The 132,569-nt window shown below is 41.4% G+C and overlaps 4 protein-coding genes across 6 annotated transcripts in view; 1 reads left to right on the plus strand and 3 right to left on the minus strand.

The window, feature by feature from the left end:
• Nucleotides 1-6,089, plus strand: part of LOC117551614 (neural-cadherin-like) — a 508,256-nt gene extending 502,167 nt beyond the window's left edge. Inside the window, exon 37 of the mRNA XM_034224543.1 lies at nt 2,529-6,089. Coding sequence (XP_034080434.1) covers nt 2,529-3,164 — 636 coding nt within the window. The 3' untranslated portion in view covers nt 3,165-6,089. The remainder of the gene's footprint in view (nt 1-2,528) is intronic.
• Nucleotides 6,090-10,388: 4,299 nt separating this feature from the next.
• On the minus strand, nt 10,389-112,491 carry dpy19l3 (dpy-19 like C-mannosyltransferase 3). Of its 3 annotated transcripts, none has more exons than XM_034224548.1 (19): nt 112,357-112,491; nt 111,706-111,832; nt 110,239-110,366; nt 95,567-95,657; nt 90,491-90,612; nt 89,086-89,231; nt 86,233-86,356; nt 84,576-84,710; nt 77,191-77,322; nt 74,738-74,839; nt 74,036-74,109; nt 73,023-73,181; nt 59,457-59,585; nt 56,227-56,338; nt 47,803-47,859; nt 47,439-47,521; nt 26,521-26,653; nt 12,375-12,533; nt 10,389-11,398 (listed from the first exon to the last, which is right to left on the minus strand). In XM_034224548.1, exons 2-19 carry the CDS (start codon nt 111,821-111,823, stop codon nt 11,177-11,179), a joined length of 2,226 nt encoding a protein of 741 aa, XP_034080439.1. In that variant the 5' UTR covers nt 111,824-111,832; nt 112,357-112,491; the 3' UTR covers nt 10,389-11,176. The 3 variants fall into 3 exon arrangements, with proteins under 3 accessions (XP_034080439.1, XP_034080438.1, XP_034080440.1); XM_034224547.1 differs by having other exon boundaries at nt 59,457-59,588; XM_034224549.1 differs by lacking the exon at nt 47,803-47,859 and having other exon boundaries at nt 59,457-59,588.
• LOC117551619 (zinc finger BED domain-containing protein 1-like) lies at nt 52,441-55,400 on the minus strand. Its single transcript, XM_034224551.1, has 3 exons — nt 55,281-55,400; nt 52,780-54,000; nt 52,441-52,661 (listed from the first exon to the last, which is right to left on the minus strand). Exons 1-2 carry the CDS (start codon nt 55,336-55,338, stop codon nt 53,207-53,209), a joined length of 852 nt encoding a protein of 283 aa, XP_034080442.1. The 5' UTR covers nt 55,339-55,400; the 3' UTR covers nt 52,441-52,661; nt 52,780-53,206.
• LOC117551617 (zinc finger MYM-type protein 1-like) lies at nt 79,680-82,033 on the minus strand. Its single transcript, XM_034224546.1, has 2 exons — nt 80,836-82,033; nt 79,680-80,641 (listed from the first exon to the last, which is right to left on the minus strand). The coding sequence occupies exons 1-2, from the start codon at nt 82,024-82,026 to the stop codon at nt 79,766-79,768; spliced, it is 2,067 nt and encodes a 688-aa protein (XP_034080437.1). The 5' UTR covers nt 82,027-82,033; the 3' UTR covers nt 79,680-79,765.
• Nucleotides 112,492-132,569: the final 20,078 nt, after the last annotated feature.

A 132,569-nucleotide genomic window follows, 5' to 3' on the forward strand; every position in this document is an offset into this window, starting at 1 on the left:
AATGGCCGGCCGTGGCCCAACCCCACATTCCCCTGATAGGTGGAGAGTTGGCCATATAGGCGGAGCTCCTCGTTCCTGACGTCAGAGAATGTTCAAATCTGTATCAGTCTGTATCAGATCCGTTGCAGCCCCGTTTTTAGAGATTTGGGTATGGAGGAAAAGAGAGAGGGTTGTGTTTTCTGACACTTGGTGAGTTCCCTGACACACCGGGGACACATATTCATGTACAAAAGACGTACAAAAGTGCATTTTGCATGATAGGTCCCCTTTAAGTAAAATGTTCAATTGTTGTCGAAAGGTAAAAAAATGTAAAAAAGAAAAGTCAGAGTAGGCTATAGTATGTCGAAAAAAGGTCATAGTAAAATATGTCGAAAAGTTGAAAAATGTCATAGTATAGCACGTCGGAAAAAAGTCATAGTATACACTCAGAGATGGAGTACTCGATTCCTGGACTGGATTTTCGGGACTCGTGACTCGACTCGCGCACTGATTTATGGGGACTCGAACTCGGACTTGTGAATTCTCGCTCACCATGACTCGGACTCGTGAATTCTCGCGCACGATGACTCTGACTCGTGAATTGTTCACCCATTGACGCTCCGACTTGGACTCGGATTCGAGCAAGTTCTGTCTGGAGTCAGATGTAGGATACTCTGTCCTGGCGTGTGCACCTGCGAGGCGAGTTCACGTACTGGGCCCCGCTATTCCAGTATAGAGATGTCCAGAGACACACCCGCATCGTGCTGTATGCTTTCACACATTCTGCTTCCACATTGGGAAAGAGCAGCGCAAAATGCTCGTTATGTGGAAAAAAGATTGAAGAGAAGGCTCCATAACACATTACTAAGAATCGAGTTCAGACATATAGGCTGTCTTGAACACTAGCATCAGAGTAATGTGATCTAATCAATAAATAAATATTCAGCCGATAACACGAAAGCACATGGCTACTTAACATGCAGAATGTCATCATTTTGCATGCTAAGTAGCCATGTGCTTTCTGGGGCTTCATCTTTATTGATAGAATTTAAACATTCACTATAATAAGTGTAACATCCCCGGCTGAATGATGGTCAGACTCTCCAATTGATGGTATCTGTTTATTGCACACCCTTGCTTGTATACAATCATTGCCAACGTGAGAGCTTGTGCCCTTATCAGCCAGATGCTAAAAACCGAATGCAACTATTTAGTAAATGTTAATTTTTTCGTCATCTATCCGTCATTATACATGTGTGTTGACACTGCTCCGTTGTCCATTGACTTCCGGTAAAAGTTCCTTCAAAATAAGAGTCCCGATGTTATTACTATCAAAATAAAAGTGCAAAACGAAAACTTTACCATAGGAAAATATTGGCATACAAATACAATCACTTCTCTAAAATGTAACACATTTTAAATATAGTTAGACATATTAAAGGTCATTTACAATAATAATAATAATAATATTAATATTAGTAATAAGCTTTATATTTGTATAGCACCTTTTATACAATAAGTGTAGCCAAACTCGCTTCACAGCAGTTCAATAGACACATTAGTATAACATGACAGGATAAAAGCAACGTAGAGGAGCTGCAGCTAAATTTCAACAAATATATCCACTAAGATTAATACATGAAGACTTGTGACTCGGACTCGACTTGGACACTCCTTTGGTGACTCGGACTTGGACTCGAACCCAGGTAATGATGACTCGGACTCGACTCGGACACTCCTTGGGTGACTCGGACTTGGACACGACTCAGACTCTCCCTATGACTCGGACTTGGACTCGGACTCGAAAAGTGGGGACTCGAGAGTGACTTGGACTCGTGAATTGGTGACTTGACTACAACACTGGAATAGAATGTCGAAAAAGTTTAACAAAAAGTCATAGTATAGTCACCAAAAAAGTCCTCGTAAATTATATCGAAAAACAGTAATAGTATAGTTTGCCGAAAAAAAAGTCATGGTTTGTTCATAGTATATCACAGGGGTACTCAAACTTTTTTATTAAAGTTAACGTTCAAAATGTTGGACAATTTGAACTCATTGACTCCAGAATATTGTAGTTTTCACCAGTCCTGGCGTCCGTGCAAAATTATACAACTTTGTCAGCGTCCTAAAGGCCTCAAAAACAGGAAACGCCAGCAGAAAAATAATAATTCCACCAATAACAATAGGTTCCTCGCACTTCGTGCTAGGACGCCGTTGGGTCCTAGCGCTCCGTGCTCGGGCCCTAATAATAGCAATAATAATTGAGAGGGGGGCGCGGCTGTTCTTATGTTCTCTGAAGGGAGGCTCACCTTCCCACACTTTGAAAACCCCTGACCTATGCTATTTCGTTCATTTATATTTTGTATATTTTAATAATCTGAATCTGCAAAGTGACTTAAACTTTCAAATATAAATGTAGTGGAGTAAAAAGTACAATATAGGCTTTCAACATGTATAAAGTAGCATGAAAATAAAATACCCCCGGTAAACAACTACCTCAAAACTACTTAATTATACTTGGGTAATGACCGTGTTTTTTGTGTTTTCAGAATGCCTACGACATGGCGGAGCTGCAGAAGTCCCTACAGCCGAGCCCGGCCCAGTCGGTCCAGTACTGTCGCTCCAGAGCTCTGCACCACCCTCCCCCTCCTCCCCTCCACCACCACCACCACCACCTCCTCCTTCACCAGGCGCCCCCGGCCCCGCCCTGCGCCCAGCAGCTGGACACGCTCAGCCGGACCACCTGCTCCACCACCCTGCCCCCCTCCGCGGCCTCCTCCTGCTCCACCGCCACCTCCCACACGGCCAGCCTCCGTAGGGACGTCCCCCCCACCAGACTGCCGGCGCAGGGCCAGGCCCGCCCCTCCCAGCTGGCCCGCCGCTCCCTGTCCTTCTCCAGCCAGGACCTGGCGCGCTACCTGTGTGAGATCATCCGCGATGCTGACCAGCACCCGGACACGGGGCCCTTCGACTCCCTGCAGGTGTTCTCCACCGAGGGAGGGGGGTCGCCTGCCGGCTCCCTGAGCTCCTTCAGCTCGGCAGGGCTAGATGGAGGGAGCGTGGGGGATGGGGGTGGAGGAGGAGGAGGGGGGGAGGGGAGGAGGGAGGAGACACTCGGGGAGTGGGGGCCCCGCTTCGAGAAGCTGCGGGCCCTGTACGAGCGGGCCGAGGCCAGCGACCTCTGAGCTCAGACACACCAAAACTGACGGGACCCCCGACCCAAAACAATCAATTAGCTTAGCGACAAACCGAGGGCGGGAAAACAGCGAGAGACTGACTGACGGACAGAAATCGCTACACCCCCCCTCAGTCGCTGTGCTGCTTTTACAGGACGATGAGCCCTGTCAATCAACCGGGGGCCTGACAGACAGAAGGAAAGTGTCCCCGTGCAAAGAGCTCTCCCTCAGAGGACATCTGTGCAGGAGCAGACATTATCAAACCTGCCCGTCAGGTTCTCTTGCCGGTCTACTCATCATGACGGAGCTTAGCTTCACTGTCACAAAAATCTGTTCCAGTCACTAAAACCTAAATTTGTTTCTCCAACACTCATTGTTCGCTGCTCTGGATGAGTGTCAGCTGAAACGATCCGGCCTTTTTTAAAGTTTTTTTGTACCTGAGCAAATCAGTGCCAGTTGATATTTTTAGCACCTTGCCGCTGAATATATTCTTTGTAAATTAACAAAGCACTCCTACGTAAACCCTCCTCTGCACTGTTACACGACAGTACGATCATTCTGACTAGCCCATAAAATAGTTTGCTGTAGCTATATTGTGGACACGTTGAGTTCTCGCTGCCTGGCTGTGCAGCTTCTGTCAATGTTTCTGTAAGATTTGTTTTTAAAAGGTGCTTGGACCAGCACTGGGTTGCAGGGTGAGATTATTATTCCTTTCTTCTGGTATTGTGTCCTGCACTGGGTTGAGTCATTCTGTATTGGTTGGGTGTTTCAAGTTTCAACGCTGCGTGGGTTGTAAGACATCAAGCTTCTACTTACTACTGCACCCTCGTCTTCATGTGATTTCCTATTCTCATTCACGCTCCTCCACCACGTGTTCCTCCTCACCCGAGGGAGGGCGCACCAAAAACTCAAACGGCTTTGTTACAAAGAAATGAAAGCGGACGTGCGGACTGCAGGAGGGAGGAAATTCGCTCTGTTGCTGTGTGGCGCGAACGCTCTTCCTCAGGCATACCAAATGTGGTGTCTGCAAGACACTATTTAACCAGACGATTGCACGGTGGAATACAAATACAAGTCAAGGTGACAACTCAACCAACTGAAAGAGCAGGGCTAAATAACGATTACATATTATTCAGAGCAGATTCCTGTGCCATACACTTATCCATTGTCCCTTTGCTAAATTACCACACACTCTTCTTGAGTGTTTACAGAAAATTGGAAGGAAATAATAAGTGTGCAGTTATTATCCAAGCTGCGAATTGCCAGCAAGTGTTCCTCTTGTTTGGCTTCCTTTTCACATAAGCTTGATGGGCCTTTATGTTGACGATAAAAAAGACTTCATGCTGTTGGGGAATAATTTGTGTAAAAACATCGAAAAGGTAAAGCAGGACGCGGAGAGTCTTTTTACCCCCCACAGGAGAGATGATTACTGGGTAGAGGGTTGAATCAGGCCGGTCTCTGTGGTGAACTGAGCACCATTGCCACGTTGTACGGTTGCACATGTTGCACTTAGTACGGTGGCCAACAGCTGCAAACGCGCTGCACTTTCAAAATACGATGCAAATAAAAAAACACAAATCTGCCAAGACACAAAATGTTCAACGAGTTGACAACATGCACTACATTAAGAAAACATTCACCAACAAAACATTTTCAACGTTAACTGAAAGCGCTGCAAGTAAAAAATGCTGCAAGAAGCTCAAACCACACAGAAAGGGGGACACAAAAAAGTGACGCACACAACTGGGACCGGAGCACTTGTTGACGTTCGGGGATTATGAAGTTGGCTTACTGTCACTGAAAATGTACATGAGATGTGTGTTGTATTGGCTTATTTAAAAAAAAATTATCGCATAAGTCTTCCGTTATTATTGGAGATCTGCTGTTAGCTAGCTAGCTAACCTAGCTAACCTAGCTAACCTAGTCATTTCAAATATACTGACAAAACATTTACAATTATGAAATAGACTAACTCTGCCAACAGTGACAGTTGGCTAACTTTATAATCGTGAACCTAAACAAGCTCCGGTCCCAGCTGTGCATCACTTTTTGGTATCCTCTTGTTACTGTTGTGTTTTGAGCTGCAACGTTTTTTGTCTGTAGAGTTTTATACTTATATCATTTTTGAACCTAACAAGCGCGTTTGTTACACCGCAAATGGCATACATATGAAAATGTTTGCTAGTCTTCCTGCAATCCTCCCAAAAGCCATCCTTGCTCTCCTCGCTGTATTATGCTGCGTTCATTCTTCTCTGTCGGCATAGCGGTTAAATGGAAGGAGTGTCTGAAAATATGTCAGGCCACTTATCCTAATAGGAGCTGATGGCTTGCTGTCAAAAAAACAAAGGATTGCGGGGACTTTAAAAAAAAAAAGGCAACAGAGGGGACGATTGACAGATTGAAGCTTTCCAGAAACTTGTATTTTCTTAAAGACGAGGCAATAAAGCAGCTTTTAAAAATAAGAGCCTTGGCGGTGGAGGTGTAGCACTCTGGGGGACGATGCCTGAAAGTAAGACACACAGGCTTGTTCTTTTTTTAAAGACAATGGGGAATTCCTAGATGGGGATGCTTGTTCCTTTGTATTCCTCTGCAGGAAGGGTGGAGGCGCTACATGCTTCTCCCTCTGCAGCTGGGAGTAGCGACCATTCATTTGTACCATAAAGCAGCTTTTAAATGTTGTTTTCCAGGTTGCAGACATGTTGTGAACAAAGTCAATGTTTTTACATCATTTGTAAATACTAAGATAGATTTAATTATTGCTTTTGGTTAATAAATGGCCACATACATTTAAAATGTGCAGCTACTGAGAAAATAATTTAAAACATAACAAACATATCTTTTTCATCATGACGGTGATGAGCTTTGGACAGTTATGTAAGTGTTTTGTATTTGCTTTGTTGTTTTTCTTCTCAATAAATTCATTTGTTTGCACCAGAGACTGTTCTGAGTCGTGACTGCCGCTGAAAAGCAAGGGTTTCAAAAAGTAATGAAAGACAAGGACATGTTTGAATAAAAACTTGTATTGATCAAACTGCCATAGAACATTAATGCTGTTGGTATCTAACACTGGCGTTGGAGAGCATTCCAACCTAACTCATGTATCTTACATTTCCCCTCTATAGCTGCAACATGCTCGACATGAGAACACTTTTAATAGCAGAGTTAACATTTAATAGTTTATATGATTGCTGATATGAAACATTTCCTGCAGTAGAAAACACAGCGGAAACACTTTTAGTGGCTTTTAAGAAGAAACATGGAGAACATGACCAAGGCTCTGACATACATAACAGAACAATATTTATTTTTTCAAATAAACACAAAAGATGCTGGTTTCCACTATTGACAGATTTCCAAACACAGAAATGGTACTTTATGTGAAGGTGATGCTTTAGGGTCACATGTGGCTCTTATGTAGCGTTCAAGGTGCATCAGGTCTGTGCGTTTCTCTCAGTGTGCACCAAAGAGCGGCTTTCACATCAGCCAATCAAAAGGTACCAGGAAGCTCCTGTATGAAAAGCCTGTCAATCAGGTCCAATGTTCCCACAGTTAATCCATAGTGCTATTTAGACTCTTAAACTCCATGTGGACATTTCATATTCATAAATAGTTTCAAAGTATTTACATTGGCTCAGCGGGTTGCATCTGTTCGTGTTACTTATGGGAAATGGTTTGTCTAAGACTGGCACATGCATCATAACTGCAGTTCATCATGAATGATCTAAAAGCGTCAGCACCAACATGCACACATTCAAATCTATATGGACAACCATACAGATAAGAGCCTGTAACAAAACACACACTACACAGACTGTGTTCTACTGGCAGGCTTTTTGGAACGGGGTGCACATAAACAGACTTTGACACTTTGGAGGAATTTGAATGGCTAGCATGTTCTTGAACTTCAAAAAAAGGCCATAGCCAGGAGACCAAACCCCCCCGATTATTTTTTAATCTGTTGCTAATCGTCATTAAAAAAAAAGATAGATAAGATAGATATATATCATAAACCTCAAAGCAGTTGTTATTGACTTACTTTAAAGATGTTCTATAACTAAAAATACATTGAATGAATGCATATGAATTGGTGTACACTTCCTGTGTGGTCAAACATTTCTATTTTATTTTGCCAACAGACATATTTAGCTAAATCTGTTAGCTTGGGCATTTGCAACATGTTCATTTTGACACATTTTGACTAACATTTGGACAGATTTAGCAACAGTTTGTTGCAGAGGCTGACTTTAAATATTATAGTGCAATTTGAATCGTACAAAGTTAAATTCTTTCCTGATTTGTCTATACTGAAAAACGACCATTTAGTGTCAGAATGTTCGGTAGTTATGGGATTATGGGGCAAAAATAATTCTTCTTGATCTTTATTCACTTTTCCTGTTGGAGGGAATATATCGGATGTTGGCGGCCATTGGGTTTGGAAGAAACGCCAACACAATAGAAAAAGCGAACTTAGGTAAGGACTCATTTGCTAGGAATCCTGGGTACGTTACACCTTTTTTAAAACTAGATCCTGGTTGACCAAAATGCTAATTTGTATTCACTGCAGCAGAAAAAATAGCAACAACACTAATAATAGTACAAATAAATAAAATAACATCCAAGAACTGCAATATTTAGGGAGAAAATATCCTTTGTTGAAATTGTTTCAACACAATAAACACAAGAAAAGTGTGTCTACAAACGTTTGGCCGTTTTCCCAAGCGGAATTATGATTTCAAGTAGCTATATTTGTTTCGACTTGTTCTCTAAAAAGGAGTCTAATGGCGCATTTCCACTGCAGCGGGGTAGCCCCGTACAAGCGTCCCTAAGCGTCCTTGCTCAGGCCTCGGGCTGCCTCGCTGGCCGTCCGAGGCCGTGGCGCATTTCCATTACAGTTTAGGACCTGGGGTAGCAACGCAGTGTAGGCGGGGCGATCGGCTTCACATTTCGAGTTGTTCCGTCGAGCTCCCGCTGGATTTGATCATCCCCAATGAGATGTAGGAACGTCGTCACCTCCTCGGTCGACCACGGTGTGCTTTTCTTTGACGTTGCCATTTTTGTAGCTCCTCCGTTTACAAAAATGCTGTGTATAAAAATGCTGCAAGCTTGCTTCTAGATATATATATGCGACGCTAGGGATGATCTCGCGCGCGATCTTGTGACGATTCTCTCTGACCAATCAGCAGTCGAGAGTGTTGACGTCACTAGTTCAGCCCTGGCCCTGGCCTGATAGAACCATTATTTTATGGGGCCGGAAAAAGTACCCGCTAGCCGGTGCTACGCTATATGGAAAGGCCACCAAAAACTGGCCTGGCCGCTTGAGGACGATTAAGGACGCTTAAACGGGGCTACCCGCTGCAGTGGAAATGCGCCATAAATGAAGCGTTGAGCTGAATTCTGCATATGCACACAAGTTAATGGATTTCCTCATCCCCTTTTAATGAAGAAAAGCATATGCAGCCAGCGCGCCTCCGAATGAACTACTAATCCCAATATGTATGGAAATTAAGAATTGCGAGACCCAAAAAATTACATTAGTACACTCTTATTAGGCAAACCTAATGGAATCACTCCGCTCACAAATAAAGCAATCAGACATCTTCTAAATTAAACTTCCAATGTGAAGGCGGGACTCATGGGGGGGGGGGGGGGGGGCGGCGGCAAGTAATGCTGTGCCATACTGATCCTATTGGTATGCATTACATTGAGGCGGCGCGGTTGACGAACAACAACACTTTGAAAAGCCCCACAACAACTGAGTGGGAGTGTGCGAGGGTGTATATCATCAAAGGCAGAGAGTCTTATTAACAAGTGTACAAATATAGGCAGATGTGGAGGGGGGGGGGGGGGGGGAACGTTGGTGTCGCACCTCGTTGTAGCAGGAAGCTCCGACTGGCCACCTCCATAATTACCGACACAACTCAAGCCTTTCAATCACCTCCTCTCCTCCACCTTCTCTTTGGTTCAAAAGAAGAGAAAGAAATATAGGAAGTGTTTCAGATCATTGTGTATCCGCTCTCTGCTGTTGTTTAAACATGAGCCTTTTTCCTGCCCTCCCCTCTCCCGCCTGCTCCTCCCCACTTTTATTTTCCAACCCACAAAGCCTCAGTGTGATATGCAAGTGTTGCCGCCCCCCCCCCCCCCTCTCTCTCCATCACAAACAATTTTGGATTGCGGCGGGGAATCAGCGCCGTTGTCAGCCTGCTGCAATTTTCTCACCACTTCCATTATTCATGTATGCGTGTGTGTGTGTGTGTGTGTGTGTGTGTGTGTGTGTGTGTGTGTGTGTGTGTGTGTGTGTGTGTGTGTGTGTGTGTGTGTGTGTGTGTGTGTGTGTGTGTGTGTGTGTGTGTGAGAGAGAAGAGGGAGTGAAAAAAGGTTGAGGCTGCCACTGATGAGAATCACAGAGCCGACAGCAAGCACAACAATGTAAAAAATATCACTTGGTACCAGCTTTGACCTCAGTCTTACAGCAAACACACTTTTAAGCGGCGGTGCTGACGGTTGCCACCCAGCAGGAATTGAAGCTAACATCGTTATTTCCGGTTTGCATTCGGGGGTAATTGATAACAGCGGAGACAAAAGTTCAGAGACAAAACGTGCCAACAAAGTCCTGGCTGAGTGAAGACATAGCTCTAATGGTCGATGTGACTTTCCTCACTGATACACAGCTGAGTGCACACAGGATAGCCTACTATTACCCAGTCCGTTACTGTCGAGAAATGTGTTTCAACAGAAATACTGTGGGGGCAGTTTGCTCAGTTGTCATGGGGAAGAATCTGTTCCATCCCTAGTCCTAGTTGTGATAAGTACAAATTGGCCCATTAGCAACCAAGCTAGCAAGATTTTTGCCAGCTTTTATTTCCCCTCTTCAATAAAACTCAAGTGCATGTGTAATACAGGCAAAAAAAGAACACACAGTACAAAGAAAGGAAAAAAACAACTTCAAGTTACTGGGACTGACTAGCGCTAGCTTGCGTGGCTAGAGTTAGCAGTTAGCAGTTAGCTTGCCAGCCACAGTAGTTCACCAACTAGCCCCCCAAGTAGTCTAGAACAAAGATATTTCTTAAAAGGACACACTTTTATTTGCTTTGTCCCTTTTGTTGCTACTGAGACTGCTTACAGACAGACCCATTTCCGTGAACACCGAAACATTTCAGTTAAAAGCTATGAAACAAGCTAGCAAACTGCACATTATATAGGAACTGTTTTGACAAAGTAAGAGATATCTCATCCATATTTTTACTTATAGTTTTAATGTTGACATTTAACAAAGAGCTCACTGCTTCAGTTTGAAAACTGTGTTAAAATGTAGGACATTAAAACACTGGAAGTGTACAGACACATTTAGATTTACTGATATCAGTCTTTGGCAACTTGCACTTTCCAGAAAAGAGTATTATTGCCATTTAAGAAAACTGAAGCTTAATTATTCTTTTATTTTCTTCCTTCTTTTCTATGGGAAAGAAGGGCTCATGGTTCTGTGGATGTATAAATGATCAAGTTATTTGTAACTTACTTCTAATTTCAATGCAACATTTCATAATAAAAATCAAGATTTGTCTGATGCTTCTGAACCCCAAATCTACCCTGTTTGAGAGAAAAAAATGATGCTTAAAATGAAAAAGCAGAACTGAAACTTAAATGGAACTGATGATGGAACACTTGTGGTGTTCGGGCCCTGCTCACAGGCCTAATACTTGTTTCTGTGTCTATTCCTCTGCACCATCAGAGATGGGGGAGGGCAGTGGGAGGACGGGGGTGGGTGGTGGGAGGCAGAACAGCCCAGAGCATGACTCCTTCAGGTGCTTCTACACTCTGCTAACTAAAACAATGCAGCCCCGAGCCTGAACCGGCACACTGCTCTAACAGCACAGTTCACAGAGCTATCTGTTCAAATAATAATGGGCATGATCACAGCTGGGCACAGTGCTGAGGGGAGGCAGAAGAACAGTGAGGACTCAGGGCTTTTATCTCTTCTTCTGCTCCGTCTCTCCCCCTCCGGCCTCTGACCGCCTTTCCTCTCACAGAGCCTGATCCTGCTGCTGAGAGGTGCTGGGCTCTGGCGAGCTCTTGGTGCTTTTCTTGCGTTTCTTCTTGACCCGGTAAACATGGAAGGTTTTGTTCTGGAATGTTCTGGTGAACAGAGCAGTGTAAGAGACGGCGTCCGTCTTGACTTCCTCGCAAAATCGAGGATGGGTGGCGGGGACGAGGTCCTGGTCGTTCTCCCCGTCTCCGTCCATGATCTGATGGAACACGGAAGGAGCATGTCAGCACCAACAGCAACAAGAGGTCACTTTATGCTGATGATGCACGGATAACTGTAAATATGACGGCCTCAAACATGCTTTCTTCTATTTTACTTTACAACTGTGTAACTTAAAAACATTTGAATGCTTAATGTTTACCTTCCTCAATTTCAACCTAGGTTTCCAAAATTAAAAATACATTTAAAAAACTGGCCACTTATAGAATAGGGCTGACGTCCAAAATGCAAGTTAAGCTGCGTTTCACCTCTGTATCTCCAATAAAGACACTCTCTGGCCTAAAAAATAACTACAACAATTATAATATATAAATACAAATAACAAATACAAAAATAAAATACAACATTTTCACAACCTGAATTTCGATATTTTGTTGGTTTACTAATATCTGTTCTGGACTCCATTTTGCAGTTCCAGAGAAGACATCAATTGTACATCCTACATAGTTAATGACAAAAGACATGACCAAATGAACAGTTGACTGACAATGGAAACCAAGTGCGCAATGTTTCCAAAACACCATGAACAAATCCCTATCTTTAAATGCTAACTTCAGTGTCTGTCAGTGTCTACAACACCGTACCACCTTTGAAGGATCTGCTTTAAAAGAAAGAAAGAAAATGAAGGCCAAATCAGAAGAGAAAAAAGAAAAGACAGAGACACAAATAAGTACAAAAAGAACAGCATTTTTTCAATAAAGCTGTCAAGATGTCAGATGTAGCGTCTGCTTTACACCGTCAAAACAAAAACACAGTGGTGTTGTGTTTAATGCGTCTTAGCCAGACATCCAGACTGAAGCCTCTGCTAATCCAAAGAGCCAGCACCTGACATCAAAATAAGCAGAGATAGCAACAGCAAGAGAAACTATTGATCGTTATGGAGGCTGAAAGCTTTCACCCGGTCACAGAAGTTGTGGCACAGTCACAATGAGTCACGGTGTATAAATGCCACCCACGTGTCCGTTGGCCAGGTCCAGCAGGTCCCTCAGTCTGCAGCCTCTCCTGTGCCTGCGCTCGTAGCAGATGCTGTTCTCCAGAACCACGTAGTCCGCCCCCATGGCCTTCATGATGTCATAGACTTCCTCCGGGGAGCGCCGCGCGTACACCTGATACACCTGCTCACACACACACACACACACACACACACACACACACACACACATACACACACACACACACACACACACACACACACACACACACACACACACACACACACACACACACACACACACACACACACACACAGACAGAAGAGATTTGCTTAGGATTGCTTTTTCTATTCTGAAGATCCTCCTGCGTTATAATTTGACTCCAATATCTTTGAAAGGAGAACAAACCTCTCTGATGGAACTCAATTACCAGACACATTTATATTCTGAATTACAGTTTTGATGAAAGTCGGTTTAGATTAAATTCTGACAGGTTTACGAAAAATAATAATTGGGGAATTGAAAACACAATCCGAGGGGGGACAAAAGCTAAATTGTTAAACACAGCTGAACTTTCTGAAATCTGTTATGGTTCATATTATATTTGTGGCTGCTGAAATGAAACTTTTCACCACTTTCACACAGCAACAAAAAACACAAAATAAACAACATAAGAAATGAATTGTTTATAAGGGACAAACTCAGCCTAGTAGCATTTTGTGAATAGGATTTAATTTGAAAGAGGGTTGGAACTTTGAAGTGTCAAAATCTAGCTGGAAAATGAATGATGAAATCTCTCCCTGTTACTTGCACTTTAAACACCCGTTTTCTTAGCCTTCCTGTTTCCGGAAACATACTTCCATGTCCAAAATTGCAATGCCTACTTACTAATATTTTAGCAGCCATACCCAAAAACATGTAGAAATGTAACAACAGGGATGCAAACTCATCAGGTATGAAAAAGGTTCCGATTCCCCCAAATGCGTCATGATGGCATAGAACAGTTCGTGGTGGCGAATTACTTGGGGGTCCCGGACCTGATGGTATTGTTTTTATGGTCAACACATGTCATGAAAAGGTGCCAAGACATAACAATACATTTATCAAATATTGTTCCAGAGGAAACTAATTACTAAAACACTGTACCTTAGTTGTTACAATGTTTGTAATCAGTCTTTTGTGGTTTTGTTACATTTTCATGAGATTTCAGAGTTTTGGATATTACGTTTTTTTGTTTCAAATTCTTAAAATACGGTCAATATTGGAGTAACACACAGTAATGGAAGTGTATCGGTTGGACATGTTATAACAGACAGGTAAAGATCAACAATTGTTCATTTTACTTAACAAACTAACAAATACACTCTTCGTCATTCTAGATGAGCTCTTTAAGGAAATAATAGCCTTTTTTGATAATGAAACTTATAATGATATGTCTGTGACCTGTTTTAACACAAATCATCTTGAAACTAAGAGCCACAGGCAAGATAGGAAAGTGTTAATGTTTTGGGACACGGACTAATGCTTTGTAAGTTATGTTTTTTTCAAGGACATTTAAGAGATTCCTGGAGAAAACTCCCTCCCACATTTCATTTTTCAGCGGCTTTAGGAGCCATATTACTGGGGAAAGTGTGTAATAGTACACTTTTTAAAAAATAAACAGTTGCTTCCTAATTTAGAATGAATGCCTGCTGGGTATGTGCATTCATTCCAAAAGTAGAATAATACAAAGGCAACGAGAATAACTGTTCTTTGCTCACTAATTAATTATTTGTAGTGACACAAATTAAGACCAGAAAAATACTGCAATATCATAAAGGTCATTACAGATGTTTGAAAATGCAATTTATAAAGTTTTGTCCTCAATACCACACACACACACACACACACACACACACACACACACACACACACACACACACACACACACACACACACACACACACACACACACACACACACACACACACACACACACACACACACACACACACACACCAGAAGCACAGTGTCGTGGATAGTTAATGAGCTCCAGACTCAGCCCAGGCCTCGCCAGCGGGAAGCAAAACATAGGCTTAGCCACCCAAGAGATGACCCAGACATTACCTCCTGCTCATTGTGCACACACACACACACACACACACACACACACACACACACACACACACACACACACACACACACACACACACACACACACCAGAAGCACAGTGTCGTGGATAGTTAATGAGCTCCAGACTCAGCCCAGGCCTCGCCAGCGGGAAGCAAACCATAGGCTTAGCCACCCAAGAGATGACCCAGACATTACCTCCTGCTCATTGTGCACACACACACACACACACACACACACACACACACACACACACACACACACACACACACACACACACACACACACACACACACACACACACACACACACACACACACACACACACACACAGCATGCAGAAAGAAAACCACCAACAGTAACTAATTTGCTACAATGTTTTTCATCGATCCTTTGTGGTTGTGTTTACAGCGTGTTCTAGCCTGTTTTTTGTGATCAGTCGTTTTGATTTAAAGTAAATCACAGTTACTGAAGAAGTGTATAGGCTCCACATTTACTGGCCGGAAAGTAAAGGTGAAATTGAGCAAAAATATATGCATTTTGTGCCTCTACAGTGACATGTTTGCATGCTTTAATGTTCAACAAGTTCTTTATTTTTCTCATACTGCCTGGTTTCTGTCTGAAACCAGAGCCCAGTCTGCTCTGATTGGTTAGCTGGCCAGCTCTGTTGTGATTGGTCAACCGCTTAGGGATGTTTCTAAAATGGCCTACCCCTAAGCCTATCACGTCTAATGTGTAGGAGCACTATCCAATAGAGTGTTACATAGTTACATTACATTACATTGCATTTAGCTGACGCTTTTATCCAAAGCGACTTACAATAAGTGCGTTCGACCAACGAAATACAAACTTGAAGAAAACAGTATCATATAAGTACATCAGGTTTCATAGAGCCAAAACATTTCAAGTGCTACTCAACTGGCTTTAGATAAGCCAGCCCTCATTAGTATATAAGTGCTTTGTTAATAGTTCTATCGCTCGAAGTGGAGTCGAAAGAGATGAGTTTGTCACTATGTTTACGGAAGTAAACAAAGGAGTCCAATGGAGGCATTTCAGGTATGGGGGGGGAGTGTGTGTGTAGAGAAACTCCCTCTGAAAGGAAACTTTGGGATTGTAGCCTTGCAGTCCATTGTCCAAACCCATACTACAAGAAAGGGAAAACCCAAAAAAGCATAATAGAGCCTCTTACAAAAATATGTATAACAGGTGAAACTAGAGAATGCAATTCCTGAAGAAATTGCTAGTGGGAATGCTTTATGCTGAAAAGCTGACGCTGCATTGCTATGCTGAAATGTAATGTGTCAGAAGAAAGTGAATAATTTAGATTGAAATGATACATGAACACTGGGGGCTTGAATGTGTGATGAGAGAAGAAAAGAAAGTAAAAAGGCTTAGAAAAGCAGCAGAATATTTGAACTGCAAACTTTTGAACTAACTTGATGGCGAATGATCTGTCGCCATGCCAACAGCATTTGATGACATCCCATAATACGCTTAGATATGTTGATGGCTGCATCGTTACCAAACCTGTGAAGTTTTGGGCCGTTTGGAGCATTTTCACTGAAGTTATGAGAAAACCGTGTTTCATGGCGAGCATTGTGTTGCCATGGCAAAGGCATTTGAAGAAACCCCATAATTGACGTAGAGCTGTTGAAGGCTGGACCGGTGATATACAAGTGAAGATTCGGGGACGATTGGACTGTGTCCATTGGAGTTACAGCGACATCGTGTTTCATGGCGAGTGTTCTGTCGCCATGGCAACGGCATTTGATGACACCCCATAATACGCTTAGATGCGTTGATGGCTGCATCGTTACCAAAAACCTGTGAAGTTTTGGGCCGTTTGGAGCATTTTCACTGTAGTTATGAGAAAACCATGTTTCATGGCAAGCATTGTGTTGCCATGGCAACGGCATTTGAAGAAACCCCATAGTTGACGTAGACTAAGATGCGTTGATGGCTGCATCGTTACCAAACCTGTCAATGTGACATCATCGTGTTCCATGACACAGGTGTTTATATTTGAGCTAACGACGACAGCTGTGTGTCATCAATAATGTATAAAATAGGTGGAACATGTTGAAGTCAGTATGAAGTCTCCATCAGACAGAAAAGAATAGGCTCAGACAGTCTGTTAAAGTCCAGTGACCACGTCGTTAGCTCAAACACAACACCTGTGTGTGATGACATCATGTTCCATGACACAGGTGTTTATATTTGAGCTAACAAGGTGTGCAGAGATCAATGGTTTCCATTGTTCTGAATGAGAGATAAACCTCTTACATGCAGTGTTGGGCAAGTTACTTCCAAAATATAATATATTACATATGACTTATTACTGTCTTTTGAAAGTAATAAGTTACATTACAATATTACTGTCTCTGAAATGTAATGAGTTACACTACTTTTTTAGTTACTTTCACCAAAATAACCGTAAAAGAATGGCTAGGTATTTGAAATGCTAAAATGTAGTTTAGTGCAGCTCATTATACATCCAGTGAAGGGCAATGTGGTATAGCATAACAACTGTGTAGGCCCTTAACAACTTGTATTACACGGCTTAGTTGAATACTGGATTCTGATTGTAGCTTCTTAACATGTGACACGTTGTTAATACAGCAGTACAGACCACTGTCAAGGACTATAATGAAGGTTGCTAAGGAGGATCAAGAAAGAGAAAGGAAAAGAGGTTAAAAGACGGAGCGCTGGACGTCAGATAAATCACCAGAAGAAGGCAGACAGGAAGTAAACAATAACAGGACACGGAATGGGCTCTGTATTTTGTTTAGTATGGCCATGTACAGGCCCGGTTCCAGAACAAAATGACTCAGGGTGCCTCTGAGGTTACAGGGGGCGCAGCAGTAGTAGGTTTACATGAGCAATAGTGGCCGGCAACAGCAATGAAAAATAGCATTGATGGTCCCCAATGAACAGATTATGGCATTTGTTATGTTTTGAAACCAAGCAAGTGAGAACATTTCAAGTGAGTTAAAAGTGCAATCCTGAAATATTTCATATAGTCCAAAGTGGACTGTGGCAAAGAAGTAAGTTTTTAGCGCTAGTATCCTGTTAGTTGTTGTGTTTTTAGTGTTTGTCTATCTGTCTTATGTTAATGACTCTACCCTCTCTTTCCAGGTGTCTGCACTTCCTGTCCGTGTGTCACCTGTTAGACTAATTGTTGTTCCCGCCCCTGATTGTGTCCACCTGTGCCCCACTACCTAATGTGTGTGTGTATATATAGTCCTTCTCTCCCGTTGTCTTGTGTTGGTTCGTCTTTTCGTCATATCCATGCCTGTTTACCAGAGACCTGTTTTTGCATTACCTAGTCGAACCTAGTGATTCTATGGAGAGTCCTAGTAGATCCTAGAAGTCATTATTGAAAAGCTTTGTGTTCTTTAAAATAAAGAATATTACAAAGCAACGGAATCGAGCATCTGAGTTCTTATGAGCCCAATCGTGTCAAAAGAAAAGCACAAAAGCTTCAAAACTGTACTGATAAAACAAATGAGAACATATTGTAAATCAAGGCAAATATTATTTGAACCAGCTCATGGTTTGAAATGGCAAACATTGAAAAGCAAAAGTATTATTAAAACCATGTACTAAATCATCACCTTGGTCCCATCATATACTCTGGGAAGAGAATATTTACTGTGCTTGAAAACTGGTATCACATCATGTGAGGTTGACTTTGTGACCTGGAGAACATTTCAGCTGCAACATTAGCTCGTTGATAAGCTTGGGATATGAGATATTTTTGTAGCCATTCGTGGTGAAGGCATCTGTGCTATTGTATGCATTATGTTTGACCCAACATTTCTACAGGCATGGCAGAATATGAATCTATTTTCACATGAATATTCCCTTGTCTATTTGTATACCACGAGCTGCAAAATGACCGCCTAACCCCACTGTACAGGCGGGTACTTGTTTAGATATACCTGGGCAGTTTTGCCGTGGTATCCTGGCTGGCACCTGCGGGCAGCAGAGGGGCGGCGTAGTTTGGGGAGACGAAGACTGCTGCTCCGGGGGCGAGGGCGGCGACTCAGGCGGGAGTAAGGTCCACAACGGAGGGTAACGTGATGTCCCCATCTGACCTGTTGCTACTGTCTGCAGTAGATGCAGTGTTGCTGGCGTTTAGTGATGGTTGCTTTAACCATTTTCGTATAAATGATTATCCACAGATGTGTGTGACTGCTGTGGAAGCACTTTGGAAATGATGCATGCGCAGCGGAGCAGGTCACGCGCACCTGACACAATTTGTTGTTTGTATTTTTCGCTCCGTTCTCTTTTTTGAATAGAGGGTGCATAACATTCAACTGCCCCAAAGATCCCGACGCGAAGCCTGAAGGGTAAACACACCAGGTTTACTAATCTACCCGCACAATTTGTCTCTGGTGTCGGAATGTCTCGCTATGTTAGTACATTCTTAAAAAACACCATTTCATGTCGGGTTAAAATGTGTTGTAACTGCGTTACTGAGCATTGTAACGGGTAATATATTACCCACATTTCATTAGTAATGCGTTACATTACTTCGTTACTGCAAAAAGTAATATATTACTGTAACTCCGTTACTTTTGTAATGCGTTACACCCAACACTGCTTACATGTGAACATTTTGTAGAAGAACCGTAACAGATATCTGTGAAATTTGAAAACGTGAAGCATGTCAAGGAAGTTGAGTATCTGAAGTGTAATTTTTGTGTACTTTCGGGTTAATAATGTGGCCTTTTTGGCAGTTTAACTAAAGGTGTGCGGCTGCTACCGTGAGGAAATATCAGCCTGAAATTACAATGGGCTTTAATGGAGGCATGTTGAAAGTTGTTGTCACTTCATGCCCTCAAGAGGCATTTTGTTTAATTATTTTTGCTTAATTATTTGTCATTTTTCAAGCTACGAGATGTTTTCCTACGTTTGTCATGAAAAATGATGTCTCAGAATGTAGGGTTTGGGAATTATGGCAGTTTTAAAAAGAAATATGAAGGCAAATTTAAAGATTTCCTACACTCTCTGTGACATCACACACTCGAGTTAATGTTAAAATCTGAAGAAGGCCTCTGTACCAAGGTCTGAACAATGTTTAATATCTCTAAAAGTAAGAATCAGATTTAAAAGTTGTTTTACACGAATAATGTCAGAAAGATGTGTAACATTTTAAAGTTGGAATGAGGTTTCTGAGTGAAAGTATGAAGGAACAGTTAGCAGTTGAAGTCACATGAAGATTTGTTGAAGTCCGAAGAATTTCTCCATTGACTTCAATGTTAAAAATGTGATGAATTATGGGATATATCTCTGGAATTATGAAAGTTATGAATGATAAAAGTAATAGCCATCGATTCCCGACCGAGCTGAACGTTTTGATGTTTGAACGGAGTTTCTGCGATGTTCAATGCGAGAGGAGAAGAGGTGTAAAATTCCGGCGGAATAATAATAAAGAATTTGAATAACATATAGTTGGAATGCTGTATCAACTTTCCCACTAAATAAACAGAACCAAATGGATGAATTGTATTTACTCAGCTGGTTTGAAATGCGTTTTCCTCCATTAATGACAGTAAAAACCATTTGCACCCACATTAATAGAAAAAATGCAACAATGCTCTCCTACAGCATTTCCCACCAACATTACTAAAATGCACTCAAGTGAGTCTCACCGCTCTACTGGAGCGCAGCATTCTCTCTCTCCATTTTCCCTACGTTAGTACTCAGTCAGACTTAATGGATGCACATTGTACTCAGAGCTTCTTATGATCAGATATGCATTCACACAATCACTGCAGGTCACTGGCCCCCATCTACAGACACGTCCTATGTCTCTCACGCAAGACACTAACGGAGCTGAGTGAGATGGATGAGCTGCAGCCTGGCTTCAGCTGCAGTGGCACCATAAAGATTCCTCTGTGAAGCAGAGAGACTGCCATTAGAGCAACAGCAAGTTCTGTAAAAGGGAGACGATTCAGACTTTGACTTCAGGACTAAAATAATATCTTAACTTTTGCATGTTCCTACAATAAAATGGCAACAAATAATGTTTAACTACAAAGGGGGGAAACTGTACAAGTGCCTTTAACCTGCATTCCTTCTGATGGCCAGTAGGGAGAAACTTCCCTGGTTGCAAAAAGGATTCCAATTGTCTAGAAATCTATGAGGAAATTACTTACAAGCCAAAAACAAAGTGAAAGTAAAGTAATTTAATATTCTTCTAAGCAATATAGGCACACATTATCATTCTGAATATATTATGCTAATGTCCAGGTTCATTTGCATATTGTGTGCTTTTACTGTGACTTGTTTTCATGCTTAAATGTTAAAAAGCTCTTTATTTTTCTCATACTGCCTGTGCTGCAGCACCTCTTTTCACCCTCTGTCTGAAACCAGAGCCCAGTCTGCTCTGATTGGTTAGCTGGCTGTCTCTGTTGTTATTGGTCAACCGCTTAGAGATGTCTTGGAAAAGTCCCACTTCTTGGCCTATTCAAATAACAGATGCACATTGCTAACCAAGCAGGTGCTAGCTTTAGCTAGTTACTTAGTGTTTGTTATGCCAAAGGTACCTGCCCTGTCAGGGCTCACTCTCCTCCATGTAACCCACATTAGTTCACTTCTGCCAATTCTAGATAGTGATGGCAAAAGAGTCCAAACCTAAACCATAGTCCACAAACCAATGTATGACATAACTTCGTCATATAGATTCGTTCATATACAGTGGGGCAAAAAAGTATTTAGTCAGCCACCAATTGTGCAAGTTCTCCCACTTAAAAATATGAGAGAGGCCTGTAATTTTCATCCAAGGTACACTTCAATTATGAGAGACAAAATGAGAAAAAAAAAATCCAGAAAATCTTTTTGGTAAAAACTCAACTAGACGTGTTTGGAGGAGAAAGAATGCTGAGTTGCATCCAAAGAACACCATACCTACTGTGAAACATGGGGGTGGAAACATCATGCTTTGGGGCTGTTTTTCTGCAAAGGGACCAGGACGACTGATCCGTGTAAAGGAAAGAATGAATGGGGCCATGTATCGTGAGATTTTGAGTGACAACCTCCTTCCATCAGCAAGGGCATTGAAGATGAAACGTGGCTAGGTCTTTCAGCATGACAATGATCCCAAACACACCGCCCGGGCAACGAAGGAGTGGCTTCGTAAGAAGCATTTCAAGGTCCTGGAGTGGCCTAGCCAGTCTCCAGATCTCAACCCCATAGAAAATCTTTGGAGGGAGTTGAAAGTCCGTGTTGCCCAGCAACAGCCCCAAAACATCACTGCTCTAGAGGAGATCTGCATGGAGGAATGGGCCCAAAATACCAGCAACAGTGTGTGAAAACCTTGTGAAGACTTACAGAAAACGTTTGACCTCTGTCATTGCCAACAAAGGGTATATAACAAAGTATTGAGATTAACTTTTGTTATTGACCAAATACTTATTTTCCACCATAATTTGCAAATAAATTCTTTAAAAATCAGACAATGTGATTTTCTTTCTCATTTTGTCTCTCATAGTTGAGGTATACCTAGGATGAAAATTACAGGCCTCTCATTTTTTTAAGTGGGAGAACTTTCACAATTGGTGGCTGACTAAATACTTGTTTGCCCCACTGTATATACAATGGCAGAGGGGCTTTCATTTGGTTTTCCTGTACGTGCAACTAATATGATTCAATATACAGTAAGTCTAACTTCAGTTCATAATTTCATAATTAAATAAATAAATAAATCAGCTTGTTTTACTGAACTGAAGAATACTAATGTTCTTGTTTGTATAAATAACAAATGTTTCATGACATATACAGACCTTAGACCTTAGCTGGCACCAAAGCACAACTTTAAAAATATAAGAAAGAAAGGAAAGTGGCAAGTGTTGTTGTTCAATTGCATTTTGCAGCACAAAGTGATATTTAGAGGCAGAACAGTTGCAACAAAGTCAATAGAAATACAAGAACCGAGACAAAGTGGAACATTTGCTCTGGGCATCTCACATTTAAGGGGAGACGCAGTACATCTGCTTGAGCTGAAAATGTTTCAACTTGAGTGAAAATGTGTGTTTGTTCCGAGTTTCTCTGACACCATGAATATAGACAGAAGCAGAAAGAAGAGTGTCGGAAGAAAATAAGTGGATATCATGGCAACTTTGGCAGTCAGAGCTGTCACACATCAGTTGTCCATTGAATGCTTGAGGACACAAGATTGCAGCCAAAACACAAAAACACCACTCCGGTGGCAAAATGAGCCAAAAACCAAAATCCCTGCAGCACTTTCATACTATTCTACCATTGCCAAAAATGTAGTACATAACGATTCAGATTTGGGTTCAATAGTCAACTGTCACGTTCCTGTTTCAATTAATATCATGTCATGTTTACCTTGAAACTCACTTTGCCTGTCTTTAAACACAAAGTTCTAAAGGCTGCAACAGGTGGAAGCTTCCTTCAAATAAGTACTTCAATCATAAATACATATTATTATTCTTGCAGGCTGAAATCCAAACTTAAGTAAGACTGGCAAAGGGACACGTGATTAGAACTTGGAAAACATTTATTTTTATTTTCAGGTTGCCTTTTCCGGTTATTACCCGTCCCCGTCTGCAGAGTCAAAAACCCTCAAAGTACACCCTGTAGCGCAGGGGTCACCAACCTTTTTTAGGATGAGAGCTACTTTAAAAAAAAAAAAAAACAAGTCGGGGGCTACTTTCACTCCTCTTTTTTTAGTTTTTTGCAGTGTATATATTTAGCACATTTGAACATTATTATATGCTTACCTTTAACCTGTGTGTGCTGTTTGGGTCTGTGGGACCCGTTTTCAGTGTTTACTAAAAGAAAATGTATTCAATTTAATAATTTTGACCTGCTTTATTTGGGGGTGGACCTCACCTCCTCTAGGGGGGTCCGGGGGCATGCTCCCCCGGGAAGATATTTTTTTAAATGTTGAAGTTAAATGCATCAATCTGGTGCACTTTGAGCACAACATGAATTTATGGATACAGCTCTCATTTAGAATATGATCACAACCAATAACAAATCATTTAAACCTCTTTATTCTTATCTTAATGTATGTTACCTAGTTAGCATTCTTTCTTTTTATTTATGCATATTTTACTAATCATTCCCCTTTTAAACTATTTTTTTTTCGGTCCTATAGTACACATTGGAATGATTTCTTACTATCTATATTCAATAGATAAAGGTGTGCTCTCTCTAGCTCTCTCGCTCTCTCGCTCTCTCTCTCTCTGTCTCACTCGCTCACAGACGCTGTGTGCTCCTCCGTGGCGATGACGGCTTGCGTTAAAAAATTATAATAAACATATTTGTAAAGTGGGGGGACACAAACGGGATTTCGAAAAGTGGTGAGGGACATGTCCCCAGTGGAAATTACGCCATGCGTGTGTGTGCGTAAAGTGCAATAAATAAATATGCAAGTTGCAACACACACAGTAAAACTCTGCCCCTCATGTACTGTATAGGCTGGCACGACTAGGCTGTTCAATGGGACTGATGTGTTGTGTAGATTCTGCCAGAAGGAAAATCACGGTCAAACTCCTTATGAAGCGGTGAGCTACCGCTCCACATTGATTTTCTTCCCGACTGCAACGCTGGTCCCGCAAATCAAGCAAGAATGTGATTGGTCGATATTCATTGTGGGGGTGGGGGGAGGAAGGGTGTTAGATAAGATAGAGTTGTAGTAAGTAGATAGAGTTCGCGACGAATGAGATTTCGTTTATGCATTGGGTAGATTCTCGTTGTTTCCTTTTTTGTTTTGTGTATTTCTTACATTTTGGATTTGCTTGGCGAGCTATTTTAGAACATGCCCCGCGAGCGACTCACGTTGCCCCTGCGGGCGACTAAGTGCCCGCGGGCACCGTGTTGGCTACCCCTGCTGTAGCGAGTAAAACTCTAACACAGAAAATACCTGTCTATGTTGCCCCAGAACACCTCGTTGGAGATTTCTCTTTTTCTTCCTGGGTACAGTGACGTGCCCATACCCAAATGGACCAATCCGTGGAGCCCTTACGTTACGTCACGTCCGCGGAGCCGTTACGTTAAGTCCGTGGATTGGTCCAAATTGACCAATCAGCGGACTTCCTCACACACACACACTCAATCTTTTCTCAGCTGCAGCTCCGCCGATTTCTCCTCCCTGAGACGGCGGGACGCGGCGAGGCTGTGAGTCGGTGTGTGTTCGGGCTGGGTTTAGCTGTGTCCCGCTGTTTCGCAGGCGGCCACTGGGCTCATAGGGAGGGGGGGGCAGGAGCTCCAACAAGCCGTTTAGGACAGAGAGTGAATACACATACTATACAGAGATGCTGTATGAGAAACCAATGCGATTTTGGAAAATTGCACAATATAAATCTATTTTAGCAATGGAATTATGATCAGTAGAAATGGCCATGACATGGGCCCTTTAAAGGCCCTGTCACACTGTCCCGAAATTGACACCCGATGGACACACGATAAAGGAAATGTTCAAATTCGGCTGTGATCGTAGCAACATCGGGCCATTCGTGAGGGCATCTAAGCCATCGTATGACCGCCGGTGGAGTTTCTCAGGCTCCGGCAGCAACTTCGTGAGCGGCAACTTCGTAAGGCACTCGTGACGGCATCTTGTCAAATCGTGTCATCTTCGTGTTATCATCGGTGCATTCACCCTCACTCTGATCGGGGCGAATGCCCGATGGCACCGATGATAACAAGATGCCCTCACGATGGCCTTACGAAGGGCAAAATTGACACACGAATTCAACACGAAAATGAACCTTCGCAAGGTCCTTCGGCAATTTTTTGGCATGCCAAAGATTTTGCCACCGCTCACGAAGTTGCTGCCGGAGCCTGAGAAACTCCACCGGCGGTCATACGATGGCTTAAGATGCCCTCACGAATGGCCCGATGTTGCTACGATCACAGCCGAATTTGAACATTTCCTTTATCGTGTGTCCATCGGGTTGTTTTATTGCACAACAAAATCATGTAAATATATTATGTAAAAAACCCAATTTGTGTTCTGTGAAACTGAAAAGGATATAATATATTATTTTGAAGGACAGTTGACAGGAAGTTGTTGTTGTTATGGAAACAACATTACGGAGAAAACGTAATATTTTCGACATATAACGACGGATAAAGTAAAGAACAAAGTCTGAAGATATCAGTACAGTATCATAGTACTGTAACATAATTGTTTTTGGTACTTTCATTGCAGTTGTATGTCTTAAATGTAATGTAAATGTTGCCTTCGTGCGAAATTCACAATTCCATATTCGTGTGTCCATCGGGTGTCAATTTCGGGACAGTGTGACAGGGCCTTAAAGGAAATGTCCTCAGAGTTAACTTCATTTCGATCACAGATATTCTGCCTCGGTTAAAGGTGAGGAAATAAACATACACCTGCTTTTTTTGGTCAGGGTGCCATGAAATGTAAAATTATTATCTTATTAGATAGTCAAGTAGTAACTATTTTTTCTTCGTGTTGGCCTTGTCTCTACAGTCAGAATAAAAAATCCTGCGAAATATCTCTTACCTACTCAAGGAGCCCAGTTTCAGCACCAGCAAAGGGGTTCAATAAAGTACTAAGTCGGACAATGCAATAATCAAAGTGTACAAGCCTCTTACCTACTCTTTACTCATCTGCAATGGATCAGAAGATGGAAACATTTACACACTACTTATATCCTAGTATAGGTGGGTTTGTTATGGGAAAACAAGCTAAAAATAGACACAAGTAGGCCTTTCAGGATTGGGCCAATGGACGATTATACGGGCTATCAGGTGTTAAGTGTTTGTCCCAGAATTGAATACTTGTTGTAGCCATTTCTACCTGGGTTAGAGGGATTTTTGTCCAGTGAGGAAGGGGCTTTTTACTGTTGAATACACAACTCTGCCATTACATGTGAACACAATTAAAGTACAAAAGATACATGATTACATTGGCATTTTTGAGTGACATTGTTTGGCAGACACAGTAATAACCATCCATTTACTTCAATGTTGAAATGTTTCATTTATTGTGTTTGTGCTATCTTCCACCCCCTGTTAGTTTGTGTATGTTCGACAGTATGGAGCAGCCTACAGTACCTGTTTGGTCCTCTCCCGCAGGTCTTTATCTTCATAATGGGGGTGGTTGGTGAGAACTCTGCCTGTGCACAGCTTGATGCCAGCCAGAAGCTGCATGCTGCCGGCAAATACAGCCCGCTTAGGGGTCTTTGTGCTGAGGAAAACAGAGAGAAGGACACATCATTCACCGCTGTAAATATATAGATAAAATATACCATGGCAACTGGAGTGGGTTTAAAACAAGAGATGAGTGATAAAAAAGAAAATATAGCAGAAAGATGTTTTGCAGTTTGAAGGAGATTAAAAAGTTTGGAGGGTATTCAGAGGAACATGCAGTCATCAAAAAGTTTGATTGAATTTGACTTTAATTTATTTTTTTCTAGCTTCGTTATTCAGTCCACATTCCTTTGCTTTTTTGCATCATCCCCAATAATTGGGAAATATTGATGGTATTTAAATGGTTTCTTTCTCAAATCTGTCTTCAAGGACAGAAAGTGGTTAGATAACGGCCAAATAAAAATAAAAATAAACTTTAAATCTCAGAGATTACAAAAACTGTCGGTTTACGCTGATTAAGAACAAACCATCGGGAAACCATGTGAGGCTTTAGGATTTTAGCAAGTTATACGAGAGCTGGTTTTGTGTGTGTGTGTGTGTGTGTGTGTGTGTGTGTTTGTTTATTTGCATGCGTTACCAGACCTTTTTATGCAGGGAGACAAACTCAAAAAGGGTAAGAAGGGGATAAGGATTAGGAGGAGCTCCCCTGGGATGATACAAACTAAATAATTAGCAGGAGAATGATATTGACATTAGATTGGGTCATTACATATTGTTCGATTGAATAAAGACTGTATAATTTGTTGCGTGATAAAAAAACAAATGACATTGTGATGATAGCAAGAAAGCTGAATTGCTATTGGCTCCACAGTGGAGTTAGTTCTCGAAAGGTAAGAACTTGGATCAAACAGAAAGCGTCTTAGACCCCATTTACACGCAAACGCAAATGCATACGAAACGCAAACAAACATAATACGATATCAAATAAGTCTTCCGTTCAAACGAGACCGCTCGGCAGCGCTGGAGTACATATGCCGGGCCTGTAAGTGGCGCTGTACTTTTGCCACAAAATACACCAAAAGCAGCGAAGAAGACCCCCGAGCATGGTTGCCATGGTTTCCCTTCTGTTTATGCCCCGCGGTGGATTTAGCAACATGTAGTTCATGTAATTCTCCATGTCCACTTGTTGCTGATGGTTGTGGTAGAGGAGCTGTAGATTTTGCACTAACATCTGTAGCATGGTCAGTAGCAGTATATAAAACATGTCTGTGAAGTTTTTTTTTTCAAAATACCAAACAGATCACCCATTGTAGCCATCTCTCATACTGTTCAAACCCCTGTTTTGAAGCCCTGTTAGAGAAAGGCAGATTTTGGGTCCTTAGCTTGAAAAAAAGAAAGAAGAGGAGGCGGAGCTAATGCCTGATCAGAATTCTACCGGAGATAAAGTTAAATTCTGCTGTGATAAAACGGCATCCTGTTTAAACCACGTCAAGGATTATTTCTGAAACAGTATGGAGCTCAAATGCTTTTTCTCCTGCAGGTTTATCACAAGGTGAGTTCCTTTTTTTATTTCCTGCTTTTTAAACACATGTGCTCTCCAGTACAGGTTAGCTCTGAGTGTTAGCGAGGCTTGCTAATATAAACAAAGACGAGATTTCGTCCAAAACACGTCAGGCATTGTTTCTGATGGCAACGTTCTGTGGGTCCGCCACCAATTATTCCGGGCTGACGTCAGCTCGGATGGAATCTGTATCCGCTCGTTGTACACCCGTTTTTAAAAGACTTGGGTACGGAGGAAAAGAGAGAGAGTTGTATTTTCTGATGCTGCGTGAGTTCCCCGACACACCGGGGACACATATGTATGTATAAAAGACATCACAAAGTGAATTTTGCATGAAAGGTCCCCTTTAAAAAAAATAAAAAAAAATAAAAATGTTTTATTTAAATTTCATAACAAAACAATTTCCCGATTTTGGATCAACAAAGTACATCCTATTATCTTATCTTAACAGAACTACGCCTATATTGCATACAGCGCCCATAAACTCAAGTGTCATTTTTTAATGTGGAAGTAGATTACAGCCTTCACTTGATTAGGACAGCTCTCTCTGCTGTAATTAATGTAAATTACAGTAAAAACCAGAGGTTTATGTGAAATTGTTCTTTTCTTGAAATAATGGTTTTTGTGTGCAATTATAGGTTTTAATTTTGTAATTGTGTTATTTTAAAAGAGGGGGGGGGGGGGGGTTGAAATGCTCCCCATTTCTGAGATCTCAAGGTTGGCAAGTATGCTTCCGCCTGTTGAATCGGGAGGCCGTCGGCCAAATAAATCACTCTGATTGGCTGTTCAGCTTAGCGAATCAGTGCATGAAAAGCGAAACGGAAGTGAGGGACCCAAACAAACTATTAAGAAGGCAAATCTGAGATTTAATTTACCTCCAGCTCTCGACTCAGGTTCGGGAAAGCCCCATGAGCTTCTCGCTGTAGAGTGAAAATGGAACGCACACGCTATTTGTTGTTTGTTTATATCACGCAGTCTGTTCTTCTCTCGGTTATCACGCAGTCTGTCTTCCGGTTGTTGCCTCTTTTGAATGACGAATACACACTACCGCCGCCTGCTGGTAAGGAGAGTTATTGCCACTCACGCATGCGCAGTTCGTACGCGCTACTTGGACGTCGGCTGAAGTCTTTGCGGTGTGTTCCAGTGCGACACATGGCCAAGACGCAGGAGACGTGAGCGTCGGGACGTGTTCTTTGGTGTTCTTTGGTGTCAGTTTGGTGTGTAAGAGGCTTTAGACCAGGGGTGGGGAACCTTTTTCCTCTCAAGGGCCATTTCAATTTTTTCAACATCCTCCGAGGGCCGCACAAATTATTGACCTCTGATTAAAATCACAGCCCATTTCATTTGGCCTTTCTTTCATGCTGTGCAAATAAAAAGCAACCTCTTAATCCAGATATCTTGCCATGACTCGCGCATGCATGCACGTGCACGGTGTGGCATGACCACCCAAACAGAAAGATATGGACACAAGATGTGTGCAAATGTATTTAGTTTCCTATCCATGTGGACATGATTTAAGTGTTGGGGGGGGATCTAACCTCCTCTAGGGCGGTCCAGGGGGGCAAGCTCCCCCGGGAAGATTTATTTTTAAATATTGAAGTTAAAAGCATCAATCTGGTGCACTTTGAGAGCAAAATGAAGAGATCTATGGATACATCTCTCAACACCCATATGAAACAGAACTGTAAACAGATTTACTTTTTCTTTATGGATATTTTACAAATCACTCTCCTTTCAAACTGTATTCTTGTTTATTTATAACAACTTTTTGTTACTATCATATAGTATTTTATACCTGTTTACTATATTCTCTTATGTTTTGATAACTATAATGATCATATAAAGATGTGCCTTTACCTCACTGGTTGGAGAAAACGCTTCTTATATTCGTTAGCATAGCAAGCTAACCAGATGCTAATAACAACAAAGTTATGATCAGAATGACAGATGAACAGATCACCACTGGGCTTTCAACTAAAGACACAGCCACGCAAAAACTGCAGCATGTGTACGGACTTATGGGTACTGCCATTTTTTGAAGTCCCGGAGCGGCGTTCTGGTGCTCTCCGTCAGAATTGCACCCCTGTCAGACGAGACATATACCACGTGATGACAAGTTAGTCTCGTGTTGTGTTCAAGGACCATGACCGTTACCAGGAAAAACAGGCACTCGCTTGTTTAATTATTTTGCGGTCTAGATTTCTTTATTTTTTTTATTTTTTGCGTGTGTTTAGAAATTACCTCGAGGGCCATACCAAATGGTCTCGCGGGCCGTATACGGCCCGGGGGCCGGAGGTTCCCCACCCCTGCTTTAGACCTACAGTAGGCGATCGACACTAGAGAAAAATAGCCCGGACCTTTTCAGTGACTAATGCTCCTCTGGTTGAGTCTGAACCTTGCCATGAATGCATGGAAGTGTACGTTTCTCTACTGGTAACAACCTTTAACATCTTGTTATTATGTGTGCCCCTACAGGCTCAACAGGAAATCGTCATTTGGGTAAATGTGCGACAGTCCTGGCAAAATAAGAGCCTGTCAAAATGAATGCAGCTGTGTCCTGTGTGTAGATGTTTGTTTGTGTATGTGCGGAGGCAGGCACAAGTCACAGCAACAAATGGCAGAGCCTACAAAAATAATAAATATTTTGTAGGTAAAAAGAAGACTTTAGGGTACACTTTCTGTATTAGGCAACTACACGATGTGCACTTCAGATTTGTGATCAATTTTGTTTGGTTGGCTTTTTCAACAAATAAAACTAAAACACTTCTTCTCTAAACATGTTTTTTCATGTCTTCAAGATTTTTGTTATTGCAAAAATACTTAGATGCTGTATTTATCTATTAGAAACTTGTAGTAATCTGGACTGCAAAATGACGGCATTTTTTTGTTGTTGCAAATTTCCGTTCGCACCATTGTTGTATGTTGTTTACAGGAAAAAGGCAATAAGAAGGACAGAATCTGAGAATAAAGCCATCATGCTCTCCCCTCTCTGTGACCCGTATGACTCATTCATTTCAAACATCATCCCGATCCTGATGCCTGTCTTCCCTGCGAATGTGTGGGCCTGTAAACCTTATTGAGATGGCATACTGTGATTCGAGGCAAGCTTGGAAAAAGTCTCCTGTCACATGCTACAATGTTTAAAGCCATGCAGAGTTGCAGAAGTTTATTCTTTTTGTAAAACAACTTGGATTACAATGCGCTGAGAGGTCAAGGCAGTTTTGGCAAAAAATGCTAATAATATACTGCCAACCCCAGCTTTCATATCCTTTCAACAATGATTCCTAAATTGCTGAAAATGTCAATATTCTACCCACAGACCTCACTGCAACAATGCTTTTCTGACACCAGAAATCCATCATATCATCAGCAAACCATTATTAAAATAAATATTGGAATGTTTTTACACATGTTAATGAGGAAGAAGACGCTTCAAACCCCAATAAGAAGTGGCCAAACCCACACACATGCATGACATGGCTACATCATTATTAATAAAAATGGCCAGGTTACAGTCCATTGACACAGAAATACTAATCATAGGCTAACGTTCATATCGTACGCTCTCTGGGTGTGTACAGTATGTGTGTGTGTGTGTGTGTGTGTGTGTGTGTGTGTGTGTGTGTGTGTGTGTGTGTGTGTGTGTGTGTGTGTGTGTGTGTGTGTGTGTGTGTGTGTGTGTGTGTGTGTGTCACAATAATGACTAGCCACAAGTCTTATTTATGAAGGCATTAGCTGAATGTGCACATATGCATGTGTGTATAAATGCGTGCTCTGGGCGGTGTGTGGGTGGATATCTTGGCCTCCTGACCTGTAGTAGAAGTGGGTCATTTCCATCTTGCCTGTCTTCTCTCTGTGAATCTGCAAATCTAATCGCCCACTGTATCCCAGAGAGGATCTAGCACTGCCTCCAAGTTGATTTATATTTAATTCCATGTTAATATTCTCATATGTTAATGCCAGAAGGCAAAGGCATTCACCCCACTGACACTATTAAGATGGAATAATGACATTAATTGAGTAAATAGCAGGGGTCGGCAGGTCACTTCAGTTTAAATAATGCTTGTATAATATGATGCAATATTGGATTTCGTCAGACTTTGAGAATAAGCTAGAAGAGAGCTTTTGCACCAATGGACTGAATATGCCAAATATATGCATGAATCATGTGTACAACAAATTAGATGCATGCACAATAAAATATATATTTTATAGTAGTGTATATTTAAAGGTCCCCTATTATACTGTTTTTCATCAATATATTATAGGTCTCAGATATATACAAAACATGTCTCTGAAGTGTTTGGCTCGAAATACCAAACAGATCATTGCAGCATCCCATAATCCCCTCTGTTTCAGCCCTGTTTCCAAAGTGCTGATTCTCTGTCTGTTACTTTAGATGAAAATAAGGAGCCCCTCCCCACGCCCCTCTGAGAGAGATTTGGTTAAAAAGAACACAATGGTGCTCTAGGAGGAGATCCAGGTAATAAGGTGGGCGGGTGTTACCTTGGTTGGTTATTGGCTAATGCAAAAAATCGTTATGACATCATAAAGTGGCCAAAATCTGATCAGCTCATTTTCAGACAGGTTTTTATATAAATTGATCAGGACAAAAAGTGAGTGGATTTTTTTTCCTGAAACTTTCAGAATCTCTTTACACAGAGGGGACACATGTTTATGTATAATATATAGGGCCGGGACTCGATTAAAAAAATTAATCTAATTAATTAGAGGCTTTGTAATTAATTAATCGAAATTAATCGCATTTTTAATCACATATAAATATTTGACCTAAGAACAGTGAGAAGCAATTTTTTTCACATGGATTTTAGTATACCATTAGGCGCATTCACACCGCAGTACTTTTCCCACAAAGGTTCATGAGAACTTAGTTCATGAGAACTCTTTGAACCTGGGGGAGGATTAGGCAAATGAAGCCGCTGACGTCACTTCTTCTTCTTCTGCATTGGGTTTACTGGCAGGCAGCAAACCACTTCACGTCGTATACTGCCGCCCAAAGTCCCCGGCCGGAAGTCCCCGGAGTTGGGGACTGGCTTCAGTAGAAGCTGCTGGGAGTCCCAGCAGCCTTCCGAGTAAATCGCCAGAACGCCGACACCTCCTCATCTCCACCGCTCCCATGTTTTATTTTGTGTTGCCATAAGTTAGTCTCTCTGCGTTTCTGCGCTGGGCTAATGCTAATAATGCTAATGCGAGGATAATAAAATGGCGGCTTCACAAAACTTTTTGGGAGTTTTACGGGGCGTGGTTTGCAATCCGCCCAGCCAATCAGAAATATAGCTCTTTTCTCACAAGAGAGCCGTACGAAAGTCCCTGCTCTCTAGCAGCTCTCTGCTCTCTAGCAGGGACTTTCGTGGGGGTAAAAAGGTTCTCATGAACACATTTTAGTACCGGCTCTTTTTGGTGTGAACGCGATAAAAGAGGCTAACGTCCACGCTAGCTGCTATATGTTTTGCATTGAGGTGATACTTGAGGCTTGATGTGCTGCGGTGATATGCTCTTATCGACGCTTCCATCCGTCCGTTTTTCAAAACAACATTTCCCACTGTTTTTCACTGTGGTTTGTTGTTGTCTGAAGTCATGAACGTTAGTTGGTGCTCCAGTATAATCGGTACGCCTGAAACTCATCCAGTGAGAAACGTTCCGCGGTGCAAAAATAAGTGCGATTAAAATGCGTTAATTTTTTTAATGCGTTAATTTTTGTGTAATTAATTAATCTTAATTAACGCGTTAAAGTCCCGGCCCTAATAATATAATAGTTGAGACCAGGAGGCGGAGTCGCAGTCTTACACGCTTCTCTGCGTTCTCTCCTAAGCAGTCATCCATAGGAATCCGAACCCAATAAAATACCCAATATTAACGGTGTGTGTGTCTGCCGAAGGACAATTTAAGGTAAAACCTAATAAAAGTAAATGTCCTATCTATCTGAACGCTCTCATTTTGTACGTGTTAACGATGAATCTTCCACGCAAACCAAAGTTAGCCATGGAGTGCCACAGGGTTCATTGCTCGGACCTATTTTGTTCACAGTATATATGCTTCCGTTAGGCAATATTATAAGGAATCATTCTGTACATTTTCATTGTTATGCGGATGATACTCAACTATATTTATCAATCAAGCCTGATGAAATTAATCATCTAAATAAAATTCAAGACTGCCTTAAGGACTTAAAAACGTGGATGACCTTACATTTTTTTATGTTAAACACGACCAAAACTGAAGTTATTGTACTCGGCCCGAAGAATCTACGAAACAAATTATCTAAAGATATACTAACTATGGATGGCATTAATTTGGCCTCCAGTGAGACTGTAAGGAATCTTGGTGTTATATTTGATCAGGATTTATCCTTTAACGCCCACATAAAATCAATTTCAAGGACCGCCTACTTCCATCTACGTAACATTGCAAAAATCAGGCATATCTTGCCTCAAAACGATGCAGAGAAACTAGTCCATGCATTTGTTACTTCAAGGCTGGATTATTGTAACTCCTTATTATCAGGGAGTACCAAGAAGTCAGTCAAGTCGCTTCAGCTGATTCAAAATGCTGCAGCTCGTGTACTAACCAGAGTTAGGAAAAGGGACCACATTACTCCTGTTCTGGCTGCCTTACACTGGCTCCCTATAGAACACAGGATAGAATTTAAAATTCTTCTTCTCGCCTACAAAGCCCTTAATGGGCAGGCGCCATCTTACCTTAAAGAACTCATTATACCCTACTGTCCTATTAGGGCATTGCGTTCCAAGAATGCAGGGTTGTTGGTTGTTCCTAGAGTCTCTAAAAGTACAATGGGAGCCAGAGCCTTTTCTTATCAAGCTCCACATTTGTGGAATCAGCTTCCAGTTTGTGTTCGGGCGGCAGACACCCTATCCGTTTTTAAGAGTGCGCTTAAGACCTTCCTTTTTGATAAAGCTTATAGTTAGGGCTGATTAGATTCAGCCCCTAGTTTTGCTGATATAGGCTTAGTTTGTCGGGGGACATCTTACTTCTTCCTTCTCTCTGTCTATACCTGTGTACTCTCATGTTCCGATTAACCCAGCTTCCCCAAATGTCTTTCTTTTTGGTGTCTATATACGCCGGGATCCGGAGACATGGATGATCCTGCGGTCCAGTGTCCTGGATCGCGAGCCCTGGATCTTGAGTCGTGGCTGTGGTCCTGGATCATAGGTCCTGGATGGATATCCTTGTGGATTCATCTTCCTATTATACACACATGCATTTCCAAACATTTGGACTACCTATGTTGCAAATGTATTATCTTTTCAATTTACACACGGCATCTATTGCACGTCTGTCCGTCCTGGGAGAGGGATCCCTCCTCTGTTGCTCTCCCTGAGGTTTCTCCCATTTTTCCCTTTAAACTGTGGGTTTTCTCCGGAAGTTTTTCCTTGTACGATGTGAGGGTCTAAGGACAGAGGGTGTCGTATTGTCATACTGATATTCTGTACACATTGTGAAGACCACTGAGACAAATGTAACATTTGTGATATTGGGCTATATAAATAAACATTGATTGATTGATTGATTGATAACAGACAGGAAAATGTGGATTTTGCATAATAGGTCCCCTTTAAGCAGGTTTATATTATCTGTCCATCTGCTAAAACAATTGTTTGATTTTCCTTTAACTGCTTCAAGGGTGTAGCATGGGCCAAGGAAGAAGCTATTATAATTTGGAGGGGATACGAATCATGGGACGGACACAAGAGCTAAGTTTAATTTGTGTTTACATTGGGGCATTGTCCTAATTTGTCCAGGGGAAGCACCCATAATGCTCAATTTTTAAAAACAATCCCATGAATAAATCGGCCGAAGAAAAGTAAGTTTAGTTTTTTAACTGTGAGCTTTAAAAACTGACTTAAGGTTTGATAGAGTTGCATTATGTTGCGTTTAAGCCCATTTTAGTAAATATTACTATTGCGGGTGTAGGCAGTCCACAACCAAACCTCTCCACTCCTTCCGTTCGTTTTATCAATTTAAAACATGAAAAAAAACGGCAAAGATACAACACATCCCTATATCAATCACCTTGAATTATGCGATGGCAAGTGCAAGTGTGATGCATATTGCGATGAGAGTTGTGGTTCAATGTTGCGGTATAATTGCTGTCAACAAAAAATATTGCCTCCCAAAGAACCCTTACATTTGGCTCCCACGATAACTATAGGGCGAAGTTTAATTATGATGTTATCAGGATGTGTTCAATCATTGTGTTGAGTATTTCTTTAGGTGAGAATATTGAATACATATAATTGCTTTGAAGGAAATGTTCTACAGGAATATAAAATCTTATTTTTGCAATGTACCAATAAATGCATAGAAACAGCAAGTGGCACATAATTCAAATACATCTGAAATGTGTTCACAATAATCATGGCCTGCGGTGCTCTGTAGAAGCATGTTTTATTTCCTTTCACTGCACTTAAGTGGCTTTCCCTTTCCTTTCTTTTCTCTTTTGTCTGAGTTCAACATTACCTGGCAAATGTCAGTGGCTTGTTAGTTTGTGCTTTGCACACGGCAGTTAGAGCTGCTGACCTTAAATGGGTATATTGGGGAATTACCCTATGATAATTGAAAATAGACTGGCAATCCAATTTAAGATCAAACCAAGTTCATTAACATACTTAGTGGGCCATAAACGATTTGATGCACGTTTCAAGTAGGATTTTCTTATTTTCCTCACATTTCTGTGTTTATATAATGTCACCTCTACATGGGAAACATCTCAAATGTGCCTGCTGTACTCGTTACTGTTCGAGATTAGATTTTTGATAACAACTATAAAGACTGTTGTCGGAGTAATGCCAGTATTTGTGTTCATTGCCCAGCAGCAAACTATGGGTCGAAAAATAAAGACCATGCAGAAGTGAATATATATGTATATATATATTTAAATATATATATAAATGTACAGGTGTGTATGTATGAATATTATATACATATATGTATATATATATATATATATATATAAAATAATTAAATGTTGTCTTCCTCTGGATTGTGAGAAACAGTATTTGGATCTCCCTGTCTGTATCTCACACACAGAAGATTGACAATAAAGTGACTTTAACTCTTTAATGGCCAGAAGAGGGCGACTCCAAAATGTCCAATTATATAAAAATCGATGAGAAATCTCGCCTACTTTTAACTTTATTCTTTACCTCACTAAAACTTTCCAAATCATTTATGGTCTCAAGTCTATACTTTAGGGCAGCATGATGTTCATTTGATACAATATGCTCCCATTTAGAGTATAATAGACAATAAGGCATGGTAAGCTTTACCACTGTGTTTTTTTCAAATACTTTTGCAGTGTGTTTTAATTCATGGAAGTTAATTGTAACATTTTGTTCACCTAATTTCCCTCCTCTATAAGTTGTACTGAGCTTTACCTTCTTGTGTCAAAAATGAAGATAGCGACAGAAAAAATACAGATTTCAGTATTCTGAGGCTCTGAGCCCCATTTATTTTCCTCGCGGACGGCATGAAAAGTCAGACATTATACGATTTAAAATAAAAACAATAATCGTGGCTTGATATTGAGTAAGAACATGTTTTTATGAACCACATAGCTTCCGGTCTTCCAAGACCCGACCGGACAAAAAGACGTGGTGCAGGCACAAAACACACTACCAATATAAATACATTGCTTTTAAAATCGTTCTGTGTGACACGAAAAAAAGGGTAAAATCGTGTTGGTGAACACGAATCAATAGATTAAATGTTGTGACTACAACACGAAATGCCGTGAGACTGGGTTGGACACACACACACAAACAAGATCACAGAGCTTTCAACATTTAAGGATGAGGCGAAATGCGGCGAATTTAGACAATTTAAATAACGACAAGTAGCAGTGTGACAGGAAGACAATTAAGGGAGCGACAGATTGAGTCAGTCAAAACACTAGCAGAGGATTTTTTTTCAAACAGTGAGGGTAGTACACTTTCACACAGAGATGACGTGTTTTTTTTACAGAAGGATTGATATACAGATGAATCGTGACACGTGTTTCCAAGAGTGGATTAGGTCATTAGTTTGAATTAGAAAGATAAATAGGCACAATGAGACAGTTCTGGAAAGAGAGGGATGAGCTCTATTTGCACCAGATTTATCTAGTGACCTAAGAGCTTAACCTTTATCCTGACAGGATGAACAATGAAGACACCCCAAGCCAGGACAATGACAGCATTAGTTACTGGAATTAACACTTAGAATAAGCATTGTTTATGGCTTTTAATAATGACTGTCCTCTCAAAACACCTTCACAAATGCTTCAGCTACTGTTACGAGAGTTTATATAGTGTTGCCACAGCAGTGTTCGGCTGTAAACATGATGAACATTACCTGCAGTGCTACTGTTGTGTTATTAACAATATAACTTCAGCTAGTAAGGACGTGTCACCTGAAGAGGCTGGTGCTCAGTTTTCTTTATTGCATGTCTGGGCCAAGCGGCAAACTCTGGGGCAGAGCCGGGAGGCCAATAAGGAAGTGCCACAAACTGCAGTTTATCTATTGGCCGATAGGCGATGACTGCAGAAAGGATGCATTTCCATAGACCCCCATGTTAAAATGCCCAACTTTACAGCTGAAATAAACACTTTTCTACCCCTGGATGCAATACAAATTATTCCGGATATAGTTAGATTCCACCTTCATGATTATTAATTGTTGAGTGAATTGTTCTATAAAGTGTATATATATATAGTTTAGTTTATGATTCAGCCTTGGGTAAGACTTTTATTGTCTATACGCCCATAATGCTGGAGTCCGCCGGCCAGAGCTAACGGAGCCGCAGGGAGCTAGCTCCGGCCGCAAGCTGCGGCTCCGTTAGCTCCGGCCGGCGTCCCGGCGGCGGAGTCCGGCGTTATAACTGGAGATCATGGAATACAGCGAAACGCGGAATTGGTTCGCCTGCAGCCCGCTGTAGTATTAGCTAAATAAATTATATTGAACAAGGCTTATTAAACTGAACATCGCCACAATTGTTCTGCTATGTATCGGTAGCCTACTTATCTTTATTTTATTAACGTGTGAATGACAAGCATAAAGAATAACACAAAATAGCTAATTCTCTTGCAGATTGTTTCGTTTGATTATGAATGTAGACTTGTCGAGACGTTAGTGGCCGACTCCGCCTACTAAGGGCTTCTCGGCAACTCTGCAGAATCCTATGGGTGACGTCACAGACACTACGTCCATACAGTCTATGGTCTGGGCATACATGGACACGTGGAAGAAAAAAAAAAGCAACTGATTGAATAACCAAAAGATTTTCAAATTGATGTTGACACTCCATATTATGGCAATTGAGCTGTAGATTCTTATTTGACATGTTCCTCTTTTATTGTGAAAATCCCAAGCCACTTCCTGTGCCTTAACCAAGAAGACATTTAATTCTGCTTGAGGACAAACATCTACAAAAAACAATGGTCACAGTATTTGGAAGCTGAGACATATGACATCACCACTAAGGTGTAATCAAGCCATATGAATGAATATAATTAATAACTATATTAAGTATCATAATTAACATTTATTTTGATAATTATTCATTCTTCCTTCGTTGTCCCAACTTGAGGGCGTTGATGTGGGGAACACATTCTCTGATTATTCTGGAACCACATGAATGCAGCAAAATTGCCTTTGATCGCAATGTTTGGAAAGTGAACAATGTGTGTATCTGCCGCGTGATGGCTGAAGGCGATTTATCTTTCTGTTAACACACCATTTTAATTGTTCTATCAGCAATATTCATTGGTGTATTCATTTGTCTTTTGGACTTGCCTGATAACCTTTTTGCAGTGTTGTGTCAATGTTGGTACTTTTTTGCTGTCAGAAAATGTTATCCGAGTAATTTTTGGAACGGTGCTAATGGTGTTTTAGAAGGCCCTGACAAATTACCTATTTTTGTGTTTCAGCATGAGCTTGTGCGATAAACTGAGTCAGTGTTTCAGTCAAATCTGCTGACTTTTTCCTTTGATCCCTCTCTGAACGGGTCTCCATGCCGAGCAGCTAGATGACTCCCCTGAATTTCGCAGCAAAACTGCTGTCAAAGCTCTCATTAATTATTTCCACCGCAGCCTTCATCATTCTCGACCACAGACTGTATATCTGAAGCCACAAGAGGAGCGAGGGGGGAAGAAGAAAAACAAGGAATCCTTCAAAAAATATTATCTCAGACTACAGAGAACCTCAAGACGCTGCTATTATCAAATGACCTCTGTATGTGGTGAAATGTGTATGATGAATGCTGTTAGATGGGGAAACAAGAGAGGAAAGAGAGGAGGAATTTATTTGTTTAACGATATATTTCTGCCTCATATAGTGTCAAACTTTTAGTGCCAATGAACACGACACAAATCTTATGAGTACCCTCCGATATATGGCTGCATCGGTCTTTTTCGACATTGTCAGTCCCTATACCGATATCTAAGCTTTGGGTGTTGGACAATATCGTGTACCAATTTGGATACTGGTGTTTAATGAATGAGCTGTATGCCTTACTGTGTGGTAGACACTGGGATGGTTCTCTTCCATGTGTAAGGTACCATTGGTTTGACTTAATGATAGCTTACTTTGTGAAACAAAATGTAACAAATATTTTTGTGTCGATTGACAGAGGAATATTGCCAACTACTTTGATATATTGTTAAAGATGATATATGCATTCATGCAAAATGTCAGAAAAAGCTGTTTTTAAATGCTCAATTGTGGAGTTGTCGTACTTTTGAACACTTATTCCATTAAATAATATGCATATTGAATGAATATGGAAATTATAGTTAGTTTCGAGCCTTAAATAATAATAATAATAATACAACTAATAATACATGTTATTTATCAAGCCCTTTTACAAGTTCTCAAAGACTCTGACAAAGATAAAGTTAAACAAAATTAAAAAGAATTGAGCTCACAACATTTAAAAAGGATAGATATATACAATTTATGCATATACAATTACTGAATTGTTATTTATCTTTAACATAATACGTTGTTAAGCAACATCAAGGTTAAATATCTTGAACAGTTATTAAAATCTAAGAGTGAAACATTCTTAATGCAGTGAAACAATTGAACTGAACGTATAATTCTAGAAACTAATAATAATAATAATAAATTGTATTTGTAAAGCACCTTTCATTGCTAAAAGGAATCCCAAAGTGCCAATGCATCCAGTATTTAAACATGTAACTGAATGTAATAGATCAGCCATATTGTCACAGATTCAGCTATTTGATCCTAATATCCAAAATTGGCATGTACTCCAATAATAACTTTTGAATTGAGAAATTGAAAACGAAATACAAGCTGCTCCTGACTCTCATCTGTACTCTGAAATGTCAGCTGTGGCACCTACTCCCACTGCAGCCTCAGAGCTCTGCAGTGAGATAACAGAGCTGAGTTTGTGCTGTGGTTATCTGTGAGCCTGTAGTCTGGAGCCTCTTTACATCAAACATGTGCCTGAGAGTGAGCGGCTCCTGTGAATGCTGCACATGTAGCACCGCACTGCCCTGAACGCTCTGTGCCAGACATCTAGTTCATATGTCAAAACCTGCTGCTAATCAGCACTTCTGGATTTTTTATAGCCTACCGTTGATGGATACTGCTTTTGCAATACAAGTGTGCAAATTCAAAGGAGCAGAGAGGCAGATCGCATATGGGTCAGACAGAGGCCATGTTGGTGGCTTTTTAAACTGCACGCTCACAACTATAACTCAAGGCTGGAGGCAGTGGAACGACTAGGAATTGCTATTGATTTATCGACTGTCCATTTAGAGAGGAGTATCAGCCTACAGCTGAGCTGAGGAGCTGCTCTTATCAAGTGGAAACTTGGTTGGTTGTTCAAAGTACAGACGGTTGTTATCACCTTCACCTAGCCCTTAGTTCTTCAAACATGTCGAGTCCAGGTCATGACCCACTGTCCTGCATAGTGTAATAGGGACCCTTATGATGAGGGGATTATCATAAGGCCGTGTGTGGGAGAGAAACTCCCTCTGGAACACACCGATGTTAGCCTTTGCAGACCATTTACATGTAAGCCTGTCGCAATAAGCAATTAATTTACTTATCATACGATAAATAAAAATGAACTCGATAACTTTTCTGACCTCCATAAATTGCCGTTTACATGCGTGTTTGTTTACATAACAATGTGACCAGCATTTTAGCCAGGCGCACTGTGGCTGCCGGCCAGCAGCGCTGTGAGGGGCAGGGCTCACACACAGCCCATGACACAGCCAGGTCAGGACACAGCGTAGCAGCCAAATGAATAATATAGTGACAAGCAGGAGACAACGTGTGACTGTTACTCGAGGGGAATTTGAAGTTAAATGGAATTGGTTGCAAAACCTAATTCCATCTCCGGTGTGGGAATATTTTGGATTTAAGCAGGCCCGGTTCTACGGGGGTGCATAAGGGTGCATTGCACCCTCAGTTGAGTCGTTATGCACCCTCATTTGAAAAATGAAAAGTGAAAGAAAAAAAATGAAAAGTGAAAAATATTACATATATAATAATAATAATAATAATAATAATAATAATAATAGTAGTAATAATAATAAGAATAATTTAGTTGAAATAAAATAAATTGTAATTGTGTAACATTGTTTGCTGCATTTATTTGGTCAATTTAAACGGTAAGTAACGTTATTATGTCAGGTGCGCGTGACCTGTGCCGCTGCCCGTTCGTCATCTGCAAGGTGCTTACACAGCAGTCAGTGATGGATATCAGAAAATGGTTAAAACAACCAGCCCTAATCGCCAGCAGTAACACTGCATCTACTGCAGGTAATAACAGTTCAGATCATGGGGACATTACGTTACGTTTGTTCTCACTGTCGTGGACACTAACGTCCTCCCGCCCGACTCGCCGGCTTTGCCCGCCTCGCCCACGGAGGCAGAGCAGCCGCAGCCGTCTTCGTTGCCCCAAACACCGCCACCCCTCGGCGCCCCACAAGTCCCAGAGGACCTCGGCAAAACAGAGCCTGCCCAGGTATATTTAAAAAAGTACCCAACTCGCGTGTACAGTGGGGTAAGGCGCTCATTTTGCAGCTCATGGTTTCAAAACAGAGATTGGCTGGAATATTCATGTAAAAAGATGCCATCTTCTGCCATGCATGTAGACATTTCGGTTCAAGTAAGTCAGATGCCTTCACCACAACGGGCTACAACAACTGGCGCCATGCTCTTGTACGTGATAAGGGACTGGGAAGGCATGAATCAAGCAAAGAACACATCCATAGATCTCTTAATGTTGCTCTCAAAGTGCACCAGATTGATGCTTTTAACTTCAATATTTAAAAAAAAATCTTCCCGGGGGACCATGCCCCCGGACCCCCTTAGAGGAGGTGAGGACCCTCCTAGAGGGTGTTAGGTCCACTCCCCACTTATAAAAATAGCACTTTACCACTGCACCCTCTCTAATCTCAGATGCACCCTGAGTCATTTTGTTCTGGAACCGGGCCTGGATTTAAGCCAAATCAACGAGGTGAACCTACGGACTTGAATGAGCCGGGCCATGTGTCGCATTTGTTTTAAAAAGGTAGCAACAAAAGCTAGCAATACGACCAACCTTAAACTGCACCTGAAACACAACCACCCCATTCCGTTTTCCCAGCTGGGAGCAAACACGGCAGCTGGAGATGGAGAGCCCCCACCTTCCCTAAAGTTTGCAATCAAAGATGCATTTGCCCGACATGTTGGTGTTCCTTGCTCGAAATCTTTGCAATACAGATTTGGATATGATATGATATTTATTTTTATATATATATTGATTTATTGATTGATAGATGGTTAGAGTCTATTTAATTTATTGTTTTGGTTGTGTGATTTTAATTAATTTTTTATAATTTAATGTATTTGTTTTATTTATTATATATAATTTATATATTTGAATATTATTTCACATTTCATTTGCAATGTTGAATGTTCAATAAAAAGTTCAGTTTGAAAGGATGTACTTGAATTATTATTATATATTATCATTATGTCAGTGGTCTAAAAGGGTCTCACAATGGTGCTGACAATATTATCGTTTATCGCATTAATCTCCGGGAAAATGTATCGTCCAACAAAATTAATTATCGTGACAGGCCTATTTACATGCACAAAAACCTATATAACACACCAATGGGAAAACCCAAAAGGGCCTCTTTAACACACATTAGTAGCACATGTCTCATTAGCTAATCTAATCCTTATCCTAGTTTCAACTAATATCTTTATCCTTTCCTAAACCTGATCTTGATTCGGATACTCTTTGTATAAATACAAATTCTGAAAATTAGATGATTTTTTATCTTGTTAAAGTCATTTACGCGGTCAAATCAGATAAAGGTCCCACTTTAGCAACAACATGAAATCCTTTTCTGCAACCTTTATTAGTGGTACATGATTCATACATGCATCCCCTGCAGCTAGAATTACCACAACGAGTCCCTGACAGCTTTACATAAATACGCTACCAGGCCTAGATGTGTCCTCTCCTCCACATGTGTTCTTCCCCTCATTACTGTATGCCACAGATTGACGATCTCCCAAGATATATCCATGTTAAACTAAATAGCCTCGGCCTCATTCAGCAGGAGAATACGGCGTAACATGAAGCCCTTTCCTCCATCTTAACACTTTCATCTGAAATGTAATTAGCGCAGCAGCAAGCAGTTTAGCGCTCCGCCCCGCTCTCAGCCCCAACCAAGGTACCTGTAGGCAGGCCCTAATCCTCAGAGCCTAATGGGATTATCTCCGGAGGGAAGGGAACCCATGTCACACGCACAAATACATTCACAATCCCAAGCTCTCCTCCGCCTCGCTATCCATCTCTCCTTCTCTCTCTAAGCACCATTCCACTATGTGTCTAATAGGATTAGACCAAAATTGTCAATTTCTTAAAAAATCCCATCTGGTCCACTCAGTGTCATCATGCTGACGATGATGATAACATGGAAATAATGAGCTTTGAATCATGACTTATTCAGTGAAGTACAGGGATTATCTATGGGAAGGACCTCAGTCTAAATTGGGTCTAATTAGCATTTTGTTTCAATAGAGTGTTTGCCAATCATCAGAATCTTGTCTGAAATATGTTTGATGACAAGAACGACATGAAGGAAAACACAGACACAGTCAAACGATTTGTTCCCCCGGAAAAGATTTTCACTAGTTGAAAATAATGGCACTCAGAAATCTTATTCATTCAGCCATTCATATCAGCTGTAAAAAACTGTCTTAGCTCACCCAGTTTCAAGCATGTGTGAGGACTCTAAGCAAAACATTTGATTTCAATGAAGAAAATGGGAGCATTGATCTTTTGCTGTAACAGAATGACACACATTTTTTCCCATTCCTTTATTAAACTTTTTGTGTAGTGGCTAACCTCGGCCAGCTGATTACGCCATCATATCAGAGGTCTCTCTTTGTTTATGGAAAATGGTAACTGGACTGAGCTCAAAGTTCTTTTACAATGACTTTTTATTCAGCATTCACCCATTCACACATGTTCATACAGAGGCTGCTGCTTTCCAATTGGTTGACGACAGCTGCCTCAGAGCCACAATGCTAGTCGCCTATCTCACTGCTTTACTCCTAATTTACACTGATATACAAAAGTACATCATAGTCAAAATATGAATATAAAAAAATATATATATATATATATGTTAAATGAAAAAAGACTATTAATTAAATAAAAATATATATACAAAATAAAACATTATCTTTTGTTATTTATAATTCTAATGTCTTCACTTGATGAGTGAATGACGAGTGAGTATACAGTATCTATATATATATATATATATATATATATACACATACGATATATAGGTTGATTATCCAATGAAACATTAGGATAATTTCCTTTTAAATGTGAACAAAAATGTAACACGAGAAGAGTTAATACAACATTTAATATCAGTGAATTTCCTGTGGGATTAATGCTAGAGGCATAAAGTGAATTATCTAACAGATAAATGTTACCGATTACTTTTTGTACTCAAATTGCAAAAATGCAACTTCCAATATAGCGTCTTTTTTTAGGACGTTCAAAAGATGGATTGAAGAAGTTGTAATAAAGATTAAAACCATCCATTTGATGCCCCAACACTTTTTACGATTTGCTGGAACCCTGACGGGAGAGAAGCTGAAGATCTAACAACAAACTGCGATGAGAACAACTGCAGAAGGCACAACAGAAACGTTCTGAGGTGTGTCAAGAACTTTGGTATGAGCACAAACACTTTGGTGAACTTTTGTGGCTGTTACTTGGAGAGTGTTATGACAGGCTGGATTACATTCGTCGTTGACACTGAACCAGGACGTTATCACATAATAAAATAGCCTTAACCTGTGTCTATCTTTAAAAAGTGCTTAAGGCAGCACTTTTTAACAAATATACGCCGAAACGTAATTACACTGACTGGCTACTCTTAAATGAAATTGATTTGTCAAAATGTCTTTATAATGTGTCTCTGTCAATAATATCTTCTTAATACCAATTTTAAACCAATGTTTACAATGACTTTTTAAAACTGACTTTTATTCGTTCAGGTTAGTAGTAACAAAAGTGCATGCTCTCACGTCATCAGCTATCACGTGCTCTCCAGAAACAAAAATATACTTTTTTTTGCATTGTGGTAGGGGTCTTACATTTCTCAATTACACATGTCTGTTCACACAAATACTATTGAGAACAATCAACCTCCATAAAGTCTGTTCAGAGATAAGTGACAACCAATATTAGTGTGGGCAGCGCGGGATGTGACGTGTCCTTGTCCAGACTTTTGTTCCATAGCTACATGCTATTCAATTTAGTCTGCTGAGCTACACACCCACACACAGACGTGCACACACACACACACACACACACACACACACACACACACACACACACACACACACACACACACACAACACACACACACACACACAGATACAGTACAGAGCCATTCCAAGTCTCTGATTCCATCAGGGGGACGCCGCTGAGTGAAAGCCAGGCGAGGAGACCCCGAGGTGGGTGCAGCTCTGCCAACAGCTGGGTCCTCTCCAGCACCCCCCAGTCTTATTCATGGGGGCCCATCGGCTCTCATCACTCACTCACTGGCCAGATTCCCCCGCAAACAAGCGATACACATGTACACACACACACATCCAAGCGCTCACACACACACTTTGACTAATCAAGGACATCAGACAAAGTGAAACTTGATCTGCTGAAACAAGATAATCAGATTTGCTTCTATTGGTTGCATGCTCCGGATTTGTGCGTGTGTGCATGTGTGTGTTTGTGTGTGTGTACCTAATCCAGGTCATGAGCTCCACAGTGTCTGGATCATAAAACTCCCTCAGCTCAGATAACTCCTCCATCAGCTTAGGCCAGAACTAGAGAGAAACAAACAAAGACAAGTGATGGAAAAGCCACAGTTAGCATCCATTAAGGCCGTAAAAAAACACTACTCAAATACATTTGAATAATGTAAAGAATATAACAGCCATTTTGACTCTTACCACTGAAAGATAAATAATAGGAAAGCAATAATTTCAGGTTATCAATTACTCATTTTCTTCCTCATTTTATTTTTCGACTTTGCTCGTATGGTTTTTTCCCCGGTAATAACACCAACTACACAGTGAACATGAGTAACAGCAAGTACATGGCATACCTTGTAATACAGGCAAGCAATCACCAGCAGCGGGACTGCATATCTGACAAGCCTTAACTGCAACATGAGAGACAGAAAACGGCTGTAATGAAATGAAAGAATTTAATGGGGAGAGTCAGACAGAGATATAGCTCAAAATGAAGACCAGAGCAGAGGGAGATAACACAGAGATAACCGACACACACAGCAGCACTGCTCACAAGATTCCATTTATTATCTGCTCTAACGCTGCACTGATGTTGGGGACCACACTGACACCTAGTGGCCTCCCTGCTATTGTTATCACCAGAGAAATGCAGGAAGAAGAGTAAAGGTAAGGGTTGGGAGGGTTACAATGACCTGCTACCTGTAAAAAGAAAAGTAATAGGTGTGTGAAAGCATAAAAGTAATACAAAATAAATATCAATGAGATGTTTTTTACTTAAGTGTATTGTGTAAGAGAACAGAACAGTGTGACCATAGAAAAGAGGACACAGATATTTAAGATCTCTCTGCTCAGAGATTTTATTGATAGGAAAACCTGTCTTTCCTTCAGCATATTCAGGCAGCAGCCCATACACCAACACTGAAACACATGAGCACAGACTACAGTTTAAAAAGCAGAAATCAAATCTGAGCTGACAGAAAATGCTCCATTTTAGTTTAACACACAGTTAAGCTCACACACACTGTTTTATGAACATATAGATTCACCTGCTGAAGTAAAAACAGAACAAATGAAGCAAAGAAAGTGAAAACCATGAAGCAGATTCAGGCAGTAGGCGTATAGATTCACACTTAAAGTATTAGCCTACAGAACAGTACAGCTCACAGAGAAGAGATAACATCTGATCCTTTTACTTCAGTAAAAATGTAATCCTGATACTCGTACCTATTTTTGTTTTGATGTGACAGTAATCTGACAGTAGACCAGCTCACATTACTCAGCTGGTTTACTTGAATGCTCTTGCTGGTATGATCATACACATTAAACGGTTAAGTCAGACTTTTCTATTATTTTAGACAAAACATTTAAATGTGGAGATATTTATTGTATTTTGCAGCATTTCCTAAAAATATGGAGATACTATTTATAAGCAATAACATATATATGTATTGCTATATGTATTTTAAAAGTTAAAATCAGTTAATTACATGATTGTCACAATCTGTCTGTGTTGTGTGTTGTCTTGTCTTTTTCTGTCTTTGGTTTCCTGTTTTATTTTGAAAAGTGTTCTTGCCTGTTGCTTTCTGTCTGTTTTCCCTCCTACCTAATTACCCGATTGTGTTCACCTTGTTCCCCCTGTGTTTTCTCCTCCCTCCTCACCTGTGTCTTGTTTGTGTGATTAGTCTTGTGTGTATTAAGTTCTGTTTTTTCTGTCTGTCATTGTTGGTTCCTTGTTTGTTGTTGACTGTGTTCACGAGGTAGTGTTCTGTTTTGTTCCTTAAAATCCTTGAAATAAAGGTATTTTTTCCTGTTTATTCTGCATTTGGGTCCTGCCTGTAGTGATGGCAAAATGAAGCTTTGAATGAAGCATCGAACCACTTGGACAATTGTGTCGGAAATAGGTTAATTTTTCGAAGCTTCAGTTACAGCGACCTCTCCTGGCGAGGTGCAAGGCTGCAGTGGGTTTAACGTATCTTTGCCTTGAAAAATATTCGATGCACGCACACACTAACGGCCCCTACACACGGCGGCGTGCGTTGCCGCTTCAACGCTTCTGCCCATTCACTTTGAATGGGGTGACGTCACGATTCGCCGAACTGCATTGTGGGAGCAAAGCGTAGCTTCTCTCGCGGTGCTCGCTGCAAAAGTAGAGCAATGTTCTACTTTTGCCGCCTCGACGGAGGCGTCAGCAAATCTGACAGCACAAGCGCTAGCCAATCAAACCGCGTGTATGTTGGGAGAGCCAGACCGCAGTTATTTCCCATATGTCAAAAAATGGAGGAGGAAATTATCATGGCGTTAGGGAATCACCCGGTACTATATGACCAGTCCCTCTTTACATACAGGGATACAAACCGGAGGAGCCAGGCATGGGGGGAGGTGGCAGAGACAGTGGGTGAAACTGGTAGGTTTTCGCCTGTTTGGGGAGTTTATAGCCAGTGTACTTCGTTTGAATGGACAGCTAGCAAGCATAGACAGTATATTTAGCCAGCATGGATGTAGCATGAATGCTTTGCTTTGTATGTCCGGGGCGGGACATTCATGTGATTGGTTGTTGGTCGCGTTGTTCGTAAAAAATCCCCAAGCTTCAGACACGCCCACCGCCAAGCGGTAACGCACGCCGCCGTGTATAGGGGCCGTAACAGCCTACCAGTTTCACCCACTGTCTCTGCCACCTCCCCCACCTCCCCCAAACCGGAGGAGCCTGTATCCCTGTATGTAAAGAGGGACTGGTCATATAGTACCGCCACGATAATTTTCTCCTCCATTTTTTGACATATGGGAAATAACTGCGGTCTGGCTCTCCCAACATACACGCGGTTTGATTGGCTAGCGCTTGTAATGTCAGATTTGCATACGCAGGATTTGATTGGCTGACGCCTCCGTCGAGGCGGCAAAAGTAGAACATTGCTTTACTTTTGCAGCGAGCACCGCGAGAGAAGCTACGCTTTGCTCCCACAATGCAGTTCGGCGAATCGTGACGTCACCCCATTCAAAGTGAATGGGCAGAAGCGTTGAAGCGGCAACGCACGCCGCCGTGTGTAGGGGCCGTAACACTGCGTCCACAATACAGCGCCGACAGCTTCAAAAACAGTTTCCAACGCGTCTGCCCATTCACTTTGAATGGGGTGACGTCACGTTGCCTCGCTTTTCGCCGAACTGAATTGTGGGTAGCATAGCGGTCCGTCTCCGCCGTCTCTGGCGTCAGAAGTTGAACAATGTTCAACTTCTGATGCCGGAGACGCCGGAGTAGCCAGCGCCAGCCAATCAAATCCCGTTTCTGAAAATCTGACAGCTCAAGCCCTAGCCAATCAAACCGCGTCTAAGCTGGGAGAGATATCCCGCCGTTCATTTCTATATTTCAAAAAAAGATGGAGGAGAAACTAATTATCGCCGTAGCAAATCACCCGGTTTTGTATGACCCCAGACCCTCTTCACCTACCGGGATACAAACCGGAAGAACCAGTCATGGAGGGAGGTGGCAGAGACGGTGGGTGAAACTGGTAGGTTTTTGCCTGTTTGGGGAGTTTATATATATATTGCTCGCATAAAATCCCCGGGGTTTTTTGCTTTGTATGTCGGGGGCGGGAGATTCATGTGATTGGTTGTTGGTCGCGTTGCTCGAATAAAATCCCCAAGCTTCAGACACGCCCAGCTCCAAGCTTTTTTTTAAGCTGTAGTGTGGACGCTCCATAATACTGAATATCATGTTATATTTGCAATTAAAGATTGATAATTGTGTGTATTGGGTTATTAAGAAGAGACTAGAAAGTGCTGGACATTTATTTGGGCGGAGAGGGCCTTTTATCAGTTATTAAAGTGTGACGACCCCTCCACATCACGTGGGGTGCCGTGTGTTTGTGTGTGTGTGTGGTTTGTTCAGGTTGTTTCAGGTGCTGATGAGCCGCACCTGTGGCGGAGGCCTATCTGATGAGTTACACCTGGTGAAGCGGGATAAAGGAGGAGCCCAGCCGGTTGCGTCGCTCTCACTCCTTTGGGCACTCTCTCTGCGCCAGCTTCGGCGACCTGATGCTGGTGTCCATTTAGTGTTGTGTTGAAACAAATAAACTATATATTCTTACCTCTCGTCTCGCCTCCCTGTGTTATGTTACAGCCCATGAGCCGGGTTGTAAAGTTGAAAAGCAATGATTAAAAGTTCAACTATTCCGGGCTTTGAACCAGCTGCGCGGAGGACACCGCCGCATCCTGGGCTATCTATTCCTGAAACTATTGAAGTGTTTTTATATTACTCATTGTCTTTTTGTTCACAACTTCTCCACATTTCAAAGTGTTTCCCGAGCCAGAACGACCTATCTTTCTTCCTGGCTTGCTCTATAATGATCCAATTCAAATGCAATACCAACAACAACTCAACAGCAACAACGCAAACTACGACAACAACCCACACATTGTGCATTGTTTAGAGCGGTTATAAAGTGTTGAAGCGCTCAAATTTGAAACTGTTTCAACCTGTCACCTGTCAGAATAGAGACGAGGCAGTGCATTGAATCACCTGATTGGACCGCGAACCAGTCAAGTGATTCATTCAGGAAATGAAGCAGTTGCTGCTTCGACTGTCACATGTCACGTGATTTGAAGCAGTCGAACCACTTGGACAATTGTGTCGGAAATAGGTATATTAATATGTATATATATATATATATATAGAACTATAAATAAATATAAATATGTATATATATATAACTATAAATATATATTAATATATGTATATAAATATAAACTGTATATATCATGAATATCATTTACAAATAAAGATGGATGAATGCGTGTATTGTGTTGAGGAGAGGGTTCTGGGAAAATATGGCATAGGTTATGGTGCGCTTGTGTAACTTTGGCAGGGGGTGTTCATGTGGGATGGGGAACACTCAAAGATTTTTATTCAGGAACATTATTTTTTCAACAGTTTTTGGATTGAGTCGATTTATTTTCTTGCTTACAATTGCCCCGCATTTTGCAAACACTCGCTCAGATGGAACCGATAATGCTGGCATGCATAAACATTGTTTCGCCAGTTTGAACAGATTGGAATACACATTTTGATGGTCCACCCAGTATGCCAGTGGGTCTTTCGATCTTTCCAGCGGTGGATTAGTCATGTACCGCTGCACCTCCACTGTAGCATCTGCTGTGGCATTCCTTGCCGTCCTCGCTTCAGAAGCATCTCTGTCCAGAGTTTCCCAAAGGTTAAGACCTGAAAGACAAACATGACTGTAATCATCAGTACTGAAATGTTTCAATGTGTATCCTTTTTTACTTGTACTTACAGTATTTTGTCTTGCATTTTACCAATTAACTATTTATAACATTACCTGTGGATGATGGATTTTCAACATTTGCTGGTGCCGGTTGAGCTGATGTGGAGGGCTGTTCTTCTGTAGGTGTGTCAGGTTGTGCGTTTTTCCTCAGTTGTTTGCAAAATGCTGTCAGTCGTTTAACTGATGCCGCTGCCTGTACTTGATTGTAGAATCCAATAGTTTTGAATCTAGGATCCAGCAGTGTTGACAGGATCAATGCAGTTTGGCTCTCCGTGGTGTCAAACTTGTTTTGCATATTTGACACCATGTTCTGTCCCAGTAGTTTTGCAGTGTCGTGGCTTGTTTTTCCAATTGTGTCGTACAAGTAGAGCATTAACATGTTCGTCATTGGGATGATCTTGGACCCTGAGACTCTCTTCTCCTCGGAGAGTTCTACTGTTGCCTGGAAAAAGGGGGAGAGCAATTGCAGGCATGCGTCCGCTTAGTCCTCAGAGGACAGAGGTCTCACGTCTGTTTTCAGCATCGCAAGAGCTGCCCCCACTGACTGTCTCTCTTTGAAAAGGCATTGTAGCATTAGGTAGGTGCTGTTCCAGCGGGTGTCCACTTCCTGAATAAGCTTCAGCACAGGGCGATTCATCTGCTCCTGCACTTCTCTGAGCTTCTCTTTTGCTGTTGTGCTGGTTTTAAAGAACGTGACTACTTTTCTAGCCCTTTTGCGTAGGTCTTGTAGGCCAGGAGTTGCATCCAGAGATTTCTTCACCACTACATTTAGTGAATGAGCAAAGCAAAGTGCATGTCTTAGATTTAAACTTCTGACAAAGGCAACCATATTTACTCCTGCATCCGTCACAATTGAGGTCACTTTGCCTTCAGTGCCCCATTCCTCCATGAGAGACCTCATTGCAGCAGTGATGTTAACCGCTGTATGAGCTTCAGGGAAAGGCAGCACTCCCAAAATCACTGTGGCCAGCTTCGCAGAGTCATCCACATAATGACAGGTCACTGCTAGATATGCGTCCATATTAATGGAGGTCCACATATCAGCAGTCAGGCTCACAGCCTCTACCCTCTGCATGACAGCCTTGGCCTTCGTCTTCTCCTCCTCATAACGCTTGACCACCATCTCCTTTAGAACCCCTCTGGATGGAAGAGTGTATCTAGGATCAAGCAAGGCCACAAGCTCCTTGAAGCCACAGTCATCCACGATGGAAAAAGGCTGCGAGTCTTTCACCACCATATTCACAAGGGCCCCCTCCAGCTCTCGCTTCCGGTCCACTAAGACAAAGAAATAAAGACATAAAGAATAAAAACTAGGGCCGGGACTCGATTAAAAAAATTAATCTAATTAATTAGATGCTTTGTAATTAATTAATCGAAATTAATCGCATTTTTAATCACATATAAATATTTGACCTAAGAACAGTGAGAAGCAATTTTTTACATGGATTTTAGTATACCATTAGGCGCATTCACACTGCGGTACTTTTCCCACAAAGGTTCATGAGAACTTAGTTCATGAGAACTCTTTGAACCTGGGGGAGGATTAGGCAAATGAAGCCGCTGACGTCACTTCTTCTTCTTCTGCTTTGGGTTTACTGGCAGGCCGCAAACCACTTCACGGCGTATACTGCCGCCCAAAGTCCCCGGCCGGAAGTCCCCGGAGTTGGGGACTGGCTTCAGTAGAAGCTGCTGGGAGTCCCAGCAGCCTTCCGAGTAAATCGCCAGAACCCCGACACCTCCTCATCTCCACCGCTCCCATGTTTTATTTTGTGTTGCCATAAGTTAGTCTCTCTGCGTTTTTGCGCTGGGCTAATGCTAATAATGCTAATGCGAGGATAATAAAATGGCGGCTTCACCAAACTTTTTGGGAGTTTTACGGGGCGTGGTTTGCAATCCGCCCAGCCAATCAGAAATATAGCTCTTTTCTCACAAGAGAGCCGTACGAAAGTCCCTGCTCTCTAGCAGCTCTCTGCTCTCTAGCAGGGACTTTCGTGGGGGTAAAAAGGTTCTCATGAACACATTTTAGTACCGGCTCTTTTTGGTGTGAACGCGATAAAAGAGGCTAACGTCCACGCTAGCTGCTATATGTTTTTGCATTGAGGTGATACTTGAGGCTTGATGTGCTACGGTGGTATGCGAATTCCTTTTTGCATAATTTGCACACAACCGTGCTCTTATCGACGCTTCCATCCGTCCGTTTTTTAAAACAACATTTCCCACTGTTGTTCACTGTGGTTTGTTGTTGTCTGAAGTCATGAACGTTAGTTGGTGCTCCAGTATAATCGGTACGCCTGAAACTCATCCAGTGAGAAACGTTCCGCGGTGCAAAAATAAGTGCGATTAAAATGCGTTAATTTTTTTAACGCGTTAATTTTTGTGTAATTAATTCATCTTAATTAACGCGTTAAAGTCCCGGCCCTAATAAAAACAAAACCAAAAAAAGCAAATAAGGATTTATGTGAAATTGCACTCAAAGGAAGCAGACTTGTGAGTCATGGAATACAGCCATAGCATATTGTGTTAGTGTTATTAGTTAATAATAATATAATACATACCATGTATGTTCCCCTGGTTCACAGCAGCTCCATGTTTGGCAGTGAAGTGCCTAATCATGGAGGAAGTATTCTCATGATACTTCAGTTCAGTTGAACACACCAAGCACTGGACCTGTAGAGAAAGGCATTTGTAAATAAAAATGCTACATTGATCATATACATAATTTTACTTGAATGCTACTTAATATAGATTTGAGATAAACCATAGCTATAATACTGTAGTTGACCTACCTTATCATGCGCAATCAGATTGAAATGATCCCACATCTCAGAACGACCTCTCTTCCAGGCTGGCTCCATAATGATCCAAACGCAATACTAACAACTCAACAGCAACAAGGCAAACTACGACGACAATCCCACAGATTGCCAAATTGTGCATTTTTTTGAGCGGTTAGAAAGTGTCACTTACTAAGTGACGCTCAAATTCAAACAGTTTCAACCAGTCAGAATCGAGACGAGGCAGTGCATTGAATCACCTGATTGGACGGCGAACCAGTGAGTTGATTCAGGAAATGAAGCAGTTGCTGGTTCGGACGTCATATGTCACGTGATTTGAAGCAAGCTTCGAAGCACTGCTTCTATGGAATACTGTAGGAAGTCCAGGGTTGAAGCTCCGTTCGAAGCTTCAGTGTCAAACTGCCATCACTACCTGCCTGCTTCACTCACCCTAACAATGATATTTGTGTTTGTCTCGTGTATGAGCATTTTGACCCAAACCAAAGAGCTTAGAGACTTTGAGTTCCTTAGAGCTGACTGCTCTGACATACACACAAGCAATTGATCCTTTGCTAATAGAAACATATCTATTAGTGCAGCTTCTCCAGCAGACGTGTGTAATGAAATATCTTAAGTCCAGACTAATATCAGGTTTTTCATATCAAAAAAGGAAAATAAACAAACACGTGTTCAGAGCTGATAGTGAGCAGTACTTTAAATCTCGTACCAGAACTTTACTGTTGCACCTGAGGGTGCTGAGCAGCAGCGTCCACAGCTCCTTCCCACACACACCGTAGGCTGCCACCGCACACATATGGCCCGTCCATATGTACTTCATCCTGGGGAGAGAGTGGGAGACAGACAATATCCAGGTGTTGGCTGGTTAAGTTTCCACTTTTTAACAGTTCACTTCTGTTCTTAAAGTAGTAAAGGCATGTGATTCTGTGGGTTTTATTCTCCATTGTAAGGCAGGCTGTCGCTCAGGGGATAAATACACGTATACCAATCAGAGGGTCAGTGGTTCGACTCCCAGCCCCTGCAGTTAACGTGTTGTTGGAAATACTTATCTCCAACTTGCTTCTTTAGGTGTAGAATATTGAAGTGTATGCAAGGCATATGTAATGTTATTCTGCTTTTAGGCATGTACCTTAAAGAGGAGATCTTCTGCTCATTTTCAGGTTCATATCAGTATTTAGTGTCTCTACTGTGACATGTTTACATGCCTCAATGTTTAAAAAGGTCTTTATTTTTCTCATACTGCCTGTGCTGTCGCTATGTTCAGGAAGTAAACGTAGGATGCGTTTCAGGCAGGGTGGGGGGTTGTGTGTACAGTATGTGTGTGTGGGAGAGAAACTCCCTCTGGAGGGAACACAGGGATGTTAGCCTATGCAGACTATCGAGTGGCCCATGGTGGTGGTGGGGTTATGGTATGGGCAGGCGTATGTAATGGACGACGAACACAGGCCACTCGATTCACAACATTACCCTAACCCTACCGCTACCCCTCACACCAGATACTGCCTGGTTTTCGGACACCCCCAGACCCCCCCAATATGCACGTTTCAGAGTGGCCTTTTATTGTGGCCAGCCTAAGGCACACCTGTGCAATAATCATGCTGTCTAATCAGCATCTTGATATGCCACACCTGTGAGGTGGGATGGATTATCTCGGTAAAGGAGAAGTGCTCACTATCACAGATTTGTTCAGATTTGTGAACAATATTTGAGAGAAATGGTTATTTTGTGTATAGAAAATGTTTTAGATCTTTGAGTTCATCTCATGAAAAATGGGAGCAAAAACAAAAGTGTTGCATTTATATTTTTGTTCAGTGTATATTGAATGTACAGTACATCTCTAAATCCTGCCCACTATATAAACTGGGATTAGGATGAAAACACAATATGAAGCATTAACATGCACAGAGAAACCTCAGCCAGCTGCTGGCTACACAACCTAATTTAAATGAAGCTACTTAAGTGAACCTTGGTAAGCTTGCTTCTCCATGTTTCTGTGAATACAACAGATACTGGCTTTTCTTCCACATGCATGTACTTAGCCCGTTTTTTATTATATGGGAAAAGAGGTGAGGATTCCAATAGTAATCTATTATGTTCTTGACCTATAAGAGCCTAATGTTAAATGATTATACTTTTATACTAATGAATTGTGGATGTAGAGATTGGCAGACTGTGATTGCTGCTTAGATTGGGCTCAACCCGAGAAATGTACTGATGATGCTCGAAGGAGTGGCACTTTAGAAGTACATATTAAAGGGGGGTCCGGGTCCTTACAATAATTACAAAGAGGTGCTACCCAGGAAGAGCGCAGGGTGTTGAAGCATTTTGTCATAGAGGCCAAGTGGTGGTACTACACTCCTGTGTCAGTCATCATTTGGACACAAAATTACTTTTGACTTAAATGAAGAGAGGTTGTTAATTTGCAGATATTTGTATTCACAGTTTGTACTAGTTTAAATCATCGAGTCTGTTTTGGAGAGGAGGAGATATCTGTGGATAGCTCTGCTCCCAGTAATAACCACTTTAATGTCAGTTTATTAGGTCATCAGGAAAACAAGCTGAGTATACATTAGTGGTTAGCAGTTGTATCCAAACCTATCAACTTCAACAATCAACCACTGAGATTTGCAACACATTTGAAGAGTACACTTTTACTTCACTACAGCAAGGGAATATTACTCTTTTAAATTAACAGAAACATGGACATTATTATGTTTAAAGAAACACAAACTAATATCTGTTCAAGAGAACACAGTGCAGTCTCTCTTTGTAATGCTCAGTGTGAGTGGAACATGGAGGCAGAGGTCGAGGCCGGTCAGTTGATATTGCCTGGCTGTCATAGTCCTGGTGTGACCAATAAGAGAAAATGTGTCAAGCGGCAGCATGTCCCAGCAGCTAATGGCAGATAATGACAGGGTGAGCAATTCAATAAATAGAGAATATATTTTGATTACATGTAACTGCATCTTTCAATATTGCACACTGTGTCTATATTGACAAATGATCTCATCAGGGTGCTTTAAGTACAGTTCAGGTGTTGTGACCATAGTCAAGTGTTTGCTAAAGTTGCCCCCGAAACAGCCATAGTGTGATCACTGCAGACTCTACAAGCTTTGGATTTTTCCTCATGCAGATGTTTTGTGCATGGAACCGTGGTAAGCAGTCAGCGTGAGGTTTCTCTTTCTAGCTTTTCAAAAACACAAAAGCAACATTGTGTGACATTGTGTTTAGTAAATTATAATCTCCTCTGTGTGTGCTTGAGTTTGTACACATGTGATATTTCTTCTGGATATGTCACAAATGGACCAATCAGCTTTAAAAACATTGCTGTATGCTCAAGGATAATGGGTGGTGCTTGTTTCGATTTACGTTTTGATACAAATATTTTATTGATTGTTTTTCATCCTCAATAAATGCTGACTCATCACTCCTCTTATCCAGCCTGTTGGAGCCTCTGTTCCAGTTTGGGCCATTTTAGACAATGTGTGCGGCTAACAGCTAACAGATACCTGAACTGAAGCTAAAGTAGCAGTTAGCTTCCAAAGTTTTCTCCTTTATAATGCCACTATGACGAGCAACTATAGATAATAACATAGACGCAACATTCTGATTGGAATGTGTTGTCCAACTGTGCGCTCTCTCCCTGTTCCTGCAGTGAGTGGTGTCACTCTCTGAGAGACTCAGGGTGTTGCATGTGAGGGCTGATCAAGGCTCTAGTGGCACACTCAGACGCTCTGTGAAAAGCATGTAAGAGGCATTTTCCAGGATTCCAGCATGTGCTCACAAGTGTGCGCAATCAAGAATCTACGCCGTGAAGAGGAAAAGTACATTTCAAGAGTCCCCGCCTGGGGGAAAAAAACAAAGTGTCTACATGGGAAAATGTGTTGATTCACATAAGTGTGGGTACATGATCCTCTAATGACATGACCGTGGGCTCACCTCATAGTGCTGAAAGCCAGGAGGCCAAAGAACAGTGTGTGCAACAGGTTGTAGGCCACATCTGGACGAAGAGCCCCCGCTCGCCCCTCCACAGCTCCCTTCCTCTCCTCGGCCGCACCTCCTTTAACTCTGCTAAAAAAGACGACATCGATACTTAAAACATTTGGTTAGAAACCCTACCAGGAAATATCCAAGAGGCCGACGCAGTGGACATTTTTAAAGACACATATTTTTTAGATGAGCTTTTATGAGCGACACACCACTTTTAAATGGTCTTTTAATCTCTATTATATATTGACTTATTTTATAGGTTTTTACTTATTACTATATTATATAGTATAATGTATTATGTTCATTACTTGTTTATTTTACAGTTTAGAAACATTCCTTTTTAAGTTGGTATTTTAACCTTTATTATTCTTAGTATTTATTAGTCTTATTAGATTTTTTATTGTTTTATTTATTTATTTAATTTATAGGTTTTTATATTTTATTTTATTTATTCATTTAGTCTTATGTCTTCCTTTATTTTATTTTATTGTATTTTATTTGTATTATCATACCTTTTACCTCCTTGCGCCCCCTATTTATTTATTTTTTCATTAATCATGGCCACATTTCATTCAGCTTTTTAAGTGCCATTGCCCGGTTTCACATAATGGCTACTAATAATCACCTGAATAAAAGACCCTAGCTGTCAAATGTTATGGCAGCTGTAAATGTCCTGTTCTCAGTCTTTGCTGTTGGTGGCTTTGCAGTAGATAAAGACAGCAGCTGAGCTTGTTGTAGGTTTAAATACAGAACAAGTATTCTTATGAAACCCTCATGGAGAGTTTGTTCCTGCATTCATGGAGTAATGGTTTGTGGTTTTAATTATTGCAGAAGCCCCTTACACTGTTATATCATGTTGCTATGCTGCATGTTTGCAAAAAGGTGTTACCGTGTGACCTGGAGTGAGTTAATTTGTGACGTGTGCCATGTTGTTATAGCACTTTGAGCTGCACCTGGTGTCTGAAAAGTGCTTTACGTGTAAAGCTATATTATTATTATTATTATTATTATAACAGCCAGGCGCTTGAGAATAGAAGCAGCAAGGCAGGTGGGTGGAAGTGATATTATTCACATTATTCAGATTCAGTAGCGGTTATTCCGATTTCATTAACTGTGTGCTCACAAGCAGACACACAGTGATGCACACTCCCCCTGGCTGGTGGGTGCCTGCATGGAGGCCGCCTCAGACAAACAGAGGAAGGACTGAGTGCAATTATGTCACTCCCATGATTTGGCCTCCTGTGCCGAATCAGACGGACACTGGCTTCCATTTGAATACAAATCCAATCTGGCCGCTCCTTCTACGTGAGGTGGGGTAAACCGGATGAAATTAATTCCAGAATTGGCAAATAGCCCTTTGTTCTATGAGGTTAGTATTCCAGCCCTCCAATAGCAGAGGGCGAGTTGATATGCTAATGCCATTATTGTAATGCGGCCCCTCACCTGGCACCACAGGCAAATGAAGCTTTGAAAGGCAGCTGGTGGAATATTCTGCTCTACAGAAGCAACAACAGCATTACTGAAGCTGCAGCGGCGTGTGGCAGAGACAAAGGGACGGGACCACCACTGTGACTGAGGACTGCCTCCCTCAGGGCTGAGACTCTCCAATCATTTACCCAATATGTAACCAACTTGCCTAGAAAGGACCCCTTAATGTGTTCATTGTCACAAAGTTTGAAGATGACATTCTGAGTAGTGATGATGCAAGGGTAAGAGTCATTTATTTACAGTGGGGCAAAAAAGTATTTAGTCAGCCACCAATTGTGCAAGTTCTCCCACTTAAAAATATGAGAGAGGCCTGTAATTTTCATCCTAGGTACACTTCAACTATGAGAGACAGAATGGGGGGAAAGAATCTAGGAAATCACATTGTAGGATTTTTAAAGAATTCATTGGTAAATTCCTCGGTAAAATAAGTATTTGGTCACCTACAAACAAGCAAGATCTCACCCCGTGGGGTCAAAATGATCACAAGAACGGTGAGCAAAAATCCCAGAACCACACGGGGGGACCTAGTCAATGACCTGCAGAGAGCTGGGACCAAAGTAACAAAGGCTACCATCAGTAACACACTACGCCACCAGGGACTCAAATCCTGCAGTGCCAGACGTGTCCCCCTGCTTAAGCCAGTACATGTCCAGGCCCGTCTGAAGTTTGCTAGAGAGCATTTAGATGATCCAGAAGAGGATTGGGAGAATGTCATATGGTCAGAAGAAACCAAAATAGAACTTTTTGGTAAAAACTCAACTAGACGTGTTTGGAGGAGAAAGAATGCTGAGTTGCATCCAAAGAACACCATACCTACTGTGAAACATGGGGGTGGAAACATCATGCTTTGGGGCTGTTTTTCTGCAAAGGGACCAGGACGACTGATCCGTGTAAAGGAAAGAATGAATGGGGCCATGTATCGTGAGATTTTGAGTGACAACCTCCTTCCATCAGCAAGGGCATTGAAGATGAAACGTGGCTGGGTCTTTCAGCATGACAATGATCCCAAACACACCGCCCGGGCAACGAAGGAGTGGCTTCGTAAGAAGCATTTCAAGGTCCTGGAGTGGCCTAGCCAGTCTCCAGATCTCAACCCCACAGAAAATCTTTGGAGGGAGTTGAAAGTCCGTGTTGCCCAGCGACAGCCCCAAAACATCACTGCTCTAGAGGAGATCTGCATGGAGGAATGGGCCAAAATACCAGCAACAGTGTGTGAAAACCTTGTGAAGACTTACAGAAAACGTTTGACCTCTGTCATTGCCAACAAAGGGTATATAACAAAGTATTGAGATGAACTTTTGTTATTGACCAAATACTTATTTTCCACCATAATTTGCAAATAAATTATTTAAAAATCAGACAATGTGATTTTCTGGATTTCTTTTCTCATTTTGTCTCTCATAGTTGCGGTATACCTAGGATGAAAATTACAGGCCTCTCTCATATTTTTAAGTGGGAGAACATGCACAATTGGTGGCTGACTAAATACTTTTTTGCCCCACTGTATTAAAAAAATATTATACAAGGATGAGATATTTATCACAAACATGATTTTCAATTTTGCAGATTGATTCTTGAAAGCAATGTCTACATTCGGCACTTTCTACATTGCTGCTGAGGCAACTGTCAACCAGGTGAAACAAAGACGTGAGGATGACACGACGCCATTAAACGCTAAGGAATGAGTCCTAAAACCTGGATATGAGTAAGCATTGTACCTCATACAGTTCCTTCTGTTCCTTCAGATGACTAAAAAGAACATTTGAAACAGAACAAAGACTAAATAGGTAATAACAAAGATGAAAAAATTATAAGATAAATTTTTTGCCTAAAATGAAAGACTAACGTTGAATATAGCATTAGGAATTGTGTCGACTATAACTAGATTAAAACTATAAGGATGAAAATGTATATAATGTGACAAAAACTAATATGAATTTCTGTCTAAAGACTACAACTAAGACTACATTAGGCGCATTCACACCGCAGTACTTTTCCCACTTTAGTTCCGATATAGTTCCGAAATGTTGCGTTCACACCAAAAAAATCTGGAACTAAAATTACTTCATCAGAACCTTTTTACCCCCTTTTCCGTCCCTGCTAGAGAGCAGGGACTTTCGTGGGAGAAAACGGTTCCTATTTCTGATTGGCTGGGCGGATTGCAAACCACGCCCCATAAAACTCCCAAAAAGTTTTGTGAAGCTGCCATTTTATTATCCTCGCATTAGCATTATTAGCATTAGCCCAGCGCAGAAACGCAGAGAGACTAACTTATGGCAACACAAAAGAAAACATGGGAGCGGTGGAGATGAGGAGGTGTCGGCGTTCTGGCGATTTACTCGGAAGGCTTCAGTAGAAGTAGTGATGCGCCGGCGCGAACGAGCCGTTTATTGTTAAGTAATACAAGGCAGAATGATGATGATGATGATCTCCGCGCTACAGCTGCGTGCATGCATGCAGTGACATGTAATATTCAAGGATTAAAGACTGTTGGATGCTGCTGTTTTGAGCATTGCAATATATTTATTTTCACTATGTTATTTATTTATGATTATCCTTAGGCTCAGCAAAGATTTGATATCAGCTGTCTTTTTTTCTATAGTTAATAGTTACTGAAATAGAGCCCTGCTGTTTTGTCAGGGTCTTTTCTTTAAATATAATTTTAAAATGTCGATACAGTAGACCCTTTTTTGAAATGTATATGCTTAAGTTTTTATAGGTGTTGCTATCTGCTTTGTGTTGCGTGGTTCTACAAGCAAGTCAGTGCATTCATTGGGTGGTATCAGAGAGTTCAACCCAGTCTCATAAAAAAACGTGTAACGCCTCTGAAATTGTAAGATCCCTACGTTTTTTTTCACCATTAATTCCAATGGCTGGCGTCTATGTCACGTGATCTTCACATTTCTCCCTGCAGAAAAAAAAAAACATGGCCGAACTTCATTTATTCTCGGTGTAAAATGCCTATTTTAAAGTTAGTTTGGCCATTAAAATGCGTTTTGATGTCATTTGATGCGATAAATATGAGTTGTTATTTCAGATTATGTGTGCAGTGGATGTACATGATCTTTAGTTTGCTAGTTATTACGAAGATTACTTCAGGAAATTGTGTCGATACAACGTTTTCATTGTTACTGTAGTTCCAGTAATCCAAAATTCGGCTCACAGTTAGCAAATAAGCATGACTCGGACAAGATACGTCTTAGGATAGTTTGCTTGACTCTTTACTTTAACAAAAAGGTACCAAATACAAACACATATTTCCTCAGCTCAAAAAACTATGTTGCTCGGTGCTTCTTTCTCCTTCTCACACACACCAATCACCAGCAGCTGCCGTCGGCTATAGCGTCTCGTAATCACGAACAGCTACGGTCGTCTATGCCGTTAATTTCACACGGCTGGTTTCAATAAATGATATAATAGCACTAACAACAAAGGATAATAATATTCAAATATACATTTTAACATATGGCTCCTACAGTTACCAAGATGGTTGCTAGGGACGCTGCTATCGATATTATTTCTGTTATGTTGTGTAACAGTTTAATGGTGTAATCTTTATTGCTACCCCCTTCCCCGTCAATGTATTCTTTCACACACAGTGATGTCACAGCTACCCACAATGCAACGCGCGCCATATATTTTTTTATAAAGACGCCATTTTTCTGGAGGTGCAAAGATCCTGGCGATGCTAATATAAACAGCTAGCTAATGTAGCCAGGCAGAGCGCACTAGGTTTTTTTTCTGAATTAACGACCGAAGAAATCGCTGCATGTCTTCGGATTACATCTCTGGACTTGAGGGGTGTGCTCTAGGTCGTTACCAGCGTAAACTAGAGCTGTGTGGGTTGTTGGAAGTACAATGTATGGAATTACGACCCTCAAAAGTGGCCTTCGGTCGATTTTGGCATCTACGTCTATCTTCTGGAAACACCAGGTGAATACCCCACTTGTCACAATAATATTATCATGCCAATGCATATATGTGGTATTTTAGAGTTGACTATATTGATTAAGGCAATAGACTATGATATTCTGTATGTACCTCGCATGAAATTGTTGATACCGGAAGTACGGTGTCGCCCTCGGCCCAAAACCCGTATGTGTGTGTGAAAGAATAGTGTTGGTCCACAGCGCAAACGTATTAGTTTAACAAAATCCGCATCTAAAGATATGTTATTTTTCCCTGTGCAATTCCAGTCTCACATCTCACAGCACATCGTCATTAACAAATACCGGAAACAGACCGAAAACACTTTATTCCGAGTGTGCTTGCTTTTCTCTTTGGAAGTCATCACATAACGGCATTGTAATACACGGTTCGGCTGCATTAAATATTACATATCTGCCGTAGTTCTGTATTTATAGAGCCCTGATGAGAAGACTTCTAGACAAACATGAGGAACTGAAAACGTGACGTGGATCATAAATAGATCAGCCATTAAACAACATCTTACATTTCTTTTCACACAATACGTCTCCTTGCAGTATCAACACTAATTTGGCTGACTTTTATATTTGATCCAATTGGTAGATAGGCTGTATTTACACCATAAAGGTGCACACCTGATATAAAGGGACACCTAGTGGTTAAAGCATGTTATTGAATTTCATTATTTTTATTATTAGATATTAATAGGATCCCTATAAAGTATATTCATTACTCGTTATTCTCTACTAATAGTTAATTAAAGACTGTATATAATGACTATTTGCACATCCCTTTCAAGATTTCAAGATTTTCTAAGGTTTATTGACTTATCATATACACAACTACGGTGTAGTTATGCATTGAATGAAACACTTTGTGTATACCTCCAGCAATGTTAACTATGTTGAAGCCCTTATTTTAACTGATATTATACATATGTATTATACTCTTATATAAGATGTATGTAGATAGTATAAGAAATGTGCAGAATACGACAGTTTAATGGTGGAGGTATACCCACATATTGATAGATGTCTTGTAATGCACTGTTGAGGAACATGCGACCAAAGTTTTTCATCTCCGGCCTTGTCAGGTATTGAACAATCAATAAATAAAGAACACAGAATTATTAAATATAAAACACAGAATTTGTGTGATTATACTAAATGATTTACAAATAAACACCACTGCATATATACAACTGTTACACATGCTGATGCAACGCAAATGTTTCCAACTTGGGATCAATAAAGTATATCTTATCTTAAGATGATCGATGGCTACTGCCATATTTGCAAAATGTGCCTCTGAACCTTAACAAGTGCATGTTTCAGGCTTATCAATTAATGTAATGTAATGTAATGTAATGTAATGTTATCAATTAACAACAGGGGTCACAAACATAAGACCAGCTGTTAAATAAAGCTCTTCTGACCTTAGCTGGCATGTGGGTATATATATTAATGCTGCCCATTATGGGCACAAGCAATTTTCACCCATTTATTAATTATATGTTTTAAATGTGAGTGTTTCCTATCCCCTAAACCTCCAGGGATGTACACAGTTTAATACTGACAACTTCTTATTATGGGAAATACGAAAATGTCTTTTAAAACTACAACTCCCAGTAGAGACGTGCCATAGATAGAGAACATGTTGCGAAACAGAATAGCCAGCATGTGTAGTTCTGGGGACGGGGTGGGGGAGGGGGGGACGCGGTGGACCCGTTCAAATCCAGTTTTGGACAGTCTGCCGTGGGTCCATCCCATTTCAAGTGCTGTGGTCGACGCTCGGCGTAACCCTCGGAGCACACTCTCCAATCACAGAGCTTGAGGACTATCACGGGGTTTGTCAAGCGAAGCGGAGAGAATACTTACTTCCCGGTGTAATATTCTCTAAAGCAAATGAGCTGCTCCGACCCTCGGTCCTGACGGACACCAACTTGTGTTTATTAATCAAACAAATAAATAAACACAAGGATAATTATGTGTTATTGTTGAGTAAATGGAGAATTGCACAGGGGAAAATAACGTATCTATGCCACAATTTTAGATGCGGATTTTATTAAACTAATACATTTGCGCTGTGGACCAACACTATACAGTACATTGACGGGGAAGGGGGTAGCAATAAAGATAACACCATTAAACAGTTACACAACATAACAGAAATAATATCGATAGCAGCATCCCTAGCAACCACCTTGGTGACAATGAAAACGTTGTATAGACACAATTTCCTGAAGTAATCTTCGTAATAACTAGCAAACTAAAGATCATGTACATCCACTGCACACATAATCTGAAATAACAACTCATATTTCTCGCATCAAATGACATCAAAACGCATTTTAATGACCGAACTAACTTTAAAATAGGCATTTTACACCGAGAATAAAACGAAGTTCGGCCATGTTTTTTTTTTCTGCAGGGAGAAATGTGAAGATCACGTGACATAGACGCCAGCCATTGGAATGAATGGTGAAAAAAAACGTAGGGATCTTACAATTTCAGAGGCGTTTTTGTAGAAATACTACGTCCTACGTTGTGGACCAACGTAGTTATTACACGTTTTTTTGTGAGACTGGGTTGGAGAGTTACACGGATCTGTAAATGCAATAAAAACATTTGGCCACAGCAAATCATTTAGATTAAACATGTCATTTTTACTTTTGAATACTTCAGTACAAAGGATGTATTGAATAATTTAAGTGATATATGCGTACACATATAAATCATTAGTCAAAACAGGGCTACATTTTATTTAATTATAAAAAGGTATAATATGTGGTAAACTGAAGAGCCGTTTGGGAGCCGAGCCTTGGTGAGCCGAGCCAAATGATCCGGCTCACCAAGAAGAGCCGGAATTCCCATCACTAAGGCCCAATCCCAAACCACTCCCTCGACCCTACCCCTCTGTGACGGAGTGAACTCCGTCTGTAGCCACACTCGCAGCTCAATGAGGCTCCCTCCTGTCAGATGGAGGGAGTAAATACAGCAGCAAGCTTTGGGACGGCCTCCCCTCTCTCCGGCAGAAACAGGAAATGCCGTAACTGTATGTAACAACGGTTTCAAATCAGCATCTCTTAGACAAAAAGTTTAAATGAATAACTCAAATAAAACTCCAAACATCTTTCATTGTGTTTCAAAGCTCTTTTAGTTTTAAACCTGATGTTTATAAGCTTCTTAGTTTTTGCAACGGTCTGTAAATATACACAACTTTATAATACAATGCACACATTTACCTTTTTCTAGACTAAACACAGGTATGATCCTAAGTTAAAAACATATGAGGTTATCATGAGGTTGTTAACATCGCAATTTATCAGTGGATGTTTGCTGGAACTACTTGTAAACAGCGTGTTTCCTGACGGACACACACAGCGTGGAGACCGGTCAGGTAGAGACCGGTCTCAAGTCAGCACCGCTGCAGACTCGCTGTTTGAGGGCTTGATAGCCCACTCCCCCTCCACACTCGTTGCTTTGGAACAGCCCTCAATATGGCGGACCCTCCGCGTGAACGCGCAAACGGAGGGGTAGGGTGTAGGGGTAGGGGTAGGGTGTAGGGGGCGGTTTGGGAATGGGCCTAAGTAGAAGCTGCTGGACTGAAGCCAGTCCCAAACTCCGGGTCGTACAAATTATTGAACTCAACCTCTGCTTAAAAAAACTAAAATCACAGCCCATTCATTTGGCCTTTCTTTCATTATGTGCAAAGAAAAAGCAACCTCTTAATCCAGATATCGTACCATGACTCATGCATGCATGCACGTGCACGGTGTGGCATGACCACCAAAACAGAAAGATATGGACACAAGATGTGTGCAAATGTATTTAGTATCCTATCCATGTGAACATGATTTAAGATTTTTTTTTTTTTTTAAATGTTGAAGTTAAAAGCATCAATCTGGTGCACTTTGAGAGCAACATGAGGAGATCTATGGATACATCTCTCAACACCCATATGAAACAGAACTATAAGCAGATTTTTCTTTTTGGATATTTTACAAATCACTCCCCTTTTAAACTCTATTCTTGTTATTTTTAACAACTTTTTTGTCTCTAATGTCTCATTAATAACTATAATGATCATATCAAGGTGTGCCTTAACCTCACTGAGCTGAGGTTATTTGAGCCTCTCAGGAGAGAGCTCTCTTCCACCTGGTTGTAGAAAAGCTCTTTAAATTCGTTAGCATAGCTAGCTAACCAGATGCTAATAACAGATCGCCACTGTGCTTACAACTAAAGACACAGCCACGCAAACACTGCGGCATGTGTACGGCTCCTTATGGGTACTGCAATATTTGAAGAGCTGGAACGGCGTTCCGGTGCTCTCCATCATCACTCTAGTCCAGGGTTTTTCAAAGTGGGGGCCGCGGCCCCTCGGGGGGCCGCCAGGGGGGTCGCAAAAATGTTGAGGGAAAGGGAAAAAAGGGGGTAAAATGTAAAAAAAAAATGTAATATATGTTTTTTTAGATGTTATTAATAATTATATATCTATCAATCTATGTGTCCTTTGATGCCCAATTGTTTAATATATTTAAACAAAATTAAACAACACGACCGCCCTTGAAGCCAATCAGAATCGAACTGTCGCTACTGAGAGTGTAACTGAGTTGCTGTGTGAACACTAGCTAGCTACCTCCTGCTAAAGGATCAAATGGACAAATATCTTAAAAGAAAAACACCATCTGACGATCAGAATGAAGATGTCCCCACTGCAAAAGATTCACAGCCATGGAATACCTGGCCGTCTAAAACTCGGAGGTATGAGCCATCATACATAAAGTTTGGTTTTACCGCGGCAAGTAAGAACGGCCGTGATGTACCTAAATGTGAAAAGAAGAGCACCTAGTAATGCAATCGGCTACTTTTAAGCAGCAAGCCGGCGGGCCTTGAAGGCATCATTTTGAGCATCATACCACATCGCCCGTGCAAAGAAACTGCACACAATAGGAGAGGATTTAATTCTACCAGCTACCATCGATATTGTAAGGGAAATGCTAGGTGAGGATGCTGCCAGCAAAATCAACGCAGTACCACTCAGATAATTCTGTGAGCCGACGGATTGGTGACATGGCTCAAGACGTATCTGCTCAGCTTTTGGAGCAAGTGAGAGCTAGCGAATATTTCGCTCTGCAGCTGGATGAGAGCACGGATGTAGCAAATGTCGCAGAATTGCTTGCATACATCAGATTTATTTCAGAAGACAACTTTGTTGAGGAAATATTATTTTGCAAAGCACTGGAAGGTAGAGGACCACAGGAAGAGACATTTTCCAAGTTTTAGATGAGTACATCATCTCAAACGGACTTGACTGGTCTCGTTGTGTGGGTGTGTGTTCAGATGGGGCAGCGGCTATGACAGGCAAAAAAAGCGGAGTGACAGCTTTGATAAAGCAGAAGGCCCCAAATGTAGTGGCAACGCACTGCGTGCTCCATCGGGAGGCACTTGTTGCTAAACGAATGGATGATGAACTACATCAGATACTACAGGAAGTTATACAAGTAGTGAATTTCATAAAAGCTCGGCCCTTAAAACACCGACTGTTTGCTATTTTGTGTAACGAGATGGGCGCAAAGTTTGAGGGGTTACTGCTCCATTCCAACGTGCGCTGGCTTTCCCGTGGGGCGGTGCTGAATCGTGTTTTTGAACTGCGAAGGGAGATCGGTGAATTCCTCTCTTCTGAAAATCATCAACTGGCTGGCCGTTTTTCAGATGCCTCATGGCTCCGGAAACTTGCATACATGTCGGACATATTCCAGCATCTAAATCTCCTGAATAAGAGCATGCAGGGGCGCGAGACGTACATATTACATGTGCAGGACAAAGTACAGGCTTTTACAAAGAAAATCGCCCTGTGGTCGACCAAACTCAAGGAGGGAGTGACAGAGATGTTCCCACAGCTTCACCAAGCGCTTCTGTCATCCGGTGCTGATCCAGGCACCATTTCACCACTGATCCAGTCGCACCTAGCACACCTGCAGGGATATTTCAAAGAATATTTCCCTGACCTGGAAGACAACTCAAATCAAAACTGGATAAGAAACCCATTTGCCCCAGGAGTAGGTGAGAGTCTGGATCTTATGTCCCAAGAGAGACTCATAGACATGGCGAATGAATGGGAGTTGAAGATGAAATTGCAAGCTGTTTCACTCCCACAGTACTGGCTTTATGTCAAAAAAGACTATCCTGCACTGGCTGAGAGAGCTCTCAAATCCCTGCTTCCATTTGCCACCACATACCTCTGCGAGTCTGGCTTTTCTACATTGAAGGTATTGAAAACAAAGCACAGAGCACGTTTGCAAGTGGACAATGACATTCGTCTGGCACTGACAAACCTAAAACCTAGGATTGATAAACTGTGTAGGAGCCACCAAGCCCACCCCTCCCACTAGTGAGGGAACATGTATACACAAAGAGACACATAGTGAAATGACAAGGACTGTTTATAACTGAAGACACACTGAATGTAATGAATAAATGGCAAAACAAACAAAAAATACTGTACATGTTAACTATTAATATTACTGTTGAATAGTATGTATAATGTTATATATATATATATATTATTAAGACAGAAATAACTTTCAAAAATGCTCAAAATATATGTTTATTGTTCATATTACTGTTGAATATTATTATATTATTAAGACAGAAATCACTTAAAAAATATGTACTGTTGATATTACTGTTTAATATTTTGCTAAGAATATTTGTAACAGAAGACACAATGAATGTAATGAATGAAAAACAAAAGATAAAAAACCTTTTTTTTTTTTTACTGTTAATAGAAGAATATCTGATTATTAATTATTAATAAAAAAATATATTAAGAATATTTATTAAGAAGCTGTATGTTTAATTTCTTACTTTTGCCATCATAATGTACACATCATTAAAACAAATTGCAACAGGGGGGTCCCTGCCAGAGGATAATGCTATATGGGGGTCCTTGGCTTGGGAACCCCTGATCTAGTCTACACTCCTTTCAGACGAGACATATACCACGTGAAGACACCGCTCGTGTTGTGTTCAAGGAACCTGTCCTTGGCCAGGAAAAACAGGCACTGGCTTGTTTAACTATTTTGCGATCTAGATTTCTTCTTCTTTTTTCTTTTTTGAAGTGAGTTGTCCGTCAGTAGGACGGACGGATGGACTCCCCCCCCCCCCCCAAAACGAAAACTCGTTGGTTCTCCACGAATTACACAAGTAACCCAAATCAGCGTTAAAAAAGCGGGAGGCGCCAAAAAGTGACTAATTTGAATCACTGAGATTCATGTATGATGCTATTGGAGATGTTCCTTTTACCCTGAAGGCTTTGCTATAAGAGAGTACATCAAAAAGTATGCAAACAAATCACAAACTTTTGTTGAGTGTTCCCGCACACACCCATACAGACTCTACAGCTCATTAGCTTTTAGTCTGTGTTAAGAGAGAAGAAGACAGAAGGACAGATGGAGGAGATCACTCAACTGCCACTTGATTAAATAATTAAATAATTCATTAACATCAATACATTGGAAGTAAGAGTAAGAAGTAATTACCATGACACAAACCATCTACAGCTCAAAGCATTAGTTAGTAACAGATGTGAAAACGACCCACTTAAATGAACAAAAGTCGCACACAGAAGTTACCTCTCCGAAAGTGTCTTTAGTCTATTTGCCAGCTCAAAGAGTCCTATTGTGAATCAGAAAATCCTGAGTACCCCAAAGTTGTATGTTAGAAATGTATAGTACGGGCACCCAGCACATAGAAACGGCCGTATGCCAACTTGCATATGTTGGGCAAATTGCAATATTAATATAAATTGCATTAATTAGCATTATTGGGCAATTCTGGAGTGGTTTTGGGGGTTATTGAGGATGCTGAATACATTCCTAAAAGATTAAACTGTAAAACTAAAAAGCTGTAAAGAGTTGGGTTGTTAGTTCTAAGTCCTGCCAATAGAGTTGTGCAGGAATGAATCCCAAAACACGAAAATGAGTCAGCATTTTTCCACTTCCAGTTGTATTGAACGCATTTTAGGGTAAAACAAAACTCCAGAAAGGAGTTTCAAAAGTAGTTGTACACCCCCCCTCCAAGTGCCCTCCAGCTATACCTGAGGTTGTGCAGAGCAGCCACTGCCAGTGTGCCGCTGAGCACCAGCAGGGTGAGGATGTATGGGTACAGCAGCAGGGTGCCAGCCAGGCGCTCCAGGGTGTCGAAGGGAAGCAGGCCGAACGCCTCCTCACACAGGTACAGACTGGCATCAAAGTCCCTGAGACAGGGAAAGACGGACACATGATGACGCCAAAAAAGCTTAGCAGGGACTCTTTAAACAAAACATTTATTATTTAGAGTTCCTACTTTTCTTCTATGCTAAAGTAAATATCTTTAGGTTTTGAAATGACAAGACAAGACATTAATGACATGGACTTGGACTTTAAGGAACTGGGATGGACATTTTTCAAAATATACAGACAAAAGGATACAAATATGAATCTAGAAGCAGATTAAAGAAGCAGATTAATCAATAATCTAAATAATCAGAGTTGCAGCCCCAGTTGCAACTGATCGAAAAACATTTTTAATTACAGTGCAAATGTTTCCATAATGAACTGGATCTATTATCTTCATATGCCATCAACGTGTGTTATTTCCCGTGCTTCTGGAGAACAGGTGTGCAGATCAGTTATTGAGGTGGGAATAGGGATAAGAAAATAAGATAGGAGTACAACAAAGGAATCAGCGAGTGAGAGAAGCAGGCAGAGGCAGAGGAGAAAGCCTCCTGAATAATTGAAAGCCGGTTGTGTGGCGTTGGGATGAGAGCCGTGTTATCTGCCACCCAGGAGCAGCTACCTGCACTGCACACACACTATCTGATCGATGGGAGGCCTGATGGCGTTACCCCGACATCTATTATTCACACACTCTAACACTCTAGATGCTACAATCCTGGTGCTTAGTGAATAATACAGTCACCTTAGATCAAGTCAAGAGGTGTATGGGTGCAGACTGTGTGTGTGTGCTTCTGAAATATGGATTCATTAGAATAAAGTGTGACTGTGTTAGAGAGAAGCATGGGAATGTACTGGTGTGTGTGTTTAGGCATCTACGAGTGTGTGTTCATACCTCGTTGGCCCCAAGGCAAACTTTGACTTGATGAATTTAAAGATGTGTTCGTCTGATCTGAGCTGAAGTGCTTTCTGTAAACACACATAAACACACAGATATGGTCATCCTGTCAGGGCTGAAAATCAACACGCTGAGATGTACAAATAAGTTAAATAAACCATGCCGAGATCAAGCTTACGAGTTGGAGATACATGAGTAGGAGAGGAGGGCTGCCGGAGTGGGAGAGTGTAGTGGGGGGGTGGAGCAATATTAAGACAGCACATGGAGGAGCAGAGGAACGGGAGAGGAGGGGTGTGAGAGGATGGAAGCCCTGGGAGGCAAGTCACCTATTTCCTAATCTGATTTAAATAGTTTTAATTTCATTATGACAATTACATTATATTTCATTAAATATCCAAAGCGACGTACGATAAGTGCATTCAACCAAGAAGATACACATTTAAAACAAGCAAGAATCTTGCAAATACATGACCTTCCACTACACCAAATGAGTGCAATAGGTGAAGGGGATCATTTAATGTTTCCAAGTTTCTTGTTGTAATACTCTTTTAGGCCACAAGAGGCTGAGTACACCACTCTTTTGTGTTTTAAAAATCTGTAAAACATTTTTGTTTCGATCAGACCTGGATCACGGATCGCAAGCTTTTTTTTCTGACTTTCCTCCCAGGGCTTCTGTAAAAGAAAAGCTGTGAGGAGCACCTTGGCCAGGTAGTTGATGGTGACGGTGAGGAGGAGGACCATGGCGCTGTGGAGGAGCAGTCTGCCCAGACGGACGAGAGGACTTCCTGTCTTCAGACCAGACTGCAGGAGCAGACAGCAACAAAACATGTACACTCAATGCAGCTGACAGACACATCTACACACACACACATCCTGTGTTGGAAACCACCATGTCTCAAATTATATTCATATTAAATGTGGACACATGGCTGACATTAGTGCTGTAGCGACGCGTCGACTTCAAAATATCGTCGACGACATATTTCCGCGTCGACGCGTCGCTACACACACGTGGGTCACCCAAAGCAACAAGCAGTTCGCAATCGCACTTCAAACACAATGGAGACTGAAACGGCTACCACCTCCTCCTCACAGGATTGCGCACGAAGCCCCCAAACGAAAACATCTCACCCTAGGTCTTCAAAAGCATGGGAATATTTTAAAGTTAGTCCAAAACGCAAAGATATTTATATATGTATATCTCACTGAGACTGCTGCATAGCCTAGCAGAAGCAGCAGCTAGCTGCGGTGGCTACCATTAGCAGCTAGCATTTGCTCTCCGATTTTTACATAAAATGAAATTATGGATTATAAATTCAATCATTTTGTTATACATAGACGTTAAAAACCTATGGATTAACCGATTCAGCCGCGTTTTTTCTCATTTTATTGCCATTGAACACGTCTTTTGATCAGATTACGGTGGTGAGACGATCTCCCGAGAAGCTCTGTGAAGGTACGTGTTGTGATGACTGTATTTGCTTCCCCTGTCGCGAGTCCGGATCACTCAGTGATGATACTATGTACCTACATAATCTGTGGAGTCTCAGCTCTGTGCCAATGTCCGTTAGCATTTTTCGCTCAGGGGTCATTTAGATGCTTCTTATGAGACTTGTGTTTTGTTTTGGTAAACATGGTTTGTATCGTCAGTTAGCTGATATTATTTCCGTTAATCTGGTATAACACATTAATAGGTTCTTAAATATTAAGATCCCCTGAGACACAGTAGCCTATCGTGAAAAAAATTGTTTTTACATTACGTTTTTTTTACATTACGTTTTTTATGAATTGAACAACAGAAAAATAATCGTTAGATTAGTCGACTAATCGATCAAATAATCGCCCGATTAATCGTTTTCAAAATAATCGTTTCCCCCCAGCACTAGCTGACATATTATTATCTGATGAAGTACGCATTTCCTTTGCAGTTCATAATTGTTATTACTGACTGCTACTTAACTGTCTTAGACAGACACCAGATCATCTCTGTTATGTGCCTTAACACTTTTCTACTTAAGTAGTAAGTAATAACCAGCTGCTTCTTCATTAAGGAATATGTTCACTTTCTGCACTGTCCCTTTGCTGTAACAATGTACATTTCTCATTGTGGGATGAATAAAGGATTTCTGATTCGGACATTCTACAAAAATAATCAAATAAGCTGTTTATACATTTGAACCCAGAGGTGGGACGTAATAAAATGCAGGGCAAAAGTGAGTCTCAAATCTTGGCTATAAAGTTCAAGCAATCAAATTTGTCACATGGAATAGTACAAGTAACAATTCTAGTGAAAAAGACAATACACCAGTTCATATGCAACTTTAACAAAGGATTATTTAAAAGCAAACTGATGAGGTTCTTTTGTTGCAGCAACTAGAGTTGGGGTTTGAACGCTTTATTTCAATCTGAATCTCATTTTTCAATCCCTTATTTTCAGCTTTCAACATTTGTAACAAAGGTTTAATGAATACAACTCAATGATTTCCTGTTTGTGTTGTTCTCTTATTCTATGGTCCTGATTCAGAGTTGATCATATACATAAAGTAGGGATTCAGACAAGTGCAATTCATAAGGCAGCCGTGTTGGAGTAGAACTACAGACAAACATATTCCCTAGTGAGCCATTTCACAGAGTGATGCTTCTTTGATCTGACAGATGATGTTTGGCTGGATACACCAGCTTGAAAACTCACCCATACACAGCCTCTAAAAGAATGGCTTGTATTTATTTTCAAGATCATTTTCTTTTCATATCTTTGATAATTAACATTTCTCCAGCTGTCTTATTTCCACTTTCACCCTGTCAAATGAAATGGTTTTGTAATTGTTACTGTGATAAGATCTGATTTAACTAAATGACATGTATACCTGACAGGGAAATGTGTCTCCAGAATAACAATGTGTATTATCTTTTGCAAAATCAGACTTCATCACGGACTTCTTCACGCCATGCGGCTTAATCTTCCATCTGTGTTTGTCTGGCTGCATATTTCCCTGTGTGACTTTGATACACTTACCAGTTTTTCATTCACAGATTTAGAACCTTATTCTCTGAACCATCACACACACACACACACACACACACACACACACACACACACACACACACACACACACACACACACACACACACACACACACACACACACTAACCTGGCAGTGTCTGATGAAGAGTGCGGCTACGATGAAGCTCAGCACCAGTGATCCCAGGATCATGGAGTTACAGAACTGGAGGAGCCACACACTCAGCAGACTGCTCACTTGGACCAGGTACAGAGTGGTCACCTAGAGAACACACACACACACACACACACACACACACACACACACACACACACACACACACACACACACACACACACACACACACACACACACACACACACACACACACACAGTGCTGTGAAACATAAAGGTGCAATACACAGAATACAGAGCATTAGCAGCAAACACACTTCTTCTGTGTGTAGTAATCTGATCAGGGGCCTCATTTATAAACGTGGCGTACGCTCAAAAGATGGCGTACGCCAGTGTCTAAGCAATCTTTGCGATTTATAAAAAAAACTTGACCCATCCGTACACGTTAAACGTACTAATTTAGCATGGTGTGTTGTTTGTTTAGTCTGTACGGAAACCAGAGTATTTTCGGCATAAAGATATACATACATACACATTATGTTTGTGTTCAATATAACTTATTGGCTTTATGTCATAACATTTTTGATGTTTAGTGAGATTAAACTTTAAAAGGATCATATTTAATTCAGTGGGCAAGGGATGTTTTTAATTGAAAACTGGTAGTCTTCTGATTCAATCTAAAAGTTACTTTTGGAGACGTATGAATTTTTTAGATGATCTGCTTTTTTGAGTTATTGAAAATATTCCCCTGGATGTCATTGTCTTTTATCTGTTGCTGCCAGCCAAACTGTGAATGGCAGCACACGGCCGTGTTAAAATGTTAAAATTGCTTTTGGTTTACCCCTCTAATGGTCTCTCCATTGTGCAGAATAATTAGAGGCTTTTTAAATGTCAGAGAGTCATCCGCATGACGCTGTAATTAAAAAAGAAAACCTTTATGAGTGTCATAATGAATTGGATATGTCGTTATCATCACCAATAAAAAAGGCTTTGTTCCTTCACTGACTGAGTGAACATGCTGCTATCATCACTTTGGGATGTCTGTCCTTGGATAAAGTATAATGAAGGTTTGATGCATACAATTATGAATATTTGGTGACATGCCTTTGATTCATGTCATTCCCTGTAGTTCCATTCACTGTAGAGCTAATGCTTGTAATAACCCTGTCAATAACACAATTATAGCCACATTTTTGAGTTTCATGTAGTTTATTTTTTTTTTACTCCAAATGATTCACACAAAGAATGGGATACTCTCAACTAGGGATGCACCGAATATTCGGCCACCGAAAATTATCGGCCGAAAATGGTTAAAAAGGCCCTTTCGGCTTTCGGCCGAAAGGGTTTTAGCACCGAAAAAATATCACCGAATGTCAGAACAGGCTTACGTTGGTAACCTAACGTGTTGTTGTGATGACGTAATAAAGACGCGGCGACCATGCTCGCGGCTGGCTCACGGGGGGGGGGACGGACATCGACCTTTGTCATCGAGATTGCCCTGAGCCTTTAACAAATCGTATTAAATAATCTGATGACAGATTGTAAACAGAATAGCTGACATTTTAACAAACTAAATAACTCAGTTTCCTCTAATCATTAACCCATGTTTGTATCATGTAGTTAACTCCGTGTAGCTGCTAGCATACATAACACCTGACGTGGAAACGTTACTCGTGGATGGGGCTACAGAGCTGCTAGAAAGACGGTCGAACCCGGTACATTCCTCCGTCTGCATGCGGTGCACTTTTGCTAAATGTTTAGACAAATTGCTCGTGCTTACATGCTAAACTCTTATTGCACTTATGGTAACAAGTATTCTCCACATCGAGACGGGTAAAGTTTAACCACACCTCGGAGCGCGTTCTCTCCGCCATCTCCGCAGTGTGCTCCGCTGCATGTAGCAGCTGCGTGTGTGTAAACTGCCCCGCCCCCTCGCACACAGACGGGGGGGAGAGATCTCGTCTGATCGAAAATACATCATAGACGCATTTGTTGTCTTTGCATATTAGAAACGAGTTGGCGACACTAAGAATGCGATATAATGTTTTTTAGCAATAATACATGACATATATAAATGTACTGTATGCATTCAAAAGTGCTGAATAAATGTTTTATGGACCCATAATAGTGATTATTATTTAAGTTAAGTTTTGCCATAATCATGTCTATTTCCATAATCAGGTAGCTGAACAACATTGGTAAAAAATGTATAAATTATATATATATATATTTCTATTAATCATTTTCGGCCTTTCGGCATTCGGTTTTCGGCCAACTGTTTCCTATTTTCGCAGTGGCGAGCCGTGACTTTTCTACCTAGGCCCTCTGACCCCACCCCCCTCTTCCCTCGAAAAAAAGAAAATAAAACGTTTTTACGTCACAGCTTATAGTATACTTCAGCGGAATATCAAAACAGCGCCCGGGGTGCAAAACGCATCAATGACAGCGACCCTCTACCACACAAAACAACACCATTTATATAAACACCTATCATGACAGGACACCCACAGCCAAGTAACAATTACAAATGAATTAAGTCGGCACGGCGGCCCACATTGAAAATCACTTTGACTTACCTTTGATGATCAAATCACCTAAACACAAAGTCCATCCTCCTGTCTTTTTGGATGAAGAACTTGATGGCGTCGTCATGCAGCTGATCCTTTGCTTTTAAAGCAATCAGCAATTCCTTCTCGATCGAAATTAAGGCCAAGTCTGACAGTCGGACTTGCCCAGTCGTGGACCTCGAGTAGCTTTTTATGCGCTTCAGCGCAGAGAAGGACCTCTCCACAGAGGCAGTGGACACAGGTATTGTCAGGATGATGCATGAGAGGGTGTACACCTGTTTCATGCTTTCACTCAGTCCTTTTTTGAGGAGAAACTGATGAATGTCGGCTGGGCTTTTCCCCAAAATGTCAGACATGCCGTACATCACGGCGAGTTCCGTGTGCAGTCGAGGCTGGTCGAAATATCCGCCATAGCTCTCCATCAAACTGTTCAAGGCAGCAGTTGGGAAATAGTTACAGTAATGCCCGAACTGTTGCGGGTCCAGAAGGGCCAGGAATTCCAGCTTTTTGTGGTCACTGAAGCGGTTGGAAATCTGGGTTAGCAGGCTGTCAATTACGCTGCAGTGGAGCTCCCTGTACCGTGCACGAACGTCTCCTTGAGCTCCACGGCCGCGCGGAGGACCAACCAAAGCCTGGGTTTCATCGTAGACGCTGTCAAAGTTCCCCTTCTCCTGTTCAATTTGTCGCTGTAGCTGATCCACTCTGGCCAGGCAGAACTGCATATCAAAACCTTTGTTCTGAAGTATTTCAAAAACAACATCCGAATAGGAGAAGATAGCGTGGAAGGTTTTCAACCAAAAGCTGAAATCGAAGCTGGTAAGGAGGGTGATGTATCCATCAGAGCAATGAACAGTTTCGTCATCAAACTCTGTGTGATGGTCTACGATGTGCTCGAACACCTACGAGAGTAATGCTTAGTTTAGAAAAAACAACTTATAGACCTCCAGTAAACACTAAGATTAGCTTTCCATTTAATGTAATACTAGCATAGTTCTTTACCTTCATGTTTTTATGAGTGGGTAGTTTCCAACACTAAATCATTTCTTTATTATTGTTAATATTTCCATTACGTTCATTGTTATTATTATCTTACCTCTCTCAATTCCCTGGTCTTCTCTGCCACTGTGCACACCAAGCGAGAATGAAAGCACCAGCGAGTAGGAGCTGCCCGTGGAAGCCTATGCTGGCAAATATCATCCAGTAGCTTGGTGCGCTTTGCTGAGCGGCTGAAAAAGGTGGCCAAGCCAGAGAGGTGGGAGAAGAAGACCTTACACTCTCTTATCTTGGAAGCTCCCTTTGACAAGACGAGATTTAAGATGTGAGCATAGCAGTGAATGAAAAGGGCCTGTGGAATTGTTTCCTTAACTTTCGCTTGCACCCCATTCAATCCAGAGGCCATAACAGCTGCTCCATCGTAGCACTGCGCGACCACTTTGTCAATACAGCCACTCTCCCTCAGGAACTCCAGCAGCCGTGTAGCTATGGCCTCTGCTCGTTTGTCCTCTGTCACATCTTCGTACTTGAAGAAACGCTCTTTTATCCCATCGTCAGTGACATATCGAAGCACATATGACATCTGCGCCACGTTGCTAATGTCTGTCGTTTCATCCAACATGACCGCAACAAAAGGTGCCTTCCTCAGCTCCTCTTTCATGCTATCCGTCATTACACTAGCGACAGCGCTGATCAGGTCATTCTGAATCCTTGAAGATGTGCCGGTAAATACTGTTGATGTGGCGAGGTGTGTGTGCAGGTCGCTGTCATATTCTGCCACTAAATCCAGCAACTCTATGTAATTCCCCTTGTTTGATGAAGTTACACTCTCATCGTGACCTCGGAACGGCAACTCCTGCTTGCCCAAGTACACCACACAATTTATCAGGCGTTTCAAAATTCCTCGGTTCCTCTTCACCTTTTCATTATGAAGGATGACACCCCGGCGTTGTTGCTCATCCAGCTGGAGCTCTATCCTGGTGTCCCCAAATGTTTTAAGCCGAATAGTAGCTCTGAGGTGACCTGAAGCATTCTGATGGCGATGTGCTGATTTGGATAAACTTCCTAAATCAGAATATCCATCTCTGGCCCATGACCCACTGTCCGCTCCAAAAAGCAAGCAATCCCAGCAGTACAGCTTTTGTTCCCTGGTTGATCCGGTCATCCAGTTGTATCTGGCGTAATTGCCGATATTAAAATGCCTCTCGAACCGTTTGGTTTTTTGAACCAAATTAAGCTGTGGTGTTGGTCGCCCTGTGGTAATTAACTCCAATGTATCCGTGTAACTCATTCTTGAAAAAGACTCGGTTAGTAGTTTCGCAACGATGTCATCACTATCACTAACGTGAGCCATCGTGAATGAACGTATGCTAATTCCGCCTAGCTTGACCCGTTGATATATCACATGCATAAACTTGGCAGTGCAGCGGGCGGAACTTGTCATAAAGTCCGCGATAATAAAGCCCTCCCATTTAGAGGGAAGATATGATTGGTCAATTGTACTGTCACTTGACATTACTCTCTCGTTGTTTTACTATAGCGGGCCCTCTGTGAATCGCATAGAGGGCCAGACGAGCTTTTTTCATGTAACCCTTCACATTCAAACAGAAACTGAACAGGAAGATTCGAAGGATTTATTTCTTTGGAAATTTTATTTTAAATACAATTAAATCAAGTTTTTTCGGTAAAAATATAACACAAATAATATTTAAAAAATATATATTTAAAAAAAATAATATTTTTTAAAAATGTTTTTAAATATTATTTTTTAGAATATCTTAGGCCCTCACAGAGGGCCTAGAGGGCCCTGACGGCTCGCCACTGTATTTTCGGTATCGGTTTCGGCCAAGAATTTCCCATTCGGTGCACCCCTACTCTCAACAGCCTTTTAATTTTGATGTGACAGTTGTACCAGGCATTGGAAGTAGCATGTTCTCTTCTAAACCTCTTAGAGCTAATTTGGATTCAACCCATTGATGTAAAACCAAAACTGGATAGTGTTGGAGGCACTGTATTGTAAGTCAATGGGGAAATGCCGTTTTGGGCCCAAATGACCTCATGTCCTACAGAAATACAGTGGTAGATCTGTCACAGCTTTTATTCAAATGTATCTAAACACAATACTACCCAGCATCTCGTCAAAAAAGAAAAAAGCTTTATAATTATAGCACTCTTTTCAAATGATTATTCATTTCTGATCGGCTGTAGTGCTCTTACCTACAATGATTAAGTAAATTAGGAAGTATTTTTGTTGCCGAATAACGTTATGGGTTGAGACGGAAGTGTAGTATCACCCATTTGGCCACTACAAAAATGTGCTTTAACATCCAACTCATTTCTTGGAGGCTTGAATTAACCACTTTGGCATTGTTGGCAGACATATTAGCATTATAAAAAACATAAAACAGCAGTCAAAATATGTAGTCATTAATTAAGAAAATGCTCCAAAAATGTACATATAGCAGTCCAACCGAGATCGCACCTGGGGCCTCATTTATAAACGGCCAGTTTCTAAGCAATGTTTGCGATTTATAAAAAACAAACTTGACGGGAAAATGTGCGGCCCTCCACGCACACTCTGACCCATCCGTACGCGGTACGCACAAAAACGGGAGAGACGAGAAACTGCGACACCGTTGGCAGAAGGAAGAATGGAGAAAAATATGTGGAAATAATACCATAAATAAAATGTTACCTCTCATTTATCATATATGAAGAATTCATTTTCAAACATTGATTAAAGCCAATCTTAAAATGATTAAACAAACGCCTGTTTGCGACTCCTCAGTGCACACAAAAACATAACTTGGAGAAATAAATAAATACGGATATGTTATTTAAAACCACCTCGAATATGTTGTGTTAATGTTATGAAATGTTTTCTCATAAATGATGCGGTTTTGCATTTCTATAGGTTGTACGAGCATGGTTTTATATACTACCATGTTTAATCATGTTTTATGCCGTTTGCTAAGACTTGATAAGTCGCTCGTAAAACACAGGAGGTATGGAAACTAAGAACACCATATGTGGTCAATTGTACAGCTAATATAACACAACACATTGGTTGTATTTCCTTTAACTGGTGGATATAGAGCTGCTGCGGGGAGGGGGGGGGGGGGGGGGGGGGTTGAGATGCACAGGCTGCAGTGGAGACGCTGCGCACAGCTGATCGACAGCTGGAACATGAACTACAAAATACATGTTTTCATTCTGATCCAGTCGTCATGACTCCACTCCGGAGGGATTCCCTGATCACTTCTTACAGTTTCTCATCAAGGGGGGGTCTCCTGTCCCCGGTGCAAACACACTGCCTGAGGAAGGCGTATTTATTTTGTCATGAACCTTTTTCGGACCACTTATTTATTTATTTTGGTGACGATCCGACCTCCATGCTGCTACTCTGGTTCAAACTGCATCCACCAAACAATATGATTTATCTCCACCTCCCCAAAATAACCCACATCTGACACGGCGTGAGATGTCTTTTTTTTTAACTGTTCTGTCCTCATTTCCTGCGATCTTCTTCATGCAGTCAGTCAAAATGGATATTAATACGGGGCGTTTCTTTGACTATTTATAGGCAAATATGGGCGTTACGTGAAGCCAGCAAAAGCTGCGCCGCATTTCGAGTTGATTGTGATTTATAAAGGGAAACCGGCGTAGGACGTGCGTGCGCAGTGTTTTATAAATCGGAATATTTGTGTGCGTATTTATTTACTTTGTCCTAAGTACGCCACCTTCCCACGTGAATCCTACGCAAAGCTTTATAAATGAGGCCCCTGGTCTTATATACACTGCCTTTCTGTGGATTAGGTTAGGTCGGTCCTGGAGCCTCACCTGTGTAGTTGTTAAGAAGTCCAGACAGTCCAGGCTGTATATGATGAGAGCCTGAACCAGCAGTATGAACTGGTTGAACTGCCACGTCAGACAGAAGCAAAACGTTGTCACATACATCAACCACACCATCACTTTCTGTGGAGGGAAACACACACACACACTGGGGTTAGATTCTGGGTACTCAATGGCTTGTATACTCATTCCTGTTGTGCTGCTTGCTGTTTTGTGGCATGTTTCCTCTGCATGGTACGTCTCTGCTGACAGGACATACTTTTAGTGACAGATCTTTTTTTCCATTTTGTTTTCCACTGCGGATCGTACCCTCTCAGTGTAGGCCGGATTATCAGCATAGGTATGTCTGCCATTCATTCATTATGCTGCTTAGTGTCCTTGCTGTGTCTGGTGCTGTTTTTTGCGAGCTGACATTTGTTTTATTAAATCTAGGTTGAGTAAATGAAAGAAATTACAGTAGCAATTGTCGGTTGCTTGGTTAAAAAACGTCAGGTTTGTGCAGGATGTTCCGTGTCAAGCTCGTGACAATTTTATCTGACCAATCATTGGTCTATAGCAGTGCTCCTCAAAGTGTGGTCCGCGGACCACTGGTGGTCCGTGAGCGCCCCCTAGTGGTCCGTGAGTATATTGGTAACATTTGAAAATAATTAATCAATTTAAGTTTTCCGCACTTTGGCGGGAATATCTCCGCAATGGAGCAAGGTTAAGTTTCACTTTCAATTGCATGATATAGCCCAGCGCAACACCTTCATCACACATGTTGCTACTTGTTTGTACCATTTTCAGGAGATTTGTAATCTGTTCTAGAAAAATGATGTGTCTTTTTATATGTGTGGAGTTAGGTGGTCCGCGAGTGTTTTTGTATTGGTTAAGTGGTCCTTGGTATGAAAAAGTTTGAGAAACACTGGTTGCATCGAGGAGAATCGTGCAATACCCTGCAGTGTAAATGCACCATTAGGGAGTTAGAATATTGAGCAGATGGCTTGTGTGTTTCAATTCCAGGCCAATGTAAAGTGTACACCAAGTTACAAAGAGGATACAGACATTTTTAAAACATGACTACTTGTTTCCTACAATATCAGAAGTATTGTCGGGCCTTAAAATGTATTTAGGCGTCCCGTCAGCCCAATGACAATAAGACATTTGCTTAAGACGCAGATAACTTACTATCAACGCATTGTTTTTTCTCTGATAATGCTTCCTTGTGAACAATACATACAAGTTTCAAAAAGTGGCAGGACAAAAGCTTGTCACCAGTAGCTGTTAGCAGCCAGTAAATGGAGGCTCTATAGTGTTGGGTTATGGTGAATTCAAGCGTGTCATGATGTTTCATCTAAATATAATCTTGTAAAATGTAGTTCTTGGTAGGAAACTTGAATAGAGTTTTTTGAAGGACATAAAGTCACTATAAAATAAATAAAATAGAGGGAATTTGGACCTGTTTAACTTCAAAACAGTAAGAGTAAAACCGGCTTGTTTGTTGAAATACACAGGATTTAGCATTTTGTTTTTTATTGTGGCATCAAATCAGTATTGACAATCCATGAAATAACACTTATACTGTATAGGTATTGACTTCTACACTTTGTGTATCATGACATCCTTTGTGATCAGTAGCTTTGATTTAGCGTGGGTTTGTGCGTACCTGCTGTAAGTCTGTGAGCTGAGGCCTGAGGTAACAGGTGATAGCGGTGACCTGCAGCGCGAGGAAGGGCATCGACCAGTTCTCTCTGAGCGAGATGGTGAACTCCACACGAGTGGTATCTACCCTGAAGGGAGAAAGAGAGGGAGGGAGTGATTTACTTTCAAAATGATGTCAAATGTCCAAACCCCAACTAAGACCTATAGCATCTGAGACATACTGCAGTGTCTCAAACGTGTGTGTTGCCGATCAACCAGACATAAAGGAATGAGTCCAATAACACAGATGCCTGAAATAAGATGTGTGGTTAGAACAAGCTTAAGAGATTTTCCCTTGTTGTTCTTTGATATAAAATAGGTCAGTAACTAGCCCACACGTTAAGGTCTTCTATGTGTCATTAAAACAGCGGTTGCTAGGGAGTTGTAAACATCATCGCACAAAAACATTGGCCGCCTTTAGCTTAACGGTGGTGATGTGAAGTTGTACGACCGTGATGTAGTTTGTTTATAGCTGTAGGTTAGCTATTTACTTCTGGCAATTGCATTGACGTGTATTGTTGAGATTATCCTGATGAACAAAACATGTAGGTATCATATGGTTTGCCATAGATCTTACTTTCCATATTCCTAAATCCAATGGAAACAGCCCTTTCCTAAATAGGATGTCAGTTTTTTGGGGGGGTCCAGTTTTTTATTGATTTGGACCCCAAAGGAACTTGATCTCGGACACAGTGTTACGGAGCAGCTGTATCACAACCAATAGCATTTCTATAAGTCCTGGACACAATGGTTTGGAAAGCCCCAGAGTTGTCAATGACTCTCACAGTGCGTCCCTGCTTCTCCAGGCGCGAGGAGTCCTTGTCTGAGGGAAAGAATGGAATTCTTCATAATGAAGGATCACTTAACCCCTCTACATTCCCACGGCGATGTTGAGTTGGGGGGAGGTTGAGGGGGTTAGTTATCTGCTAGTTCCTGTCTTTTTGCATTATAATTAGCCTTCTGTTTGCCGCAGGGAAAATGTATATTTGGGACAAAAGGGCTCTCATTTTCGGACTATTGGGTTTGCAAAATAATGGGCGTTCAGAACAACTAACTGGCACCTAGGGCTGCTCGATTATGGCAATAATCATAATTCATAATCATACTTTGAAAACATCAATTTATTGGAGAAAAAAAATGTGAACAGTATGTTTTTAGCAGTTGATTACCCTGAACTTTAAGTATAATTCAACTGAAAAAACAATTTAAAAAAAAGTAATTAAAAAAAATTAATTAAAAAATAATCGTTTTATTTCGATTACGTTGTTTTCGTAATCGTTGCAAGCCATAATCGTAATTGCGATTAAAATACGATGAATTGAGCAGCCCTACTACGGAAACAGGATTTACATTTCATCCCATTCCAGCCCACCTTGGCACTGTTTTGTCCCACTTTGATCCTCACGGTAGTTTTTTGTATTCCTCCCAGATTCCTCCTTCGCTCCGAGTACTAAAATCCAATATGAAAGCTTCCCCTAAGTGAATTTTGTGATTTATATTATTTTCCACTCAACCATGAAGGCAAATTAATCCACCATCTTTAAAAAACATTCACACCTGACACAAAAAGATCTATCAAAATCCCCCTCATTTGCAAAAAGTCGCTGCGGAAGTGGCTCGTGAAATATTTTCCTTGTGTATATGAAATACTGATTCAATGTGACCTTTACTGCAATGCGCTCTTAATGAGGACCTTTAAAATGTTAATTTGACTGCTCTTAAAGACTTGAAGAGTGATACAGAAAGATACAAGTGTATTAATTGGCATTATATCGCCCATCTGTCACCCTGCGATCTAAATCCTAAATCCCAAATAGGTACGTTCCTAGCCTGAAGTTGGGGAAAGCATTAGCATCTCCTCAGTCCTGAAGCTTTTATTTCCCTTTCTTCTGTTGTTCTGCCTCCTGTGATCTAGGCACAAAGGCAACATCCCCACATGGATAATTGCAATCAGATGCAACCTTGAGACGGGGAAGATAGCGTGAGCAAGTGAAGGGATCAGCGGACACAATGCATTCTTTGTAAATCCCACGTTTGTGTATTACTGAGGCCTTACACACATGTTGAAATCATTTACTTCTGTTTTAAAGTCAATGAAACATCTGCAAGGCACATTTATTCTCAAAAGTTTGACATTTGCATCCAGGTTTAAGGAGTAAGGGATTACATGTAACAGGATTACATAATCACGATACAAATACCTCCTTAGTAACATGAAAAAAAGACATAATTAGATTACTGTTACATTAAAAAAAAAATGGGATTACTCGCAGGATTACAAACCTATAAGTAAAATCTCTGAGCAGAGGACACACTTTGATCCTAAATATCTTGGTTTCTTCTTTTCTAAGATGACATTGTTCTGTCATAAGGAACTTAAGTAAGGAACTTCCTTACTTATTTAATTGCATTGCATTTGATAAAGAGGTAACTAAAATGTAACAGAAAGTAATCAGATTACATTACTTAATGATTTTGGAACCAAGATTAGGTTATTGATTAATGTTTACAGGCAACTAGTAATTGTCATGGAATACATTTTTAAAGTTACCCTCCCATCCCTGCTTCCATTGTTTACACCCTCTGGCAAAAAGATGGGTTTTTTTCATTTCTTATTTAACTGTTTTGCACTCCTTGTTATATTGCAATCACAAAAGGATTGACATGGACAGTGACGATTTGTGATTTGTCGAGCTTGAGTGAGCATCAAATCTAAGAATATACTCCTATTTTGTGCCGACATGGGAAATTGGCGTAACATTATCAGAGTTTGAGTCTGAAAGGGGCATTGCCGCATGAACACACAGTTATTTCTCACCTGTTGAGGATGTACCAGATCCCGGTGAGAGTGCCGGCCAGCCAGGAGCCTGACAGGAGCCATGCAGTTAGGTACAGAGCGATCACATACACTGCCTGGAGCGAGAACACTGTGTAGATGTAGAAATACACTGGCTCCAGATAGGACTGAAACACACACACACACACACACACACACACACACACACACACACACACACACACACACACACACACACACACACACACACACACACACACACACACACACACACACACACACACAGAGAGCAGCAGGTCATTAGAGCTGCTGTGAATGGACACACAGAGCTGCCTGCAGTGACAGCGACAGACTCTCAGGAGCACTGTGGTATTTTCAAAGTGTGCTCTGATATTTCACTTCCTGGCAGTCTTGTCACAGTGAGCTCTCTGAGGGAGCTAAGTAACTGCAGCTCAGTTAATTGATCTGCCGATACAGAAACCTTTTCCTCCTCCGACGTGACAAGTACAAGTGTGCCAAGACATGTCAGCTAGAAAAGACCAAAATGTTAAATGCCACAGCGGATCAAAAGCCTGACGGACTGCAGTGAAAAGCTCTTATTGTGATCAAGGGTCAAATGAATCACTTTAAGCTTATGAATATTTTATACAAAAAAACAACTTTTATCATGTATTTGACATTTGTATATTTATGAATTTAACATAAAATAATACAAACAGTTTTGCTACTGAATTTGATATAGATATATATGTTGTACTATATTTTTTAAATGTATTTTCCACATTGAAAAACAAAAAACAAAAACAAAGAAAAACATACATAACAACAATGCGATAATAAATAATGAAATACATCGACTGACATGACTTCACTTAAATTCAAATGAATACCGTTGATACAAATAATATGTATTTGTTTTCATGATGATAACAAATACATAAAAAAAGATAATAAAATAAAGGTTGCTCTTCCTCGCTGTTGACATTTTCATTTAGACTGAAACCGAATTGCACTTTTAGCGTCAGAATTAGAGTAAGCTGCTAAAACCCAGAGCTTGGCATTGGTTTCAGGGCCAACAAATAAACAGACTCTTGATTCATATAATATATATTTTGCCAACATACTCTTTTCATACTCAAGCTATTGAAAGAAAAGTAAATATTTTATTTTCCGTATCATGCTTTGATATCCATGTAAACAGCTGATCACTAGAAGAAGCTTCCACTGTATGATTATTATTCATGGCAGTACTTATTCAATATGTATGACAAAAGAAAACAGTGTATTGTGGTATAATTGTGATTGTATGAAATGACAAGAACAGTCAGAGAGAGAGTCAATCATCCTGTAATAGTGGCGGGCATTACTCTAATCTATTGTGTTTTACAAGCCGTTGTAAATATCTGACAGCTGAGTGATGGGGTACCTGTATGGGCAACAGTCTGTAGAGAACACTGAGGAAGACCTCCTGGTAGATATTCATCCGCTGAAGGAGATTGATGGTCCTCTTGGATTCTGTCAAGTTGTCATGGATCAAATCTGAGAGGCCTAGGAACACACACAAACACACTGTTTTAAAATGCCACCATTTCTTCACAGCGACATTGACTGATAATGGTATGAATGTTTCACAAAGCTCACCCTCCAGAGCATGGTGCTTGTTAAAGAACAATAAAAGTGCTTGAAATGTCTTTCCACCCCTAAAAACACAGATTGTTCTGCCTCAATTGAAATCAGTAATCGCTGCGAGCACCATAGATGACTGAAATCATCAAGTGCATTCAACCTTAAAAGCCTCAGGCATTATTTCCTTTGCTCAATTGTAAAAAAAATAGCATTGTTGCAGGTTTTTTTCTCCATCAAATCTTAAATGTCAGCATTTCCCATAGTCTTTTTATGATGCTACCTCAACTTAAAGGGGCCCTAGTCTGCTCAGTTTCAGGTTCATATCAGTATGTAGTGTCTCTACTTTAAAGAGTCCTCTCCTGCTGATGTTCAGGTGTATATCAGTATGTAGTGTCTCTCCTTTAAAGAGTCCTCTCCTGCTGATGTTCAGGTGTATATCAGTATGTAGTGTCTCTACTTTAAAGAGTCCTCTCCTGCTGATGTTCAGGTGTATATCAGTATGTAGTGTCTCTCCTTTAAAGAGTCCTCTCCTGCTGATGTTCAGGTGTATATCAGTATGTAGTGTCTCTACTTTAAAGAGTCCTCTCCTGCTGATGTTCAGGTGTATATCAGTATGTAGTGTATCTACTGTGACATGTCTCCATGCTTTAATGTTCACAAAGCTCTTTATTGTTCTCATACTGCCTGTACTGCAGCACCTCTTTTCACCCTCTGTCTGAAACCAGAGCCCAGTCTGCTCTGATTGGTTAGCTGGCTCTGTTGTGATTGGTCAATGCCTAGAGATGTCCCGCCCCTTAGCCTATCACATACAAAATAAGCGTGGGTGTTATGTAGTGATGGATGGTCCAATGGAGGCATTTCAGGCAGGGGGGAGTGTGTGGGAGAGAAACTCCCTCAGGGGGCAAAGTTGAGATTTGAGCCTTTACAGACAAAACACATGCACACGACTGCTGTCAAATGACAGGTGTCATTCATAGTGACAAATGATGTAATCCCTTTAGCTTTACTGAGAGTTTTAGCCCTTTTGCCCCTTTTTCTACTCCCATCGCTGTTCCTCTGACTGCTTCTCAGTAAGTACTTTGGTGAGGTTTATTGGCAAGAAAAACTAATATAACACCCACATTGGATTACAAATAAATGCATATTCTCCTATATTTCTCCCATTGCATGCAAAAAGGCTGGAACTGATGTTATATGACCGTGCACACACACACTGGTGTCAGTATTCCAGAAGCGGCAGTGGGTGCAGCATGGTCTCTGTGTATCTGTTTTGACTGGAACAAAGCGTGACAGCAAAGAGCTGAGTTTCTGCTGCAGGCCGGTGTGTGTCAGCCTCATCCTTTCTGCCTTTTTCATCCATGTAAGAGCTTTAAACTAAGGATCCATTGCTGCCCACACACACACACACACACAACCTACTCATCCTGTATATTTCTATTCACGCCCTCCTCCATCCTTTTCTTTCCATGTATGCTTACTTTCTCCCATCTCACCTAATTTCATACATCAATCTTACATTTGTCTCATTTCCACCATTATGCCACATGTTGTTCTCTGCCCCCCCCAGTACCATTAATACTGTGACACAGCCGCTCTGCAGACAGAAAAATAAAGTAGTGCAGAGTGAGAGTGAAAGGGAGGTCAGCCAGTTCCCGCTGATTAGCCTTCAGCTTAATTATTTGCCTTGGTGCAAAATTAGGCCTGTTTCCAACTAGAAATGTTACATGGTAACGGGAAGAAATAATTAGACTCATCTCCCTCAGACTAGACTGTGCGTCTCAGAAACAGCAGTGGCTTGTTTGATCTGGTTGGAAAAGATGTCAGCTGTATGGTGTCTCCATCCATGTAAAAATAGAATTACCAAAAGTATAATAAGACTATGTTTCAATCACCATAGCAATTACTTCTAAATAAAGCTCCATTAGTTGGTTAAAAACATCATCTGACTCAAACAAGAATCCTGCTAAAGGGCCATAAATGCAGGTTCAAACTCAGAAGCAAGTGTGTTTTTTCATGCACTGGTCTGAACTTTTGGGCATTTTGTGTCTTCTCTCGGACGAGTAGAAAAGAATACACATCCTGATGTATTGTCTGCTTTTGTCTGAAGATTTCTCCTTTAACAGCTTAAGTTAGTATCAGATAATGCCTCATTTGCACTTTCAAACGTTTGCAATATAAAAAACACATCAATTACAATACAATCATTTTATTTCATGGTATTATCAATTAGTTTAGATGTTTCACCTGTTTACCCTTTAGTTTTTCTTGTATGGAATTTGACAATACATATCCGTAAAGGTCGTTTTTTCAAGGTATATATTTTGTTCTCATTCTGAGGCAGAAATCTTTAGTAGTCCTTAGAGCAAACTTTCCAGCGTTATTGGATCTATATTCTAAAGTTTCTCTACAGAGGGATTTGTTAATACATTATTTATAGCCTGATTTATATAACATTACGATGGCGAGAAATAGATTTAGTTGTTATGGCTGTTGACCGTGTGAGTGATAAAACTCTCCTGGGACATGTCTCCATGCTTTGATGTTCACAAAGCTCTTTATTTGTCTCATACTGCCTGTGCTGCAGCACCTCTTTTCACCCTCTGTCTGAAACCAGTGCGCTCTGATTGGTTAGCTGGCCTGCTCTGTTGTGATTGGTTAGAGAGGTCCTGTCCGTTAGCCCAGTGGTTCCCAACCTTTTTCAGTGAGGCCCCCCTTGGGTAATTGGAAATATTTTCGAGCCCCCCCCCCAACCCGGTTCCCACCGAGATTGTACAACTCTATACAATTAATTTGACCAAACATTACATTTTCTCTGCTAATAATAACAAGACAAAAAGATCCAACTATATTTTTATATTTTATTACGGATGAACATGAACAAAAGTGCTTGTATTGGCAGATGACCCTGTGCCACTGTGAAATAATGAGGCCTAATTGAAACAATTACTAGTACCGCTTATCGATCCGGTTCTTTAACAGTATTTTTATTATAGGTTATTTTTGTTCTTTTTTAAGGGAAAAACTAAACAAATTGGAAAGAGAAGTAACATTGATTTATTGTATGTATAGTGTGGATTATGGGCTGCTAGCAGACATAACATACCTGCAGTGGTGGTAGTAACTAAGTAGATTTACTCAAGTACTGTACTTATTTTGAGGTACTTAAGTATTTCCACTTTTGCTTCTTTGTACTTCTACTCCACTACAGTTCAGAGGTACATTATGTGCTTTTACTACACATATGTATTACCTAGTTACTTTACAGATGAATGATGTGAAATATAATCAAGTGTTAAATCAGACTTTAGTTACACCTGGAGTAAATTCACAAGCTACCCTGCAGTATACTACTTTTACTTAAGTACTTGATCTGAGTATTTCTCCCACCTTACACGTAATTGGGACAACAGAACTCAGAGTTAAGGAAGTCGAAAACGGTGCATTTCTCCGTATGAACATGATGCCTTTTGGCCAGCTGATGGACAGATTGCTCGTGTTTCCGCGTTTATGTGAAAAATACTTATGGCAAAAGATCATTGACCACATCGAGCGTTGTAGATTGTCACTTTTGAACGCTCTGTTCTCCACCAGCGGATCTCTGTGTGCACGGTGCTGTTTGTCTGTGAGCGAGTCTGTGAGTGAGATGCCCCGCCCCCCGCACACAGAGAGAGAGAGAAAGAGGGAGAGAGAGAGAGAGAGAGAGAAAGAGAGAAAGAGAGACCACCGACCACGATTTTCGACGTCGATAGATGTCGGGCCGTCGATGAGCGTCGTGTCGCCCTACTCAGATTGGTGTGTACTGCACCGTCGTTTTCAGCCGTGCCGACACCTTCCGCCGCCGACATGTCGAATCGGTAGGCTGTCAGCCAAAGAAATCACTCTGATTGGCTGTTCAGGTTAGCGAATCAGTGCATGAGAAGCTTAACGGAAGTGAGGGACCCAAATAAACTATTAAGAAGACAAATCTGAGATTTCATTTAACTCCAGATCTCGACACAGGTTTGGGAAAGCCCCATGAGCTTCTCGCTGTAGAGTGAAAATGGAACGCACACGCTATTTGTTGTTTGTTTATATCCCGGGCGCTGTACACTAGCTGCACACTGCTCCTACTACTAGACTCCTGGTACTAGGATGGGTTAAATGTAGAGGCCAAATGTCACTGTGTGCTCTGCATGTGTGACCATTAAAAGAGGGTTTCATCCCTCCCAATTCTCGGTTATCATGCAGTCTGTCTTCCGGTTGTTGCCTCTTTTGAATGACGAATACACACTACCGCCGCCTGCTGGTAAGGAGAGTTATTGCCACTCACGCATGCGCAGTTCGTACGCGCTACTTGGCCGTCGGCTGAAGTCTTTGCGGTGTGTTCCAGTGCGAAACATGGCCAAGACGCAGGAGACGTGAGGCGACGTGAGCTGACGTTCCGTCGGGATGTGTTCTTTGGTGTTCTTTGGTGTGTAAGGAGCTTTAGATGTCAAGGGAGATGTATGCCTCATCATACTTTGTTGATTTGGGCATTATAGCTGAAAGGCTTGTCGTGGGCGCGTCCACTTTTCTTTTAACTGCCGATTGAGTTAAAAATGTGTCCATTTTATATATTTTAAGAGCAAACAATGTATGTTTACAACTTCTTCCCATGCTTCACACTGCAATAGCGCTGTGCCCCCCCCCCCTGGAGGGCAGTGGTTCCCAAGCCCTCCAGGTTGGGAACCACTGCCTTAGCCTATCACGTACAATGTGTTGGACAGCTAGCCAATATTTCTGGAGGGACCACAGGGATTTTAGCCTTTGCAGACCATTTACATGCAAAAAAACCTATATGCCTACAGGAAAGGTAATACCCAAGAAGCACAATTGGGCCATTTTAAATGATGGATACCTTCCTGTATGGATGGGGCCTGCAACATCTGCTTGTAGTAGGAGTAGTAAAGTCCACATTCTGTCCGGAAAGAGATCTCACGCTCCACTTCCTGAAAGCAGAAAGGGGATTTTAGTCAAAGACATCAAAGACTTCTGTTTTCTGAAACATGGAAAACAGATTAAACACTTTTTGAGAAACTAGAATACCGCCATAACTATAAATCTTTCTTCTTTTTAAGCCTGTGCTTATACTGTTTTCAATCAATTGATTTAGTTCTGACAGATACAATTAATGTGAGCAATTTAAGTAATACATATGTGTTTTGTAACTACCTTTTTGTATCCATTGCTACTTAAAAAGGCAGATATATCTATAACATGGAATAATCAGAAGAGGCTAGATAGCCGCATACTAGGGATGTTAAGATTCACAGATTCGCATCGGTGCACCGGCATAAACGTTCAAGATGCGAGTGCACCTGTTGAAAGAGTGCACATCGGCTACAGTTTGGGTTGAACTCGCGATGCATCGATTGTAGCGTCTTTGCATCGGTAAAAAAACTATTCATTCATATAATATCTCCTCATCCTGTAAGCACTCAGCAGAGACGACCTTTGATCTTTGCTTCGCACTACGGAGGCCGAGGTCTCAGTTATCAACACACATGGAAGTCGAGGAGAAAAAGAAACACAGCGCACCGAAAAATACCTACAAATCAAACGTTTGGCAACACTTTGGATTTTTCAAGAAAGACGTCAACTTCGCTCGCAAATTGTAAACGATGCCGTGCCGCTTTGAAGTACACAAGTAGTACGAGGAACTTAGCGACGCACATAAAGAGGCGACATGGGGTCTGCGGCTGAAAGAGAAACCTGAAAGTTAGACACATGAGTTAAATCACTCAGTGAGGTGTTCTGTCAGAGAGAGTGGTGTTTAGTTTACAGCAGCCTGTGACGGCCAATAATAATTTAAATGTCTTCCTTACTGTAAGCCGTTATGAAATATCTGTTTGTGAAAGGTTATTTGTATTCTTTATTGTTCCTATAGAAACCACTGCTTTCTGCTCACTGGTGAGTTAGCCTATGGATGAGTGTTAAGCACATCAGGCTGGCAGCTGTATGGGCATTGCACTATGGTAGTTGTTAATCATGGGCAATGCATCCTTAAATTGTTTATCTGTGAGGTGTTATACAATTGTACTATAGCCTACTCTGGAGAGTTTTTTAAGGTAAAAAAGGTAAAAAAGAAACGGCATGATGGGATGTGCAGTACTAGTAGACAGAACCAAATATGTAAAGCACTTTTTTGTTAATTTATGATTTGTTGCATATAAATAAAACAAAAATCCTCTGTCGTACCATATTGAAGTATAATTATTTTGCATCGTGTTGAATCGTATCGCCCCGTACCGCATAATGTTGAATCAAATCGAACTGTATCGCGACAGGGGTGAATCGTATCGTATCACATCGCCTGGTGTTTCAAATGTATCGTTAATGTATCGTATTGTGGCAACGTATCGAGATGCGCATCGCATCGTCCTCAGTGATGGAGATGCACATCCCTACCGCATACACATTTATCGTGGCAAAGAATAATGGAAAACTTGAAGAATATATTTAAGAAAAAGCTTAAATACTCGTAATGCTCAACAACTATAGCACAGGTGTCTTTATGTGTGTACTTAGGGTGCATTCACACCTAATAGTCCGTTTTCTGGTGCGCACCAGACGACAGTTTGTTACATTGTTTCATTTTTCAGAAGGTTCGGTTTGCGTTCACAGGGCAAAACTCAAACGGACTATAAACTTTAAACACAAGTCATGTGCACGGAAATGCTGTTCAACCATTGGTCAGACATTAAGGGGGTAAAAACGCAAATCCCGGCAGGCAGGCACTTTCGGCAGGTTATTCTCATGCTGCCGTTAATCTGGAGATCAACAGACACTAGCGTCCCGCGCATATGATTATATAATCAGACAACATCCGTTAAAAAACATTATAACATAATGAGAGACGTTCTGCAGTAAGGAAGGGCGTTTCACCGACGACAGGTGTTCTTACTTTTATGTAGCTGACGGAGAATTTTTACATTACACGACACTGTTCAACACTTAATTCTGCTTCACTCTAACTAAACAACCGCGGATGTCTTGAAAGACTCTTTCGCTAAAGATTTTGAAGATAACCGCGTTCTTGTGACACGTAAATATACGCTTCCTATGTCTTGGTGTGGACTGCGTTCACACCAGCAATGAACCGCTCCAGAGTTCGCAAGCAAGCGCTCCGAGACCACCTATTTTAGGGTGCGTTCACACCAGCCTTGTATAGTCCGGTTGAATCGAACCTTGGTGCGTTTAGCCGCTTGGTGCGGTTCATTTGGGTCGGTGTGAACACAATCTGAGACCTCTTAAGTGAACTAAACAACCGGACTCTGGTCCGCTAAAATAGGTGGTTTCGGAGCGCTTGCTAGTGAACTCTGGAGCGGTTCATTGCTGGTGTGAACGCAATCCGCACCAAAACATAGGAAGTAGGGATGCACGATAATTATCGGCCCGATAATTATCGGTCCAATATTAGGAATTATGACGTCATCCCGATACACCCGATACCAGTATTAATAGCCCCGATAATATAAAATATATTTTTTGGGTAAAAAAAAGAAAAAATACTGCGGTGTGGGTGGATTGGGATGAGGGGCGCTTGTTTTTCACTCGGCTCCTCCCGTTTTGCCAGTACTGTGGTATTAGTGGTTTAGGAAGAGGGGAGTTCTTCACAAATCCAGCGCTCTCTAACTCATGCCTGGCTGTGACGTAAATGGTGTGCGGCCGTGAAGCCAGGACAGTAAACAAGCATGTCGTCGGTGGTATGGGCGTTGGAGCTATGTGCAACTCAAGGCATATGCTCGAACCGGAGCTGCCTGGACGCTGCAATCATGTTGCGCACTATCCGTGCTGAGTGTGCTGACTTTTCGTACAATGTCCCACTGTCTGGCTTCCTGCATAAAGTCAAGTGCTCTGCGCAGTTGTGGCGAAATCTCGCTCCTCTGTTTTCATCTCCTTATATCCGTTAGCGCAGCTAGCTAGCACCAGATGCTAACAACAACAATGCACGTAAGGTCTCTCGCTCGCTCGGGCCACACATACACACACCCTCCCGGTCCTCCAGATGGCCAGTCGGTGCCTTTATATATACAGTCTATGGTCGGTGCCTGCCGGTGAGCGTGGAAGTGTGGTCTGCCACAAGCGGGCGGCAGGAGCAGAGCTGTCAGCATCAGCTTGTAGATGGTATTTTAAACTCGATGCGCTCTGAAACTACGGGGCGGCCAAGGAAAAAAAATACACATGCGTTAATCACGTTAAAATAATTAGTGGCGTAACAATTTTTTTGTTATCGGTCTTGAGAAGCAGGAAGTTATCGGTATTGGTATCGGTTTCAAAAAAACAATATCGTGCATCCCTAATAGGAAGCGTAGTATTTACGTGTCACAAGAACGCAGATATCTTCAAAATCTTTAGCGAAAGACTCTTTCAAGACATCCGCGGTTGTTTAGTTAAGTAACAATTCTCCGTCAACTAGGCCTACATAAAAGTAATGAATGAATGTTTATGCCCAATATCACAAATGTTACACTTGTCTCAGTGGACTTCACAGTTTGTACAGAATATCAGTATGACAATACGACACCCTCTGTCCTTAGACCATCACATCGTACAAGGAAAAACTTCCGGAGAAAACCCACAGTTTAAAGGGAAAAATGGGAGAAACCTCAGGGAGAGCAACAGAGGAGGGATCCCTCTCCCAGGACGGACAGACGTGCAATAGATGCCGTGTGTACATTGAAAAGATAATACATTTGCAACATAGGTAGTCCAAATGTTTGGAAATGCATGTGTCAGTAAGTACACCTGTCGTCGGTGAAACGCCCCTCCTTACTGCAGAACGTCTCTCATTGTGTATGTGCTATAATGTTTTTTAACGGACGTTGTCTGATTTATATAATCATATGCGCGGGCCGCTAGTGTCTGTTGATCTCCAGATTAACAGCAGCATGAGAATAACCTGCCGAAAGTGCCGATGCTCCATGGTGGAGGCTCCGGTAGAAATTGCTGGGATTTGCGTTTTTACCCCCTTAATGTCTGACCAATGGTTGAACAGCATTTCCGTGCACATGACTTGTGTTTAAAATGTATAGTCCGTTTGAGTTTTGCCCATGTGAATGCAAACCGAACCTTCTGAAAAATGAAACAATGTAACAAACTGTGGTCTGGTGCACACCAGAGAGTGGACTATTAGGTGTGAATGCACCCTCGGACCAGAGTCCGGTTGTTTAGTTCACTTAAGAGGTCTCGGATTGTGTTCACACCGACCCAAACGAACCGCACCAAGCGGCTAAACGCACCAGGGTTCGATTCAACCGGACTATACAAGGCAGGTGTGAACGCACAGACGATGTCTTCCCAAGAGTGTTCCTGCTTGCCATGTATGATGATTGTTCCACTAGAGGGTAAAGACGGAGAGCAAACAGTGAACAAGCAGCTGCAGAATATAAACTCAATCCTCCATCCATCATGTTCCCTCTGTGAATAGCTTTTACAGCTGTGCTCCACTAAAAACACATTATTTGAGTGTAGTGATATATTTTGTTGACATATCGGCTTTGTGATTTAACTCAAAGTCTCTCTCAAATTGTTTCTCCAGGATTATCATTTTCATATTTCCGTTGGATTTCAAAAACTACTTATTAAAAACCTAAGCATAGTCAGAGTATGACTAGAGTGCCGGTGATGTCATTATTTTTCAGTAATGACTTACGGATTACTGTTTCTAATAAAGAGACCATAAAAACATCTCATAAAAACTGTTTTTATATGACTTAAACGGCTCAGCTGATTGAGATTTGCAACTAAACTTACTGAAAAAAAAAAAAAAGTGCGGTCAAATATATTATGTGTAAGAAATGTTCCATATTTTAAGTATGTTCCTAATTGTCCCTTTGTAGCCAAATACCATGACCTGATTAATCAAGTGGAAACCAGAAGACTTTGAGAATTTGAGAGCATAATTTACCCAAATAGTTACCTAAGGAGTAAGGAGTTAACATGTTCAGCTCTCTTCTGTCCATTGGATTTTCTGAAACTTGCTGGAATGGTCCAAGAAAGAAATAATCTATTCAACTTTGGAGCCTACCTGAATCACGGGCCGATATGAAATTTGTGTTGAACTTTTGCTGACATTCCGAGGTAGATGGTCTGGATTCAAGTTTAAATAATCTGAAAAATGTGTTCCCAACTGGAAATGTCCCAAGAAAGCCCCCTCAAGTCAGAACAACGACATGCAAAAAAGCATCGTCTTTGTAACACAATGAAGTCAGAAGAACAACGTCCCAACTCGGGTGGTGGGATAGGAAGAGCACATGAACGCACCATTGGCGGAAAACTAGGCAGTACAGCAAAACACAGATGCAAGAAGAACTTATCAACCTCTTGTTTCACAAAATAGACTCAGGGACTCCCGGAACATAATGAGCATAGATAAGCTGTGATTGATTGGTTGGAAAATGTTCGCCCTCTAAGTTTAGTGACATCAGTAAACTACCAGCATAAGCACCACCCGTAATTCTATGACCTTTGTGTCAGGGTCTGAAACCAGCACCTGGCATATGTGTGTTACATTTTTGCGTTTGATGTATGGTGTTAGCGAATGATTGGACAGAGACAGCTGTTGGCAATTGGTGGAAAGGAGGAAGGAACAGTAAAGTTGTCAAGTGGTAGTAAATAAACCGTGTAGGTTTAATCTTTACATGAATAAATTCTGCAGCTCATCATGACCCAAGTACATTTTTCATTTCTGGCTCTCTTAACTACAGGGAGAAGTAAAGAAGGTCAGCTTCTATAAGTCTCCCCTGTGCTTCTCGAACACGGAGCAATGAATAAATATTGTTTCTTGCAATATACCTATTTCTAGTTGTATACCTGACTGTATCATGATATCCCTGTGTTGTGGCCATCTGTAACATCAGCAGTACGTTGTAATAGCATCCCTTTTCAGCTCTCTTCAAAATTACTCAAAAAATAGAAACTAAGTGCCCACTTTATCGTTATTCGAGACACAGCAGGAAGCTTGTGAATAAAAAATGATATCTTGGATTGACTGATTCGTCACAATGAATGAATGGGCAGGGCTGCTCATAACGGCATGGACGATAATAGATGATGAGCAGTTGAAAATAAAAATAAATTATATATTCACACATATGCAAATATAGTCACTGGACCTACTCCTACTGTGAGCTAAGATTGGAGAGCTGAGAGGTGTGACCGTTTTTATATGCCCCATGTTACCGCCTGGACCCCTGGAACTCTTACCGCAAGCTCGTGCGGTTCTTTTAATCAAAGCTTCAGATTAACGCTGCAGTGTAACCCCTACCGTGAGCTGAGAGAACCACAGCAGATTCTCGTGTATGGCGTTGACGCACCAGGCCTGAGCCAGTGCCAGCAGCCCAGCTAATAACAGCCCGGCTGCCATGGAAACACACTGTCGCCAAGGCCACCAGGGTAGAATCTCTAAACCGGAACAAGCACCGGATCCTCCGAGCAGGTAACCCTCCCCTGTACCTCGCTGTGAGGCATTCGATCTTCCTGCCCCCCATATGTTACTGCTGCATCTCCCCGCAGCTGCTCCATCTTGTGAACGGCCCAAAGTATGTTGAAGTTTCCTCAGCTTTACTCTCTTACGAAGCTCCATCTCCCGGGAAGACTGAGATCATCAATATGTTCTTGGATCCTTTGATGAGCTCAACTCAGGTAGATAAACAGCACGCTCCTGGGCTGAGCCGTAGAAGTGATCCAAATCCATTACAGCAAGACATTTAAATGCAGTGTGTTTTTCTTTTCTTGAAGTCAGTCCAAGTAAATTAGCTTTTTAATCGCTTCAAGTTTCTTGCCAAAAGAAAAATGTAAAAAGCTTTCTCCAAGGGAATGAGCAGCTTGTTTCCTTCCAGATCCTCCTTTTGAGTATGCTCGAGGCAAAACAAGCCTTGGCTTCTCCCCAAGAACTCTGATGAGATGGCTAATCCTTAGTTTAAATGAAGGTCAAAGAGAACAGGCAGAGTTAACAAGTTCACACATTGCTCATTATCCCGAAAGCTAGTCACAGAAGGCATCGATCTTTTTCTCTCTGTTGCTCCGATACCATTGCCTCTGCAAGACCCTGAATAACTCTCATCTCTCTGATGTGGTGCTTGAAGAATCCAAGTAAAGGTCTGTTCAGCATTGGCCTTGAATTATATTCCCTCCGCTTCATGTCGTCCAGCACTGTAACAAGGACCAACATCTGCCTCCCTTGAACTCCTCACAGACACTAAACAAAAAGTAATCGTTCTCAAATCGGCTAAGTACAAAAGAGAAAAAGATGCGTGAGGAGGACGGAGTCACAGTAAGTCTACGGACAGGCTGTGCTGGAGATAACTGGAGCAGCCAGAGAGGGAGGGAGGGAAGGAAAGAAAAGAGTCACTACTGGTGACCTCTTGTCTATAAAAACACACATGCACACAGGAAAAAAATAAGATAGGGTGGGGGTGGGGACTAGCGAGGGAAACATGTTGGAATATCATTCTGGAAAAATTGCGGTGAACAAAAAGATTGTGGATCACAAACTGGTGTCCAGCTGTGAGCACATGTACAAAAATAACTTTGACAAACCAACATGGCTTTTTAACTTTTGAATTCAATCACCAGCTGTCTCAATCCATATGTTGGTGGATGATAAGCACTGCAAAGGTGTGTAAGAGATACAGAACTTTAATAAACCCTCCAGACCATTTGACCTGAGGCTAACGCTGCTACCGCATTCCCTCCACAACACAACGGATGTAGTAGCCACATGTGAGCTTATTAAAACCAGTCCCTTCTCCACGGACTGCCAACACTCTGATAGTGACGTAGTGTCAGAACACAGCATCAACCGCAAAGTACCAACAGCAAGTGGGCCGGAGTAGTCACAAATGACTTTCAAGCATTGTTCTTTCTTTCTATCCTGCTTGACCAGGACACAAGAGAATACGTGTGCGTGTAACTGGAAGAGTGAAAGTGTGAGAGAGACAGTGGGTCTCCAACAGCAGGTAGTAAAATACATGATATCAGCGACCAGAGGGAGCAACAGCAAGCAGGTCAAGGTAAGTTTAGACTTTAGTGTCCAAGATGTGAGATGCAAAGGTTTTATTGTAATCTGCATTGTTGTCAAACGTAGTTTCTCTCCATTTCTGGTGTTATAGAGGCTGTGATTGTCCCACTCCTGCCTAGGTGCTGGCTGTCAAACTGTCTCAAAAGACAATGAGGCCAACCTCAGGCTGCAGGGAGGATGAGCTGGTCGTGAATGGAAAAAGAGACGACAGAAATGATCATAGACTTCAGAACAAGACAATCAAGAAGAGCACCTATGCTCATTGACAGACAACTAATTACAATAACCAACTCCCACAAGATCCTTGGCGCACCCATCTGCAACGACCTCAAGTAACCGAATGTTGCCACCTGTTAAATACAAAAAGCCGTACAGAGACTTTATTTAGGGACACACAACTCAAAAAACTAAGTCAGACAGTGTTGTCCTTTTCACAGTCATAATCCAGATCTTCTATTCAGTATCAAATACTGTCTGGTATGGAAACACACTTAAGCACACAATAAAAAAGAGACAGAATTATGACCAAAGCATCAAAGATCATAGGCTGCAAACTCTCCTGACTAGACTCCTTATACACACATCTCATGAGCATACAATATGGCCAATATCACATGTTTTCAACATCTCCCACCCCCAGTCTCAACCAGAGCTTCTTCCCCAAAGCTGTGCACTTAAACAAATACACAAAGAGTCAGCCTATTATAATTGATGCAGTTTTGTATGGGATGAACTCGAACAATTCTAGATTGCCTTCCAGGTGTTGGAAGACGACATTTAGCTGTTTTCCCATTACCTGGGAATGTCAATGTGCAGTGTGGTTTTCACATGCAAACAGCATTTTTTTAGATGTAGCCGTCTCTGTGTGAATGCAGACTGAGACCGAGGCTTTGATAGCATGAACAGAAGGAAACACTACGCACACCCACATATGCGTGCAATGTGCGATGATGTCAGCCAGGAGCCCACTTGTGTGGGAACATTTCAGGGAAATGTTCGCCATGGTCTTTAAAGTGACTTGCATTTATTATGAATGAACACATCTGTCTGCTTCTTCCATTCACACCGCATAGGATGACAAACTGTGTCCGTACGGATTCCGCTCAATTAACTGGATGAGCTGCTTTGTCTCTCTGGGACAAATACTCACCAATGATACAGTGCAGATGTGGGTAGGTGGGTGTCCATGCAATGCACATTTGGAGGTTTTGAGAGGAGGTCTGCTCTGCCAAACTCGCAAAAAAAGCATCAATTGACTACCTGTATCCAACTGACACACTGCTGACTTTATGGTGCCCTGCCATTGTTGCATGTGTGTGTCTATCTCGTTCTCACCAACACACACACATTTTCCAAAATGAAAGTAACTCGGGAATATATTTGTATGACTCGCTTACAGTATAGAAGGCTTATTAGAAAAATCAATTGGTATTTATCCAAGATAACATTAAATCAATACATTTCATTTCACTTTGAGTTAATCTAGTCAAAAACGAAACACATTTCCCTGTACTCTTCATTAGGGGAAACAGTCGGAAACTGCAATCTCTCGAGTATAACATTTCAATCTGCTGCATCAAGTTTCAACAGGAGGCACAGATTGTATAGAGGGGCAAATTAAATATAATACTAAAGAATTTACACAATTTGTACATTTATCTTATTCGCAGCAACAACTCGCCTTATGCCGTGAATATTATTTATTTTTTCTATGAGGACGAAATAGGCTCTTTAACACGGTAAGAGTCAAATCATTTACTTTGACTCGACTCATTCATCCACCAAATGACTAACTGCACTGCTAAATTAGGCAAAAAGAGTTAATTCACATACTGCCCCAGTTATGACAGCGTGATCTGTTCTGCCATGCGAACCGGACCAAAGTCTGCTAAGTATATCTCAGTCTGAACCAGTGTTGGTGAGGCATTGGACAGGGGTTTAGAAATGACATCATATCTGGCAGGTCACAATGTTCTGTTGGCCGTACAACACTGAACAGCCTGTAAAAATGTCCGCTGCTGTTTCATGACTTCATGCGGTTCATTTAACGGGCTCCATTTTCAATCTGTTGCTTCAGAGGCTAAAACAATCCAACCATTCCAGGATGAGATGTTTATGACGTGTTTTTAACGAGAGAGAATGTGTCTGATTGGCACTTCTGTTCTTGATACAAAAAATACGGTGTTGGAGCTTTTAAATGTTTTAATCGAGAGGCATTTTCCATCTGTGATGTGCTTGATAAATCTTACGCATGGATGTCAAATCCTTAGATAACCTCCATATAAAAGTGTCAGGTAAATCAATCTGCTGCTTCTTAACAAGTGCCTCATAAAAGACATAAAAGGGTCCATGTGGTTTCAACATTCCCAGAGCTTCTTCTCTGGCTGGCAACAGCTCAGTGGCTATAGCTGGTGTTCAATTGTCAGTGAGATTTACAGCTAGTAAGTTTATGGTTTTACCAAATCACTGAGACATCTACGTACAGGATCAGTGGGAAAAGGGCTTGGGAACAAGTCATCGCATAATCATTTCCCAATATTCCATACAGCGGATTGTGAAACACTATCCACGATTAGAAATACCCGGATTGCTAATGTCCTCTTGTGAATTCTGAATCATAAAGATTATTGTGCCTAACTCTAGTGCTTTGTCCTTCAGCTCTTTTGACAAGTAAAAACACAGCCATAAACCTGGATCCATGAACTAGAATTTTACCAGTATTGAATTTCTCTCTAGGCTACAGCTCCACAAGGTAGAAAATAAACACAATTAAACAGACAAAAAAAATTATGTTTGACTATCTTGCCGATTTTCTTACTTATGAAATTAACTTATCTGGTTGTTAACTTCTTTTGTTGTGCTTTATTGACGAGTATGTTTGGACTAAGTACCTTATATTTACATTGGTATGTTATTGTTTGGTGCATATGTGTAAAGAAAATAGGGCTACATTTCACAGCCCCACCTAGTGTCAGCAGAAAGTATTAAAATAATAATTACAAAGAAATGCAAAAGAATGCAAAACAAATACATCTTAAAATATATTTTACGATCATGTGTAATCATCTAATTCGTCTGTACATCAAGGTTCAAGGTTCTTTATTGTCAAACTAACATAGCTACAGAGTAATTATGTCGTTGAAAATCTTAGGTCACAGGCTTCTCCAACAATGCAACATTGCTGTTTTAGTCTGTGTTCTTCTAATTAGCGTCTACAGCAGGGGTGCCCACCAATCTCGATCGCGGGGAGATTCCCAGTCGATCGGGAGATGTGTCTAAAAATAGAACAACAATATTCTGTTTTATCGTTAATGTCCTATAACATAATCTTCCTGTGCCAGAATAATGCACTTGAACGCATCAAAGCTTTGTGATTGGCGTGACCCCATGTGTCGGGGCGTGGCTGGTGGGCAATGAGCACTAGTTTGCTGACGTTGTCCAATTATGGCAGAAGCAAAAAAGCCCAAAATATATCATTTTCACTCCGAGTGGGAGGATGATTATTTTTGTATCTATTCCAATTCAAAGTCCATCTGTCTCATCTGCAATGAGAGCGTGGCTTTATCGAAGAAGGGTCATTTAGGAGCGGCATTTCAAAACAGTGCACAAACGCTACGAGACGGAATTCCCTCCTAATTCTGCCCTACGCTCCCAAAAGGGGAGGGGCCTGAAAGGACAGCTAAATGCACAGCAGTCCATTTCACCAGGCTGCTACCATTGCATCTTATCGTGTCAGTCACGTTCTTGAGAAACACATGAAGTCTTTCAAAGACGGCGAAGTTGTGAACGAAGCATTCCTGGAGGCTGCCGACGCGCTTTTGGGGGACAGTAAAAATAACAGAAGCATTTCAACAGGTTTTTGATATAATAAAAACTCAAGTTAGATACCGTTATTAATCAGCTGTAAGTTTTAGTTTGTTTGAACTTATTCATTATAATTATTGTACAAAATGGTATAATAATGCAAACATTAAGATCTGTTCTGTTTAAATTGATTATAGTCTATTATCAATGCAGGTTAAGAAACTAGTGTTGTATGTGACGTGTGAATAAACTCCAACTCTGTATCAACAACACTGTTGTGTAACTTCAGTTAAATACTTGTATGTGTGTAGATTAGAAAGAGGTGAGATAAAGGATCTGCAGTATTTTATGAAGTATTAATCGTACAAAGGTCAGTTTTATACAAGTAGAAGTGTGTATTTACCTGGTAGTAGGCTGTCAGTAATGGCTACGCCTCTCTATTTGGACTGGTAGATCTCGGCAGACTGGCAACTTTAAAAGTAGCTCTCGGTTCAAAAAAGGTTGGGCACCCCTGCTCTATAGAGTGTGCCTATTGAGCCGTTTTGAGCGACGTGGGTCAAGCCCTGATCATGCCCCTCTCTCTCACTGTCAAAGTGAATGGGTGCTGTAAAAACTACACTGCGCATGCTCAGAGTCTTTTTCTATTTAATGTGTGTGGCAAAAAAATAATCACCATAGGGGCACTGAGCTGCCATCCCCACCATACATCATCTCACATAATTCAGAGCTGATTGGCTGTAAGTACGTGTGCCGCGATAAGTCTGGTGTGTGAAGAGGAGACGAGAGACGCGTCCTAAAACCCGGAAGTAAGCTGCGCATGGCTTCCCTCGACAAAAAAGCAATGAGATTTCTCCATAGGATTTTAGAAAATAGCTCCAAATAAGATCTGTGGGAAACGTACCTGTTAGATAAATGCACGTTTTGTTCAGCCGGATAATATCCACATGTCTACCCTACTTTTATCATTTTCGAATCATAAATCTATCGATTAGATTTATGATAGACTTTTGAAACTACAAGAACATAAGGAGGACTTTTACAAAAAAGCAATAGAGATTTTTGTCCAGAAGGATAGGCAAATGGACTTCATCTTCAAGTCAAGGTAAGACCACAATTGTATTGAAAATGGGATCTTACTGAGAGAAGAATTCAATATTTAAATGATACAATTACATTTTTTGGGTATCCTTTTATTGAACTGTGTGTTTAAAATTAATCGAAGCATCAGACTAAAAAAGATTTTGAAAATAATATTATATTTTGATTTAGGTCAAAATATAATATTTGTAAACCTGAAGAGTCAGTGCCTCACCAGCCATGAACCTCACTGCACGTCATTGCAGGAGCTTATATATAGACATCTACGTTTTTTGTGCCCCACCACTTTTGTACATATAAAACGCCACATGCTGCATTACATGTCGATTTAAGTGGTGCTCATAAAATGTGTGCTCCTAAAATGTTCAGTAGGAATCCCCATGCCCGGGTTTTTCCTACAGGATAAAAAGTGGAGCCCTGCTGATAGCAGCCACATGACAGTTTCATTGGCTGAGCTTTAACAGCTGCCTGCAGTGCCACTGTGGCTGCAACATGGGCCATTTCTTTACAGCAGACATTTGACTTGTAAAAGGGAAAGCTCTGATGTAACTAATATCTTTAACGTTCAGGCATGGTCAGCAACCCTTATCAACATGGTCAAACAATCATTGGATATACAATGAAAAGAGCTCCAACCACCTTACATTACCTCGATAGTTGTCTATTTTAAGTGTGTCATGTCTCCATGCTTTAATGTTCAAAAAGCTCTTTATTGTTCTCATACTGCCTGTGCTGCAGCACCTCTTTTCACCCTCTGTCTGAAACCAGAGCCCAATCTGCTCTGATTGGTTAGCTGGCCGGATCTGTTGTGATTGGTCAACCGCTGATGGCGCTTTTCCACTGCAGCACGTAGCACGGTTTAAGCGGGCCGAGCCAAACCAGGCCTGCTTTTCTTTTCTTTTCCACTAGGGGTAGTTCTGCGCCATGACACAGACAGTCTGTGGTTTGTACTTGTTTAACTTTTGTCTGGCTTCTGAACAGATATGAGGAGCTGTGAGCTCTGAGTGCTAACTGCTAACGGCTGATGTTTGGGTTTTGTGGTTCGCATTGAAGATGACGAACCAACTGTTGTCTTATGCTTGGCATAAGACAACAGTTAAAATGACTTTTAAAACTTGGAGAACTATGTCTCCGTGTGCCTTTATCTCACATCTAAGCTTCTGTTTTGAGCCAATTATATATTGTCTCTAATGTTTTGGTTTTCATTAACTGGTATATGTCTTTCATGGTTTAACTTTATTTACATTTTAGTTTTTTTCTTATCATTTACACACTCAAGATTTCGACTTTTTGATACTTTTGGTGTATTCAAATATGCTTTTTAATAATAAACAAATGTTCTCAAATGTGAATATTTTGATTCAACATGCAAAACAAATATGTGTTTTTGCCTGAGTTTTGATCCTGTGAGTATTTCATTTTAAGATCATCTGATAAACTTAGAAAGTGAAGAGTTCTTCATTTACACTGGCGTTTTTTAATCCTAAGAAATAAGAATATTTAGATTAAACTGAATGCATAAATGAAATGGAATCAATAAACTGAATAATGGAACTGAGCAGCAGCAACAAAAGGAAATGAGTTTCAGATTGTAACAGTGTTACCTTTATGTTGGAGAACCACAGGTCGTTCTCATGCAGCGTGGCCATGTAGATACAGCACAGCAGACCCAGACCCACAGACACAGACCAGCCCACCGATGTCCAGATGATCACCCCCCATGACCAATCACCTGCAGGAGCAGTGACAGGTCAGCGCTTCAATTACCCCTTTTTGCATGAAAGAATACTTAAACAATCAATCGATAGTTATTTTTTGTCGCAAGTAAAAATATATTACATTAGCTTTATACAATTCAGAAGAAGTTTAAAAAGAATAGCCTAAATGTGTGTGATTGGTTGAAGATATATGGTTCAAATATACAGCTTAACCTGAACAGCTAGAGCTGGAATTTCACCGTTTTTTCCCCCATTTCCCCAGAGACCCAGAGACCCAGAGACAAATACATTTATTTGGTGTACAAGCGAGATGGGTTTTCTCCGTGGCTGGTGTCTCCCTTAGGGATAAGGTGAGAAGTTCGGTCATCAGGGAGGGACTCGGAGTTGAGCCGCTCCTCCTTCGCGTCGAAAGGAGCCAGTTGAGGTGGTTCGGGCACCTAGTTAGGATGCCACCTGGGCGCCTCCCTAGGGAGGTGTTCCAGGCACATCCAGCTGGGAAGAGACCAAGGGGTAGACCTAGGACCAGGTGGAGGGATTATATCTCTTCGCTGGCCTGGGAGCGCCTTGGGATCCCCCAGTCAGAGCTGGTTGATGTCGCCAGGGAAAAGAAAGTTTGGGGCTCTCTGCTGGAACTGCTACCCCCGCGACCCGACCACGGATAAGCGGGAGAAGATGGATGGATGGATGGATGGTGTAAATTGAATTTGTGTCAAACAGCAAGGCTCTCATGGCTCAATTTCTAAATGTCTCTCAAATCAAATGCCACAATCGTGATCCCATAGTCATCTGGGAATTGAGCAATACTAAGTAAGAAACCTGGAGGGGGAGATAACGGAGTAACTTTTTGCAGGCTTTGTCAAAGGAGAAGGCCCATTTTCTCAGACTTTGAACCCCGTGGACTATTAGATTTTCGTTGCAGCTCTAATTTGCAAAACGTGTTGTTCGACTGCATCAGAAATGAATCGTGTTAGTACCTAAAATAAATATGGGGATAACGCTGTTCAAATATGGGGATGACGTCACACTGTTTCCCGGAAGGCTATTAAAAGGGTTGCCCTTGGGAGTATAAATGAATAGTGACAGAAAGAGTGAAGCACGTTGATGATGGCTGCTTTTTGTTAAAGTGCTGCAGCAAGTCAAGGTTACTCTTACTATGATATAAATGGCATTTCAATCATTTTAATGGACATGCGGTGAAATGCAGGAAAAACGTTAGTTAATTATGCTTGATGTTTTTCAACAGATGCAACCCAAGACTCTTTATAAGCACAATAAAGTGTGGGGTAGCCAGCAGAGTGAGTTGCATTTCTTCCCAACCTGACCATGAACCTCACCTCCCATTGGCTCACTCACCGTGTAATATATTCTCTGGATGATGATCGGAGCAACAGTTGGACTGCTGGGACTGAAACTCTGCACCGAGAGGGGGCTCCTTCCCCCTGCCCCCCTTCCTCTGACGCAGGGCTGTCATGATGAACAACTGCAAGCAGACAAGAGGGGGGAGTGTGTGTATGTACACGCGCAGATATGATGAAAGCATGGACAGATACACACAGGCGCGTGCACTCAACACAAACAGCACGTGCAATGTGAGCCAAAGCAAACACCGAGCTGCACCACTGTTTAGGTTTCCTTTTCCATTCAGACTGGTACCCGGGGTGGACAAGCCTGCTTACAGCGGCATTTCCTGCTCACGCCGCGGCCAGAATAACGTGAAACATCAGGTCCCATCTATCGACACCGACAGTTAACCGGCAAACTACCGGAATTAAGCTGTGGTAGCCTAAGCTAAAGCAAATGTTCACTAATGAGGCACAAGTAGGTAGTGTACAACAACAAAAAACTACGAGAAGGTTTAGACTCCTATTGTGAAGCATACTTCTAAAGCCTTGCGTAATTGTGTATTTTGCATAACGGCGCGCGCCCCGCTATGGACGCCAGCTTCTGTTTGACAGCAACAAAGACGGATAGGATGTGTGCCCGCGGTACATTTATAAGCCTCACCCTCCTGTACAGCGGCGGCAGGTAGGATGGTCCGGCAGCTCTCCTCTACCTCCCTCTCTCCCCCGCCCCCCTGTATCTCTGTATCTCCCTCACTCTCTCATCCTCTCATCTTCCTCTCCTCTTTTCCTCCCTCCCGTTAGAATTCATCGGTCAGCTTCATAACGCACCGGGGTTTAAGCACGCGACAATACCGGAACACAACAGAGCCTTCCTTCAAAATAAAAGCTATCACTTTTTTTATAGGGATGAGTTTTAAGTAATACCTCATTCACACCAACGGTGTTTCAGGGCCGGTTCGGAGCTGGAGCTTGAAAAGCACTGGGTTTTCCTGTTCACACTGCAGCGGAGCAGCCTCTTAGCTCCGGAATCCGGTTCGTTTCAAGCACCAAATAATTGTCCGGCTAGAGCAGGGGTACTCAAATACAAATCTTAAAGGTCCAAACTATTTCTTTTAATAAGACAAAGGTCCGTTTATTACGGTCATTCACACTTTTAAACAATTGCAACAAGATTCTTAACACGAGGTTGCAAAAACAAAAATAATCTGTATGCAGCAGTTTTCATTGTTATTGTGTCTGTGCTTGACCCCTCAGAGTCGCAGTGTCAGAGCTGCACAGTTATGAATAAAGGCAGCTGCACCCTCTTTCATTCAGCATTCCCATTATTGCTTTATAAATGTCTTGCCCCCTTTAGTGTCCACTGAGGTTCGTCAGGCCCAACACATCTTCAACAAACTCCCCCTTTGCCTCATCATAAAAACTCACAAACACCAGCAACTGAGCATTGTCAGTGGTGTCAGTGGACTCATCCACAGCTAAGGAAATGTACTGTGCATTTTTTATTCCATCACAAAGCTGATGAATCAAATCACCAGCCAGTATTTATGTTCTTCTGGTTGCTGTGGAATCTGAGAGGGGGATTTGCTTGATTTGACCTGTTATTTCCTCTTTTTGTTTGCCTTCAAACATGGTCTCCATCACTTCAGTCATGCATTCTTTTATACTTCAGTTATTATCCAGTGGAAAATCCTTACCTACTGGCCTAGTTAAAGAGCCTGTGACACGAGTTTCCCCCATCACCAAACCCATCAACTTGAGTAAATATTGTCCCCTTGAAAACCGTTACTGAACTGATTTTGGATATTTGTACTTTGATAACCATTAATCTGCCCTTCAATGTTGACCATTTCCTGGATCTGCTCGGGGATTCTTCAAGTCCTGCCAAATTACGTGTGACGTCATTGCGGGCACAGCGCTCCAGCTGCACCGTTCAGGATCCCAGCATCTGCATGCAAACGCACGATGGTGCACACAGCAGCAAGCTCAGACAGCGATGACAGTTTAATTTTGAACGTGTCTGAGAGCTCATATGAGGCTGAAGGATCGGTTTATGTTGTATCTGTTAGAAGTTTAGGAATTAGGTGCGTCAATATGGGCGATCATACGGTCATGTAGCCAGTGGTGGACTGGGACTAAAAATCATCCCGGGACTCTCGACCGGCCCACTTCGGTACCGCTAGTAAATTGTCAACGGGGGGAGTGGGGGATGTGCTAGTGACTTATCCGACCGGCCCACTTCGGTACTGGCCCATCGGAATTCGTCCCGATGGCCAGTCCTCCACTGCACCCAGCCCAGCCCACGTAAACTGTCAACGGAGGGAGCCTCGCTGCGGGGAAACGGTGGACATAGTGTCCCGATCGGAGTGGGAATAATAATAATAATAATAATAATAATAATCCGTGCATTTTATCCATTAATTTCCCCAACATTGTAAAAAAAAAAACACACGTTTAATCCATGTTGGTGTACAACTACAAAAAGCATCGGTTTGTTTTCTCATCAGGAAATGCAGACCGGCTCAAACAAACGATTTTTAAATCATCATCCTCACGATCATTTAATGTATCATATGTTTGCCGAATTGACATGAAAGCACTAATAAATGTAGTTTCATCCACTTGAGTTTACAACTACAAAAATAATCGATTTGTTTTTATATCACATCCTATGGGAGGAAATTCAGCAGCTCCGAATTTTAATCCTAATGTAATCATCCTCTTCACCACGATAATTTATGTTTATGTTCGCCGAATTGACATGAAAGCACTGACAAATATGAATATACTGTAGTCAACTTCATTAAAACGTTATTAACGTGCCTAAACTCAGTAATTCACAATTTCTACGCATGACACACTTTGTCCGTGTTTGGCTCTCTCGCCGCACAGTGAAGCGTTCCCGCATTGACGTCACTTCTGGCTTCCCCCAAAACTTCAAAATGAGTCGAAGGAATTTCCCCGCGATGTTCGAAATTATTGATATTTATCTGAACGGTATCGCACCTTCTTTTTTAAACTGACGGTTCAAGATTACTAGTAGCCCAATATTTCATTGCACAACAGTTGTACTGTACTGTACTGTACCCAATATACAAGCTGTTAATACACTCTTCAATCAATTGTTGGGAGGCTGTCACAGGCTCTTTAAATCAAAGTGGTTACTTTTTTTTGGCTGGGCAGTGTAGTTTTACACACCGTCTTATTTGACTTTCTCAGGACTTAAAACTGTTTTTTGGGGGCAGACCCCCACAAAGAAAACAATATATTTACACACGTAAGGTCATCATCTTAACAGTTTTGTATGTTCATCCGTGAGCAGAGCATCAAGTTGACATGCCTATAACAGCTGAATGCGGCGATTACCATTTTGTTCAGCAAAACGCCTCACAAACGTATTAAGATCAACAGCTTTAGTGCGTTTTGATTCAATGCTGAGTACAGCCAAACTTGACAGTCTCTTCTCTGTCAGTGTAGACCGCAAATACCTCATTCCTTCAGTGCTTGGGTCCGAATGCTTCTCGCTTTGCGCCGTACCGTTCAAATGAAATCGCCGCCAATCATATTTCAACATTCGCGCCAGGACCGGGGTTACAAGACGTGCGTCTTGTGCTGCATTCACTTGCACTCGGACATTAGAGACGTTCTCTTTAAATGTCCGATGAGCCACAACTTTTCTTTCAAAACAAAGCTGCCAACTGGGGTGGCAAGGCCTATTTTTAGGGTGGCAGTTTCCATCCCATGCCACCCCGGGGTCCCCGGTAGGTGAAACTATAGGCTACTAGCTAGTAGCTACAGTACAGATGAGCTCGATGAGCTGTTAACTCTCGCTCTGACTTTTTTTTTTTTTTTAAATACACACGCATTTTTCCCACCCCATTCCGCGAAGACCCGCCCTACTGTGCCTCTGATTTGCAGACTGTTGGTGGGGGGGTAAAAACGCTGACGGGATGCTGAATGTGATTGGACCCATGCGTTGACAGACACACACAGACACAGACAGACAGACAGAGCGCTGTTTGCAGTGGACATAGCGGAGAATTTTGACTCGTTGAGTTGTCTCAAAGATAACACAGATAATACAGATAATACATATGAAAAGTATAATTTGCTCAGAGTCCAGAGACAGTTGTGGTTCGGTCCGGATCCGGACCGTAGTCCGGACTTTGAGGATGCCTGGGCTAGAGCAAATACACCACATACGTCACGCTAACGTGGAGGCGGGGGCAGGGGCTGGATCAACTCCTGATCAACAACAAAAAGCCCGCGTTTTATCCAGTTTGTACACAACGATGGAGAAACTTAACAAGCAGCAGTGGTCCACTGAAAAGACCAGCTACCTACAGGGAATCTGGTCTTCCGAAGAGGTACAGAGGAAGCTGGAGCACAATCGGCCATTGTTGTTGTTGTTGTCGGTGTGAGCTGTCACGCAAACGGTTACGTCATGACGCAAACGATGACGCAATGACGCAGCACCAGTCGGACTCTGGGCGGTGTGAAAAGAGCCGGAGCTAAACCGAAGAACCGGTTCTGAACCTGAAAAGCTCTAGCACGGAGCTTGAACCGGAGTTGCGTTGGTGTGAATGATGTATTATACCTCATTCACACCATATGCAAACGTCTCTGGCCAGGATTTATAAAGTAGAATGGATGGGTAAGGAGTGGAGTTTTACTTAGCTAGAACATTTGGTAATTTTCTTTTTGTTTGTATATTTTGTTTATGGTTCAAAAGCACAATTGGGCAGATATATGATTGTGTTTGTTGTTTTGGCAAATGAGTCACTGTATTTATTTCAGTTTGTTGTTGAAGTAATAAATAATTTTCCTAAACTTATATTAAAGGTCCCCTATTATACTGTTTTTCATCAATATATCATAGGTTTCTCACAGATAACATGTCTCTGAAGTGTTTGGCTGGAAATACCAAACAGATCATGACATGCATTGTAGCATCCCATAAACCCAGGGCCGTCCCTCCCTACAGGCCGATCATGCAGGCTGCATGGGGCCTCACATTGCGCAGGGGGCCTCGGCTTATGAGCTTGGATTGTGCGCAATTCTCAGCGCAGTTTCTCCGTGCACCCCCCCCCCCCCCCCCCAGTTTACAGCCTAAAAGACATGGATAATTTTTTCCCCTTTTATTCATTTTTATGTCAATTTGCACATTTCATGGTGATGCTCAGCCTCTCCCCTTAACTCCTAACAGTCACCATCATGTCAACCACAACACAGAGAAATACTGATAGAAATGTGTGTGTAGTTTTTGATACATTGCTGACAGAGGGAAATTTGAATACAGATTTAAGAAATATCAATTTTTGTCTTGACCATATTACAACTATATTATAATAAAATAATATAGTATTTATATTATTGAATTGATTATTATTATTAGTAGAAGTAGTTTATTTGCATTAATTATATTTTAATCTTTTTGAGGCTAGTATTTGGCAGGAAATGCAGACGTATTCACCTGTAAACGCATACTGAACGACATACATGCACATTTACCATTTACCTCACTGTATAAAAAAGTAACTGTGTTGATAATAGTAATAAACAGGAATTATATTTGCAAAGTACTTTGTTTCCAAAAAAATGTTTTTCACTCCTGTCGGTTGGGGGGAGGGGGGCTCATCTCACAATGTCGCTTGGGGCCCCAAGTTGGCCAGGGACGGCCCTGCATAAAACCGTCTGTTTCAGACCTGTTTCAAAAGTGCTGATTCTCTGTCTGTTACTTTAAGGCCCAGACACACCAAGCTGACACCAAAAAACACGTCCCGACGGAACACGACTGTTGTGTCTTGGCCAACAGTCGCACTGGATCCATTGATTGATTGATTGAAAAGTTTATTAACAGCTTGTATATTGGGTACAGTACAGTACAGCTCAAAACATACAATTGTTAAGGGGATGCAGACCAGAGAAAGACTTTCGTCTTGTTTACATCAGGGTCCCCCATTTCCAATTCATCATGTCATTTAAGACATATAAGACATATTTGACATACAGATGGCTTATTTACAATTTACATACAGGTGGTTTTTTTACATACAGATTGCTTGTTTACAATATTCATTTTAGATTTCGTTCTAATACATCCTAACCGGACATTTAAGACATACCAAGTCTACAGATATACAGTTAGTAACAGAGTCTAAAATGTGAGTATATACATAGATGGGGGGGAAGCTGTCCATTGAACGACAGGTTGAGATTTGTACCATTACCGGGGCCAGTTTTGCAATGCTCTCCCCCGAAGGTGCTCTTTAAGAGAGGTTTTGAAGGTAAGTATAGTTTTACTTTCCTTTACAGTTGTGGGAAGAGCGTTCCACCTTGATGTGGCATAATTGCGAAACGTGTATTCCATAGACTGGAACACACCGCAAAGACTTCAGCCGACGGCCAAGTAGCACGTACGCACTGCGCATGCGTGAGTGGCAATAACTCTCCTTACCAGCAGGCGGCGGTAGTGTGTATTCGTCATTCAAAAGAGGCATGGGGAGACAGACAGCGTGATATACAAACAACAAATATCAAATAGCCACCCTGCCACACACCAGTACCACCAATGCTACAGCTCGAGTCAAGCAGCACAGGTATGCACTATACTAATATTTTTAACAGTAGGCCTATTGGTGCAGTGCCTTTTCAGTGGGGCAAGATATAGCAAATATGTATGCCTTTCCTGCTATTTGTGTTTATTCTTTTAATCACACAGTGTGAAGAAAAGATAAAAATGTGCCTACATAACTGTCAGTTATGACCCTCTTGAACAGCTACAATATTAAAATACTTCTAGGCCGATTGTGGAGGATAATGGGAGAATGAAGCCAACCTCACGTATGAAAGGTTACATGTGAATAGAGGGGGCAGAAACCGTCTTGCAAATTAATTTACATTTCAATCTTGAACAATGACAGTAACAAAGTATTTACTTAAGTACTGTACTGCTCCACGGCCCATTCAGGCCAATAGTGTACTTTATACTGCGCTACATTTATTTGATAACTTTAATAACTTTGAAGATTCAGAATACTACAAAATATAATCAAGAAATAGTTTATCATGTATTATTATAGGTTAAGATAAAATGTTATTTATCCAATGGTGAATTTTACAAGCTACCCAGCAGTATATAATGTAATTTAAATGTCCTCCTCCACTTCAGTTCTCTGAAGCAGAAATAAACTATTTAAGCATTGTGGCTGGCAACCTTAAAGTACTGCTGCTACGACAGCAATCTGAACAGCCAATTAGAGTGATTTATTTTGCCGACAGCGGAAGGTGTCGGCACGGCCAAAAAGACACGACGGTGCGGTACACATAAATCTGAGTAGGGCGACAGGACGCTCATCGATGGCCAGACACCTATCGACGGCCGAAATCGGTTTGGTGTGTCTGGGTCTTTAGATGAAAATAAGGAGCCCCTCCCCACGCCCCTCTGAGAGATATTTGGTTAAAAATAACACAATGGTGCTCTAGGAGGAGATTCAGGTGATAAGGTGGTGGGGGGGGGGGGGGGGGGGGGGGTGGGGTTACCTTGGTTCGTGATTGGGTAATGGTTACACAAGCCAAAAAATATCGTTATGACATCATAAAGTGGCCAAAATCTGATCAGCTCATTTTCAGACAAGTATATATAAATGGATCAGGACAAAAGGCGAGTGGGTCTTTTTTCCTGAAACTTTCAGAATTTCTTTACACAGAGGAGACACATGTTTATGTATATGTATGTGGAATCAGCTTCCAGTTTGTGTTCGGGCGGCAGACATCCTATCCGTTTTTAAGAGTACTCTTAAGACCTTCCTTTTTGATAAAGCTTATAGTGATAAAATAATCTAATAAGAGTGCATTGACGTAGATACGTTGTGCCTCTTCACCTATACATTTAGTTCTTACTCTTTCACTTAAATCCTAAAAACTTAGATCTTATATTTAAAACTTTATCCAAAACCTTTCCCCTCTCTGACTTCTCGAGGTTCTATTAGAGGGTAACAGATTGCAGAGAGGCCTATTCTGGCCAGGGAGTGTGGAACGTAGCCACAGACCTACTCCTTACCTCTCACCAATTCCAATTAAGGTTCCAGTGGACCTTTCTCCCTGCGTGTGCCTCTCCACATCTGTTCCTTACTTCTTACTTGCTACCCTTTTCCCTCAACCTATCCTAAGGGAGTGCATGTATGTAGACACGTTAGTTTAGCTGCTATAGGCTTGGACTGTCGGGGGACACACCTTACTTTGTCTTTCTGTCTGTTTGTACCTGTGTACTCTCATGTTCCGATTAACCCAGCTTCCCCCAAATTTCTTTTTTTGCGTCTACATATATACGCCGGGATCCTGAGTCGAGGCTAATCCTGTAGCTGTGGTCGTGTGTCCTGGATCCTCTATCCTGAGCACTGGATCTGAGTCCTGGACTTCGGGTCGTGGCTGAACCAGTCTCTGCGGTCCTGCCTGACTCTCATCATACTACTTCCCTGATGGCTCCCACAGGATTGTTGACATCCTCGTGGATTCATCGTCGTATTATAGACACATGCATTTCCAAACATTTGGACTACCTATGTTGTAAATGTATTATCTGTTCGATTTACACACAGCATCTATTGCACGTCTATCCGTCCTGGGAGAGGGATCCCTCCTCTGTTGCTCTCCCTGAGGTTTCTCCCATTTTTCCCTTTAAACTGTGGGTTTTCTCCGGAAGTTTTTCCTTGTACGATGTGAGGGTCTAAGGACAGAGGGTGTCATATTGTCATACTGATATTCTGTACAAACTATGAAGACCACTGGGACAAATGTAACATTTATGATATTGGGCTATATACAGTTGCAAGAAATAGTATGTGAACCCTTTGGATTCTCCACACATAGCGTTGTGTGTTCCTTCTAAACAACTCAACTTTGGTTTCATCTGTCCACAGAATATTTTGCCAGTAGTGCTGTGGAACATCCAGGTGCTCTTCTGCAAACTTCAAACGTGCAGCAATGTTTTTTCTGGACAGCAGTGGCTTCCTCCGTGGTGTCCTCCCATGAACTCCATTCTTGTTCAGTGTTTTACGTATCGTAGATTCATCAACAGAGATGTTAGCATGTGCCAGAGATTTATTTAAAGGAAGGCTCCAGTCATTAGATAGTTAATCAAAACTTCAGTATTTAGTGAAACATTATGTTTAAACCATACCCTGAAGAAATCAGTGATATTCCCCGGTAAATAATGATTTTAAAGCTCTTTTTTATCAAAACCTGTATATTCCATCAGGCAGCTGCCATTTTCAGTAGTCACATGATCCGAAAAACTAGGTTGTGACATCATCTATGCGTTCACTTTGTAAACACACAACGAAAACATGGCGGAGTATTTCAGTTCGGACTCGTCAGCCGAGGAAGAAGTTTAGAAAAATAAAGTCCAGGCGGACTTACTTTGAATTATCACTATAGGTATTCATTCCATCCAAATACAACTGTAAAAAAAATTAAAAACATACTCTGTTATCCTCTTAGGCCCCACGGACCCGGTTCCGGGGCCGAAATCGCGTCATTTGCAGGAAACAACGTCTAAGGAGCCTTAATATTTAATAAACTATGAATATTTTTATATCCATATAACGGGAAAAAAACTAATTTAACTGATCTTTTTTCTTCAAAAAAAATACACAATGCTAACAGTGAGCCTCTGAAAATGCTAACCTATTACTGCACCGAAAATCACTCCTAGCTCCCTTATTACTTATCCTAGCTGCACATCCAACACATCGTTTTTGATCGTAAAGACACAGAATCTAACGGTGCTCACCTCAACACTGAAAGATACAAACTCGCGACGTTATCAACAAAACCGTACATCAAAACAAGTGGCGCTAGGTACTAACATGTGCTAGGCTAACATGGCTTACCTTCGTCTTTGCCTGGTCTAAACTGGTATTCAATGGCATTACAATGATAAAAACGATGATGTAGTTAATCCATAGGTTAATATCCAATGTGACTGTGTCCCCTTTGAAATGTGCTGATAATCTATAAGCAATAAAACTGCAATTCGGTTATCTGCTGTCCGCTCTGTGCTCCGTGCGCTCTGGGTCCTGCAATTCCTGCTTCCTTACGTAGTAAACAATAAGTAAAGTCTGCTGCGTAATGTGCTTACGCTGGCTGGCATTGGCAGTGCACTGCATCCCCATTAAGTAATGGTTGATTAATAAATCCCATTTTATGTTTCATCATACTCTCAGAGTAGTCGTCCGGAAACTTGAAATGTTCGCTGCATACATGCGCCTGTGGATCTTTCGGTTCGTGCCGAGCAGATTTCGCTAGCCACTGCCTCCGAACGTACTTCCTACGCTTACCTTTTGGCAATAGATGGAACCGAGCATTCCGTGGATTGTTCTTATCCGAATTGTGGCAATGTTTCGCGATAAAATGAGGCATATTTCAATATAATTGTGAGAGTAACTAGAGTAAACAACATGAACAAAGCACATACGTCAATTTGTCCTCGACACCAAACGCATAATTCACGTCACTTCCGGTAAAATAAGTCATGTGACTCGTCAAAATGGCGCCGCCCACAGGGTTGATGTTATTTCGGTAATTAATCACCTTAAAATCACTGATAACCTCATCGGATAAAAAAAAAAAAAAAGACTGGCAGAGACTGGTCTGTTTTATCGGATGATAATTATTTAAAAATGCGTGTCATGAGCATTGCCTCCCTTTAAGTCTCTAGCTGACACTCTAGGATTCTTCTTCACCTCATTGAGCATTCTGTGCTGTGCTCTTGCAGTCGTCTTTACAGGACGGCCACTCCTAGGGAGAGTAGCAACAGTGCTGAACTTTCTCCATTTATAGACAATTTGTCTTACCGTGGACTGATGAACATCAAGGCTTTTAGAGATACTTTTGTAACCCTTTCCAGCTTTATGCAAGTCAACAATTCTTAATCGTAGGTCTTCTGAGAGCTCTTTTGTGCGAGGCATGGTTCACATCTGGCAATGCTTCTTAAGAATAGCAAATTCAAAACTGGTGTGTATTTTTTATAGGGCAGGGCAGCTTTAACCAACACCTCCAATCTCGTCTCATTGATTGGACTCCAGGTTGGCTGACTCCTGACTCCAATTAGCTCTTGAAGAAGTCTTTAGCCTAGGGGTTCACATACTTTTTCCACCCTGCACTGTGAATGTTTACATGGTGTGTTCAATACAAACATGAAAACATATAATTGTTTTTGCGGTATTAGTTTAAGCAGACTGTGTTTGTCTATTGTTGTGACTTAGATGAAGATCAGAACACATTTTATGACCAACTTATGCAGAAATCCAGGTAATTCCAAAGGGTTCACATGCTTTTTCTGTAACTGTAAATAAACATTGATTGATGATGTATAAAAGACATGAACAAGTGGATTTTGCATAATAGGTGACTGTTATGGAAATAATTATCATAGACGCCAAGATGTGACATACAGGACAAACCTTGATGTCTGTTTACCTCCTTTAAGGACACAGGCTGCTTCAGCCAATAATGTTATTGTTCCCATTCTGTGACCGGTCAATACTGGGTCACAGATGGTCTGTATTGTGGGTACACTGGGACACTTCCTTCTCTGTTGTCTGAGGACTCCAGGGCATGACATATGCAAGGCCATAAGTGGCGGAAGCTGGTAACTTAGTGTGCCCAAACTATCTAAAGCTATCTTATCAAAACATGTTGATGACTCTCTGTGGAACCAGTTAAATGGGCTGGCAAGAGAGAGGCTCTCGAGGATTGACGTGGCAACTCTACCGTGAAGTCAGAACCTCTGGCTCTTGGACTTGTGATGTGAATCCTCCGGACGTAACTCCAAATAAACCATCAGTGTTTGACATCAAAGCTACTGCTCCTACCGTGTCTCCTTCCTGAGTCGGTGACTCCCACTGCATAGCTACACAGAAGTTTCCTCTACAGTGACCTTTAATACTGAGACTTTGATTTGATCGGGGAGAGAACAGCCTTTCTAACTTTTATGTTGGATTCTTTAATGGAGAAATGATAAGGATACATAGGAATAACTATGGTTATTTGAATTGTTATGCTTATAAAACGAGAATCACAAGGTATCTGTATAATAATGATCAGATTTAATTTCAGCATACACATAATGTCCCTACTTCCACCTTCAAAAAGCCACAATAAAAAGTATTGCAGAGTGGTAAACTATTGCAAGAATCTATTTAAAACATTTTTGAAAAAGGAAAATAAAATGTCAACTACTGCATATTTAAAAGGGAAGAAAATATTCTGGAGTAATTTCACTATTATCTAAATAATTTTTTTACTAACTAAGATATATCGATAAGAAAGTGAAAAGTATATTTCTGAAGATGTTGGTTTCAGAATCACTATGCACTTTAAATGTATACTTGACTTGAATTTGTCCAACTTTTTCGTTCTTTTATCTTCTTTTTAATGGTGAAAAAAACTGAACCGTTGACTTTAGTTAAATGTATTGGGTCAACAAATGTCAACACATATTTATAATAATTTACAATAATATTAAGTTGAACCTTATTTAATTCAACCTAATACAATTATGTGTAATTTTTTGACATAATACATTTAATTAAAGTCAACGTTTCAGTTTTTTCAGTATTTAATACCACCGTACTCATTTTTATACAAATAAACTTGATTTTGATTAAACTAATATGATGTGTATCCATCATTTGTATGACCATGAAATAACTTGACACTAACACAAGTCCAAAATAATCAATACAAAACATTATCTCCAGTCGTATCTCTCTCTGCTGCTTCAACTCCTGAATTTCCCTTGTGGGGATCAATTAAGACTCATTTTACGCTGATATATCTGTCAATGTGATTTCTGGCTTCACCCCAGCACAATATAGGTGAGCAGATTCACCCATTGCATTAAAAAATGTCATTGTGGGTCCTGGTAACAGTGTTTAAGAGAAACTCACAGACCTTGCTGTGGACGGTATTCATTAAAACTACTGTATAGCCTTCTTTCTTCCAAATAAATAGTTCCCATGGAAACTGCCGACTTTGTTGTTTGCGAATTATTCTTTTCATTTGCCTAGGCTCTCTTAACTCTACACATCGGTACAAACACAACCCTCGGTATTACACAAAACAATTCAAAGCACCCCTTGAGACTGCTAACAGGTCGAGGGGGAGAGTGTTTCAGGGCATTCAGATGGAAAGGAGAGTTTGACATGAAAGACCTGGAGATTATCAAAGAGATTTAAGAGAATAAATTGGCTTGACTCTTGTTGGAAAAAAGGATTATTGGTGAAGAAAACAGATTGTTTAATGGCCATACTTTCTGACTCTGGCCCCTTTAGTTCTTGGACCATTACCTTGTGGCCACACTTACCCAGTATAAAATCTGGTCTTTCTACTCTCCTCCCTATTTTCATTTTAAATCCTGTCATCCCAAGCAAGGGACTGAGACTGCAGGACGATTAAAGATTACCCTCATCTCTCCTGTGTGCCCAATTGGCCACTCTTTAGCCAGCACGGGATCATAAATCCTCACACTCTTTCAGTCACTGTAACACAAAACAAGGTTCACAGAGCAAGGACATCTTGGGATTAACCATTAAACAAGGCCAAAAGTAGACCTTTGTCCCTTGGACTGATTCTAGAGCAGGGGTGTCAAACTCAAGGCCCGGGGGCCAAATCCGGCCCGCAACTTCATTTTATGTGGCCCACAAGAGCTTGCAAAAAATATATGTTTATTATACGGTTACATGCCGATTTACAGAGGCACGTTGCCCATACATGGTGCACAATGCATCTCAAATTTGACTTTTTTCTCAGAATTTGACTTTTTTCCTTCTAAATGTCACTTATTTTTTTCAAAATGTCACTTCTTTTTTAGTGACTTTTTTCCAGAATTCCATGCTTTTCTTTTTGAATCATTTTGTGACATTCTCACTGAAGAGACTAGCAATTATGAAGTTATTATTACCTTACCCGATAATAATCCAATGCAGAGGCAATAATGTAATATAATACATTATTTTATATATATGATATATTTATATATGTGTTTTTATAGTCTTAAAGTTACAACCGGCCCTTTGAGTGCAACCATAATGATGATGTGGCCCGCGATGAAATTGAGTTTGACACCCCTGTTCTAGAGTATCTCCAACTACTTCTCATCCTCGGTTCTTTCTTTGCCTCCACTTTCATGGTTAAAAACTTGATCCTGTAAAAAGGTACTAAACTGGAATGATTTTGTTCCTGCTTGTGGCGTCAGGGTTTCATGCGAAAAGCCAAAAGGATTACAGATATTTTCTTTTGAAATACAATGTGTTTTGTGTTGCATGTGAATAAAGTAAGAATATGCTTGGCTTGTTGCAGACCTGTCGTATTTGAGGTATTGTTTTCCTTACAAGATAAAAATCAGTTTCTACTATAGTATAGTAGAAACAGATTTTTATCTTGTAGTAACTATACAATAAACACATTTAGGAATGAACGCCTCAACTGATTTCTAAGTAGTTCCCAAGAGGTTTATAAGAGCTCAGCTGAAGTTATCTGCGTTTACTTGTATGGTTTATTTGTTTAGTTTCCTTTCAGGCTAGCATCTGAAATAATGTAAACATATGAGTGTGATTATACCTTTTTTAGTGTGACTAGTACCTAAATCTTTCAACTTGCACGGTGCCCTTGCTTTGTCCATGTCTTGCATCACAATGGCTGTGTCCAAAATTATATTCCAATCTGACAGTTTTCCGTTTCAGTTTTGGGTTTTGTTTCACTTTTTTCTTTCTTATTTTTCTCTCTAACTGTTATTTCCTCATGCCAGTGATAATTGTGCCATCACATTGTTACAATCACCCATTATTTCGTAATGATCTGAAAAAAGTCCCGTTGGACAAATCGCCCATTTGTCCAACAGCCCGTTATTCCCCTAACAAATGGCCATTGTTTCGGAGGTCTATTGCTTCTTAAAACACCATAAGAAGAAGAACACGGCTAATTATAATGCAAATGTGGACCTCCCTTAAGCAATATTTCCTTTTCCTAGTATGGCACATGCATGACCCTTACTGCCTCTTATTTGCTATATTTTTATTAATGTACAATACACAATACACATTTAAAATAGGATGGTGCTCGTTTATTTGAAAAGAAAAAACACATAATTAGTTTATTGTTGTTTCTGATTGTACTAATTGTAATTTACCTCTATGAAAAATATAGTGAGGTATGATAATACCCAGCATTGTCACAATTATCAACTTAAATATAATATACTTTAACTTTAATACCACTGGCTGACCGTGTTGAGCATGAATTCATATATGGATTTATTGCTAGAACATTCAGAGTGGCTGAATTATTTACAAAGAACTACAATTATAGTTTATATAATAAATAATACCTTGAACCCGAAGGAACAATTAAATAAAACAAAATACACATTTTTCAAAGAAGTTAATATGGCACAAATAAAACATTCTGTAGTTAAGATGGATGGACTTTATTTATTTGGTATTATGAAATCAAACTGCCGGACAGGTTTTTAAAGCTGACTGAGGGTAATGTAGTGCTGCACTTGCTTTCATTCTTGCAGTGTGTGCTGCTGACACACTTTTTCAATTGTTGACACCAAATGGAATATATCCCTGCATGAAAAATCCCACATGGGATTTTCAAGGACCTTCTGGCTGTCTGACAGGGAACTATTTAAGTAGTGGCGTACCTGTAGAAATAAAAAATAATCACTTTTATTCAATCCATATAGTTTTTTTAGTGTTTGAAAATCGATCATGGTTCCTTTGCTGAAAGATTTGCAATATGAAGTAAGGCCATGTTTGGCCCAACCTTTACATTTTGTATCTAGCTTGCTCGGGGTGAAATCAAGATCATGTGAGCACCATCTTAATATCTTAATTTCCTCCAGCAAGTCTCACTGGTAATGACCCTTAACCATCATTTCAAAGAGAGGTTGATCCAGCGGTTATCTTTTTCCAGTACGTTTTTAACAAGTCTTTTATCCCCTAACCTTGCCTCGATTGGTACTACTCCTGATACATTATTCTCGATTTCTTTCCATCTAGCCCTGTAGCCTGGCTTGCACCAGCAGAACAAGCTTCTTAATTGGGCTGATATATAATAGTCCTTCAAGCAGGGGAGCGCTACTCCTCCCTTGTTTTTTGCTAGTTGAAGAGTACAGAATCTAATCCTTGGTTTCTTCCCTTGCCAAATGTACCTTGATATGGTTGTATCCCATTCGTTAAACTGCTTGTCTGTGATTTCAATTGGTAGATTCTGAAAAAGGTATAAGAGCCTAGGTAGGATGTTCATTTTCACTGATTCTATTCGTGATTCACAAAACTTAGTACTGGGATTAAGTTCCATCTATTTATGTCTTCTTTTATTTTCTGATTTAGAGGGTTGAAATTTAGTGTAAACAATTCCTTTGAATCTTTAGAGATGCTTACTCTCAGATATTTTAAGTGGTTGAGTTTATATGTTGGCTTGGCTTGTAATTAAAGTTCAGTATTTGGGTTTTTGTTATATTGAGTTTGTACCCTGAGACAGAACTATAAGTGTCCAAAAATGTCAATAAACTCAAAAATTATTCATCTGGGTTTGACAGGTATATTAAAATATCATCAGCAAATAATGATCATTTATGTTCCTGATCGTATATTTGTCACGGTTTTAAGTTTGTGTGTCTGGTAGTGGGTATTTTTCTGTTCTCCTTGTCATGTTTTCCTCCCTGTGTATTGTCTGGTCTTTCTTTCCTGTCTGTCGTTAGTTTCCCAGATGTGTCTAATTTCCTGATTGTTTTCACCTGTCATCCCTTCTGTGTCTCCTGTGCTCATCAGCGTCAGCCCCGCCCCTGATTGTTCCCACCTGTGTCTTGTTACCCTGTGTTTAAATTCCCCTGTCTCCCAGTGTTCAGTGTCAGTTCTTTTTTGTCTCTTGTCTCTTGCTATGGTCAGGTCTATGTGCTATTGTCTCTTGCTATGGTCAGGTCTATGCTCCTTGTACTCTTGAAAGGTTTGATTCCTCACTACGTGAGCACTTTCATTTTTTGTTCTCTATTTTTGTCATCTCGGCTAGAGATTTGATAGTTACCTTTTTTGTTGTTCAATGCTGTTTTGGAAAATAAAGTATCTTACAAATACTTTACTACCGGAAATACTCTCCCGGGTCTTGCAATTGGGTCCTACATCCTAAGTGTCTGAGTTAGTAACAGAACGAACTGACCATTATGGACCCAGCAGACCTTTTAATGCTACAGGCGGAACGTCTTGAGTACTCTCTAGAGTCCCTTTTTTATACGTGGGATGGTGCCTCATCTAGGCGGGGTAGAGAGGCTGCGTTGAAGGAGGCACGTCAGGAGGTTGCTCGCAAGCCCTGGCTCTGGAGCTTGTTGCCCGAGAGGCTCAAGAATTGGGATCCCGCCTTGCCTTAGGAGGTCCACGGAGCCTCCAAAAGGTCTCTAGGAGACGCAAGGCCAGGATTCCAGCCATGGCCCCAGCAAGCATTGTTCCTGCTCCAGAACCGGCCCACAAGGCCATGGATCCGTGCACCAGTACCGGCCCACGCAGCTTTGCTTCCTTGCTCCATTACCTGGCTTACACAGCCAGGGTCCAGGCTTCTGCTCCACACCCGACAGCATTGGATCCGGCTCCAGGCCCCAGCAGCCATGGTCCTTGCTCCAGAACCGGCCCCAGCCGCCATGGTTCCGTGCTCCAGTGCCGGCCCACACAGCCATGGTACCGTGCTCCAGTACCATCCCACACAGCCATGGTTCCGTGTTCCGGTTCCTTGCACAGCAGCCATGGTTCCGGCTCCAGTGCCGGCCCCAGCAGCCATGGTCCCTGCTCCAGAACCGGACCTTACAGCCATGTTTCCGGCACCAAAACCGGCCCACACGGCCATGATCCAGGCTTCAGTTCCGGTTCCCACAGCCATGGTTCCGGCTCCAGAACCGGCCCATGCAGCCATGGTCCCTGCTCCAGAACCGGCCCATACACCCGTGGTTCCGGCTCCACTTCCAGCCATGATTCCGGCTCAAGTACCGGGCCCAGCAGCCATGGTTCCGGCCACAGTTTCAGCCATGGTTCCGGCTCAAGTACCGGACCCAGCAGCCATGGTCCCGACTCCGGCTCCTCGTCACCTGTTGACTCTTCGGCTGAAGCCAGCTCCCCGTGTCCTGTCGGCGTACCGGTCGACTCCAGCACCTCGTCTCTTGTTGGCTCTCCAGCCGACGCCAGCTCCCGAGTCCTGTCGGCGTACCGGTCGACTCCAGCACCTCGTCTCTTGTTGGCTCTCCAGCCGACGCCAGCTCCCGAGTCCTGTCGGCATACCGACCGTCTCAAGTCACCTCTCCAGTCCCCTCTCGAGTCCCCTCTCAAGTCACCCCTCCAGTTCCCTCTCGAGTCATCTCTCAAGTCTCCTCTCCAGTTCCCTCTCGAGTCCCCTTTGAAGACAATTCTCAAGTCACCTCTCGAGTTCCCTCTCGAGTCCCCTCTCAAGTCTCTTCTCAAGTCATCTCTGAAGTCTCCTCTCGAGTCTCCTCTCGTGTCCCCTCTCGAGTTCCCTCTCAAGTTCCCTCTCGAGTCTCCTCTCGAGTTCCCTCTCAAGCCGACACCTGTTTCGTCGGGGGTCCTGCCAACTCCATGTCCTGTCCCGTTGGGGATCCCGCCGACTGCTCTTCTGCCGGGGGTCCTGCCAACCCTATGTCCTGTTCCGTCCAGGGTCTCGTCTGCGCCTGGCCCGCCGGGGGTTCCGCCGGCTCCTGCCCGTCCTTGTGCCCGGCCTCCTGAGTTCCCAGTGGCTTTCGCCCTAGAGCCCGGCCTCCTGAGTTCCCAGCGGCTTTCGCCCTAGAGCCCGGTCTCCTGAGTTCCCCAGCCGAGGACTCCACCATGAACTCTGTCTTGCCCCCGGGCCGTCCGCCCGAGAGCTCCATCATGGACTCTGCCTTACCCCCGAGCCGTCCGCCCGAGAGCTCCATCATGAACTCTGCCTTGCCCCTGGGTCGTCCGCCCACATCATCTAGGGCCCCCCAGCTGCTGGAGGAAATGTGGTTCTCAGTTAGCACATCACTACCATTTGTTTTGGGCTTGCCCTTTTAATAGTAACTTTTTGGCAAAAGATCCATTTAGAAATTGAAATAGTACTACAGGAAAAAATCCCATTAAACTGGGATGAATTTCTATTTGGGCTCGTACATTCAATCCCCACAAACCTCAAAACAAAACAATTATTTGGAATTCTTACTGTTGCAGCAAAAAAAGTAATTACTAGAAAATGGCTCAAAGCGGGATATCCCTTCTCTTGACAACTGGTACGACAAAATCCATGAAATGTATGCTATGGAAAGAATCACTTTCTCAATGAGGCTTCAGGAAAACACATTTGAGGAAATATGGAAAAAGTGGAGAATTTACATATCCCAAAGACGACCATCCCTTGTTTGACTGTTTCTATACACCGATTAAATGTATATGTATAGGTGTGTATGTATGGACACATGTATGTGTGTTGTATATGTATGTCTACATGTGTAGACATTTGCCATTTCAAACCACCCCTGTGTACTTTTTCGTTTTTATTTTATTTTGACTAATTTTGTTTGCTATTTCATTTGTAATTTTCGGGTCTCTAAAAATATATGATTTGAAAAACTGAACTTTTGATATAATGTGACCCCAAATAAATAAAAAAATACTAAATAAAAATCCCACATGACCTATGCATTCAGCACCAGGGGAAGATTCAAGATGCTTTTGCCAGCTGTTAGCTCAACTTTACAGTCATTCCAAAGCACTTATTTTACATTGTGTTTTGCCTTGTTGAGGTACGATTGTATTTCAAATATGATTAGCCATATTGTAATCACAAGACAGTGTAAAAGACCATGGGACATGACTACATGGTCACTTTTTCCAGGTCTGGCTGCCACTTCAGGACTGGCAGATGTAAAAGACACTTTTTCACAATGAACAAGAACGCTGTACGATCACTAGTTGGATCTTATTTTGTGTAGCTCTGGTCTTTATTAGTATTGCTCTTGATAATACTTGATATGCTCCAAATGAAGTATCATGATTGATATATGTGCGTTATGTTCAACAACTCTTATGAAATGACTGAATAAGAATGTAGCCTACAATAATTGTATACACATTTCACTAGAAGTCTTAACTTGTCATCTAAAGCCTAATCCATAAATACCCTGTGCGGTAGAGCTTTATTGGTTTCTATCAAAAACACACAATGAGCCAGAGCGTTACACTGGAGGTGCATCATAGTTTACTTTGACTCAACCCTACATCCCCCCCATGTACCATCATGTTACCCAATGTTATGTCCTTATGAAAGACCTATTTTCTGGTGTGAATTTTTGCCTTGATATGCCTTATAAAGACAAAATAGAAATCTCCATATTTGAGAGAATAAAACAGTTTGTCCTTGCACTTTGTATTAAAGGTCCCATGTCATGCTTTTCCGGTTGTCACCCGTCCCCTTGTGTGTTATGAAGGTTTTTCTACATGTAAACGGTCTGCAGAGTCACAAACCCTCTAAGTACACCCTGTCGCGAGTAAAACTCTAACACAGAAAATACCTGTCTAACAGCTAGGCCTACCTCTTTCAGAACAGGAACTGGAAGCCCTTCCACACGTCTAGAATTATCGGTATCACTCTCGATAGTGTGCTGATGCAAGCTTCACTGCCACCAGACAAGCTGTCCCGCATCAGAACAGCCATAATTACAATTCATGTTATTTATTTAGCGCCTTTTCAGGTGTTCAAAGCGCTCTACGTTATACTACATATTAGACTTGTAATACATTCAATACTGATTACTGCCTTCAATCATCCACTTTCCACTGGTAGTCTCTCTAA

This window comes from Gymnodraco acuticeps, unplaced genomic scaffold, assembly GCF_902827175.1.
Source record: "Gymnodraco acuticeps unplaced genomic scaffold, fGymAcu1.1, whole genome shotgun sequence".
Classification (NCBI taxonomy): domain Eukaryota; kingdom Metazoa; phylum Chordata; class Actinopteri; order Perciformes; family Bathydraconidae; genus Gymnodraco; species Gymnodraco acuticeps.

What these genes read in the sequence shown, in the direction of transcription:
- dpy19l3 (XM_034224547.1), bottom strand. Translation starts at nt 111,823, where the DNA reads ATGACAGCCCTGCGTCAGAGGAAGGGGGGCAGGGGGAAGGAGCCCCCT. An exon ending in CTGGCTTTCAGCACTATGAG is followed by an intron (nt 56,339 to 59,456) that starts GTGAGCCCACGG and finishes CTCTCTCCCCAG; the next exon opens with GATGAAGTACATATGGACGG. An exon ending in GAGCTCATGACCTGGATTAG is followed by an intron (nt 26,654 to 47,438) that starts GTACACACACAC and finishes TGTTTTCCTCAG; the next exon opens with CACAAAGACCCCTAAGCGGG.
- LOC117551617 (XM_034224546.1), bottom strand. Translation starts at nt 82,026, where the DNA reads ATGAGTTACACGGATACATTGGAGTTAATTACCACAGGGCGACCAACA. An exon ending in AGACCAGGGAATTGAGAGAG is followed by an intron (nt 80,642 to 80,835) that starts GTAAGATAATAA and finishes TTACTCTCGTAG; the next exon opens with GTGTTCGAGCACATCGTAGA.
- LOC117551619 (XM_034224551.1), bottom strand. Translation starts at nt 55,338, where the DNA reads ATGATTAGGCACTTCACTGCCAAACATGGAGCTGCTGTGAACCAGGGG. An exon ending in GAACCAGGGGAACATACATG is followed by an intron (nt 54,001 to 55,280) that starts GTATGTATTATA and finishes TCTTTGTCTTAG; the next exon opens with TGGACCGGAAGCGAGAGCTG.